Here is a 144,179-nt window from a genome sequence, read left to right as displayed (position 1 = left end):
TTGGTTTTAGAATATATGTGTTTATTTCCGATGCAAAGACCCTATATTAATGAAAAAAAATGCCATCTTTAATGACCTGACAACAGTATCGTAACTATATCCCTTCTGAATAAGTCTGTTTAAAGGTTTGGTTAGCTTTTGAGGTTAATGACGACATTTTTGTACTTTGTATAGAATATTACCACAAAAGATTGGATGTTAAATATCTGAACGTATAAGTTGTCTGCATGTTGATTTATATTTACGAATGATGTCCTTGTACCGATGATAAAATTTAGTAAATGTTTTGACTAGTTTGTGATATCGGATACCCTGGTGTAATAGTTTGTGATATCGGATACCCTGGTGTAATAATTTTTCAGTAATACAGACATTTCTTTTGTTAAAATCAAATACGTTGTTACATACACGAGCGAATCAAACAAGTTGAGATATATAAACACCATAAGATGGTGACAAGGGAATTTCACCATTTAAAAATGGATAATTACCAATAGGAAATGAAAAATCATCTCTTCTATCGTAAATTTTGGTATTAAGCTTTCCATTAAAGATATAGATATCAAGATCCAGGAAAGGGCAGTGTTTATTGTTAGTATTAGCTTTATCTAAAGTCAGTTCAGCAGGATAAAACTCTTTAGTGTACATACTGAAGTCGTCATTATTGAGAGCCAATATATCATCCAAATATCTAAAAGTGTTATTAAATTTTTGTATCAGATCTTGATTCGATGTGTCTTTGCTGATTTTAGTAATAGATTGTAACTTATAACAATACAGAAACAGGTCCGTAATAAGTGGTGCAAAGTTAGTTCCCATTGGAATTCCGAAAACTGGACGATATACGGAATCTCCAAAGCGAACAAAAATGTTATCTAGTAAAATTTCAAGTGCAGTTATCGTATCAAAGCAGGTCCAATTGACACAGTTCTTTTGTTTGTTATTGCTAAAAAATGACCTAAAAGAGTTTGAACATATATATTCGCTTTCTGTCTTTTTAAATGTCCATTTAATTAGGTGTGTGAATTTTTTCTTGATGAGATTATGAGGCAAAGTGATATATAGGGTAGAAAAATCATAACTTTGAACAGATTCAAAATCACCAATATGAGCATGCAATTTATCAAGTACTTCCAACGAATTTTTAACACTCCAAAAGTAATTAATTCCACTATTTTCAAAGGCCTTATTTGAACAATTTATTACCAGGTTTTTTATTGCACCAAGTGTACTAGTAAGTAGAATAGACAGTTTAGTAGTGGAACAATGGCTTGAAGACTAAATAAATCTATATTTGTAAGGTCTTTTGGGCAGCTTCGAAAGCCAGTACATAGTTGGAACTTTCATTGTATTTGGTTCTGCTTGTACAGAGGTAGCTAAAAGTTTATGTTTGTTACAGATGTCATTTTCCAAAAATGGAATCAGTTGGAATGTTGGTGAATTCGTGATTTCCTTTTGCGAAATCTCAATGTAAAAATTTAGTCAAACAATAATGATATTATTGGCAGCCTTATCAGACGGGACAAAAACAAATTCCTTGGCGAGTTCTATTATCTTATGTTTGATACGAGAAATAGGCCTATTATGGTTATTGTTGGGAGAAAATGTTCTTAAAAATGTTTAACACGAATATCAACTATGTTCATTACTGAATTAAAAAAAGAATCTAAGGATTTTTTGTCAGCTTTTTCCCGTTTTATTCATTTCGTGCAGTAAGTATGGAGTGAGTCGTGGATGATGTTACGACACTCATTCCAATTAATAATTGACGGGGAACGATATTTAGGTCTTTAACTGAGGAATGATTTTAACTCTCGGTCATGGACGATGTTAAGGTCTCCAGTTATAACATGGGAACTGGTGCCATAAATATATTCGGAATTACTGCAATTTCATGAGGTAGGTGTATGGTCACTGATGTTAACATTTCTACACACTTCGCTATAATTAAACACATATTTCCGGGTAGTTTTTGTAAACATAACAAATACGAGGGAGCTCAGTATTATCAAAATAGCCAGGAATTTGATTTTTAACGAAATGATCATTAAAAATACCGGCAATATTTACCAAATCAAAACCTTTATTGACTTATTTGATTTTAATAAAATGTTTGTTATAATCTTCAGGGCGATCAATTGTAATATTTACCTTACCGAAATTAGTGTAATTAAATGTCGGCAAACCAGTAGTAAACCTAATTAACAACCTAGAGGACACTATATCTATCAGACTATAGTTCCGATTAATGAATAATAATTATAATGTTATATTATTCGGATTGTCAACAATTACCATAATCTGTTTATCGTAAAAGCAAATTATGGCTTTTTCAAAATTAAAATGCTGTTAAAAAATTCTGCGTTTTTAACATTTAGACTGTAGTATCCAGTATGAAAACAAGGTATGGACTTTATTTTACTCTCTAATAGGGTTTATCCCTGAAAGGCTGCATATTGTATTAAATTTATAATCGTATGTACCAAACAAAAAAAACACGTTATCTATATGTTGATATTTTCATGAAATACCACGATATTAAATACACGCAAATATCATTAAAAAACATTATTTGTGAGAACACGCCAAAAAAAGTACAAAAAAGTAAAATAAAAAAAATACCGAACTCCAAGGAAAATTCAAAACGGAATGTATCGTATCAAATGACAATATCAAAAGCTCAAACACATCAAACGAATGGAAAAAAATGTCATATTCCGGACTTGGTACAGGCATTTCCTTATGTAGAAAATGGTTGAACATCTACTTTTACCGTTGTCCTATTTATCCAAAAAGTTCCGATACGAATTTCTAACAATTACTTTTATACACTAGACGCGCGTGTTTTCTACTCAAGACTCATCAGTGGCGTGCGAATCAAAATAATGGAAGGCTAAATCAGATACGAATTTGAGGAGCATTGAACACGAAACATATCGAAAACACGTGCCAAATGTGCCAAATGCCATCTAGGTTAAAAAAACGTTCATGTTTAGAATAGTTGTATCAAACTATTTTTGCCAAGCATTTATTTTTGAGAGCTACACACATACTGCAATAATTGATTCCCTACCCTTTGAAAATTGCCAGCGATTTACATTAGAAAATCACTGTATATATATGTGTTGATCAAAGACCAAAAATACAACCCATTTTTGCAATGAAGAGCTTTGTCCATTTCACTTTATAAAATATGGAAGCTGTTTCAATATAGACCTTCCCAATCCTATTCTCTTAAAAATAATGATCCTGGTGATTATAAGAAAACTGAAAATAAGGCAGATTTTATCTTCAAACTATTGAAATTATAACATTTCTTGAATAGGAACTAAGTCCACATAAAATGTCAAACAATATATTCAGGTTTAACATTAAAACAAAACAAAAAGAAATATATATGAAAAAAACTTACCTTTTTTAATATCCTACATCTCTGACCTTAGCAAAAGAACTGATAAGTTCCTTGAAATCAAAAACATTTATTGAACTGAAAAATAAGCTGTCAAATCTTTCTAAAGTATTCGTTATAATAACGCAATAATTAAATGTACAATTTAGACTGAAAATATGCCTTACATTTGATAATTATCATGATTATTGGTTAAAGTTTTAATGATCTTTTTTAAAATATTGATATAATTCAAATCTATAACCATGAATTAATCGCAATCAATTCCTATAATATATATATAATTATATCTTAAAACTTTTTAACTATGATGTCCAACTGAAATGACGATACCTGTCTGTTGTGACGTATAACCAAAATCGTGTATTTCTAATCATTCAGTAGTCACTTCCCAATAACGGCAAGTTCTTTTCAATACACTTTCAGCTATATTTACGATGTCATGTTACCACTGACCAACTTAATTGATAGGTTACGCCGTGCATGTTTAAATTATACGACCATCAATAACAGGGTTGGCTCTCGTTACCAAAAAAAAATACCCCAAAAGGATTTGGAGAAGAATGAATTTATCAGCACTACATTAGTTGTACGGTCACCTTCCAAATTTGATTGATCGGTACTACGTGTTGGTGTCTCAATGCACAAATTACGCGTTTTGCGATCTTAGATCATTATATACCAGAATATGCGTCTAGACTGTTAATTTACCGATGATGCCGTATTACTTATTGATTCGCATGACGGGTGAAGCATGCATAGCAGGAGAGGCTTAACATGCTGACGTACCCAGTCGCGCTCCGTGGAGCGATAACCTCAGTTTTTTTTTTTTTTTTTTTTGTCTTAGCTCATATATAAAAAATAAGGAGATGTGGTATAAATGATTTCCAATGAGACAACTATCCACTAAAGCTCAAATGAAGTGGATGTAAGCAATTATAGGCAACCGTACGGCCTTCAACAATGAGAAAACCCCATATCGTGTCTATAAAAGGCACCGACATGAAAAATATGAAACAATTCAACTGAAAAAACATGAATTTTTAATGGAAATTTGAAACAAGTGTAAACTACTGGCGTCTCTAATCAATTACCGGAAGGTAAACGCACTTAATAAATCACGAAGAAAACCGAAGTCAATACTTAGTTCAGTTTTCTATGAGTCACATCTCTGTCGATTATTTTCTTGTATCTGGAAGTAAACAGTGAGTTCTAACGAATTTTGCCGATTGCTTAGATATCAACAAACAAATATCGAAAGGATTATTAATGTAGGAACCCGATTAAATTCATACGAATGAAACAAGGTGCGTTCCAAACTTGACTGGACCATAATAGAGGTTTCCAGATTTGCTACGTATCAGGTACGGTTGGTACGTAACACAACCGTTGGTGCTGTTTGGGAGGTTTCACTTAATGCATGAGATTAATGTATGTATCATGATGAAAATAGAGAAACAAAATTGCATATCAGTGATAAAAACCTTAATCTTTTATTTTATTACGATTTCACTGCTTCTAGAAAACCTTGCACTTGATTTTATACGATAAAATCTATTTTGTGCAAAAGAGAATGAACAGTCCTTACTGGAACTGAGTTGCCTCGACCTTTATATTCTAAATATAGATTTGCGTTTCTGTATGGCTATGTTTTTGTTTTCTGTATATTAGTAAAAGGATTAGAAGAAAGAATGTTTTCTAATACTAGTACTTAAATATAAATTGGAATAATTAGAAATTACTTATTAATAATATCTAATATCTTACTTGTACCTTACTGGTGTCGTTAATGACTACATAGACAGATCCAGGGGATGGGGGACTTCCCTCCCCCTTTTTCATGGCAAAAATTTGGTTAATTATATTGGGATTCACTGAAGCATGGATGGAGCGCCGCCCCCCTCATTTTATGAAAAGTTCTAGATGCGTCACTGAACTAGTGCATGTGCTAATGGCAAAAATGAGTACGTTGATTTCTCATTAAAATGATTTTTTACTAATTAAGCTATCTTTTCGATCATTTGAGCAAAATTTTTTTCATAAAACGCAACACACATTGTAAAACTATCGATCCATCTTTTTCCTTATATTTTGTTACTGAACTTTTTAATAAAATTGTTGATTATATTAATTACTTAAAGAATGAATATAAATTTTATGACACTATCGAAAACCATTTTTTGAGTCGAAATATTGATGATCACGATGTTACTTCATCGTGTTAGCTTAATTATTATTATGTTACTAAAAATTGTTATTACATAAATATTTGTAAATATTGGCGCAAGTCAAATTGTGTATTGCATGTGTCTGCGAGTAGTATAATATAATCAACGAGGGGTAATATTAAACCAATATCCATCCATTAATCCTTTTGTCGTACAGCATTGCCAGAAAAACTTCATACAACACCGCGAATTTGTTCACTGATAACGGCAATAATTTGACGCTATATTTACACTTAGTCTAATTCAATATGAATATGTTTTTCTAACTCTTCGGTATGTTCTACGAGAAATACTATGTTGATATGTAATGTCTTCTGCACCATTTACACTGATTTATGGACTCCGAATTAAGGATAATTTTCATCGGTTGGTAAATGGTTCTATGTAATTTGTTCAGGTTTGTATGTACTTGTATCATGAAGACGATATTACTTAAAATAGTTTTAACTCCAGTTTTTCTGAGTTTTCCGGCTCTCTAGGCTTACTGCGAAAAATATATATGTACAGTTGTGTTTTAAAAAAAGGGCATGTTTCTAAAATTTAAAGAGCATATTGATTTCATGAGGGTTTTTTTTTTTATGAAGAAAAACTTTAAGCCCGACGGTTAAGATAATTGTCCAAAAAGGAAGGATGCCAAGTAACTTCGATATCAGCCATATCTCTATGCATAATTGTTCAAATTGAAGAAGTAAATGACCTTGTATTTTTTATAACTTCATTCCCGACGTCTGATTTTTTTTCTATCTTTATACAATTCTCCAACATACATATACAACAGATATATTACATATTACACAAAATTATCACAAGGCAATGTTATTAAGTATAATGACACACATATGCAGTACAATAATTAGAAATCAAACGTTTTGACAACTTCGGGTTCTTGTATATAATTAATATTAACAGTACCAATTGTAACAGAGTATTAATTTTAATAAAAAAAATATGTCTCCCTGGACTTTCTTATATCGTATTTCTTTATCCCGTGAAAATTTTATTTTTAACTTTATTCTTCTGTTCTTTTCAGTTATTGCATCAGATACACAAACTTTACGCGTACTTACTGAAGCAACAACATATGAAAGTTTACAACGACCTTGACTGGCTATACAGCCCTTTAATTTTGTCATTTTTCTTTTGTTATTAAGGTCAATTTCTTTTCTTCAAATACATTTTATTTGATCATGTTTTCTTAAAACTAACCAAAATAAATACAAAACTTTAACTTTTTATAATGATACATAGAGTTATTACAAACAAAATTTATAAAGTTTTAAATTTGTTTTGTTATTGAGCTTATTTGTATCTATGTAGTTTCACGGGGAACTAACTCTAAACTATAAACCTTTCGTACCGACGGTTACGTGCAACGGTTGCTTGAAAGCATAGTCGAGTGCACACACTATTGTTTCCTACGAATACAAGAAGAAACCACATGAAATTAGTCCCAAATTACAGCCAAAAATTCTCGAAACAGTTCTGCATATGATTCCTAAAACATTGTTTGATATAAAGTGTATACATCAATAATTTTCAAAAGTTAAATGACGGCTCCCACTTCGTACTACGGTTGGTACGGTAGCAAATCTGGAAACCTCTATGAAACAACATCTCTCCGACTGTGTTATTCGGATAGCAAATGATCGATGTTTTCTTTAATCCAACAGTCATAATTTAGAATATAAATCACATAAACATAAACATTCTATTTTTATCATAACCAACAACACGTCGCCGTATTAATTAACAAAATAATTGCCAAGTAAAACACGGAGTTTGGAAACGACAAAATTATGTAGATTTGGTAATAATTATGTTTTTCTGGATTAAGATAAGTGTTCGTCATTCTTTGCTTTTCATCTTTTGTTATTTAATCGAATATCTTTCTTTTAATTACGATGTATATTTTCCTCATGTGGAATTTTTAAACCCAAATATCCAAATTGACATAGAAAATCGTATTTTTTTCTTGTTTTATCATGTTTATTATATGTTGTAAAAAAGAATATTTCAAACGAGGTCATTGATGTATAAACTCAACCGAAAACCCTGACGAAGGACTGAATAAGAATTTATGTTATGTTCAGAATTTTTCTTTTTATCAACACTTACAGAATGCATGTAAATTCGCCTGTACTAGAATTCGTATTAGTGACGTATTGAAAAGGGTTTATACGTTTATAAACTTTTTGGTTGCCATGGCGTTCAACAATGAAATACAACTTGACATTCAAAATGGGTAGTATTACCATTTAAAAAGATAGTGTTAGGTAAACGGATATCCGTCAACATCATTCGTCTCGAGCCGGTAGCTCAGTCGTTGACTGGTGGGAAGAGTTTGACCAAGAAAGGTTCTAGGGATACCCTTACAATAATTATAAGACACCAATACAAAAAAAAACAGATACAGACTAAATAGAATGAATTCGCGCATATAGGTTGCACATTGTAAATACAGCTGTTTCTCAAACCACGCCTCTTTTTGGGAGATATATAATATTGATAGATAATCTGATTTGTTTACGTACTGGTTACCAGATATGATCTCTATGTTTCATCTCATAAAGACATAACTTGGGACTGTTACCAGTATAAAATAATAGAGTTGCGGTGAAAACTGAATTCTGAAGTGTAGGTAGGGGTAGTACAGAAGTTTAAACTCTAACAAGTTCGGGGCATATAAATGTTAAAAATATGCCGCACAGCCCTATGTTTTAACTTTTGAACAAAATAGTAGTGCATATGAACTTTCCATTCTTGGATATATTTTTTGGCGAAAATCATAGTAAAAGTGGTTCAGTTTTAGCCGCAGACGGAGTTCCTATGGGAAATTGCATTGTCTATATTTACAGAAATGCAACCTATATTGGGTGAAAAAAGAGAACATACAGAATTTCACCAAATCTGGTTTATCTCAGAGATTTTAATGAAATTAACTCAAATATGAAGTTTTATAAATATTTCATGAAGATTGAGAAAATCATAGGCCTTAAAATAACTATGATGACTAAGCATAAATTCACAGTTTACAGAATGCATAGTTTACTTAAAGCCCTGAATGCAAAATAAATTCATAATATATGCATATTAATTTTGTAATTCAAATCATTAAGAAGTGCTTTTTGTTACTCTTCGCAGTCATTGAAACTCATAGATCCTTCCTGAATATTATTGGTGGGGTGTTTTTGTCCTGTCGATAACCCAAAAGTAAGCCGTGACACCTAAATATGATGTTTTGTGACCGCAGCATAAAAAATACAAAATAGACATACAAAAATACCTCAATAAAACTTACAATAGTGTGTTCTATCCTAAATATGTACTAAATATTCCATATTGCAAGAAACAGCAGAATAGTTTAGGAAATTTGAAGCCCCAGGGGCAAAAAACAGAAAAAATGCCTACCCCCTGTGTCATAAAACTGATAATTTAACATGTAAATGCTATGATTTTATTATTTTAAAGGTCTTTTGTATAGAAAACAATACATAACTGGCAGGCAGTTATGAAAAAATCAGATGTTAGCAGTCATTTCTATAAAACATTTAGTGAATTCATACATCAGACTGGCATCTTCATACATACAACTTTTGCAAATATGGCTTTGTTTAAACACTACTAGTTCATATATTAGCTAAATTATGTTTAGATATATGATTAAAGATGATACTGTTGTGACAAGATTTCTAAACAGACCATTTGAGGCAGAAATTGTGAACTTTCATTGACAAATAGGCATAGACAGAGGCAGGACTGGATACTTTATATAATCTTGAATGTTGGAATGATTAACTACTAATCATTGCATTTATAGTATTCTGAAATGCTTTCAATTTGTTATCAGAATAGTTTCAAACAGGTTCTAGACAGTTCATGTCAGAAAACATGCACAAAGGGTAAGCTGGCAATAATTAGTCTTGTTTTCAAATTCTTTAAAAAATTCAAACAGGGGTGGGGGTATACAATGTACTTTAAAAGAAAACTTATAGTATATGCAGTGATTTCTTTAAGGCTATAATTCTGATAAATAAGTATTATTGTTAGAAAAAATGTTTTTAGAGAGTTTTCATTTGAATAAATGTTAGTAAAACTGGGGTCTGTTGTTCAACTTGTCGTTAGTGCTAACGAGTCGTTAAAAATTCCTAATCATTCGATTAAAATTAATCATATGATTAGTGTGTTGTTCAACTTGTCGTTAATTTTAACGCGTCGTTAAAAATGCTTAAACTGTCGTTAAACTTAATCGACCTCTTTGAGGTGTATTAAATCTTAATCATATGATTAAGACATTAAAAATGGCTGCCATTGCTATGTTACATGTACCAGGAGTTAGAAGAGAAAAGCATTACAGAGTTTTTAATCCATTGACTATAGATTTTAGTGACGAGTAACTACGACAAAGGTACATGTTTGGAAGAGAAAGCATTGAATTTATAGCCAATGAGTTGAGAGCAGACTTGGAGAGAAATACGAGAAAAAGAACAGCCTTGTCAGTTGAAGAGCAAGTCATGATTGCCCTTCGTTTTTATGGGAGTGGAAGCCAGCTGCAAGTGGTCGGAGATACTATGGGCTATGACAAGTCTACTGTGTCACGAGTAGTTAGAGATGTTACCGACGCCTTGGTAGATAGGAAAGACCAGTACATAAAATGGCCTACAGAAAGACAGAAAAATATAAACAAACGTGCTTTTTATGAAAAAGCTGGGTTTCCTAATGTTATAGGATGTATAGATGGGACACACGTACATATACAAGCACCTACCGAAGATGAACCTGCTTATCTGAACAGGAAAGGGTTTCACAGTATCAATGTCCAGGTTATTTGTGATCCTCAAGGTATCGTCGTGTCATATGTTTTCGTGTGTCATATGTTTTCGTATCAACCACATTTAGTCGGTTTCGACTGTATACGCGTATATTGTGGCGTGTTTTTCGGTTTCTATATTTAGAACAACAACACCACTACAACTTGACATATTTAAAACATATTCAACATCGCTTTTTAAAGACGTTAGAACAAATTAAATAAAATTGACTTATTTAGCCATTTTTATTTAATGTCAAAAATATGCATCACTAGAATAGTTGTAGAAAACAATTCTGAAGTGTTAAAACAAGGTTCAGATATGTTTTTTGCAAGTCAGACACTGGATCTTCAAGACATATGACTGTCATGTGTTTTTTTGGCCGTTTTAATTACAAACCAGCGAGTTAAAATTAGCAGGGTTCTTATATAAAATGGTTGTTCTAAATCTAATTATTCAATTTTTCATTGACAATTTTTTTTATACATCCTTGATACATGAAGATGAACACAGTCTTAACTTTTTATATTTTTAATCCTAAATTTTAAAAACTGCATTTTTATTTTAGAAAAAATAATGTATTTTGTACAAACCAGGTGCCAATCTGAAATTAATCAAAATCTAAAAATTTCAGCACACGAAACACCAACCTAAAACTATTTACTATATAAATGTATTTTGATCTGACAACAAGAATACATTTGTATCTCATTTTTTTTAGTTTATTTAGTTATATTTGGTCATGTTTTAGTTTCAAACAAGGCAAAAACCATCGTTTTTTCAAAAAAAAATCTCTAACACGTGCGAATTTAAAAGCCTATATAAAAAGATAGGCTTGACCTAGCTTTAGGGGTTTTGAAAAATATCAATTTAAGAACCAAATTGTGGCTTCTTTATATTTATATCAAAATTGAAATTCAATGCCGTATTTTCTCGAAGAGAACAAGGTTAACAATTACCCAAAGTGCAACATGCGAGAAGAGGTTTCGTTTTCCCTTAAAAAAAATTATTGAAGTAACTTATCTTTTGAGGTTACGTCACGGAAATATATTTTAAATGAAAAGGTGCAACTGGATGCATTCCTAAATAAAAAAATAATATATATATTATAAGTACGTCTGAGTCAGTGACAACCCTACAACAGATGTATCCATCGGATCGCCATCAATGATAGTGATACATGGCTGTGTACATAATGTATATACAACAATATATATATAATGGCGGGTATGCGTCAATCAGACAGCAATCCAACATAAACACAAGTAGGTTACCTGACACCTAGATTGATACATCCGTTTATCTGTAGTTTACATGCTTAAATAAAGAAACCCCAGCTCTGTACAATAAAATTTATGAATTATACTCTGGCAAAACAGTACCTTATATGTCTTTCATTTAGATAATTACATCCCAAGTAACTAAGCACAGTCAAAAAGAACTGTAAAGTGGTTTATTTTCTGGAAATCTAAATTTTACGATTTCAATGACCAGACGAAAAGTTTAGTTAACATGCTTTTCTAGCCCTTGAATCTTATGATTATCCCTATTAAAAATAAGAATAACATAAGGAGACATCAAACATAAAATTAGTGAATAAAGCTCTTGGCTTAAAAAATTCCACCTTGCAATAACTAGCAAATATGACCATTTTTTACTCATTTTTCTTCTAAAAGGGTTAAAAAAAAAACTAAAAAAAACACTTGGTAGCTGATTGTAATAGAATGTTATGGTCAGGGATTTCTATATAAAAAAAAATTACTACAAGGAAACTATATGAAAGTATAGAAAAAGCTGTTTATCCATTATAAATATAACTTACAGTATGCAACTGTAACTAATACATAGTAAATGCAAATTTTTATACTGACTTTGAAATAAATATACTGCTTATAATAATTGCACATCTATAGATTTTAATCTTGCTATCCCGCGTCATATAGACCATCGCACACCATCGAACGGCTCACCGCACTTCGGCGCAGACCAGCGCATTTCAAGCGTGACCATCAAACTTCATAGTCCCCGTTGCACCTCCGAGTCATACATACAGTGTATATATACACTTCTTTTTACTTGATTTTAATAATTGCAACGTTTATATAGTTTTTCTGATAATGGTTTTTATTGTACTAAAGTAATAATTTTAATTCCCGTGGGTATTGCCCGAGGGATATACAACCTTTATTTCAGGGTTTACAAATCTTCATAGCTGAAATGTTTTGATACTTATATCACGAACATCAATGAACATATATATTTTTATGTGTTTATGTGAAAAACATTTCTTAAGTTGTCAGTATATAAATTTAGATTCTTTTTTTAAGAAACGTAGGTTTCAGCTACAACAAATAAATAAGTTGGCATTTGATGGATTTAGCGCTTATGTAAAAATAAGAAGATGCGGTATAATTGCTAGCGAGACAACTATTCAAGAAAGTTCAAATCAAGAGTAATATTAGCAGTTATATGTATAGGCCGTGCGACCTTCAATAATGAAAAAATACGGAAACCGAAAATTAAGTCGGTTATAAAAAAAAAGCCCACATATATAACAGAATTGAAGTTACGACAACCACTGAACTACTATAGGTGTTTTTGACTTTGGACAGACACATTTATACAAAGAATGTTGCGAATGTGTAGGTCCTTTATTGGTCATATAGTTCTACACTCCTATCTATGCTATACATACATTGGCTTTCAAATATTTAGCATTGAGCGTTCCTAGTGAAAGTAAATCGAGAAAAGCTTTACGGATGCATGAAATTTATAAAGTGTTTTTTGTGAGGCGATCAAGGCGTAGGAATGTGAATGAGTGTTTTATATGTGCAATAATTTCGGCCTCCTAACTTTAGTGTAAATCTGCATTTGTTTCATGTATTTGATATGCAAATTATCACAAAACTAAAAGGATAAGAGGGATGAATTAATAGTTGGTCTTTTAACGTCCAGTGGCATCTATTATAGATTCATTATTAGGGGGAGAACATTAATTATGATATAATTATGAACATTGGCAATCATACCACATCTTCTTTTTTATAAGGACGTATATGTGTAGATTTTCATCTTTTACTGTAAACGACCAACGACAGTGTCCACAGGAGTCAAAACCGAATATACACTTGTGTAAATTTCTAAAACATACATTTCATCATTTAACCAATGTAAAGGAAAACAAATAATACCATTTTGAGCTATAAAACCAAAGCAATCCCTAGCTAACGGTTCACCTTTTTTTTAATTTTTATGTTGAACCAATTTGAGAGTCAAGCATAAACTACTGCAAGTATATTTGAAGGATGAATCATGTATTCTGTATTATTCCCCAACAATGAAAGCTCGGATGAAAAGGAATTGGAATGATTTAAAAACCAAAGTTATAAATGTACATGTAAATGAATTATTTGTATTTATCAAAATAACTATTATATCCGATAAAAATGAAAAAAAATCTATCGGATAGAAACTACCGTTTTTTTCTATGAGACAAAATATATCCTATTGGAGTCAAATGTGTCTTATGGATTCGTAAAGGACAAAAATATCCTCAGTAACGGAACAAAAAATACTCCCATGGTAAATTAAAATACGTCATTCTTAAAAAATCCTAGAAGATTAACAAAGTAGTATTGTAAATTATTTTTTTCGGAATTAATCTTTTAAACATACATTAAAAACGGTGCCACGGATTTGCAATCATGAACACGATGAAAAGTTAATCCGAGAAAGTGTTACATGTCTATTTTAAATAAAATAAAGAATTGTAATGATAATACCATAATTATATTTAACTATTTTATCAGAAAATATAACAAACGTATTTTAAACCCGTAAACACAATTTCAAGTTAAAAAAGTTCCTATATTAAAATCATTCTTAAGGAATACGTGATATATTTCCCTGATCTTATGTATACTTCTTTATCAACAAAATGCCTTCAAATACATATAATGTTTATTTCTATTTAACAAGTTTGATCGTTTATATCAATATACAATGTTATTTCCATTGTTTTATGCAATGAAAAGGTCTACTTATAATAGTAATGCTGCAGCTGATTTAATAAGTTTATGTAAATAAATCGAAAAAAACCTTCGGTTTCTTTATAGTACAATCTGAATAAAATTTGGATCTATCATAATTTTCATTCGTATAGTTCTGGACAAAATATTCAATTTCATGATGTTTGATGTATAGGGAAAACGGTAGTATTACATTTTCCCAGCATTAGGTTGGCCTTTTGTGTACCCAAGACAGGGCGTAGGAAGTCAACTTAAGAACGCTGTGATTGGATGCATTAAAGGGTACAAGTTATTTTTTTATTTATCTATAAATAACTGTAGTGTGTATATTTACAATATAAATTTTAGAACCTATTGAAATATTTTCCAGAGAATTATTCGAAAATGTTGCATAATTAGTAAAGGTTGAATCAAGTGCATTTGGTTACTATGCAATTATTCTAAAAATAGTAAAATCACGTGAAGGCCGCGTGGAGTCTGCATGCACAAAGCGTGATAGATATTGTTCGGAACCAAATTGCGTTCTGAAATTCTTTTGACTTTTTATTACTTTAACGTATTCCCAATCATTTATTTATTTAGTATATTGATATATAATAAAGCCTGACGAAAGTTCATTTGGTTGTTTCAGAATTGTTCTTAAATGCTCGGATACATCGGTATTTTTCAATCTCAAAATTCTGAAAATCAAGTAAAGGCTGCTTGGGGTTTGCATGCAGCAAAAAAAGTGAAACCTTTGGAGAAACAACGTAAAAGTAGCATGTTCTGACAGAATATTAGACTTAAGTGAAATGTTTTTGACATCTCTTTTGAAAAAGGTCAAAATGACTGCCGTTGATAGGGACACAGCAAAATTTGAAAGTGAAGCATTACGGCCTTCAACAATGATCGAAACCAAATGCATTATATTTAGAAGTTACTTTAAAAATATTATGTAAAATGAAGCATTTTCGACCTTAACCAATGAGCTAATAGCAACTGTTGCTTAAAGAGTGTTTCGTTGGAAGTCGCGAATTTCTGTATTCTTCCCATTATCATTTCATTGGTCTGTATTCTTTATTTTTGTTTAATTATTTTGTTTAAATTTCTTTATACTTTACCACCCTATTAGCCTCTATTTTTTTTTGGGGGGGGGGTATATCAGCGTAAAGTATGCATTTACAGTTTAAGATGCCACAAATAAATTAATATAACTTCTGACATTACAAATTCTGTAATAAGATATTTATTTAGGCGCTCCATATAAATAACATAAGAATCAATCAAGTTCATATGGACAGGTTACTCTGACATTTTTCTATAAATAGAGAATCAGGAGAAAGCTGCATGGGTTCTTATTAGAGGTCATTAATCACGACCAGGTCAAAAATGTTGCATAATTAGTAAAGGTTGAATCAAGTGCATTTGGTTACTATGCAATTATTCTAAAAATAGTAAAATCACGTGAAGGCCGCGTGGAGTCTGCATGCACAAAGCGTGATAGATATTGTTCGGAACCAAATTGCGTTCTGAAATTCTCTTGACTTTTTATTACTTTAACGTATTCCCAATCATTTATTTATTTAGTATATTGATATATAATATGCCACAAAATGTATTTAGCTTAGTTTAAATGAAAAGAAAGAACAGAGAATAAAAGTATTGTTGAAGAGAAAATACATTTCCGTGTTAAATTCGCCTCAGTTTGTTAATTCAAGTTTGACATCTAACTTCTTAATCCGCAATCCACATTTAACCGACAACCTTTGGTATTTTCTTGATATCATATATCACTTTATTCTGGTATCACTTAAGTTGAACAAAGGTATACAGAAAAACATATTGATTAACATTACATTGCGTTGTACATTTGTTGAGGAAGCATTAAATATGAGCTTTATTACAACTGTATGATCAGGAGCAGTACAGCAGACAGGTTAACATCAGAGAGAATCCAGTTTGTTATTTACAACTTCTAATAATTTGGCACAATTTTCGAAGTTTAGACCTCTGTTTTTGGTTCATAATAACTTTAAATTTTAAAACATTACAGTTCGATAGGTATTTCTTGTCAATTAGTAGTGCTCTGTCTGTCTGTAGACTGTTGCATTCCATTAAATAGTGGTATTTGTCACCGATAGCAACTCTGCACAAAGGACACTTCATCTGTTCCCGTGGAATGTTTTGCCATCTACCATTTTCAATTGGAAGCTTATGGTTCATTGTCTTGAACCGCGACATTGTTATTACATCTTTATCATCAAGTATGTTAAGGTAGTGTTCGAAATTGTGTGCTGTCTTGTATATGCGATAATTCTGGACTTGGTTGCACAAACGTCTATTAAGTTAATAGACTATTAACTATCTAATTGACTATTAGTTAATAGAGTGAGTTAATAGCATTGCGCGAATCACAATTAAGGCTTCTTTTAACTAATAGACTATTAAGTGACTATTAAGGTTTTAATAGTCAATTAAGTCCCCAATTAATCCCAAAATTCATTGCAACGTCATGAAGCACGTGAATTTTCGTTATTTTCTTCATTTTCACGACGTCGTCACGATTTCACGAATTATTTTCAAGACGTCATCACAAAATGGACGCAGAAAAGAAGATGAGAAGTTCAAACTAGGATTCGTTTGAGATTTCATTGCTAAGACAGTTAGTGGGAAAAAAATGTATTTACTATACGGAGCAAACTTCCTAACAGTTTAACAAATAAAGTAAAAAATGAGGTTTGGAGAAGTATCACGTTACAGATAAATTCATTGGGGTTACATAGTCGGTCGGTGGCAGAAGTAAAAGTAAAATGGCAAAACATGCAATCCAATGCAAAAAAGACATATGCCGATGTTAAAAACCACGCCCGCCATACATGTGGAGGACCACCAGCTACTCCTGTTGACCAGGAAAGTCAACATATAATTGATATGATGAAAGACACAGCAAGTTTTGTTGGTTTGACGGGAGAGGAAAGTCCTGTGGACGGAGGTACTTTGATATTTTATCTGCAAATAATAGTTAATCAAGAGTTTGTAATTATATATTGTATATAGATATGAAGATGTTGTATGAGTGCCAATAAAACATTTCTACATCCAAGTCAGAATGTTTTTAAATAATAAACCATTAAAGGTCAGAGTACGGCCTTCAACACGGAGCCTTTGCTCACACCAACAGCAAGCTATAATTGCCCCCATAATGACTAGTGTAAAACAATTCAAACAGAAAAGCCAACGATCTAATCTTTATAAAAAACGAAAAACGAGAAACACTTATGAACCACATCAACAAACGACAACCACCGAAAAAACAGGTTCCTGACTTAGGAAAGATGCAAACAAATTATTATTTATTTCTGTGCTAATAATAATAATAACATGTCTTTACTTTCACCTATGCGAATATTATTGGTTCATTACATGACAAATATTAACAACACAATGAAATTAAACAGGGGCGGATGCATACATTTTTAAAAGGGGGTCCTAACCCAGGATAAAAGGGAGGGGGAACTTTATGTCCCCATTCAAATGCATTGATCGTCCAAAAAGAGGGGGTTCCGCCACTGATTAAATGTCAAACAATAAGTTCGTTCAAAGTAACAGTTACTGATAAAAATAAATAGTAATAGATAAAGGTATGGTGCAAGATTGAGGTCCTGCTGAAGATGTTTAACCCATGTACCTTTTTGTGTTCCTGTCCAAATTATGGAATCTTTGTCAATGGTTGTCTTTGAATACATCTTGTTTCATCCTTTTTCTATGTTTGTGGTCAAATTGTGTTGATTTTCTTATACATATATTGTCTTATATTTGGGGAAAAAAATAGCTTGCCGGATATTGTGTTAAGGTTGTTTTCTTATGCTTTGTTCATACTGTTAATTCTAGTATAGTTGATTTATCGACATTTTACCCCTTATCTCCTTTATTTCTTATCTATGACTCAATGTGTGTGAAAAAAACAACGTTTTACTGAATCTCTTTCTTACAGTTGATCTGACAAAGAAAGCCAATTATATGCATAAAGAGATCAAGAACTTCCAAATTATAATTCTAGTTGTTCGAAGCAACTCCCAAGAGCAAATGATGTCCATTTAATTCCGTTCTTGGAAACCTCAACCGATGATGATCCCTCTTCTGAGTACCAAATCGATGAGCTTGCAAAGATGTAGGGCCAATATGCCGAGGATTTTTTTCACAGAAGGGCCAATTTCAAAAAGTGTCGACAGAATGACATTTACTATAAAAACAAAAAATAAAAATGCTTTTTGATCAATATCTCGATTTACACATATTATGATACGTGTGATCAATAGTTAATGTAACCCCCAAAAAGGATAAAGGTCCAATATGCGGATTTTCGGATGTGTTTAGATAGGGAAAACAGGGAATCCCCCCAGAAGGACATTTCAAACCAAAAAAAAGTTATGCTTTTTATGACTGTTGTTATTCATACTACTTTTCCTTTAAAAATGAAATTGGTTTAGTGTGTCCTTATTACATAAAAACAACTTTTTAAAGCAAAAGTTGTAACATCGATAAATTGTACCGATATAGCTTCTTTATAAAATATTAAGGTATAAGCATCGCCGTAGCTCCATCAGTAGAGGACAGAACTTCTAATAAATGATGATTTTAAAGTAAGGGTTCGAATCTAGCTCAAAATATTTGCTTTTTTTGTGTTGTTATATTAAATTTTAATGTTTCTATTATATTTTTTCGGATGTTTGCTTATTTCATAGAGTCTTTCTGGTTCATTTTGACTATATAGTTTACTGTTATATCATTTTACATGTATCAAAGAAAAAAATAATGTATCGCTTATTGTGTGCATTCCTATGACTGTCCATACTCTTGGCGAACTTTCTATTTATGTGTTTACATTAATTACATATATTCAAGAAACAACTGCCGTTAGACTGATGTAGGTGCCTGTACATAACCAATAACACGAGAATTAATTCTATAGCAATGAAGCATACATGTTGCGAGTGTAATATACCCATAACTTCAAATAAGGCCATTGTATACAAGTTTCAAAACAACACAAACAATTATTTTTCGAAACCTTTTTTGAACATGGTATTATATGTAACAAATGCAGTCAACAACAATTTTGTCGCCAATTCACAAACTGTATAGATACTAGTATTGATTTTTTTTACCACCGTCCCTACACCGGTACCTAAGTCATCGAGAAAACACAACAGAACAAATCAATTACACTACAAATCGTGATTGTAGTAAAACATCAAGAAGCTGTTGCATCTGTATCACAACGAAGGGCCGATTTGTTAAAATGACAAAAAAGACAATATAACATGTGTTAGTAACACAGGGTGACTATGACCAAATGATGTAAGATGTTCTCCGGTTATAATATATACATGTTTTATCTTATCTTATCTTATAGACGGTAAAACATTAAAAGACCAGGACAAATACAGATATACATATATTCAGAATGAGAAAATCACGATTTAAATTTGTTCGATATTATTTGGCTCCTTGACAAGTTACGTGGTACATTGTATGGCACCTTGCATAAAGGATGATAATAATAAAATAGAATCAATATTAAAAAATCAATAGTCTTGGCCTTGTTACTGTAGGAATACCTGTTCAAGATATGGAAATAGATGATGTGACGTATTTTCGTGTACTATAATTAGCATCAATCGGGCTATTTAAAACATGAATTACCTATCTTATCGAATGAAACAAATCCTCGGCAAATCGGCTCTACCTCTTTCCTGTGTATCAATTACCATAGATTGCAGAATATGTTCTCACATGACGTCTCGTCTCACAATACTGTGCAGTTTATAATCAATTACAGGCAAGAAGGTAATTTGCTATTTCTTGCTAATAAGGGAGCTGAGGGGGTAGGATGAAATTTGAAAAAAAGGCAGAAAACATATTACAAAAAATGTTGGACAAAATGTATCATCCTAGCCCTCCTACCCCAACCCCCATTGAAATCAATTGGTAGCTCCCTATAAGATATTAAATACCCCCAAATCTTAAATTATAACAGTGCTGATAAAATCAGAACATTTGAAAGATCAGAAACGAAAAAAAAGCCGTTAAAGTGCCAATGGTGAACAAATATCTTGAACCTCTTGTCTCATTGGCAACCATACACCATCTTTTTTGTTTACATTAGAATAGTAGGGGGAGTTGGTCTACGTCTGCATGATTGACTCGTTATTCATTTAGAAATCGAAAGAGGGAGATTTAATCTAAGGGGGGGACTTCCTATATTATACAAGGTGGTAGGACGTGCCGCTGCAATAGGTCACCTTTTTAAGCTTGAAAATATGTGAATAGATCTGGAAAACTATCAGAAATAAATGATTAGGTCAATAAAGTTCCCACAATTTCTTCTGTCATCTTTCTTGGTGATTCCGGCTGTTTTTATCAACCATTTTTTCTCTTTTGGCAATTCGGTTTCCACTCTTACATTACATAACATTACACATCACATGAAACCCAAACGATATGAGAAAAGGTTACATTTTTACCTACGCAATATATGAAAAGGTGTACATTTAAAAAAAATCTAAATTATATGAAAAGGGTGGGGTAACAGAGCCCCAGCGGCACCCCTATCAATTAAGTATTGAAGTAGCCCCCCCCCCCCCACCCACCCACCCCCGTTGCATAATATTTCAGGGCAATAAGTAAATTATATATGCGAATTTTAAGAAGTTTTACAAATAATACAACTGCGACAATCCAAATAAATTTGCGTAAATTATAAACATTCAGAATTTTTTATTAAAATTATGGGTTCAGTGTGTACCGGAAAAAGTGTCCTGACTTTTTAAACGGTGCCACATATTCACCGAAGTAACATTTTATTACGTAAACTGAGAAAAGTAATATATTCCTGCGTAAACAAACGTAAACACAATCTAGACAATATAAAAATGGTCAAACTGCTCATCGATTACATCAGTCTCGTAAAATGGAGAAAAAAAATTACACTTTTCAAAATGTACGTGTCAGGTCGGTATATACAGAGGAGGCAAATTAAGTGAGTAGGCCAAATATTGCGCTTTCATCGAATATCTAACCTTATGTTTATGTATTATCTTGAGACTTATTTTTTGTTTCTCACAAAATGAGACCCTTGTTTACCATGGAAGCGCGATGAAAAATGTTTCAGCAACATTGTTCTCAATTGTAACAATTTATACACATGAATCTCGTGATTAGTAACAGGGAAATTCCTAAAAGGAATATTACGTCACATACTAATGATTTCTTGGTGTAAAACGGTTATACACAGAAGGACAAAAAACTGTAATATTGAACGAAAATTGTTTGATAATAGTGTCGGCTAAGTTGAAAGTACTAGCTAGCCTATGGTATACAGTAGAAAAAAAGGTTTGGATTTCAAAGTTATGTTGTGAAAATCATACAAAACACACAAAATGCATGGAGACCGGTCCGCACAGTGCGTCACACAAATGCGGAATGTCCATTACTGAGCTACAGTAGAGGATGACATTCTTCGGACAGTCTAGTATGGTATTTGATTCTAATCTTAAACTGTGGAAATACTGACAACATCTCAATAAACCAGTCTAAGCCGAGTGTTAAATATTTGATACACAAATTTCGATGATATGTGTGCATTTTTTGTCAATTCAGAAATGTGTCTTTGTCATAAGTGGATTCAGAATAACAAAGAAATATATATTCAAATTCAAATTTTCCCTAAATGTGAATTATCACAGGCTTCTGTAATGTTGTGACCAGTAAACTTAGAAGTCATGGCAAATACATGTTAAGTCATTTTTTCTTACGTTAATCGTTATTGCTATTGCATTTACTGGGACTAAACTGACAGTTGATTATTTTATTCATTAATTAAAAAACATGTTTGTACCTGCATTTCAGGGCTTAGTGCCTTGCTTCTTTTTGTTGGGTGCTCTATATCAGCTCTTACAATGTCCGTTATAAACTCTAAGCCAGCTCTTCCAAACCGATACCGTGCCCGAAGCTCACGGTCCGACAAATCATTGATGGTGAGCATCCTTTCTCGGTATTTTTTGGCTGATTTTGCGGTACATGCAAGCAAAGCACTTGTATGGCATCCATTTTAAATGTACTAATAAGAGTTTAATACCGCTCCTTGGTTCAATAGTGAGTTAATAGACTATTAACGTTAATTGACGTTTGTGCAACGCAAGTAGTTAGACTTTAAATTTAAGTGTGCTTTTAATAGACTATTAACTTTAACACGTTTGTGCACACCAGTTCAGAGTTTTAGGTGAATTGCTTACCTTTCCTGACCATGACTGTGCAAATTGATCTTCCAGTCTTTGTTTAATTACTGATTTAATGTTAGGTGTTGTGTTTTGGAATGACCATAAGTAAGAGAATCCACAATTGTCTAGAATTCTTTTCATCTTGTCTAACGATCGTGATCGAAATGTTGTTTCTTGTGCCAACTTGAAAAGGTAACTTAGCATTACAGCAGCGAGCTTGCTTTCTTTACCGGTTATAATCTTTGTCCAATAAGATACAATTCTAGTTTGAAGATCTACTCCTAGGGGATACCGACCCAGTTCCTCATAAATGAAGTCGTTTTGAGTAGATGGTTTAAGATGTAGAAGTAGCTTAAAAAATTTAGTTTGAACTCTTTCTAGCATATCTATGTTTTCGTAACCCCATATTTCGCATCCATATAGGAGGATAGGTTTTACTAGTAGATCAAATAAATCTACGTGGCACTTAATTGATAAGTTGTGAATTCTTCTCTTCCTTAAAACTTCGTACATTGCACTAATTGCTTTGTCCTTTAGATGTTGTTTGCATTGTTTAGAGCTGCCTGTTTTGCTGAATATAATTCCTAAGTAGTTAAAGTTATTTACAGTTTCAATAGGATGATTGTTGTATCGGAAAATTGGAAGGTTTGTCGTTCTTTCTTTTAAGAAACTTAAGATCTTAGTTTTAGCAAAATTTACTCTCATCTTCCAGGTTTCGCAATAATTTTTAAATGTGTTAAGTGCATGCTGCAGTTGGTCGGGTGATTCTGCCAGGATTGCAGTGTCATCTGCGTAGAGAATTATGAACAATTTCATTAAAGTTCCGAGTTTTTCTTCTATATCTTTACTTATTGTGCTTAAACCTATTACATTTTCCGAGATGAGATAGTCCTCCAGGTCAAGTATAATGAAAACAAAAACGGTGACAGATTTTTTCCTTATCTGTCACCGATTTCACAAGCGAATGGTTCACATATTTGTCAATTATAGCTCAGACTTGATTTGATATTCGGATACATGCTTAAAATAGTATGAACATTTTCCCCTTTATATTGTTGTTCAGCATTTTAAACCACAAGAAATTTCGATTAACCGTATCGAAGGCCTTTTCAAAGTCTACAAATGCGCAGAATAGTTTCTGTTTTGAGTGTTGTAGAATTTCAATTAGAGAGTTCAGGAGAAACACGCAATCAATTGTTGAGTATTTTTCTCGGAAACCATTTTGATTTTCTTTAAGAAGAGACGTTTGTTCTGAGAATATTTTAAGGCGTTCATTTAAAACCGCTGTGAAAACTTTGCCGTAGCAGCTCACAATAGTTATTGGTCTGTAATTTTTGGGGTTGCGTTTTCACCTTTGTTCTTGTAGACAGGTTTTATCATTCCTCGGACCAATTGTTTTGAGATTTTTCCGGAGTCGAAAATTAGTTTGAATTTTTACATATATGTCTGCAAGAACATGAGCGGATGTTTTTAAATATTCATTAATCAGTTTGTCTTCAGCGCATGCTCTGTTATTTTTCAGATTTTTCAGCGCTTTTAAGAATTTCATGTTTTGTAATTCTGCTATTTAACTCATCGTTTGTTTCTTCGTGGGCAATATTAATTTCATTTTGTTGTTCTTCTGTATCATCTCGCTTATTACTACTGTTTAAATCTTTGAAATATGAGCCCAATTTGTCGAAATCAATCTTAGGCTGAGCTGTACTTTTGTTTACATTAAGAAGTCGCCAAAATTCCTTAGCATCCTTTTGCTTCAGATCATCCATTTTCTTTCGCTTCTGTATTTCTTATGCGCTTTGTTCATTGTCTTTTTATATCGCTTCTCGGCATCTGAGACTAGTGCTCTGTGGAACGGTGACTTATTTTTATTTCGTTTCATCCTACGGAATTCTGACCTAGCGACTTTGCAGTCATGGTCCAACCATGGTTTATTCTTTCTATTTTGTGACTTCTTTCCTGCATTGACTTTTACCCAAAAGTTTTCCCCGCTGAGTTTATTAGCACTTTGCCTATTTTACTGAGTATTACATCTACTGTTTCTTGCGTCACTACTGTTGTGCCATCAATTTCAGAATTAATATTTTCTATTTCTTTAAGGTTCAAGCATTCTAGGAACTTGGATGATTTTTCATTAGTCCAATTATTTATTTTTTGTTCATTTGTTCTAGTATCATCGCTACATTTGATGCTAACTTCTTGATCAGTTTGCTTCAGCGAAATTTCGATTGGGGAATGAACATCTGAATAGAGACCTGAAAAATCAAGTACTTTAAAATCAGTAAAATTTTGAATAAGTTCTGCGCTGCATAGGCAATAATCAACAACGCTTGAATTACGGCATGTGAACTTTCCATCTATGTCACCTAGAGTTCTCCCATTCATGATGAAGAAGTTAGTTCCCTTGCAAAATTCGAGTAGTTGATTTCCAAACCTATTCTTGTTTTTATCCTTACTGTTTCTTTCGCGTGAGAAATTCATACTGGTCTAAAGTGCAAACAGCATTTATTGGTATATTTTCAATATCTACGACATTAGAATCACTATCGGGAACAAATATAAAATCATCTTCGGACCCGGTTCTTGCGTTAAAACCACCAACAAATAAACATTTTAAAAACCTATTTGATAGTTCCAAGAACTCCATCTCAATTTCGTTTATTGCATCAATGGATGAATATGAAGTATATTCAGGGGGGGATGTAAATAATTCCCAAAAGAATGTAATCTGATCTATTAATTACTTTCGATATTTTACACCACAAGCCAAATTTACTTTCAGTTTTGATATATTTAGTATTATCTTTGAGATAATTTTTGTACTTCACAGCTAAACCACCTGATCTTCTTTTGCCAATTTTATTTCTGTTTTTAAAAATTAATTCATATCCCTGTAATTTTATATCATCGATATCGTCTAGTTTTGTTTCTACAATGAACAGCAATATCCGTTTTATAAAGCATTTCCGTAAATTCAGGATATTTGAGTTTTGATTTAATTCCACAACAATTTAATTAAGATTTAAATAATTTAACTGCTTATTCTGATTTTTCGAGGACTCTCTCGACCCGTCCTACATCCGCGTGGTTATGGTTTCCTCGTTAATGGCGTCATTGTTTCCAGATTCCTGACGCAACCTTTTAAAAGGGCGTCCATTTCTAGACGAATTTTGTTGGGCTTCACGTAGTAGAACATCCCTATATTCAGTGCCGTTTGGTTTTGAGTCGAATGATACGTGCGGTTTTCCATTGATATATAATGTATCTCTTTGCCAGTTTTACTTTTTTACCCTCATTCTTGGCCTTCTTCATTACCGGGTAGAGTTCTTTCCCTTTTCTTTCTTAATTTTCAATCGGGAACTGTTCGCTTATCCCAAATTGTTTCCCTTTCAACTTAAATGTATTTTTAAGTACATCTTCAAACTCATCTCTGTGGATAAATTTCGCTACAATAGGACGGGCTCCATTTAGTCCGGGTTTCCTAAAACGACGAACGTTACTGAGATTAACTTTATACGGTATTTCAAGTTCGTTTGTTATAAAGTTTTGTATTTTCAATTGACATATCTCTTCCCGTTGAAACGGTAACCCGGAGAATATTAAATTGTCACTCATGCTTCTGCATTTGAGATCAAACACTTCGGCTTGTAATTCTTTAATGTCGATGTTTGAGCATGTTCCACTATCCCTCTCTAACGCCTCCATCTTGTCTTTTATCTCAGATATCTCTCCAACATTTGTTGAATATTTATCAACCATAGTATTTACGATATGTCCCATTTTTTCTACACTTTCTTCAACTTGCCTATTGCGTTCTAGAATTTCGATGATTGTTCCTTCATTTGTCTGTACTATTGTAGACAAGTTTGACAGGCTTTCCTTTATATAATCGATTTTCTGTACTTCTTTCTCTATTTTCTCGATCTTATCTGTTAGTACTCGTAACGACTTCAGAATGTCCATTAGAATAAGTCTAGCATCTTTGTCATATAAGAGGTTTCCCGATAGTTCATCGTCGGCTTGTTGAATATTTGCGGCCATTTTTGACATTGCTTTAGTTATCCGATTGTTCTCAAATGTTCCAACGTATAGTGACGTTATTTAATAGTTATCCCACGATGACGCGGTGTGTCAGTGTAAGATCACCCCGATGGCCGGAGGCCAGAGGGTGATCTAACACTGACACACCAAGTCCGAGTGGGATAACTATTTTACATCCCAGCTGTTTTAGATTAGACGAAAAACCATTTACAATTCATAAAATCTAGTTGAGAACGCCACACAACCATTATAATATACTTTATACATTACTTTACGATTTATACCGTTTTTTGACCCCCGAACACAATGAGTAGATATCAAACAATGTCAACTCGCCCCACTGGCCAATCGGCTCAACCTATATCGCCACTTTATGTAATAAATCGCCCACTCTTGTTTACCGACTCGCCCCCTTTTGAAAAAGTGTAATATCAATCTGAACAATCACTGACAACTCACTTATTAACGCAAAGGGTTTAAACCCCACTAAATAAAGATCTGCCAACTCGCCTCACTTATAAAAATATCTTGCTTCCTTTAAGTATGTTAAATTACTGATAGTTCGTATCCAGTCGTCCTGGTGTAGTGGTTGTGTCGTGGCTTGATATGCTAAAGGTCTTGAGTTCGAATCCCAGCATATACACTGGATTTTTTCTACGTGAATTTTGATAGATAGTCTTTTCCATATAATTGTAAATTTAATTATAAGTTTTATAGTGGATTTGACATTCCCGCCAAAATGTTACAGAACAAAAGAAAGCATGCACAACAAAGAAACTCAAACTGGGGTGATCTGGTAGGGGTGATCCGGCTCAGATCACCCCTGTTAGAACAAAGGAGCTGGGATGTAAGGCTATAGATACATTCCTTCTCGCTTTGCCTAGAAGTATTTCGTAGAAAACTGTTAGAATATAGTCAAATGAATCACACTAAGATAAGAGTTAATGTCAAACGAAATCTTCTTACCGTTTGAAATCGTATATTTTAGCTGTTCGGTTTTTTATAATCGATTTTGTAGCGATTTTGTACAAGAGCAGCTTCCTCAGCAACGTACCGGAAGTTGATCAAATACTTGATGGAATACCCTCATGTACGTGTGACCATCAGAAACCGTGAGACAAATATATATGTAACGGTATTTATCAAAACCAAAATGATTGAAAATATCTAAGTGGAGTATTTTAGGTTACAGAATAGACAATAATGACCACAGAATTTAGGAATAGAGAAAATTGAGCAAAGAATTAAGAATAAAGAATAATAATGGGATATTCAATGATAAAGAATTATTCTGCAAATTTAAAGAATATGTAATGAAATACTTATTAATGAAATGAAACATGTACATAATGCGCTTTCTTATAATAAAACAAAAAATCTAGTTTAGTAAAATGATTTTTATGAGAATTTCACAGCATGAACGTTATTTTAATAGCTAACGAAAAATGCTCCCAAAAATTTAAGAATACAGAAAGGAAGGACCCCCACCCCCTTAATCTAGTCCCCATGGAAGGACCCCACCCCCTTAATCTAGTCCGCCATGGAAGGACCCCCACCCCCTTAATCTAGTCCCCCATGTGTTGTCATTTATGTCGCCATTAATTTATTATTTTTGGCAAAAAAATCCCCAAAATGTTTCTCTCATATTCTTTTGATAAGACTTAAGTTTATATGATAATTTTAGTTGAGAAAATCAAGAATATAATGTGTTGATTGCAGAATGTAATATTTGATTTACTCACCAAACGTATGTTTAAGAAAACACCCGTGTTCATGGGTACTTTATACCTTTAGTATGTGTTGAATTTCGTATTTCAACTAGTGAAACTTAAAGAGATGTCAGGTAAAGGGGATCTTAGGCGACAACAAAATAGTTTATCTAAGCCACCTTCCCGTCTAAAGTGCAGAACTCTGAATTCATTTTTTTTTTTGCTTTCCAATTTTCGTGGATTGAAGAAAAATTGTATTTTCGTGTATATTTGATTTCGTGGTTTTCCAAAAACCTGCATAAAAGCCTATATAAAATGTGTACTTAGTTGAACATTAAAATTCGTAGTTTACCTTTACCCCCGAAATTAGCGAAAATTAGTATCCGACGAATAATAATGAATTCACAGTAAATAATACTTTTCACCACCTACGTTGTCTTACATATGTAGAACAATGCTGTAGGGACACGTTATGTCTGTATGTAAAGGAGAAGGTCCGGTAAGGGCTGATTTTGGCCTCAAATTTCAGGACTTAGTTGCACAAACGTCTATTAAAGTTAATAGTCTATTAAAAGTACACTTAAATTTAATAGTCTATTAATTTCGTTGCACAAACGTCAATTAACGTTAATAGTCTATTAACTCACTATTAAATTTAATAGAACGAAGAAGCGCTATTAAATTCTTAATAGTACAATCAAAATGGATGACCTACTAGTGCTTGGATTCCATGTACCGCACAATCAGCCGAAAAAATACCGAGAAAGGATGCTCACCATCAATAATTTGTCGGACCGTGAGCTTCGGCCACGGTATCGGTTTGGGAGAGCTGGATTAGAGTTTATCACGGACATTGTAAGAGCTGATATAGAGCACCCAACAAAAAGAAGCAAGGCATTAAGCCCTGAAATGCAGGTACAAAAATTAGTTTTGAATGCATGCTTTCCTTTTTTTTAATATAAGAATTAAATAATCGACTTTCAGTTCATTCCCAGTAAAAGCAATATTAACAATAACGTAAGAAAAAAATGACTTGCCATGTATTTGCCATGACTTCTATAAAGTTTACTAGTCACATCATCACAGAAGTATGTGATAATCCATATTTAGGGAATAGATTGAATGTATATTGCTATGTTATTCTAAGTCCACTGATCACAAAGACACATTTCCGAATTGACAAAAGATGCACACACATTGATCATCGAAATCGAAATCAGTGTAACAAATATTTAACACTCGGCTTAAACTGGGTTTTTTTCAGATGATGTCAGTATTTTCACAGTTTAGATCAGAAACAAATACCATACTAGACTGTCCGAAGAATGTCACCCTCTAATGTAGGCTGTACCTCTATTTGACATTCCACATTTGTGTAGTCTCCATGTACTCTGTGTGTTTTGTATGATTTTCAAAAATTCGAAATACAAACTTGTTTCTTCTGTAAACCATAATCTAGCTAGTACTACCAACTACGCCGACACTTTTCTAAATAAACCATTTTCATTCAATATGACAGTTTTGTCCTTCTGAGTACAACCGTTTTACACCAAGAAATCATAAGTGTGACGTCATATTAATTTTAGGAATTTCCCTGTTACTATCATGACATTCATGTGTATAAAATGTTACAATTGAGAACAATGTTGTTGAAACATTTTTCATCGCGCTCCCATGGTATGAGGGGGTATGACGGACCCTTTTACCAAAATCCCGGGTGTAAAAACACGAAATCCCGAGGTCCAGAATTTAAAAAAAAATCCCGATGTCCCGAAATTTGAAAAAGATATGCCCGAGTCCCGGAGTCCCAACAAAGGCCTAAGAGTCTACTGTTCTGTCAAGAATGTTAACAGAGTATGTTGGTCTACAGAGATGGTGTGCAGCGTCTATTAGTTTATCTAGTTGGTTTGTAGAGATCGTCGGTCAATCGAGAGGGTTTACGAGTATAGTGTTCTGTAAAGAGGGTAAACAGAGTCTGTTGAAATATCGAGAGGGTTTACGAGTATATTGTTCTGTCGAGAGGGTAAACAGAGTATGTTAGTCTACCGAGAGGGTGTGCAGCATCTATTAGTCTATCTAGTGGGTTGGCAGATTCTCAAAGTCTATTGAGAGGATTTTAAGTAATTGCTAAACTATTGAGATGGTTTAAACAGTCCGTTGATCTATCGAAAGGGATTACAGAGTCTGTTGGTCTATCGAGAGATTTTACAGAGTCTTTTTGACTATCGAGATGGTTGAAAGGGTTTACAAAGTATAAATGTTAGTTTATCAAGAGTGTTTGCATTTCTAACTATTTTGATCTGGGCGTTACTGGGGATTCTTATGTAGCCGAAACACGCGTCTGGCGTATTAAATTTTTAGCCTGGTACCTTTGATAACTATTTACACCACTGGGTCGATAACACTGCTGGTTGACGTTTCTTTCCCGAGGTTATCACCATCCCAGTAGTCAACACTTAAGTGTTGACATGCATATCAACTTTGTACATGTTTGGCTTTTTAACTATTTTGATATGAGCGTCACTGATGAGTCTTATGTAGATGAAACGCGAGTCTGGCGTACTAAATTACAATCCTGATACATTTGTAAAGTCAGTTAGTATTTCGAGAGGTTTTGCAGAGTATGTTGGATTGTCGTTTTGTCTATAAAGAGGGTCTGCAGAATCTGCCAGTGATCCTATCGATAATTAATTATCTGAAACTTAGTAGAACCTTACTTCTTTACACATAACGTTCTTCTTACCTTTTCAATACAGCATGTTCAACGCGTTTACATAACAGAAATGTTGAAACTGATCATGTTTATAACCAACATCTGGTTAAAAGTTTCTTAATTGATATAAGAAAATGTGGTATGAGAAAATTCTCCATCCAAGACACTATTTGTCAAAGTAAACCATTATAGGTCAAAGTACGGCCTTCAACACAGAACCGTTGCTAAGCCAATTAATGTAACTTCATCGGTTTATAAGGGTTTTATTAACGTTTGGTATATTTTTTCATTTGTTGCTTTGTAACAAAAATCTCACTGTAAATTTCTAATTTTTTTGTCAATTTTTAATCTTTCATATTCTATATGTTCACTTGTACTTTTCACCTGATTTCAGAGTTCTGTTACCATTGTCAATATAAACTTTGAACATATTTGAGTAGAAAGTCAACATATTGCAAATATTTTTTATAGATTGATTCAAATGTCTTTAGGTATATTTTGAACAGCATTCTTTCTTTTCGCACGACGATGAATAGAAGTCCACACGATAAATATAATAAATTCCACCAGTTCTGTAATGGTAAGGATACTGGCACCCAGAAATAAACCCATCTGTCCTCCAAGGTTCGCTACAAAATAATTACATTATATGTATGGTCAACTTTTCATTAAAATACTTTATTCTGATTGGCTTTCTGCACATCACGTGTTATTCCGTAAACAATTGTATTAGTCAATAAAACTTTTCATTCATGATCACACGTGGTCCCACAATAAAGTGCACAGGTGAATTAAATAAAACAATTTAAAATTCGTGTTTTCATGATCGTAACTAAAAAATGTAATAGAAGTATTGAATGCTTCTTTTTGTAACTTCATAGGGTTGTAAAAGCGTTGACCGTGCGCACATTTTAAGAATGAAGCTGTACTTCGGTCAACGCTTTTACACTCCAATGAATTAACCAAAAGAAGCATTCAATTCTTAAATAATATGTTTCTGTTCAGTAAAATGTTCAAAGTAAATAACAAACAAGCAGAACTCATTGACAAATTTCAAACGAAAATTCCCTAATCGAATGATATAGTAAAAAACTAAAACACATCATACAAATGGATAACAGATGTCACAATCTTGGCTTGGAAAAAGAGGCGAAAGATACAAAAGAGACATTCAAACTCATAAGTCGAAGAAAATAAACTAACGACACCATGTCAAAAAAGAAAAAAAAACTGCAATATTCAAACATAACATAAAAAATATGTAAGTTGGCAATGGAAATTTGAAATCATCCTTTTTGTAAAAAGTAAAATAACAACAATACCGAACTTCGAGGAAAATTTAAAACGAAAAGTCAGTAATCGAAAGTCTCAAACATATTTAAATTGTATAGAAAACCACAGTCTTATTCCTGACTTAAAACGGTTAAAATAACTTTGTAATAGATGATTCAATATCAAGGTCTCCAATCCGGTAAACAAAAATGAAAAAATCCTCCGTCAAGCAAGGCTGCAACTGAGTAAAGATACACATAAGTAAGAACTTAATCAAGAGAAAACAAATTAATTTACCACACTTAAACTAGGTATAAAGTCCTTTGCTGCTGCAAAATGTCAAGCCATATAAGGTACTGTGAAGCACCCCCGAATTAATTGAGAGATCAAGCGAGGAGAACCGAAAAACAAATGCCAAGTCACACGGGACTGTAGCGCTATACAAAACATCTTATTATAACTTTAGTATCTTTGCTGTCTAGTGAGATTAAATTATGCCTATAACAATTAAAATTAGATTTGTACTGAAAGGGTTTATCTACCTAATAATGACGTAACACCGTCGTATTTAGGAACTTGTTCCGTTACTGTTGTTGACAAGTCTTTCAGATATATCCGAATCCTCAGGTTGTGTCTTTGATAATCATTTCTACAATATAATTTATAAAATTCAGATTAAGAAATGTATTAAGATAAAAAAAAAAAAAAGACATGAAAGTTACAGTGTATATTTTGTTGAAGGTTGATTTAAGTTTTCCAAACATGAGTATAATTCCAAAGAGAATTATTCCAAACCGATATAATCAACTAAATTACTTATTTTAACATTACATTACTTCGTACTTTATTTGGCCTTTTAAACTTTTTTGGACTCGAGCGTCACTGATGAGTCTTTTATAGACATATATATAAAATATAAATTTAGTCCTGGTATCAATAATGAGTTTATTTACATGTATATTTAAAAATTCTAAATTTCTGATATCACTAAGATTCTAGGGTGCCATTCCTAAATTATAAATCAAGAAAATGATATGCTTACATGTTCGCTACAGATGATAATACTTGGTCGTACTTAATGACCAGGCATTCTGGAGGACAAACACATATTGTTGACGAATATGATATATCCCCTGTTAAAGTAAGTAATGTAGGACTGAATAAATGCTTCTTGTCAGTAAAGATATAGCAGTTAGCTAGTACGTTTATTTTCAATTGTTTATTTAAGTGCATGTTTAGGAATTTAACAAAATTAAAAGTTTGTTCATTTCAAATTTCTATTGACTTTTCAGTTTTTGAGATTTTTGTTCCTAGTAAAGACTGGTTCCCATGTCGTAACATAGCAAGGTATCAAAATTTAGTATGGCGAACCATTTTTTGTTTAATTACATTTAATCTCAACAACAAAGGTAACTTTTTTTTCGGAAATTGAGAACAAAATCGAAATTTGTCATTATTGTCGTTTAGAGCATATTAACCTCAACTTAAATTTCATGGAACCCATGTTCAGTATGCGTCGGTGAACATGTCCAAATTATGAAACAAAACATGACAACTGAACCATATCATTACCATACTCGGTAGCAATATATCAATTACTAAACAATACATACCATAAAGTTCTGCTGCACAAGTATTGGCCTGGTAATCATCGACGCAATATGTTTCATTTCCTAATAAAGTAAATAAAAAAATATATGAACTTCCGGTTATAAAACATTTTCCAGAATATAGTACGAAATTATGTTAAATAAGGTCAGCTAATTTAAAGATCCATTGTCCACGTATATCGTATATCAGGACATGTTTGCGTCCTTCGCGATCGAGTTTAGTTATTTTGTTTGCAGCAGGCAGGATGCATTTTGAAGCAAAATAAACTGTTTGCGATCGTTTCACTGTCTACTTTATTGTTGTGAACTGGGCCAAGATTTAACTTTTCCTTCATAGATTCATCTTGCGATCAAAAGGCGAAAAGTGTATGTACGATGATAACGTAGTGGTCATACTCTATGCGTTTATATCATTCACCACGTTAAGCAAACATAAATAAAAATCAAACCTCCCTTTTAGATTAAACAAACAAAGTACTTTTTTAACAAGCAAAAATAGAAGTATTTATACTAAAACTATTAAAATTATCGATCGATATAATTTAGGAAAACTTGAACAACTAAGGTTCCATGTGTTTGTATTTATGCATTTTGTGTGGACAAGATATAAGAAGATGGGGTATGAGTGCCAAAGTGACAACTCTCCATCCAAGTCACAATTTGTAGTAAACCATTATACGGTCATCTACATGGAGCCTTTTTTCACACCGAAAAGCAAGCTATAAAGATTATAAACTTATAAAAGATCAAGGTGTGATAAGGACCTTTTCTTTTCCCAATTTTCTTTATATATAATAGAATTTGTAATCTTCAAAGTTGAAGCCTATTCAAAATGTGTAATGATCTGTAGTATCTGGGCATTCTTATAGAACCTTGTTATGTGCTCAGGTTTGTTCAGACTATGACATTTAGAGACTATGCGGTATGGGCTTTATTTACTGTTGAATGCCGTACGGGGACCTACAGTTAATAATTTCTGTGTCATTTGATATCTTTTGGAGAATTGTCTCATTGGCAATCATTCCACATCTTCTTTTTAATATGAGCAACAAAAAGTGTCAAAAATATAAATCTTTGTATTTTTTTGTGAATGGTATTACACTATTCATTCTTGGTGTCCTTTATAGCTTGCAGTTTGATGTGAACCAAGGCTCCTTGTTGAAGACAGTACTTTGACCTATAATGGTTTACTTTAACAAATTGTGACTTGGATGGAAAGATTTCTCATTGGCCCACAAACCACATCTTCTTATATCTATTTGACATCAGAACCATCGTACACAAACCGATCGTCTCCTTTACTCTTATATAACCAGGGGTACAATCAAAATCACGCGATGGATATACACACTCCGGAAGTAACAGTCGAGCAGACCGCTTGAAAGGTAAGTTGTCGTATTACTTGTTTGAATCAATAAAATTTAATAAATAAGGTAGTGCACCGAATGTCAGATACTATCTGGTTTTGAAATACACAATTATCCTTGCTGGAAAGCGTGCAGTTAATGCTAACACTTCGACACAGTTCCAAAATTTCACCAGATAACTGTGTCGAAGTGTTTGCAATAACTGCACGCTTTCTAGCAAAACAAAATGTGTATTTTAAAACTACATACTATCCGACATTCGGTGTGCCAACTTATTAATCAAAATTTAATCGATATAACAAGAAAATGCAACTACTAACCTTTCAATCGTCGAGTTCGACTGTAACTTCCGGTGTGTGTATATCCATCACGTGATTTTGATTGTACCCCTTGTATAATTCATTATATGCAATATCACGATGGTTTACAATGGTTCCCTTTTTTCTTAATAAGCTTGAATTGAATTGCTTTTGCAGGCTGTTATTTGCCCTTCAATTATGAACCGCTTAGTGATACCAGATTTAGGATTTAGTATCATATTTCTTTAGAATAAGAATTAATTAAAACAGTTTCAATTATACGTCAATAACGCAGTTATATGGCTTTGATCAATCGAAATGTCTGGAAAACTCATCTTCGCCTGGAGGTAGAGAATTATAACAGTTTTAACGCTTTGTATAAAAAAAATCGGCAAGTTACTTAAAAAGTGCACTTTAACTTGTGTTTCTAAAAAAAGGCACATACCGAACTTACTCCTTAACAGAAAATAACCGCATCAGGTATATTCATGTCAACACAGGCGTGCTGAAAACTACGGTGATAATATTTTCTGGGACAATGTGTATAAAAAGTAAAATCACACAAAATACTGAACTTAGAGGAAAATCAATTTGGAAAGTCCATAATCACATGGCAAACTCAAATAACAAAACGTATCAAAAACAAATGGACAAGAACTGTCATATTCCTGACTTGGTACAGGCATTTTCAAATGTAGAAAAAGGTGGATTAAACCTGGTTCTTTAGCGCTATAACATAGCTCTTTTTTATATTATGATATAATGTTGGTTAGTTCAGAAAATGTTTTCTCATTACGGTTTACCGTACGTAATTCCCCTTTTACAATGCCTTAATTTGGTAACTGTTAATAATACCTGTTGGAGAAGGATTCATCGTGCAGCTACACTCTTTCATCAACATTTCGTTATAACAGTTACGTTTGCAATCAACAAAGCTGTAATCGGCGTCGTCTATACAAATCTGATTTCCATACGCAATATATGGACTTGGTAAAGATTTATACTGTAATATATATAAAGTTACTTTTTGATAAACTTGACACATATGCGTCTTTAAAAAATTAAATATACTGTGGATTCATTTATTTTCCAAAGAAAACTTTTATATTCGTGGATATTTAACTTCGTGGTTTTGGCAAAGTCTACATCTACATACATTTCTTTAAAAAAAAAATGTAATTCGTTGAACATTTAAATTCGTGGTTCCCTCGTACACAAGAAATCCACAAAAAGTGGTAACCAACAAATATTAATGAATCCACAGTAACAACAATCACTTTTCCTTTGCGGCGGCGGATATTTTCTCTTGTGACGTCAACAATTTATGTGAACTTCTGTTATATTCAGTAATTGCTGACAAATAACAGTTAGGTGTATTGCATTTAAAGAATGTATGGTCATTTTGTCGTTACGTTGCTGTCTCGTCAACGTTATATCGCATCTTTCTTTTTTTCATAATTTATGATTATTTAATTCAGTTGAACCAAGGAGGTCATGTAACCTCAGTCCTTGGTTGAACCTTCCTTTTTAAATAAATATATTTATTAAAATTATGTACACCGGTATGTAAACATTACCATGTGTATTTGTTCATAAATTTACACGTGTTTGAAAGTATATGATAGGTTAAATGTTTTTCATTTGGTCGAGCCAGAACTGACCATAATGTTTGAATAAGGTCATTTCAAATATTTCGTGCTATACTTTTGGCGGTTTTGTAAATTAAATATATTGTCATTCGAGGTTCGCTTTTGGTGCAGTAAAGTTTCCCAACCTCCCACCCGACTTAATGTATTTTTCATGTGTTATTTTTTTTATTAATGTGAATAATAATGTGTGTAAGAACAGAATCTAATATGTATTTGCGTACATAATGAAAATTGTTTTTATTTTTGTAGATTGTTTTTTTGTGATTGTTACCTGCAGCGGCCTAGGAAGACAGTAACACTGACCATGGAAGTAAATATATTTAAATATTACTTCCATGCACTGATGAACATTTATTACATTGCATGTGTCTTTTATAAAATTAAAGCTTTGCTGCACACTGCCAGTCGAGCTGGTCCCATACAAAGGTGTTGAGTTTATTAGTAAATAATTTATGTTCGCTTGAAGTTATGAATTAGAACATAAATGTTTGCTAGTGGCCTTTAATTGGTCGGAAGTTTTCATATGAAATTATGCAATCGTTGCATTTCAGCATGTTCAGATGAATGCACATTTTGAAACTTATAATTCAAAATGGAAGGGTTTTGATGGTTTTGATGATGTTGTTAGAATTTCAGCAATCATACCACACTGAATCACTTGCATATAATCGACTGGCGATCTCAGATCCCATTATTATAGCTTTGAATGATTATCACATGTTTTGTATGTGTATACTTGTGTACATAGAATTAGGTATAATGAACTATGTATGTATATTTCTTTCTATCTTGTTCACCATTGTTAATTTGTATTATTTGCCTGCCTCTTGTTACAGTGTAAACTGTCTAGAGTGTTAATAAAAGTTGAAAAGTTGAAAGTTGAATCAATAATTTGAAATTAAAGATCTATAGTTGAAAAAAACTTAAATAGCGAATACTGACCTCTCTCCTGTGAATTTCTATAAATGTTTCAGTGCCATTTCTCACAGTTCTACCATCCCTCAACATATTTGGATCTTCTTGAGGATCATGAATAGCAATCTACTCAACACAAACAAAAATATTCTTGAGATAATATGAGGAACAGCGGAGCATTGCGCACCAAGAGGGCGACAAACGTCAATTGACAATGAGTGACGGTCACAACGAATCAATTCAATTCCGCTCCAACCCAAGCCCAAAAATATTAGTTGTCACAAAAACACATTTCTGTGAATACACCAAATAATTTATTATGTTTCTCAATAAAATACGTTTAAGGGTGTGTATTAGGTTTATGATTTTTTTGTAAGATGTTTTGGACTACTTTAAAAGGTCATTTACCAAAATTTAAGCAGATTCTAAATTAATTTCTTTCAATTTAAGATCCATTTAATACCAATGCAAATATACGGTAAAAGTCCGAGTAGGTCTTTTTCCGCCTTTTTTTATAATCAGATATCTCCAAAAGAAGATGCATAACCTATCAATATTTAGTTTAATTTGTTCCTTAACTTTAATTCCACCTTATTACATTCTTAAACTATAAAATGTATTACAAAATATTCTGTTTTTTGTTTAATTTGTACATTCTGTTTTCCTTGTGTATTTCAAATAAAAAAATCGAAAATCTGCTCTCGTAAAAAAATAGAGTTTTATAGAGCTTGTTTAAAAAAAGTGCCTTAAACCGATTATCATAATTATTTATATCTTATATATCCTAAATTTGTCTATTGGTTTGAGAAATCAATGTCATTATGTTTTTCGTCTATATAAAAGCAAGGGTAAAATTTCTGGATTTGCAGTTACCAGCAACTCATTCATTGTTCTCAGTTATCAATCATTTAACCTGTATACTTAACTAGGATTAGAGATTTTCGTTGTAAAAAACATACTTTGATTCAAACGAATGAGATCAGTGTCATGTTGGTGTTTTACTCAATTTAGACACAATTTTATGGTTTTGGTCTTTTTACGCTGAAACTATATTGTGCATTTTTCATGTTTTTTTGTCTGTTGAAGCTAACGATTTTTCGATCTTGATTTAAGGTCCGTCGTCTTTTTGATTTAGTCTGATATATGTTTTTACTTTAAAAGTAATGAAAATCTACTTTGTAGTGTGGCGCCTGAATTGTTTTTCCAATTATTTTGAAGGTTGTATCTTGAATTTCAATTGAAAGAACTTTTGAATTATAATTTTCGAACGATGCGGAAATGAGTTTTTGACTGTCAATATTAAAGTCATATGAAACGAGTGAGTGGTGAAAAATAATGTTTATCCAATTCTTGAACCAATGCATGTATATATTTTAAACTTAGTCCTCTGTGCACGATTTTATCATTATTTTCGCAAATATATCCTATAATCGTCATTTTTCCTCTCTTTGTTTGTGATGATTTAAAAAATATGGCTGCTCATTAAATGCCCTGTTTTGAAGCCGAGTTTAACCGATTGTCACCATATAGTAATCAAATCACAAAAAGCATGGATATTGAGCACGTGTATAACATGTATAATCAGATATTTGTTTATTTCAATGACAGATCAATGCGTATTGCGATCACCGGATTTTTACGAGGAGGGTTACGCTCGGGTAACTATGCATACGGAAAATATGTCGTTGAATTGCTTCCTGGAAGCAAGCAAGTAAACTTCTTCTGAATGTGGACAAATTAAAGAATTTACTCAGAAAAAGTATATGTACATAAGTTGTATAATGAAAACTATCCATTTTGTTATAAAAAACATATGCATATTTTTTTTTCATTTGAGGTTTCTTATGACTTTAAGGTTATTAATTACATTACATCTGATCATTTATTTTCTTTGTTACAAATATTAATGTAGTGTTATGTTTAGAAGTAATGTTAACTTTTGACGTATAAAATTGGAAATATATGTTGCAATTTAACTCGGCATATTTTATACATTGACATTTAACAGTTTGGTAAAACATGCCGTTATAGTTGAGTTGTCTCATTCATAATTTGTAAAGTTGTGTTGCACATCATCTGTGGTATCATTTTATTTAAATACCTGCAGTTCTGTAGACGTTGTTTCTAGAAACAGGCCAGACGATATTCCATGCTGACTTGTCAAAAACGTTCCATTGGCATTAAATCTTCTACATGCACATCCACACATGTAAGCAGTCTCGTAAAAGTAAAAATCTGTATATTCTAGCACTGGTATTTCCGAATGACCCACAAAACCTTGATCGAAATACAACATTAAGGTGCTCACATCCATTGGATTCTTTGTACACACTGTAACGACCGGAAACGGAAGTTGTTGGTCAAATCGAAAGTACGTTGTAGAAAGCGATGGATAACTGTAGTAGTTCATTAACTGAGTAACAATAATATAGATGAGAACTGTAGCACACACTAGCCAAACTGCTGCCCAGACTGCACTGCAAAATGTGTAAAGGCCAAATACAAAAAGATGTGTGTTTCTTATTACAATACCACCCTATTTTTAAGCTCAAAAATAGCATATACCCTCAAGTTTTTTGGTCATTTTTCAATAAGCAGTTATAGTCAAAATATCCGTCCCATAGACTCAATGTAAATAAAAGGTTAGAAAAAACTATCCCTACCTTTCCTTTTTTACAAGGATGTAATAGGAAATACACATGTTATTTTTGTTGGCCTAAGAATGAACTTAGGCTAGGTTTACATTGTAGAAAAATTCTGTAAAAATGTTTGTGCTCCTTGGTTATATTTTCCTATGATACAGGGTAAAATATTTTCCCCAACCACATCTAATACCTATTTTTTTGTTCATATAAGACTTCAATATATCATAAAATATCATTTACCATGTTTAATCAGATTCTAGATTTTATTTCTTTCGATTTGAGATCCAAATAATAGCACTGGAAATATTGTCAGCGTTTTACCCGACATGTTTTAGAAAATCGAATATCTCGAAAAGAAGCTCCATAATCTAACAATTATTTTGCTCTTTAACTAATGCTCTTCTGACTTACCTTAAATTCTATGTTTTTCTTTTATTTCATCTAAGTACATTGAATTTCTTAATATGGTTTGGACGAAGATTAATTAATTAAACAAAAAAATGTCTGTGTTTGATTATTTGCCGATGACAAATCGTCATTTTTTTCTAATTTTCTAAGTACATTCTTAATGTAGTTAGGACGAAGATTTATTCATTAAAAAATGTCTGTGTTTGATTATTTGCCGATGACAAATCGTCATTTTTTCTAATTCTCTTTTCACATTGATGTTGTGTGGATTGATTGCTAAACGAAATTTAGATGTAATATATTTCTCTTCATGTAGGAATATTAACAAAAAAATAGAAAATTTTATATATATATATATTATAACTTATCCATATAAACATATTTTATATATATATATTATAACTTATCCATATAAACATATTTTATATATATATATTATAACTTATCCATATAAATATTTCCATTTTTTTTTTAGATTCAAATGATATACGAGTCCTAGTCAAACCAAGATCACACATTTTGTTTAATAAGCTTGGGTCTTTAAAACTGTCTATAAAACTCAAGACAGGGGAGTCTGGAATATTTACTTGATAACGAGTTTAAATGTGATAATATAGGGTTATGCTTTGAATATTGGGGAATATTGTCCTGAGTTGAATTTGATATTGCACGAGCTTCCAATATTCATGCAATAACCCTTCTATTGTATAGCAATATAATATTTGAAAGTAAAAATTGTTTTAAACTATTATTAACTTGTTCTTGTCCTGAACATGCATGACATATTTACCACTGGACGTTAAGCAACCAACAATCAATCAATCAATCAATTTTAATCCTTAAATGTGGATTTTTAACAAAAAATGCATTGAACAAACAAATATTTTCTTATGTTACTGAAACTTCATTCAGCAAACATTACAGAAACTTCATTCAGCAAACATTACATCATTCTTTGTAATTTAGTTAAAGAAAAGGGAAAGTGATCGAAAATAAAATATGTTTTGGCAGAGATGCGTCTTGAGCATGTGTGTAAACATGACTAATAAAATAGATTTAAGATGTAGACTATATTGTGAGCTATGGAGAAGAACCAAACAACAGCCAACAACCCAGACCATAAGAGCAAGAAAGTGGAAGTGGATCGGGCATACCCTAAGAAAGAAAGACACGCACATAACCAAGCAAGCCCTAGAATGGAACCCCCAAGGACATCGAAAAAGGGGAAGGCCAAAAAACACCTGGCGCAGGGGACTAACAACCGAGCTGAGTAAAATTGGGATGACCTGGAAAGAAACAAAACGTATAGCTATGGACAGGAAGAAATGGAGAGAAACTGTAGTTGCCCTATGTCCCCCTTGGGACGAAGTGGATTAAGTCAAGTAAGTCATATTGTGTGCAAATCCTCAAATTAACAACATGCAGAAATGACGAACATGAAAATATGCAGAAAATAGGTCTACTTTTTTAAATACAAACATGCAGAAGTAAGATTGAAAACGATGTGTATATATCCGATCTTAGTATTAAAGCCGACCAATTCATTTTGACAATACTGTGTTAGCCGGGACAAATTCAAACTCGATATTTGATTCATAAAAGAATTTAACAATCCATTCCAGCATTCAAAAAGGTTCGGAAATCACTATAATATAGACAAGATGAAATTAGAGTATACGGTAAATTTCTTTCATTTGCGGTAAATAAATTTACAAACTTGCAGTAAAATTTTTCTTTTGCGACAGAAATATTCTTTAAAATTAGTTAGTTTATTTCCTTATCAATTTATAGCCTTAGATCATTTGTAATACATAGGAAGATGGATAATACACACGCACGCCATTGCTACGACATTGTACGGTACAGTAGGACAACCGGGTGTGCCTTTTTAGCCAAAATGTGATTCGGCGGCGCTCAGTAGTCCTACGCCAAAATATTGGACTTTTTTATGTCGGCCGACATCAGCTGAAAAATGGCGCGCTTTTGTAGAACTTACAATCGGCATGAAACTTGATCATACGTGCTTTCGAATTTTATTCATTTTGGTCCGTATTTGCAGTTAGAGGTTTACAATGTTCTATTATCTGAACAGAAGTGATAGCGTGAATATTTTCCATGGAGACCGTGAAGAACACCTTGACCAGTTTGAAAACGGATGTTGACAACTTGTGTGGGTATAACATTTCCGGAGACAAGTGCGGATACCTAAGACCGAAATCCGAATGTAATATACCACTAAATAGTTGATTAAATACTAGTATATGTCAGAAAAGGAAATGATTTCAATTTTCATCTTTGATATAATTTTGCACTTTATTTTTGCCGTTTAAATCATTTCTTTGGGTCCGAATTATTTGATAATAATTAACTAAAATATCTGGAATAAACCTTTACCTTTTGTGTTGTTTAGCATAACATGTAAGCATCCAAGAATGTCATAAATGCAACTTTTCAGAGCGGAATGCCAAATCCAACGTCCAATAATGGCCGCCATTACGTGTTGACAACGTCGTCTAGTGAACCGTATCACTGAGCGCCGAAATCCTTACTCAGGCGCTTCCGGTTGTCCTACTGGTATAATAGAGTTTCGACGTAGAAGTTGTGGCGACGTTACTGCAAACAATGACGTCGCCAGATAATTGTAATGTTTCGGCCAAAAACTAAACTTCAACAGAGAGTAGCGTAAAAACTGATACGGTTGCTAAGGACTTTCTTTGCACCGATGGATTTGTCTTTCATTTTTAAATTGTATATCAATTTTAGAAAAAAAATCCATTTTCCAACAAAATAGAAAATCTTGATAATGTAAAAATATCTGCTAATTTTGATGATTTTCCCTAAATATCCTTTGTAATTTTGGTATATCATGTAGTTAATTTCAACGGCTCGTATCTCAAAAACAAAAACGATTACCCCCTTTTTTTATTTCATTTTCTGGTGTAATTTTACAAACAGAATTCGTATGTGAAATTTAAAAAAAATCCATTGTGTAGTTTAATTACGTACACTTCGCCTTAAACTAACATTTTGACTTTGATGACGTCATGAATTTTGAAGATTTATTGCACTAGTGCAATATTGGAATTTATTGCACGCTAACTTTTGGTTACTTTCTGTGAGAAATGGTACATTGCTATGCAATAATATTGTTTGTTTTCGGTTTGTAGTGTTATTTCACATGCAATGAACTATATTTGAAATGAATTACCTAAAAAAATGGTTCTAAAGATTTTAATGTTGTCGATTGTGCAGCAATGAGCATTATATAATTAAAACAAACATTTTAAATTACGAGATATGCTTGCAAATAATATATATTCGAAGAATAATTACTTGGGTCTCTAGTGTAATGACAATAAAGATTTCATTTGAATTGAACTGAATTGATTTACCCAAGATTTTGATATATTAATATTGCTCCCTCATTCAATTATATTGCAATGTGTATTAAATGATTAAATATTAAACATTTATTGGAAATACTTTGTAAATTATCCTGATTCAATGTATTATATAGTTGATTGTATCATATTCTAATATGACGTCCTTATTACGCTTTGTTAACAAAGCAGTGTTCTAATGAGCACAAAAAATATGTTTGACACATGCGCACGGACTTACTGTTTATATTAACGTTATTTCCATCGTTATCCTTTTAAATATTTACATTTATGCAACTAACATAAACTTTTATTATATATTTTTATCAAACAACATATATTTGCCCTGATCGTAGATTTTAAACTTAACAAATATGAAATGTAATATACAGACTCCTCGGGCAGGACACGGGAACAGCTAAACATTCTTACGGTATTTTAGTATGCTTCGACCTATAAATATACTGTATTTGTCATATTAGAATCGGGATATTGCCTTCATGTCATGCTCTATGCTAATTTTAACATGGGTAGGCATTATATTTGACCACATTTTACACCTTGCTTAAGCTCAGTGTAAAATATCGACAAATATAATGCCTAACCCAGGTTAAAATGAGCATAGAGCATGACATGAAGGAATAACTTCTTCAATTCAATATCCCTATTTCGGATGTTTTAATGGAAATTTGTAATAGTCTAGCAATGGATTTCTACCATGGTTACGTAATTACTGCACATATCTTTATTTCTCAGATATATAGTATTTAACAAGTTGGTTGAAAGTTTTGTTGAACTGGTTAAATTCTAGCTCATACAGTAACGTATCCCATAATATCTAAAGAGGGATAATATATCAAGGCAACAATAAAACAACTCATGTCAAATTAAAACAGACAAAGCCATGGCCAAAACGAAAAACGAGAAACGAACAAGTCTACGTACTACTCTGAAAAACAACTCTAGCAACATGAAACCCAGAAATTACGGTGACATATTTTTGCTTAACTCCACGTAATATGGATTCTTGTAGACGCCAGGTATACAACCTCTGAATTGCAATATTTTAATCTTGGATCTTAAGGGTCTTTGTACAGTATTTGGCATTTTAACCTTTTTTGGATTCGAGCGTCACTGATGAGTCTTTGGTAGACGCCTCTGGCGTAAATACAAAATTTAACCCTGGTATCTATGATAGGTTTATTTGGATTAAAAAAGGGTATCTCAAAGAGGATAATTACAAAAAGGCTACATCCCAATACAAATTATCACTGATAGCTAGGGTCCTGTCATTTGCAATATAAGAAACAGGAGCGTCGTATTATGCTAGATCAACCATGTTCAAATCCCTTCCCCGACTGGCTGTCAGTTTTCGTAACTAAGAATAAAATATATATATATATAACATTCCAAAAATAAAATATTTGCTGTTTCAAAATCTAATGGAATATGGGTAATTTCAAATGTTAGTACCTCAAAACGAAAATTGCATACCGCTTATTAGCCAATGATGGCGTATTGGTGCTCGATTTTGAAAATATTACCCAGAATGCATTAGATTCTTAAACGGCAAATTGATACCTTCGAACTACACGTCCTGGATATTTCTTATCAAATGTCATTTTGTTCAAACCATGAAATCCTGTGGTTTCTGTGAAATTTGTCCACAAACTTGTTCCGGAATCACCTTTTTTCTCCATTTTCGAAGTTGTTGGTTCTATAAATGGTTTCACGTGAAATTATATTTATCTATTCACTCGTAAATAGTACGCTGTATGATGTCGGTCCCTTCACAAAGTAAGTTAAGAACCGAATGCAATCATCGAACCTAATTAATCAACTTTCCCTTTGAATTTTGAGAACAATATGGAGCTTTTAAACATTATTTATTTATGATTTATGATCATAATAAGGGACGATTAACAAAGTACAGACAATTTGATAATTAATTGAAAGTTTATTGACCGGCTTATATGAATCTATGGGGACTGGTATGCTAATTACGTTCATTTGTATATCAGAAATGCATGACAGATATTGATGAAATGATTTCAGTTCATCAACAAAGGAGGGGCGAAAGATACCAGAGGATCAAACGCATAGATAGAAAACAAACTGACAACGTCATAGCTAAAAGGAAAATAATAAACAGACAAATAATGTACACAAGACACATCATACAAAACTAAAGAATAATTATGCAACCTAAACCCCACCAAAAATGCGGGTGATCTCATATGCTCGGAAAGAGTTTGTAGATCCTGCTCCACATGTGGCAAAATATAAGGCAAATAACATTTATGTTAATTCGTTCCGTTTTTTTGTGAATTCAATATCGTTTCATCCGGACTCTCCATATTTTGTTTTGTACTGTTTCGTTTTGATTGTTGCATACTGATATATTTTTTGTTTTGTTTTGCCATTTACATGTCCCTTTATACTTGACAAAGTGTGTTAACAGCTAAACCCTTTTTTGTAAATTCTGTATTCGTAACTGTACCTGTGCTGTAATTTTGAAGGTTATTATTCATAGATATAGTAAAATGTGGTATGAGTGCTACTGAGACAACTCTCAATCCAAGTCACAATTTTTAAAAAGTAAACAATTATATATAGGTCAGGTACGACCTAGGCTCAAACAGAACAGCAAACTATAAAGGTCCCCGAAAATTTCTTGTGTGAAGGCATTCAAACGGGAAAACCAACGGTATAATCTATATAAAAAACGAAAAAGAGAAACACTTATATCATGTATATGAACCACACATCATATTCCTGACAATTGCAGCGGTATGGAACGCCACAGCTGTCTTTTGTGGAACTCTGATATTACTTTAGGTTGTTTTGTTATTACTTGATGATATTTTGTCTTTACTTAATATGGTTTTGACGTTATGTAATGCTGTTTTGATATAACTCATTACTCGATGTGGTTTCACCATTATTTAATATGGTTTTATCATTATTCAATGTGGGTTTAACAAGACTTGATGTGTATTTGACTTAACGTAATATAGTTGTTTCATTACATGATGTGGTTTTGTTATTTCGCAATGATGAATTGTCTATTCTTTATATGGTTTTAACATTACGTAATGATATTTCAAAATTTGACGATTTTACACTACTTGATGTATGTGTTTCATTATTTGATGTGGTCTAGTCATTCTTTGAGGTGGTCCTGACATTCTTTGATGTGGTTATCCAATTACTTGATGAGGTAAAACCACGTGACCAATTCGAAAAAAAACCTGTTCTATTTTTAGATAGATTTCCATGTTGTATGTGCATGGAATGAGTGTGGCCATCCATCGAACTAGTGTTCAAATTATAGTTCGGGTTACTGTTTGAGTTAAAAATTGATTTAGTTTTCGGATTCAAGTCATGCTTAGAATTAAGGTTTTAGTTAGCATTGTGTTTCTAGTTGGGTTTCGAGTGTGTGTCACATTTGAAGACAGAGTGCTAGTTACAACTTTGAATTTGAGTCACTTCTTAAGGTAGAGTTTAAGTAAGATTCAAATGAAAGTCTCATTTAGATTATTAGAGATTTCTATTTGAAACTCAATGCTAATTAAAACTTTAATTCCAAGCATGGCTTGAATTCGAGAACTAAATCAATTTTTAACTCAAACAGTTACACGAACTTTTATTTGAATTTTATTTTTAGTTCGATGGATGGCCACACTCAAGTAATGGGATAACTACATCAAAGAATGACACGACGTATATCAAATAATGACAAGACCACATAAAAAAAGAAACACACACATCTAGTAGTGTAAAATTGTCAAATTTTGAAATATCATTACGTAATGTTAAAACCATATAAAGAATAGACAAATCATCATTACGAAATAACAAAACGACATCATGTAATGAAACAACCACATAACGCTAAGTCACATACACATCAATAAAATTGAGAATGGAAATGGGGAATGTGTCAAAGAGACAACAACTCGACCAAATAAAGTAATTTTAAAACCACATTGATTAATGACACAACCATATTAAATAATGGTGAACCCACATCGAGTAATGACAAACCATATTGAGTAATAACAAAAGGTAAAACCACAAAAATACTGAACTTAGAGGAAAATCAATTCGGAAAGTTCATAATCACATGACAAAATCAAAGAACAAAACCCATAAAAAACGAATGGACAAGAACTGTCATATTCCTGACTTAGTACAGGCATTTTCAAATGTAGCGCTAACCCTCTCACTTTAATGACAGTCTCATCAAATTCCGTTATATTCACATTGATGCGTTAAATAATCAGACATGATAAATAAAATATTAAAAATATGGGTACATCAGTCATCATCGTATAACAATTTTAAAAGGAACAATTTAACAGAACACTAAAACATCTACTATCTACGAACACAGTGATTGATTTGAATGTCTGACGTCAGAATTTTTTTATATACGTCACATATATTTGTCGTGCAATGTGCATACACACAATTTTAAAATTTACATAGGCAATGCTAGCATACAGGGTAAAAAAATCAAAAGTATGTAAGAATAAACTTCAAAAACTATATCATGTCAATAGGAAACCATATCGTGTAATATCGAAATATCATTAAGTAATGACTATTCCATATTGAGATTGAGTAATATCAAAACAGCATTACGTAACGTCGAAACCATATGTATTAAAGACAAAATATCATTAAGTAATAATATAACAGCATAAAAAAATATCAGAGTCCCACACAAGACAGATGTGGCGTTCCATACAGCGGGATTAAACGTTTTAATAAAATTGAGAATGGAAATGGGGAATGTGTCAAAGAGACAACAACCCGACCAAATAAAAAAAAAACAACAGCAGAAGGTCACCAACAGGTCTTCAATGTAGCGAAAAATTCCCGTACCCGGAGGCGTCCTTCAGCTGGCCCCTAAACAAATATATACTAGTTCAGTGATAATGAACGCCATACTAATTTCCAAATTGTACACAAGAAACTAAAATTAAAATAATACAAGACTAACAAAGGCCAGAGGTTCCTGACTTGGGACAGGCGCAAAATGCGGCGGGGTTAAACATGTTTGTGAGATCTCAACCCTCCCCCTATACCTCTAACCAATGTAGAAAAGTAAACGCATAACAATACGCACATTAAAATTCAGCTCAAGAGAAGTCCGAGTCTGATGTCAGAAGATGTAACCAAAGAAAATAAACAAAATGACAATAATACATAAATAACAACAGACTACTAGCAGTTAACTGACATGCCAGCTCCAGACTTCAATTAAACTGACTGAAAGATTATGATTTCATCATATGGACATCAGGCACAATTCTTCCCATTAGGGGTTTAGTATCATACCATCATAACATATATGAGAAGAACATAACATAATGTACACTTAAACAAAGTTAAATAGAATTTAAAAAATATCAACAAATGTATTTGTCTGTTTTACCTGATATTTTCGAATTAAGAATAATATAATTTACATTTCTTCTTATGATCTTGATTTATAAATAAATTGATAATTACATAACTTCAATTGTATAATATAAGACTTATAAGTTACTTATCAATTTCGAAGAACATTAAGAAAAACGGAGTATGTCGTCAGATTTATTTCATATTATTTATTATAAATATAATCGCGCAAATGACATGAACTGCCACTCATACATTCTTTCCAAGTTCACTTTTACTTAATGACTTTTCAGAAATTACGCAATCTACTGCAAATAAACATTCTACGTGGAATTCAATTGTATAACAATGGCGAGAAGCTACATAGAATTAAACGCAAAACAATGTCGAGAAGCTACATAGACTTCTATGCATAACAATGGCGAGAAGCTACATAGACTTCTATGCAAAACAATTGCGAGAAGCTACATAGAAATCTATGCATAACAATGGCGAGAAGCTACATAGATCTCTATGCATAACAATGGCGAGAAGCTACATAGACTTCTATGCAAAACAATGGCGAGAAGCTATATAGGCTTCTATGCAAAACAATGGCGAGAAGCTACATAGACTTTTATGCATAACAATGGCGAGAAGCTTCATAGACTTCTATGAAAAACATCACTAAGTAAGTTGCATTTATCTAAGGAGATTCCGACAAATGATAACGACGATTCTATTTATTATTATCTTTAAAGTATTTTGTTATTTTGTCAACTGTTTTGATAAAATATTAAGACCAACGATGCATGTAACTGTTTTATTTAACGATTTATTGGACTATAATTTCAAAGTTATTTCTAAATTAATCTTACAAACAGAATTTTAAGAACATTTCAATTTTTAATTGCTGTCTTGCTACACATCTGTAACTGTGAGTCAATAGTTTAATACGTGACAAAACACACAAGTAACAGTTCTAAAAAATAATTGTAGTGTGAATTAGTGTAGTGTATGCATTGATCGGTTGTTCTGTAAAATATGTATTTTACACGTAAATCTTCGTATTCAAATCAGTCTTGAATGCTTCTATTTGTAACTTCAAAGAGTTGTTAAAGCGTTGACCAACGTACATTTGGAAGCGCTTCATCTGAAAGTGTGCGCACGATCAAAGCTTATACAACCCTATGAAGTTACAAATAGACATTTGCGGAAACTAGGTCTACACCTAGGATTACACCTTAGACTTACGATTACAGTTAAAAAAAACAAAGGGTCATCTCAAAATGAAAAAAAAAACAAAAAACAAATAAAGATACATAGTTAAATGATTTTTTTTATTATGTAAATAAGTCTTTACGGCGGCAAACGAAAACAGCGCATTTGGTCAAAACAGATGTTAATCGCTGTCTTGGATGTCTCCACGAAGTCCCCATAACTTCGTATTTTTTCAATTCTCCGATTGCGTGTTCAACCTTAACTCTATAGTGGGTTATCAGTCTATTTAACTTTCTACATTTTCTCTGCATATTCCGGGGTTTTCTAACAATTTGTTGCCTAGTATAAGCTGTCAGTACTAGATGTCTGATGGGATAAATTTTGTAGCCCAGCAGAAATAGCTCATCCGGGAAAGGTAGTTGTTGTCCAATATTTCGCATCAACATATATTGCTGAGCATCGTTTTGATGTCCATAAAATCCACATTCGACATAACATATCCTGCCTTCGTTCGATATAACAACTTGAGTATGAATGCAGTGATATTGTCTGTATCCCGTATAATATTGTTCCTGTGGTTCTGTTATCGGCCTATAAATTTCAGTTGAAGTTCCGTCAATAGCCCCTACTGCAAACGGAAGTTTTCCCCACCAACCTTATAAGTCCTGCCATTCATCCAAAGAAGGCCAACAAATGAGACGACTATATGTTTCTTCAAAAATAGGTAAACATGCATGAATTTCATCTTTAATAATCGAAACACTAACGTCAAATATTACAGAAAGCATGTGATATGACGGATACGATCATAACCAGAGCATAAAAAGAAGTATTCTGTTTTCATATGAAGATGTAGGATCTACGCCAATGAGACAACTCCCTATCCAAATACCAATTTATTAAAGTAAACTATTATAGGTCAATGTTCGGCCTTCAACATATGCATGCCTTTAGATTGGCATACTTTAACTACAGTATAACACAACGACCAATATTACAGGGGCGGATCCAGCCATTTAAAAAAGGGGGGTTTCTAACCCAGTACAAAAAAAGGGGGGCTGGTCCAACTACATGTCCCCATTCAAAGACATTGATCGTAAAAAAAATTTTAAAAGAGGGTGTTCCAACCACCGGACCCCCCTCCCCCTTCTGAATCCGCGCCTGTATTAAATATGTTAATTATGGTTACATGTTTTTGCTTGAAAAAGTCAATTGTTCAACTTTTAAATTCATCATAAAAGAGATACATGTAGCCTTTATTTTGAACGACAGTTTGTATTTACACTTTGAGACGACCAAAGTTTAAATGTTACCTGTAAGTGTAATCATAATCCTAATCGTAAGTGTATGCGAGTTTTCGCAAATGTCTAATATTAGAAGCATTCAATACTTATAATTACATTTTGTTAGCTAGGATCATGAAAACACGATTTTTTTTTTAATTAACCTGTACAATTTATTGTAGGACCTTCTGTTATCATGAATGATAAGTTTTATTGAGTAATAAATTGCTTAAGGTAATCAGAATTACGTTCTATAATGAAACATACATCTAATGATAGAATAAAAATATTTTTGTTTCACTTGTTATGCCTATTGTTCTATACGGTTATGTGGGGAATAGGCAAACAACACAAGGATTCAGATCCCTTTGAACACTTACAGTTTTAATTTATTAAATAAATTCTAGGAATGTATTACAAAGCATCAAATCCTGCATGTTTAGCCGAGCTGAATAGAATATGCCTTTATATAACAGTGTTTATTTTTTTTTTTCAAATTCGTACAGAAGTTTAAGTACACATATTCTGTGTCATCTTTTCAGATCAGCAGATTACAAATCTGTTTATCAATCTTGTACACTATGGTAGATGTTTCTTTTTCATTCGCCGTTTGATGTTACATTACCGTTAAGAGCAATATATACACATGTGCACGCCAAGCAGGTATTTTTATTCATTTTTTTATTCATACACGTTGTATATACTATGAAGTAGCACAGACATGCATTTTTAATTGTTCAGAAATTACAGGAATTTCGATTACAAATTGTGACGTAAAAAGAATTGATTTCAAAAGCACACAATTATTCATTTTAGGAAAATATGTAAGCCAAGTGATTGTAATTCTCAATAACAATAAAAAGTAAAATGGAGACGGACGTTGTTGACAATATCAAAAATTCCAATATAAAGGACATGGCTTCAAATCATACGGACTCACAAGAAGTTCAAACAACATTCATTGGGGAAACAGATAATACTCTACTTATAAGTTTAAGACATCAAAATGAACTCACAACTGCTGATGGTAATCCCATAACTCAAATTAGAGTTCTCGAAGACTCTGGAATACATACCCAGAACCCAGCATATAATATAACTGATAGTTTCAACCGACAGCAATATGAACGACAAGGAGCAATGCCTAATGAAAAGAACAGAAACTTCCCAGGAGGTATGTAACACATTAAATATTTACTCTTTGATCGCACTATACACTAAGCCTTCCGGAGCACCTGAGATCACCCATAGTTTTTCATGGGGTTCGTGTTGTTTATTCTTCAGTTTTCTATGTTGTGTCATGCAAACAATTATTTTTCTGTTTGTCTTTTTTCATTTTTAGCCATTGAGTTGTCAGTTTATTCTCGATTTATGAGTTTTACTGCTGTTTTTAGAAAATTCAAATATTTTTTTAAAACAAATTCTTTATCATAGTTTATCCAAATGAAACGTCGGAGGTTTTTTTGGGGGTGGGGGTAGGGTACTCCTCAGCAACTGTTGGATCATGTCATGACAGTAAAATAACACCTTAATCATATCATAAACGATGATTATTCAATGTAAACCGCTTTGTAGATGTTAAATGTGTATAGACAGTAAGCATATTATTGTCATTCATTATATAATGTATCAATTTTAAGCAATGTATCATGATAAACATATGATGACGTCACGGTCACATGACACAATTATGTCTATGATCTAATAGACAAAAAACTTTCACCCAATTGAAAGACTTGCAACATCCAAAAGGAATTATTGGAAATTACAAGTCCTCTGTCAAAAATCATAAAATATTGCTAGACTAATTTAAATGACTGTCTGTTTATAATGTTAATAGACATACGAGGATATGATTTCCTTGGAAAAATAGTCTGGGCATGAATTCTATTAAAGTTAATGCACAACTCGTTAACAATATTAAAACATAAATATGATAAATATTGAGTTTCCTTGGATTATAAAATTTTTCTTTTAAAATTAGGGACAGGGACATTTTAACTTAGGACATAATTTCCTAGGAAAATTGGTTTGGAGACATAGATTTTATTTTAAAAAAGTGATACATAACCCTTTAACAATATATAAAAATAACATGTACAAATATCGCCTTTTTTATTTTACTTTTTTTGGATTTGTGCGTCACTAATGAGTCTTTTGTAGACGAAATGCGCGTCTATACTAAATTCAGTCCTGGTGAGTTTATTTATGTTCACCTTTTAAAACCAAACAGAAGGACGTTTCAAGTCAGGAATATTAATGACATGGACATGATTTCCTAGGGAAGTTAGTCTTGGGACATTCGCACGTATCATTTTATTCAAAAATATAGATACGCAACTCTTACACCATACTGAAGACATTAAAATTTACATTCGTCTATATTTAGTAACCGAATTTATTATAGTATTTTATAGGACATTATTTCCAAGGAAATTAGTCTGGGGACATAAATTACTAATATCGGACTAAACATCTAACCATGGACTAATTGTCCGCCCAGACATCTTTTACCAGGACAAATTTATCACTTACACAAACAGACTAGAGCTGTTAAACGAAAAGGTTACAAGGCTCTGAGTGCCACATTTGTTGAAGAGCATACTTTTCAACAGCTAACTTCATTGCCTGATTATTATGAATGCAATCTATAATCTGTCTTTTTTTATATTACTTAATGATATTTACAGGGTTTAAGATCAGTAAATCTGTGAATCCTTCAACAGAACAAAGGGAACTAGACAAAAATAGAAAATCAGACCAAGGGTAAGATTAAGAGCCAATGAATGTTGCGAGTATCTATTCATTTGTTATTGGTGAATGAAACTCACTTTTTCTCGTATATTTTGTTCATTGTTTATTTAGTCCATAGACTGGTGTTCATCTCCCAAGAAGAAGGTATATTTTTTTTTTTTGGGGGGGGGGGGGGACTTTCGAAAGTTACATGAACTAACTGTTGCTTGGTCAGAAGTTACAGAATTTTCTTGTCAAAAAATAAATATATTTTAGACTAGCAATACTCATGTACAAGTGTTCAATACAAACAACAAGCAAAACACTTCAACAAACATTTAAAAAAAAGTTTATTTTGGGCACATTGAGTACGGTTTTAGTAATTACTTTCTTTTGAAAATTACTCGTTTTCTTGTGTATTTCATGAGTAAGAGAATCCGATTTTTAAAATTTTTCAAGGATGAAATCAGTTTGAAAGTTTATTTTAACCACTGTCTAGAATAAGACGACATAGCTGTGTTTTTGTTGATAAATCGACACCAAAACGACAACTCTTTGCGCATACCATGTTAACACAACTCATCATAATTACCAGGATAAATATTATGTACACCAGACGTGCGTTTTATATATAAATCTTTCATCTGTCTTGCTCAAATAAGAAAAGACCTTATAAAGTACGAAGCTGAAGAGCTTTTGAGACAAAAACATTAAAAATGTGTTGGCAGATGCATCTACGGTTATTTATTCCTGATGTAGAACAATATTAGTAGATTAAAATATATTTACCTAGTGTGGTATTGACAAAAACGTATGTGTGTTTTTGCTGTTTTTCTGTCCTGTATTGTTGTCATATCAGCGATATTTTTTTTAACATTGTCATACAATGGTAGGTTTTGCTAGCTATTTAACCAGGTTCAACATACCCTTTTTTAAAATGTCCTGTACCAAGTCAGTAATATGGCAGTTGTAATCAAATAGTTCGTTTCCATATATGTTAGCGGGATGTTTTTGTTGCCCTTCAATGGTCCGTTTTTTTGTTTGATTTCCTCTTATAGTTGATGTGTTTTCCTCAGTTTTAACTTGTAACCCTCATTTGTTTTCTCCCAATTGATTTTTGACCTCTGAACACTACTGTTGCCATCATCATGTTTATGTGGACGTACAACGGATGTCAATTGAAAGCTGAAGCTCTCTGGGACTAACATAAGCCGCCGAAAAAATTAAATTGTTTATCCCGTCGAAATATCTATATTATACGAATATTTTTCCATTGTTCAATAAGTTAAAATAAAACTATCATCTTGGATGGAGACATTTTTCTCAGATGTCCATCATGACATTTTTAATTGAAAGTCCCTAGCTGTAAGTCTTGCAGAAATATCTTCTGATATTAGATGCATGAAAGTCCCTTCGTCAAAAGGCTACAACTCATGTCCGCTATCATAGAAAGTTCTTGGCAGATGTTTCATTGGTTTTGATAGGATATCTTTGAATTCAAATGGTTTTCGGTCTGAGCGTACCACATTATTTGTAAAGACGTTATGAGTTATGAATGGTTATTTGTAATCAATCAAACTCAATTTCGCATTGGTAGTTTAATCAAACATTTATCGGGTTAACTAAATAATTGTCGGGTTAATGTAACGTTTCCGAAAAAGCAGTTGCATATTCATTTTGTTTGAAATTCACGAACAGCTTTTAAGAAGTACACATGTAGGTCAATTCACCAATTCACATAATTCTATGTTCAATAAAGTTTTGCAAAAAGCGATGCATATTATTTAAATGAATTCAGAGTTTGAGTTTGAATATTTTTGATTATAGGAATTTATCAGGAAATACATATGTGACACGCCACCATGTTTTAAAACAAGGTAATTATGTTTATAACATGATTCTTAAGAGAGGGGTGAAAGATACCAGAGGGACAGTCAAACTTGTAGATAACAAATAAATTGACAACGCCAAAAATGAAAAAGACGAATAATAGTACACAAAACACAACATGTTTCTTACAATATAAAGGACAATATGAATATGAACACAATTTGTTAAACATTTCAACATATACTTTAAAATTTTCAAAAATACAATTTAAGAAGATGAGGTATGATGGCCAATAATTCAACTATCCACAAAAGACCATATGAAGTGGATGTCAGCATGTACATTTGTATATGTCACTTTACTGTACAGTTAGCTATTAAAGCCTCAGCATGATAAAATGTGATACAATTTAAACGAGAGACTAACTGCCTTAGTTATCATGAAACACTAACAGAAAACAAATATGACTGACAGCAATTAATGACAACAACTGACTTTATACAATTAGTAAATGTACCGTTTTTGTATAATAATAAGCAGTACTAAATAAAAAGAAAGTATAACATTACAAGTTTTCAGTCTTGCCGAACAGTACTTATATATACGAAAGTAGAAATGTACACCAACAAAACGTGAGTAAATTATTGGTAGTGTATTTGTTGTTTGTTCCTTAATTTGTACACTTACTCAATTGTATTTATGTAACAGATGTTATTAACTTATTCAGATTTTGTTCTTATTTTCAGAAAAGATTATCAATGTCAATGATGAAGTTCTGATAAATCTCAAAGACAAACAGATTGATAAAACAGTTTTGAAATTAGTTTGTGCTTGCCTTAATATTAAGGATAATCAAAAAAGAACATTGATTCTACGAAATAAACATTCCAAAACTCGAATCGAAGGATCTTGATGATTGGTATGACAAAGTTGAGAAGAAAATGAAAGAAGTTTTTTTCAACAACATTGATGATTATGTTGAATTGAAAGGACATTGTAACTCAGAGGTTTTGGAACTCTCTGTTAAACCTGCACCTAATTTATGTACACTTGATATGTATTAATACTTTCCATCCGTGTCAGCTGCTGATCCAGCAAAATATACCAAAACAGTGGAAATTTTAAGACAAGAAGGACCACTAGGTCCATTACCAACTATACAAAATCGGACTTATAAACTTAATCATGTAGTTGAAGGTTTGAGAAATGAAAATATAGACACACAATTCAAGCAGATAACCGGAGATAATGTTCCAAATAAGTTAGCGAATATGTGTTCCCATTACATTTCTGCGTTTGGAAATTACAAAGGTGGTGTTGTTTATTATGGTATAGAAGACAAAAAAGGAATCGTGATTGGTATTGACTTATCAAACTGTACACATGACGAAATTGGTAAGTACTTTTATATACACTTATGTTTTAATTATTTTCTCTCATTTATAGAAATGGATTACAACGTGTACGTTTACCGTTATGGATAACAACATATATGTAACAATTGTCATAATTACAATCCCGCCGTTGAATGTGACCTATCGAAGTCCTTAATTTGTACTTACATGAGTAACACGACGGGTTCCACATTTTAAACAGCACCTGCTTATGCTTCCGGAGCATAGGTGATTATTCCCAGATGTTGGTGTGTTTCTTGTTGCTCAGTCTGTGATTTCCTATGTTTTATGTATTATAAAATAGAGAAAGGAAATGGGAAATGGGTCAAAGCGACAGCCGAAGGCCACCAATGGGTCTTATGTTTACTGTGTGCTTGCTTCTTGGTCTTTCTATTCGTATTTTGTCATGACTTTATCAGTTTGTTTTTGAATGTCCCTTTTGTATCTTTGGCCTCTCTTTTATCTTCGGAATAAAACTGATTTTGTATTGTTATTTGATTAATAATAAGTGTTGGGATATTATTTTCCCATTTTATTTAATTCATACAAAAATAAATCAATTTACTAGTTCCAAGTTAATGTGTTGTTGAGTAGAGGACCAGCAACTTTTTAATTCACACATCAAAGCAAATTGAAATTTAGAGTAGGAGTTTAATGTCATGTTAGATTATAACAATTTAATGTCTCCTTTTTGAACCAGAGGTTTGCATGTTGTCGTCCTGAATATAAATCAAATTTGCTGCTAAACGTTAAACAGCGATTCATCAATATTATTAGAACTTGCAAGATGTAAATGTACCCAACCGCACCAGTTTTTATTCAGCCTTACAGAAATATGAACTACGTTTTTGTTTGTGATTTTTATAAATACAAATGTGTTAGCTTATAAGTAAAGCAAAGCAAACTATATTGACGTCCAGCAGCAAAATAGATGCGTTTTCGGGACGAGAACTAGAAGTGTTAACCCTATTTGTATTAGACTATCACGTTGGGTCATATTTATATATATATATATATATATATATATAGCGTGCTAGTTCGCAAAGTAAAATTCTACAGAAAGACATGTCATCGTACCCTGACACATTATTCTGACTCCGAGCCACCAGTATTTGATGTTGCTCTTTTATGCCGCGTGCCAAGCGGAAAAGTAGACTAAGTACATTACCAATTTCAGAGTCTTTGGTTTCATCTGGTCCAAGTCTGAACCTACAACCTCCCGCACTCGAGAGATGAGACCGTCAAAAAGAGGAAATTATAGATGGTGTATATTTAGAAAAGGAAAATAAATGTGTTGTATGAATAACGTAAGATTTGGATTGCCATTTACTTTTTGCCTATTTCAGAAACTGCACTTGAAATTAAAATTGGAGGAATGATCTTCGGTAAATCTATCACAAAACTAACAAGAAAAAGACATTGGGATACTCAATATTTTGATAAAGAGGTATGATTAATTTTGTTCATCCTTTGATTTTTTTCATGCACAACCTAAACAAAGGTTATTCAGGTTAAACACTGAATATTGTTATAATTTAACTAAACCTATATATATACATTTATGTAATAAAAAATATTATGTAAGTGCTCTTGGGTATAACATTGTATTGCTTTGTAGATTTTTACATAGATGACTAACTTAAGCTTTAACTTTTACAGGAAGATGGAGAAGGGAACGCTATCATGGTGAGAAATTTCTAGCAGTATTTTGATTCAAGAACATGTTTTTGAAGCATATTAAATCGATAGACTAGACAAAAACACTCATCAAACATACCAGGAGTATGACTTATTACGCAAGACTCGTACGTCATCATCATTAAAATCAACAGTAATTAAGCAGAATGGAGCATGGATAACTAAAATCCAAAACATTGTGCTCAATACGGCTATTGTAATATATACATTTGGGAAGAAAAACAGAATTTCATTAATAATAAACCCACAGAAAATAAATAATTCAAGTAAGGTAATATAAAAACAAAAGTGCTGGCTGCTGGCCTGGTAATTCATCTCGGACACTGAACGCCAACCAGTACGGACAACGACCCAGTTGTTTGAAAAAAATATCAGTTATACCGGGTTTATAAATTGCAAGCTAATAAAAAACATTCTGGAAGCTAATTTAAACACGACGCCGAAGAGCATTGAAAATAATAAAATTGAAACATTTGTTCCAAATATGAATATGGCTATCAATGCCAGGGGTTAAATAAACTAAAGCGTATTGGGAATTTCAACAATTCATCAAATTCAAATATCAACAAAGCAATTTTCTTTGATATAATGATTTATTTGAATCCATAGATACAATAAAACTAATAGTTTGGCATGTCCTAAAATATTTGTTTTACTATGAACAAATACAATGTGTAAAGAGTTGTCTTGTGTGTCATTAACTTTAAACATGTGAAATACTTGTGACTTATTCTGTATGACTTAGGGGGGTTTGTATCTGCATTTCAGCCAAACAGGAAGGTTATAGCTGTCAAAGTGTGTAGAATACCTGGAGGGGTATTCACTGCAGTCCCTGAATCTTATTATGTTGATGATGATGGAAATGTAAAACAGTTTAGTGATTTCGAAGAATGGAGATCTAAGATGTTATCATCGTATAAAGGTATAAAATCGGTTAATCAATTACATTTTTTTTTGGCAGCTTTTTTCTTCGCATTAGATTGTATTAATATATTCGATTGAGACTTTTCAATGGCATTTATAAGATGCACAGAATTGACATTTAAGCTGGCATATTTTGCGGTTATCTAATTTTTCGCGATATTTTGCTGTCGAAATTTGGCCTCTCTTATACTTATCGATATTCGCGTTAACTGAATAGTTCTGTAATTAAAAAAATAATAAGTAGCCAAGGGATACTCGGCTATAATAGACACGCATTTAAACAATTAGATATGCAGATGTTTTTTGGAAAGACTTTGCATGTGCAAGTATAACCTATGTTTTTTTTCACCTGATCGGGCGGAGCTTACGTTTTAATTTGCATAAGGACAGTCTATTTGGAGATGTGTGTAGTAAGGATGCTTGCCGTTATAATTATAATTGATTTTTTATCATCTTTCAGTGTCACCATTTTAATTTACTTTTGTTACATTTAATATGCATCAAGTAAAATCTTTAAAGACAATTATTTTTGCTGTTCAATAAAGGTAATAATAAAAGGTCGAAGTACCATTTTCAACTAAGCCCCAAGCCCTCTTCTCCACCATAACAGGTCGAAGTACCATTTGCAACTTATCCCCAAGCCCTCTTCCCCACCATAACAGGTCGAAGTACCATTTGCAACTTATCCCCAAGCCCTCTTCCCCACCATAACAAAACATCAAGGAAACAGATTAATATAAGCAATTGTTGCTTGTTTCTGGATCCTTATTGTATTCAATGTGTTTATAATTTATACTAAGTTGTATTTACCATAATAAAATATTTATTACACTAACAAAACATCATTCGGAATAAAAGGAAGAAAAAAACCTATATCAAAACGGTATAGAATTACAATTACATGATATATGCATATTTTGCCACTGCCATTGTCATAGTTATACTTACATAATTACTTTCATATCCATAATTACTTTCATATCCATAATTACTTTCATATCCATAATTACTTTCATATCCATAATTACTTTCACATCCATAATTACTTTCATGTGCACAATTTCTTAAATGTGAAAATTATAACATGATTTAAAACTCCGTTTTACAAGATAATCAACGGCGGTGTCTCACTGTTTCCTTTGCAAATACACATATAGTGTTTACAAATTTCAAACGGATCAATGGTCATAGCTAAAAAAAACTCATGATGAGTTTATCCCAAAACACCTATATATAGATGGACTGGTCTATTATAAGAGAACCGGTTAAACCCCGCCAAGTCAAGCGAAATAAATCGAGTAATAAAAGAAGATCACATGACAAAATTTCAAGAGTCAGTGTTATATACAAATAAGTTTTAAGATTCCTAATTGTCTCGCCTGACACAAATGTAGTTGAAGTGAGTGGTTACCATCCATATTAGAACCGCCTATATTGTTTGGGTTGGTTCCTTCAACATTTAGGTCATATCAGACATACAAGTATGTACACCAGACTCATCAGTGACGTGTCATCCAAATAAGTAAAACGGCCATTCAAAATAGGTAAAAAGGCCAATCAAGTACGAATGTGTAGAGATAAAGAATAATTCCTTTTTTTAAATTATTACTGACAACACTACATTAAAAGATATATTTCAATAACACATCTGCCTATTGGCTAATTGATTAGACCTTTTTTTGAATTATTAAATGGTACAATGGTTTAACTAATGTATACATGAACTAAACAACAACAAAATCTAGCCAAATCAAACCTAAGCCTGTTGACGAATCCCACGCAATCAATTTTATTCAAAGGTTTTACATGATTATAGCTCATTCCACAATACGTTATTGAATTATCGTCTCTTTTATTAGACATGTTACGAAAAGGTATATTCTCGTAGCTGAGGTTGACAAATTACACTTTAAATTTGGGGACGGTGTCAAAACATTGATTATAGATAAAAATTAAATCCTGTGCGTCTTGGCGAATTCAAATCACATTTACGTAACATCCTAATATTATGACATTTGCTTTTGTGATATTGTTGACTATCATACGACACGAAAGTTGTACGCGTGCAATAGTGGGTGGGATAGAAAAAGGGGGGCTGAGAGTTATACAAGTTCATTCGATTCTAGATTGATTATATATAGATAGTAAGCCAGTTAGATAATAATTGTATTGTTGTATTACAGTTCATGAAAAAGTTTAATGTATGGCTTTATTATTCTCACACAACGCTCTATTGTCTGATTGATTTCTTCTCTCGGGTGTCTCCATAAGCTTCCATTGACTCTGAAAGTTTTGAAGCGCCTTATATCGTGTTCGACATATACCCGACACTCTGATATACGCAAATTCATTTTTTTTTACATTTTCTTCTTTCTGCTCGTTGTTGAGCTCTTAGTTGATGCCTTTTTCAAATCTAATCCTATCCCCCTCCCTCTCCCTAAAAAAACCAACTGGTTAGTACACATCTATAAAAACGCCATAATTATTATTTCAGGAAACCCCTAGCATTGTTAGCTTATAAAGAGGAAAGACCCATCGGCCATGGGTGTTAATTTTCCTATTGTCATTTTCTTATGAAACGGTTGGCGAATTTCAACCAAACTTACCAGGAATTTGTAAAATACAAAATATCTGCATAAGGTGGTGTTAAGGTGTAAATGCAAAGTCATTATGTAATGCTTTTGAAACTCTGCGGGAATGCTCAACTGATGAGTAGTGAGTTATATTTTACACAAACCTCTTATCGTTCTAAACAGGCATTAAATATTTGCCACTGAACGTTATGCAACCAATAATCAATCAATCACAAACACCTTATAAAGAAAATACAAATTGAGCTGAAACTAAATTAAGATAAAGGTGGAAGGAAATAAAGGAAGAAAAGTCATGCCCTCGAAGCTATGTGACCGGGAGTATAATTTTTTAAAACTAGAATGCAACATGATTCTAGTTGAAATTGTATAAAACTCATGTCTATGTGTTTTAAAGCAGACCTCGTCAGATAAAAATTTAGGTGGCAAACAACTGGATCAAAATACATACACTTCTTTGTGTGCTTTTCATACCTATATAAAAATGACCGTTACATATATTCACGAGCAGGTATTTGTAAAGCAGATTATAATACTTAAGATTATTTGCAACTTCTATCAATTTTGCAAGGGCTCGCCCAAAATATTTACACACGCATGTACCCCGTGTCTCCGTTGCATTTACATGACGCCCCCCCCCCCCCTCCCCAATCTTTTGCATTAGAGTTTCGTAAAAATATTATGGAATTTATTGATATCTATTTCTAATATTTCTTATGGTAAAAATGTTTCTGAATACTCGTTCCATACGGCGGAATTGCCTCCAAAAGTATCAATGCAGTTTTTAAAGAAAATTCAATGTATACACAGGTAAACAGGTAATCTCTTTTGTATTACGACACAGTCCTCACATTTAAAGTGTAATTTGTCAACCTCAGCGTCGTGAATATACCTTTTCGTAACATGTCTATTTAATTATGAAAGACATCGTAACAAACAACTACAACAACTTAAGTCAAAGAATAATAAGGACATTTAATGTTTAAGTTTATTATGTTTTATTCAATAGAATATATTCAAAGATTATGGAGACTAAAGTGCACCAATGCATTATGACACACGTGTTATAAAAAATTAAATAACAAATCAACCGAACTCCGAAGGAAATTCAAAACGGAAAGTCCGTATTCAAATGGCAAAATCAAAAGATCAAACACATCAAACGAATGGATTACAATATCATATTCATGTGTTGGTACAAGCATTTTTGTTATATAGAAAATGGTGGATTGAACCTGGTTTTTATAACTTACTAAACCTCTCACTTGTATGACAGTCCATCATGTTTACAACGATGATATTGTTTTGATTGTGGTGTCTAAAACTATCACAGATCAGGTAATAAGAAATACATACCACATGTTTGATTCTGAAAACTGACTAAAACGCAAAACAGTCATTTCACTAATATTTACAACAACATTAAATTCAAATATTTTCCTTTAGATTCCCCTGCAACAAAAGGAGATGCACATCAGCTTAGAGAAAACATACACAATATACGTGATGAGATTAAAGATCTGAAACTCAGCTCAATTCATAGACAGCCAATAAGTAAGTTGATGACAAAACATAGATATAAGAAGTCTGGTTATTAATGCACAGCTTATTTCCAAGCTACATGTATAAGCGGAAATTAATCTAAATATAAAGTGTGTGTGTAAAAATCACCATTTTTAATCCCTGTTCAAACTTTACAAATGAAGAACAGTACAAAACTAGTATCCTTTGCATGAATATAAACAATAAATATAAACAAAGGAACATATATTTGTGTAACGAGTACACCTCTAGGATCTTCCACCTTTCCGTAGCACTTGAGATCAACAACCGTTGCTGGTATGGTTCGTGATGCTTCACTTCCTCTTTCTATGGTAGCCTTTTGTCGCTGTATATTTCCTTTCGATTTATGTCAGTTGAATATTCAATTATGTAAACTTTTTTCACAAATTAGAGCAATAATTGTCTGCATCTTCAATCCCCCAGTTTTTGGTGAGATTCGTGTTGCTTAGTCTTTAGTTTTCTATGTTGTGTCTTTTGAATTATTATTTGTCTGTTTGTCTTTTTATTTTTGGCCATGGCGTTGTCAGTTTATTTTCGATCTAGGAGCTTGGCTGTCCCTCTGGTATCTCTTTTCGAATCACTTTATGAATGGCATAATAAAAGTACAATTCTGAATAAATGTCATTAGATTAGAATAAAAAAAGGAATGAATAATCCTTAATTTGTTGGTAGAGATTATCACATATACTACAAAGGCTTGAAGTTGTAAATGTGTATGGTACTTTAACAGAAATAATCATTCTTATATAACATAGTTGGGAAAAAAACCAATAGCCAATACATTGCAATAGTTATTTAAAAACTGCTTTTTCAAATATTTCTTCTGTTTAGAATAAGGTGAGATAATTTTCTTGATGCTGATTTTCATGTTTTTTTAGGTGACAATTCTACGGTAAATGACTCCATTGTTGTAGGCAGAACTGTAGTAGGTGAAAGTAAGTAGACTTAACAACAAGCAATATTTTATGTCAGGAATGTTTCATTTATCATGTGTATTCCTAAATCTTTTCTCCATCATACTAGTATGACGCGAAAAATAAAATCCCGCTAAACATACATTTATTTTTGTTTGTGAACTCAAAAGGCAAATAAAAATTTCTGACAACATGATGATTTGTGAAAATTTGGATAAATTGATGTATAGTCTTTAATTATTATATTTTTACTGTATTATTTCAACATGTCTGGAAATCACAGAATGTTCAAACTATATTCTCATGTCAGACTGAATGAATCGTCCAGTTTATTAAAATAGTTTCTCGTTGTGAAGCAGCATTCTCACAAATGAACATTTTCTATGATAGAATTTTGTTTTGTTTCAGTGTCTAGCAATATTGAAGAATGGCATTTAGTGGAAAATTACATCTATACCGAAAGATATTATCAGAAATTAAAAAAATGTATGGAAACTAAAAAATGTGTAATTCTGAAAGGTGAGTACAACTTGTTATATTGAAAACACAGAAATCCGTATTATTCTGAAAGTGAATAATGAATAAAACATACGGTTTCCCTTGTAGTGAGGGTAAAACATATATTCTAAAGGTTAGAAAATGGCGGCTTATCCTTATAAATTCAAAGGAAAGGAATGACGTGAGTTGCAACTTTATTGATTTTACTAACCCTCCATGGATCCGTAGGGATAAGTAGTGAACAGTATAACGAGTTATCGGACAGAAGAACTTTCTTCAAAATAGATGATGAAATACGATAACATTTATAGATGACGTCACCATTAATAGTTGACCTGACGTGATGAAACCCTTTGAATTCTTCGAACCCTGCAAATTTATAGGGCGTCATTACGCGCCAGCGTTAAGCCAATCACAACGTCACTTATTTGCCCGAGGTGCGGTCAACATCAACATATATACAACATCAGCATACAAATGAATGATACAAGGTAGTTAAATATCATTTTGTGCAGCGTAATATTACTGATGAATTGTATTTTAACACTCTCATGTTATGCCACCTTGATTTGACTTCTTAATCGAATTATGAGATATGAACATCAGTTAAACTTATAATGTATTAATTGTTTTCATAAATTATCATTTTAGGTTTGATAGGAACAGGGAAATCTGAGCTTGCTCTACAGTACTGCTATAAAGTTAGAAAAAACAATCCTAACATCATAGTCTATAAGTTACGATGTACAGATACAAATATGTTTCAAAAAACATTGCGTGAGCTTTGCAAATGCCTCCCCAACATAAATATAATTGAAGAAGAAGACACTCAAAAAGAAACACTTAACAAACTAGAAGATGCCATAGTAAGGGGGATGAGGGATAGAGACGGATATCAGTTCTTGCTTCTAGAAGATGTGAATCTAAATTCTAAACGTGCTGTGAATGACTTTTTGAAGAAATGTAAGCGCGTTGGAAACATTAAACTAATTGTGACAACCTCAGTGTCATTAGATTTAGATCCAATCACAGATGAAGTAGTAGAAGTCAGTGGATTTTCGGAAAATGAAGCAGTAGATTTTCTGGCATATGGCAAAAGTGGAGATAGAGAGAATTACTTACAGCTTGCCAGGAAATTTAGCTGTAATCCTAAAGGGTTGCATATTGCAAGGTCATACATGTCATAGGCAGGTATCTCAGCAGGAGTTCTTACACGAAAGCTTAATGTTCCTCTGGATATGTTAAGACTTGAAAAAACTTTTGCCGTAAGTGAAACCTTCATGGACGAAACTCTTTTTTAGTTCTCTAGTTAGCATAATAAGGGATATGCACAAGAAATAGAAACAAGAAGGAAAAGAGCATATATTTGAAATGATACTGCTTCTACAATTTCTTGAAGTCGAAAATATACCTGTAGTTCTGTTCACAAAAACATCATACGAAGCACCGAATTTCCGCATTGACGACCTTATTTATGAAATTAAGAATTCCTCATTTGGAACAATAGATGAACATGATGATAACAGAAAAATTAACACTCATGATTTAATTAAATCAGCCTTACAGATATATATGACAGAAATGGAAACTGAACTTCTAATAACAACTGAAAAGCTCTTGAGAAAGCTGTTAAGAGCTTTCTTTTTATTGATGGACAAAGACAATAAGTATAAGTCTGATCTTCAGCGTCACACTTTACTTGTACCTCATGCACGTGCCGTTTTGGAAAAAATTAAAGCAGAAATGAAAGACAAATTTGAAGTTGGAGCCATTTCAGAACATAGAATATTTCTTACAAGTTATATACATAAAAGATATAATAGGGTACACATGCAGCTTTAATGAGATGTTCTGCGAAGCAAGTGAATATTTCGAAGATGCAAAAAACAATTTGTTTGAACTACTAAACGTAGAAAAAACAGTCATAGTGGACTTTGAAAAGTTAATGATAGCTAAATGGGATATCGTTTGCAAACATAGTTCTCTAACTGAAAAGACTGTACAACTCTATTCAGTAATTGATGAATTTATCAAAAAAGCAAAGCATCTGCCGTCCGTTAAACATTTGAGTGAGGATTATGTGATCAATAGATATCGGAATGCCGAGGATGTAGAAGTTCTGTCAAGGTTATTAGAAAAACAGAAACTAGCAGAAACCACTCATTTGATCAAAGATGAGTATGTTCAGTTGTCACACAGAGGATATGCAGTACCATTAGAATGGCTCAGTAAAGAATTTTTGTTTGAGCTGATTATTTCTGTTTTACATACTTATGGCAGAAGGTTCTTTTATCTTACAGATAATAGAGATATACAAACGGCACAAATATTTTTCTCATATTTGGCTGTTGTCAAAGAATTGTCAGAAATGTTTATCAACGAGAATCAATTGCAGAATTTTGGTTCTAATAATGGGAAAAGTAACACCAATAGGCTTTCTTCCTTCCTCACTGAGAGGAGTGTAATTCAGTCTCTATTAAACTGTAAGAAAGGAGAAATAGATACCTCCACTTGGAATGATTGCATTTCAATTTGCAAGAGAAGTCTTATAGGAGTAGTAAACTACTTTGAATTTGGTGTTTTGAAAGTTTTGCATGATGAAAGCGATCATTTCACTGCGGCGATATGGGTACGGCTGATACTCAGATGTTACCGAAATTTGATAAAAATCGAGAAAACTGACCAAGTACGCGATGAAGCATTGAAATGGGGTGAAGATCTTTCTGGGAAGATGAAAAGTATGAAGAACACTTGCTACCCTAGCCTTGTATGCTCACTGGGCAATCTTTATTATGTCACAGATCAAATATTGAAGGCAGAAAAATGTTTTGAAGAAATACTTCCGAATTATGCCAAATTAGATGACAAAAGTCAGACTTCTGAAATCTCTTTGAATAGGTTTGAACGAGAAGCGTGCGTTTCCTTTATCAGATGTCGAATGAGCAGGTCAAGCGACAAAGAGCAACATTTTGATGCAGAAACGTTACAAAAATTGGAAGCTTATAAAAGAGGGACGAAAGATACCAAAGGGACAGTCAAACTCATAAATCTAAAACAAACTGACAACTATAAATGGCTTTTGCAAAAATATGAAATTGAGCACAAATATCTGGAAGAAATGGAAGTCCAAATCAAAGGAAAGTTGCAAGGTGTATGTAGCGACCAGTAACTGAGTATACTTTGAAATATGGAATGCAGACAGGCCAGTTCTGCAACCCCAATGCCAATATTTTGCAAAATTCGATTATCAGCATCTGTTTTTTTATTATGGAATTCCTTCAAAATTATTAGCTTGCTGGTTTCGTGGAAGAGTGTTCGCCTGGATTGCGAGAGTTCAACGATTCATACCCTGGCCTGGTTTTAACCAATGACTTTAGAATTGGGTTTTTTTTCTCACTAGGCAAGCGGTATTGAAGACTATGAACAAAGACTAAAGATATAGATTTAGTTTGAACAATAGTTAATGACATAGCTGTATATGTTGTTGCTGTTATGATAAACTATCACATTCAGATATTTTTTTGTAATGCAGTGAAAGTTATTTCCTTCATAGCTATGTTTGTTAAATCGTTCTATTATCTATTGTGCATTCTATAAGTAGCAAACTTTCACATTAGACAAAATGTTAGATAGTATTTGGAATTCAGTGTAACATGTGAAACATTAAGAAAATTTTTAATTGTTTATGTGATTTTTCAATTTGATCGGTTTTGTTATCTGTTGAATGGTTTCCGTAACAAACATGAACTTTATCCTATTTGATAAAAGAAAGGTATATTGAAATTCTTCATTTTGAACGTTTTCATTATTTTTTTATAAAAAAAATAAAATACAAGGTTGTTCACTTCCTTATGGACGATTTTGTTGGACAGCGGATATAAAAAAATTTCTAAAGAATAAATGTTTTGCATTAAAAAAAATAATAATCTTAAATCATCTTTACTATAACAAATAGAGTAAGATGTTTTCATTGTATAATAACTGACATATATATATTAAGAAAAACACAAGATAATTATGTTGTTGTAACATGTTATATATTATAGGTTATTATATGAACGTACTTCATTTACTAGGTTTATTTTTATTTGCTTAATGTTGAAAACAGTTTTATTACTCAGGTCAGTTCAGTAGTTTTAAACATATTTGTTTATAGTGGATTGGGAAACAAGTTTTACAACTTATATTAATCCCTTTCCACTGTGCGGGTGCGAGTGCTGCCTTGTAGCGGCATTAGCCTACTCTTTTTCGAAATCTACAAGGGTGTCTTTAACGTGCAAGAGATATGGCACTCTCTTAACACGGGTCAGCCATTTATCGTCCCCGTCCGACGGACTATCATCGTTTCCTCAAGACCATACTCGCAAATGGTGTCAAGGGAGAGCCGAAAATTGAGTTCCTGAAATTTTCATCCCAAACGGGAATCGAACCAGGAACCTTTGTGTTAGTAGTCCAATGCACTAACCACTACACCACGGCTCTCTTTTGTAAGTAAGTTCAGTAAGATATCACTTAGCATATGTGCAATTACTTTGTCTCTCGTTTCAATCAGTATCTATATAGTCAACGTTAACTTTGTTAATATAATCTGTGTACATAAGTTTTGGCCTCCACATACATATATTTAGGTGATCTGTCAAAGTTTTCTTGACCAGATGAAGATTTTTAAAGTTGCAGTTGTCGGTAAAAGTTTCTTGACGAGATAAAAAAAAAAAATTTGTCTTTCAAAGTTTTCCTGTCCAGATGAAAATTTAAAACATGTTTAAAGTGGTCTGTCAATGTATTCCTGATCAGATAAAGATGTGTTTCGTGGTCTGTCGATGTTTTCTTAGCCAGATAAATATTTATTTAGTGGTCTGTCAATTTAAAGTTTTCTTGACCAGATAAAGATTTTTAAAATTGACTGTCAAACGTTTCTTGACCAGATAAAGATTTGTTTAGTGGTCGGTCAAATATTTCTTTTCCAGATAAATATTTATAAAAGATGCCTTTAAAGATAATAAAATTTTTAGGAAAATCACGTTATTATTTAGAAAGAATTACAAAGCCAATGTGATCTATTAAGATAATGCTTTTGAGTAATGTTTTATTTTACTAAATAGGATGATTTTTTTAATTGAATTAATTATATTGCTTACAGTCTGCATGTTAAGGCTAGTATTGTGGCTTTGTGTTCTACGTCTTTAGCAGTATATGTCAGGGTATTAAGAAATGATATTATCCATAAAACGCTTTGTTAAATGGTGACTTTGCAAAAATTAAAATTATAAGATAGCATTTGATAGTTATTTTTTAGCAAATTATTGAATAGAGAACATAATTTGTGTAACCAACACCTCCTGTAGTTTTACCCCAAGTTCCTCGAAACTTCACAGGAAGATTGTACATTTGTTGAAGTTGTTCACAGGTATTTTTTTTCATTTTTCCGGACTTGAGTAAAATGTTTCTGCAAAAATTGTGAAAAAGAGTGTATAACCTTGATAGGTTTGATAACTCTCTGTTGAGTTGTATATAATTGAATCACATGCAAAAATAGTCACCATCTCTGGGGGAAAAAAACAATTACGGAGTTGTTTTTTCATAGTTTACAATATATATTATTCGTGCTTCAATATAAAATTCATAGTAACGGCACTTATCAATTGTAAGAAGGAATTAGTGCAACATGTGTTCGAGGACTTGCTCTTATTTGTTTAAAATATTAAAAACATCTTTTGAATGTTGTTTTTTTTATTGATCGAATTTGAAATAAGTCGCGTTCAACACTTATAAATCAACTGTTTAAAGCCATTTTCAACACTATTGTGCCATTGCGTACTGGTAAGTGTTTCTTGGTGGAGGAAGCTGGAGTTGCCAGAGGCAACCACCGACCTTTGGTAGGAAAATTGATGATTGGCCCTAGTAAATGGAGATTGGAGTCTAACGCACCTTCCACATGTTGACAGGCTGGTGATACATTATTTGAACTTCTTAAACCACCCGGCCATTATTTATAACATATCAGGTCAAGGTTATGAGGAGCTAGGATTACTTAAAAAATGTCCGTTATCTTTGATTTTCATTTATACAACTTGGGCTACCTAGAGACCGTAAAGATTGATGTTTTATTTCGATTTTGATGAAAATTAACAATTTTGTTGTTTTTGCAGATACATGGTTGGTTAGTATAGTTCGAATAAAACAAATTATTCTCGCATTGTTATTTATACTATAGAAATACTTTAAAACTTTCTTCACATGCATTTTGAATACATATAAAATAAGAAGTTGTAGTATGATTGTAAGGAGACTACATATCACCAGAGACAAAATCACATAGGAGATACCAACTATAGGTCATTGTATATCTTTAAAAATTACCAAAACCCATACCACATAGAAAGCTAACAAAGGCCCCGCAATGAAAAATGTAAACAATTCAAAGGAGAAAACTCCATCCTGGTTCATGTACACAACAAAAAACTAATGAGATGTACAACATCAAACGACAACCTCAGTCTATTTACTTTAGACAGGCACATACAGAACATGGTGGGGTAACATGTTTGCTGGCTCTAAACTTAACATAAACTAGCAGATATGAGTAGCAGTACGACATAAGAACAAGCTATGACGAGACATTGTCTTCGGACTCCACTCTGAAGTAACTGTATTATAACAAAGTCAATGAAGCACTTTCTTTGAGATATATTTGTGCCTGGGAGACACAATTGATGCCCCCGCAGCTGAAAAGTGTCATTTTGAAATACACAAAGTTTAGCACTGTAGCACAGAGGTCTATGAATCACTATAGGAGGAGTTTTTTTCGGAACCACTATGCACCTCTTATACAAGCATTTAGTAAAAAAAAATAACAAAGTTCAACAATTTCCTAAAAGAGCAAATTTTAATTAAAATCAAATTTCTAACCACATGCATACCTTCAATATATGTGCATAAAGCCAGTAAAGTGAAAACTGTCCTAGCATTATGATTCAAACTGTACGATAAGTTGTCCGAAAACACAAGGCACATATTATGCGAGTAAATTACCAAAAAAAGAGTAAATATACATGAAAATAAAAACCCTGACCACATGCACATCTTCAATGAACGTTAAAACAGCCAGCAAAGGGAACATTTCCTTGCTTTCAAACTGTAGGAGGTGTTTTATATATTTGAATAACTTAACACCCATAATGGGACGGAATTATGGACATGAGCAAAGCAATAATATGCCTTTAGGCGTTATTCATCAGATATATATAAAGTAACATACAAACCTAACGCAGACGCAAAGTGAAGGTCTTAGAGTACTCTCAGTTTACTATCATCAAGTTTAAAGTTAATAGCAACTAATACATAATATGTGTCTAAGTCTTACATGTCAATCAGTTTTTTACCCATTCAACCTTAAATGGCCTCGGTGGCCGAGTGGTCTAAATAGTTACTACTGTAATCACTAGCCAGTCAACACTGAGGTTGTGAGTTCTAACCCTGCTCGTGCGGGTGCACTCGAATCCAATCTTAAAATTGACTAGGATTGTCAGTTTTCCTATCGAAGGTTGGAGGTTTTCTCCGGGCACTCCGGCTTCTTCCACCAATAAAAACTGGCCGCCACGAAATAGCCTAAATGCGGTGCTTAAAAGTAGCGGTAAAACACCAAAAATTAAAATCAAATCACATTCAACCGCCAATGAAAAAAGTAAGTTAACAGAAATACCGAACTCCAAAGAAAAATCATTAGCATATACGAATAGAAAACAAGATGTTCCTGACGTGATAAATGAATTTTCTCATTAAGATAGTTGATTAAACATTGTTGTAAAGCTAGAAAAACTTCTCATTTGTATGGCAATTACAAGCCATTCATTTATATTGACAAACATGTGTGCAAAAAAAAACCAGACATAGCTAGTAAGAGGTTAACATGTCAAAAATTGTGGTACAGCAATCACCATGTTTATGTTATATCATCTCTCTAAAAAAAAATAACAACTGTGTCAACAATGAAACACAATATGGCATATAGACAGTACGGAAAAACACATAAGCTAAAAGAATACAACAAATGACCTTAGCATAATAGTACGATGGCGGGATGTAAAAATACCGAGCCACGTCAAAAGATATTACTAAAATTGGATTAAACAGTAAAGATCAAAATACAAAGACAAATAAAAAGAACACTATACTGTGGTTTCATTTATTTTCGTAGGTAGCAATAATCGTTGATTGCTGAAAACTGGCATATTCGTGATATTTTATTTCGTGGTATACAAATATAAAAAAGAAGATGTGGTATGATTGCAAATGAGACAACTGTCCACAAGATACCAAAATGACACAGACATTAACAACTGCAGGTCACCGTACGGCCTTCAACAATGAGCAAGGCCCATACCGCATAGTCAGCTATAAAAGGCCCCGATAAGTCAATGTAAATCAATTCAAACGAGAAAACTAACGGCGTATTTTTATAAAAAAAAAATGAACGAAAAACAAATATGTAACACATAAACAATTGAAAATATGCTATTCGTTGAACACTTCAATTCGATGTTCAACTGTACCCACGAAACCCACGAAAATTGGTATCCATCGAATAATAATGAATCCACAGTAATACGTAATTTAGATGATAAACGTAACATCTATACTTCTAGACCTTCTTTTTATTTCTGTTGGTTGATTTTGTCAGGTTTTGAGGACTCACTACTTTTAAATTTGCCTCGGAGTTAAGGATAAAATGTCCCAAATATTTTAACCTCGATCTGCTCGACGGTATTTATTCTGTTTTTTGCTATATGTTAATATATTAAATGATTTATTTGTTATTTGTCTGTCTACATGTCTTTTTGCACTTATCGAACCATTCACATGAGTTTTTAATCATTTTAAATACTTTATTGGTATAGGGTGTATAGTAATGTTACGCAATTTAATTTTAAATAGTTTTATTATCCGATATATTTGGAATATCGTTTCCTTTTAAAAAGTTTTCATTGCAATATTTTTCCCTCACATTCAGTATGTTCATTTCCGGAAATTCATAAATATATATGCATAATATAATATACATAAGTGCCTATATATACATGATATATATAGAAGCTAACCAACTAATACGGAAGTAATGTAAGTATATAGTAGGTATATTTTATAGGCTAAAATATTTATATGACATTGATATAACATGTATACAACATACACAAACTGACTTTCAATATGCTGGTGGTGCATATATATTTTGTAACAATATCGTATATGTCAGTTAATATAAATCGTCAAAATCGCTTTGTGCATGTCCTTCTAAATGGCGGGGTGTTACTGTGTACTATAACAATTTCATAAAATTCCTTTTATCTGTTCAGCTAATATTTTTGCTTAAAACACGATATATCATTATTATAATTGCTTCCGAAAATATTGCAATTATAGATGCATACAACGTTCCAAAACAGTTTCATTCGATAAACGCACAAAGACAATCAAACTTGGCAGAGCCAGAATTGACAACTTAAAGTTTTGGCGAAAGGAGGTGTTATTCCATTTAGAGCACTATAAACTGCCAAAGTACCATCTCTCTTACAATATGTTATAGAAACAAAAGTTAATTTCATCTCAATTATATTTATTTCTTGTTACCAGGTTACCTTACAGTGCGTTTACCCCTTCGTAGTTTTTTATGTTTGTTTTTTACTCTGAATTTGCTTTACCCAAAATTGGTTGTTGTTTGTTTCGTAGTACAGAATTTATTATTTATATATTCCTTACAAATTATGATAATTTTGCACGTTCGAGTTGCCATCATGAATTGGTTGACCCTTCTTGAATATCCATTTCACAGATGTGAGCGGATATATATACTCCTAATGTAGGATCTGCAGTCCTGTCCCCTTAACCGATTGTGACCAACACAATTAGACGTATAACCGGATTTGTACTAATATGACCAACTCGAAGGGTGCCACATTTGAAACAGATTATGCTGTACCTTCCGGAGCACTTGACATCAATTTTATTGTTGTATTTGGCAATTCAATCTGTTGTATTAAAATTAAGAATCGACATATTTAATTTGTTTTTTAAGGTGGTACCTAACACTACAGGGAGACAACTCTTTAAAATCAGCTAAATGTTTTAATTACGTTGTGTTGTTAAGGGAATATTAAGCTTCTCTATTATCAAAATTAGTGTTTGTCAAAAGGCAGTGTAATTTTTCTGATAAAACGGCTAGTTCAAATTTTTATTTTTTTTTACACTTTTATCAAATGATCAAAGTAAATACTTTGTCAAAATTTTATGAAAACTAAAGTGCTATTAAGTCTATCATTTGTAGTTACCTTAATATACATGACTTTTTTTGTATTTCAACGACTAATTTATTTTTTATTTGATAAGAAAGCGAAAAACATAATATGGTGCTATTTATATGTTTTCGTAGATTAGTGTTGTCGAATGGATTATGGAAGTACAGCTTCGTCGGAGATTGCATGTAATGAGCAACGACCTCCGCCTCATTCAGACAGAATCCCTCTACCGGAGGGAAAGGACTATCATGTGTTTTTCTCATATAGAAATACCGAGGAAGATAGAAAATGGACGAGAAATGTAATTACTGAGTTAGAAAACAGAGGATTTAAATGCTGTGATCACGAACTTGATTTCCTTCCGGGAAAAGAAATTATTCAAAATATCAAAGAATACATTAAACGTTCTGTTAAAACGGTGCTTGTATTTTCAAAAGAATACAACGAAAGTTTGTATTGTAAAATTGAAGTTCATTATTCTCTGCATATGTCTCTCAGCGAACACAAACATATACTTATTCCTGTTAAAAGGGAGGATTGTGAAATTCCCGAAGATTTAGAATTCTTTACATGGATTGATGCCCGACAAGACATAGTCCTATGGTTTCCACAATTCCTTGCAGCGATCAAAGCCCCAGGTAAATATGTTATTGAACCGATAAAGTATAAAAGCAGTCATAATTATAAGAAAGGATATGTTGTGGTCAATACCAGAATAGCAACAACTTTACAATGTGTACGCCTCCATGGGCTATTAGTCATATTGTATGGAGTATGATATTAAAGCTTAATGTTTTCTCCTTTCTTTTAACAAATAAATATTATATTTTATTTTTTTAGATAGATTATAAGTCGTTATTTTTCTCGAGCCAGCAAAGGTTATTTCGATCGTCTGTGTCTTCAATGATTACTTATATATTCTAACACATAGTGAAGTTATGTACATGTATGAACGTACGTACGTACATCCCTCCGTTATTCGGATCACCTATTGAGAGCTACGAGGGTACAATGGAATGATTGTACAACTCCAAATGTAGATTAATGGAGATTTGTCACTAATGTATTTAAAACAATATTTAAAAGTAAAATCCCAATCCAAACACAAAGGGAGTGCTAGGTCACCGGACAGTCCGTAAGGCGTATTATGGTGGTAGAAGCCAAACAACTCGGAGAGAACCACCGAGATGCTCGGCGGGAACAGACAAACCGGAGATATATCAGAAGATTGATATCTAGGTCAAATTAGGGGACAACATTGAACGTACATGTAAGGTATTGTCGTCATATATTTCTAGCCGCTCCAAAGCAGAGCTTCTTGATATGTGTTGATCAAGATTTAAAACAAAAAACAGCCAACTGAAGTAACCATTTTCATAAGTTGATATTTGTTCCTACATGTAGTTGATAGTTCTTTACACTTCGTCTATAACCAATAGTGTTATATCCATACATACATATATATGTTGGTTTTTTTCTATTTACAGTGGACGCAGGATTCACACAACCATTCTTACAGTTTCATAGTACGTATAATTTTATAATTTTAAAGAAGAATCAAAATGGTATTTCTAGTTTCCTATAGAAAAATCAATGCAAGTGCAGATTAAAATTACAAGATTTTAAAAGCATTTACTTTGAGGAATCCTATTGCTGATGAAGAAAACTTTATTTTTAATCCACAGCAGATTTGTACACTGGGGAAAGCAGATAAAACAATCTGCAATATATAGTTTAAAATCTTCGAGATTTTTGCAATTTCGTGTTCCTTAATTTTTAGTTTGCTCTGTTGGTTTGGTATGCTTGTCTTTTAATTTTTTAGCCATGACGTTATCATTTTATTTTCTGCTTGCGATTTTTAATGTATATTTGGGATCTTTCGCCTCTTTTATTTTTTTACATCAATTGGTTTGAAACAGTTTTATTCTGCTTTACACTTGTGCTATTGCAATTTCAGGAAATTTGACGATTTAATTTTATGGGCAAATGGACTATATATAACTGGTGCAGTTTTTAACTGGTGCAGTTAAAATGTAGTCCATTTGCCCATAAAATACCAATTTTAAGAAGTGCGGCACTAAAAAAAGCTTTCAAATTGTTTTTTTTTTCATTTATGATGAACAGTTTGATAATCCTTTGTTTCAACAGACCGGAGATCAAACTAGCAACCTCTTGCTTGAACTGTAATGACACACTCTTACGAGACCACCGAAGCTTAGTAATGGTGTAAACCTCATATTGATAATGAATCTTCATCTATACTTTAACTCACGAGAACTGTTTACCCCTTTGTAAAAATCGAGTCTTGCATGATATAACATGTCGATTACCTCTTCACAAATAATGTTTGTTATTTTCTTAGAATACGAAAATTTTGATACCATTTTCGAAGAAACCAGTACGAGTTCGTGTTGTGGAGAGGCATTCCAAACCCGGTATATCCCTGACTATCTCCGAAGAAGTGGAATAGATGTAAATATTCTGTTTTATGTTAATAATACATTTATGATATACATATATATATATATAAAACGTCGTGTTTATACAATAGCGAACAAACAAGCAAACTTATGTACTTATTCTCTAGGTACACAACCAAGTACCGGTAGTTTAGAATGTTCCATATCAGTTTATAGCGAGCAAAAAGAACGCCGTAAAAAGTTAGGGTTGAATGGTGTTTCCTTTTTCTTTATTGACACCAACTTGAAACTCATGTCAAGACAAACCTTGTCATTGTTATGTTCGTTCTTAATAGTCTGTTAACATTTGTAGCAATTGAAATGTTTGGTGACTAATAAATATAAAAATATCAATTGATGAAGTATGAAAAACAAACTTAATTGTGCACTTATTTTAATTTGTGAAACTTAATAGCGTTTTAATTGCAGTATTTGGAAAAGAAATATAAATAGTACAGCATTAATTATATCTTATTTTCATGGATGTTTTTACAGTTTAATCCAGAAGTTTTGACCGAACATGTTGCTAAAGTGTCGTCCACTCGACTGGTTAGACAGCGTGTGTTTATCAACCCTACACGCTTAATTTGTGTGATAGCATACTATTTTATCATTGATTTCTTTCTGGGAGGACTGTTATTGATGGTGGTTTATGCATTTGTTCCTGTTGGCGTTGAATACCCGTTGTTCATCGCTGGAATTCCTATTGCGTTGGTATCTGGAATACTTGGAGTCGCCTGGCCATGCTATTGTTACTCTTCGAAGCGACAGGTATGTGATATTCAAAAATTAAGCAGTTAGAATTAGTATGGTGTTTTTTTTTTAAAGATTATCTATATGTAAAATTCATTTTATCGCTGCTGGAAAATTTAAATTACGATTTTGAAATTAGGTTTGTAATCACGTCCACACGGAATCGGTGATCGGATATTTCAATGTTTTCATATTTCCTCTCTTTTTTTTTTACTGAAATTTCAAACATTAGCACCAATATTGTAATGTTCACTAGCAATATGTCCTAAAGGAATCGAAGTCATTCAATTTGAATTCTTTTAATAGAAAATTTTCAAAAATACTAATGCTTGATTCTTTACCTTACGCAATCACGCGTAACCACATATTTACTCCCTCTGAGCTCCTGCGAGCACTGAGAACGTTTAAAGGGTAGGAGTCTTGCATAAATGTTGTAGGCTAATTTCTTCCCTACTGTCACCTAAGCCAAATCATTTTTTTTTTACTTACAATAATATTTTTTCACTAATTCAATTACTTTTATATATTTATTTATAAGACCACTAACATGATTTTTTTTAACAAATGTGATACACTTTACAGACTTAATTGTTTCCGTTTCAGGGAGAAGTTGAAATGAAATTACATTTAGCTAGAGTCAACAGAGTTTTAGTATCATCTAATATATTCATGACGTACAAAATAGCTAGAATGACAGCCAAAGTTACCGTATCCTTCAATCAAATATTCATTATAACAGTCTTAGTACAGTTTTATATATATTTCTATTTGTATCCATCTGATGAATTAAGCCTTTTTCGATTGGTTTTTTATACTTTTTTTATGTTGTACTTTTACACCACTGTCCCAGTTTAGGGTAAGGTTGGTACCATCAAACGAGTTTAATTAAGCCACATTCTGTATTTGACTGTCTCAAGTCAGAAGCCTGTAATTCAGAAGCTGTCGTTTATTGCTGTGTTTTGATCAGTATTTTGTAAATAAATTAGGCCATTAGTTATTTCGTTTGATTTGTTTAACATTTGTCATTTCGGGGAATTTTATAACTGACTTTGTGGTATGGACTTTTCTCATCATTGACGGCCATTCGACGACCTATAGCTGTTAATTTCTGTGTAGTTTGGCCTCTTGTGGAGTGTATTCTCATTGGCAATCATACCACATCTTCTTATTTTTATTAATACTACCTTTAAATTGATTGATTAATGATGTTAAACGCTGATTTAGATACTTTTTACTATACCTCAGCGGAATGTTTGTATTTCCAGATAAAACCGCACATTTCAACGATTTTCGACGAGAAAACTGCCAGTCATGATCAACTAATATCAAAGTCAAACGCTCCTATCCGAAATGGAATTTGAACTCACTATTTATTTAACATAATCTTTATTGAAAAATTACACCCATTGGGGGTCATAGCAATACATAAAAATGACAATAAAAAAATAGAATGGAATACAAAATACGATATTTTAAGAAACAGTTCAATTAACAAATTTATGAGAAAAAAACAACACAATTATGAACTTGTCTGACATTGGTGTAACCCCTTCAGTTCTTAAAGCTGCTAAATGAAGACGGAGTCCAAATATGACAAACAAGTTTATGGATGGGGTTTAGAAAATGCATTGCTTAAATAATAATCACAAGATTGGTCTTCAGCTGCGGATGACCTTTCTTAAAAGGAATGTCTGTTGGTATTTTTTACGGTTTTCAAACCAGTATGTATACAGCACCGTTTGTGAATAATGAGGAAAACAACTACAAATGGTTTATACGATTTTCGATTCAAAAATTAAAAGGAAGAAGATGCTATTTAATATGAATATGTGTATGCAGTAAGTACTAACACTACTCTAGCCCTGTTCACATTTATTCAAAGAATTCAAACTTAACAATACATAGATATATTTTATTTTTTACGACTGTCGTCAATGTATGGTAAGTATTACTGTATTTGTTTAAGTCATTATGTGAGGTAAAAGAAGGGGTGGGCATTGACTGAGTTAACACTATTGAAATTCTAAAGCGATGTGACTTGATGGACAACGGTTCTTAATTTCTGCCTTTTTTAAGGAAACGTTTCCATAATAATAACCCGTTATTCTCTTTCTCTAAAACATCTTATGCGTGTTTGACATCGAAGTCATTAACAACTGCGTAAAGAAATCACCGTTGACATTTTATCCACCATTTTCTACATAAGCAAATGCCTGTACGAAGTCAGGAATAAGACAGTTTTTATACATTCGATTTATGTGTTTGAGCTTTTGATTTTGACATTTGATAAGGGACTTTCCTTTTTGAATTTTCCTCTGATATCATATTTTTGTGATTTTACTTTTGATTTCATATTTTAAGAATTGCATTGTAAACATTTTACAAGTATTGGATCATAATCAAAATAACAGGTTTGTGCAGCCGGTTAAATTTCATCGGCAACCGTCAAATCATCAGCTGACAGTGGAGAATCTTTATGTATAATATTTGTATTCCATAATCAAAAGCAAATCAGAATTTTTTTCAAAAGTATAAACAAGAAGCAGAAGATACTAAGGAAATAACATAAATTCATAAATTAGAAAGAGACAAATAAATCATAGCAAAAACAAATGTCCAACAGACAAACAATACTTTTACAAATCTAAAAAAAAAAGATTAAGCAATTTAATCGTCAAAAAATGTAGTGGCCATTTGAGATCTAGAAACTGCCCTGCACAAAACCTATCGTGTTGATGATTATCAACACAATTTCTGTGATAAAGATCATTCAATGAATTCTCAATCAAGCAAACGGAGAAGATTAGTTGGGCTTTAACAGTAAGAACATATCCGTGGGTATCAGTGACATAAACATTTGAAGACGGTGGGACAACACCAGTAAATTTTAACTCGTCACAATTGTACAATTTCACATAAAAGAATTAAGCAACAACAGGTTTTCAGAAGAGGACACCAATTAAGAAATTTATCAAAATCTGACGTTGTCAGAGGTTGACTTGTTTAATGTATTATATGGTAAAAACAAAAGTAACACATTGGTTGAACTTGGTTATAATGTTGTTAGTCATACAGTTTAAAAGATGATTTACATGTTTAAGACGCCGTACTTGTTTTCAACTGCTGACTTTGCTAACTTGTATCTTTGGGAATGTAATTAATATAAATGAACATTTTAAAAGTAGTACATGTACATGAACAATTGTGTGATTGTGTGACTAAAACTAGATAAAAGAGCCAAACAAAAAGATATGTGTATGTAGAAAAATATAAAACAAAATACTAGTAAGTACAAAAAAGTAATTTTTATTCTTATTATAGTCTATCTTGATTTTATGTGGGCATTTGTAATTTGTCACAGTTAAATACCAGAAAAACAAATAAGTACACAGGCTATGTATTTTCATTTCAATTTTAACATTGACTCCTTTTTTAAATTTCCCCCTAAAAACCAAAGAAATATATGGCAACTTTGCTTTGACTTCTGACAGTCTTTTTTGCATCAGCTGGACCGTCTCCCTATACCATCCAGTCTACAAAAGACTGTCAGACATCGGAGCAATCTTTGACAAAGCCAAAGATAACTTATCTTAAATAATAAAGCAGCGTCAATTAATGTTGAATATTTTACAGGAATACATCAAAGAACACCACGTTACACAAAGTACAGATGATACCAGAGTAAAAATGATTGATGAAGATAACATCACTGAAACAAATGAAAGAACCTCTCTGGTCGGCGTGAACACCACTGTTATTGATGTTGAGGTAGATTATGTCGAAATTATATGAGTATTTTTCTTAATTTTATTATCTTGTCTCTGATTTAAAGAAATTGATATTATATCTTTAATATAGGTATTTATCAGCTTATCTTAAAAAAAAACTGCAAATTTAATGGGTGGATTTTTATGCAACCGCAACGACATGTAACGAGCATTTTGATGCACCAAATGAATGTTCGTCTGCCCGCTGATCAGTCTACACTTTACGAAACAGCCTTTATTCTAACATTTGTATGGTACTCAAATATGATCATTATACGATCCATCATTTAATCGCAGATTAAATTGATATCCAACTTCTTCATTATCTATTTTTGCTTACAGGAAGAAGCTTTGGACAAGATTTTGGATATATCTGTTACCTACTTTGACAAGTTTTTGTCTGGAAAGCTCAGCCATCCCGGGAACATCAGACATTCACGTCGGGCCATCTGTTTATGTCAGTTTTTTGAGGAAATGAACAAATCAAGGCAGGAACCGAATACACAACATAACTTTATTGAAGTGTAACAGTCGGCATTCTATTTAGCTTAAAGTGTCTCCGCTTTATCAACGTGTAAAATGTTGTACATGGCGACTGGGATCAGTATAAGGCGGAGACAACGAATTATGCTGCTTGGAACATCATAGATCAACATAAATCGTCAAATATCTTATTTTTTTCGGCCGTTTAAATATATAAAAAAATATGCTGCATGAAATTCACAGAAAACAGATTTATTTCCATCTGGCAAACATTCTCAACACAAGAAAGAGTATAACACACGCAGAATGCCTATGATTTTATTCAAATTTGTAACTTGCATTTGATTTTTGCTTCATAAGTTTAATTGATTTTTTGTTTTGAACTCATCATATATTCCAGGATTACAGTTTGTACACAAGGTGATCGTTTCGTTTAATAATAAAATTATCTGTCTTAGACTTAGACTCTCAAATAACAAAAGTCAAATAAAATACGAAGTTGAAGAGCATTGAAAATATCTTTTAAAATCAATGCTCTTCAGCTTTGTACTTGTTTGGCTTTATAAATATTTTGATATGAGCGTCACTGATGAGTCTTATTTAGACTAAACGCGCGTCTGGCGTACTAAATTATAATCCTGGTACTTTTGATAACTAATGATCATATCTCATTTTTCATGCGATCGATTTTTAAACATATCTCAGTTTTCCTTGGATTTTTTACGAAAGATACCAGAGGGACAGTCAAACTCATAAATCGAAATAAACTAACAACACCATGGCTAAAAATGAAAAGGACAAACAGACAAACATTATTGATTAATTGATATGTATCTTCAAGATCAAAAGGTATTTGCACCTACCAAAAAATCATATGGACTTGTTTGGATTTTTTTCTTCACCAATGTGAAAACAAAACTGATGGTTTGTTTAACTGACATGGCTGTGTGTAACTTATCAGATTTGTTTCCCCCGATTTAATTTTTCGTGGGAAGAGTCTTATACTAATTTATGCCAGTCAAAGAACGTCATTTATTCTTCTGAAAATCGGCTGACGTGAATTATTATAATTATGATACTGTGTTTAAACAAATGATGAGCGATAATTCTGAATTGCACCACACGGTATAGCATGTTGACATGAAGCGTGATGACATATTTCTGGAAGCTATTATTTGTAGTAGAAAACTGGCCGAACATATCATGACTGGCCATTATGTTCTAAAAATGCAAGAAACTATATTCTGTAGTTTATAAAAAAAAAACGACGAATAGTACTTGGGACGAACATTAACACCTTTTTAGGATCGGGTATATTAACGACTGATGACGAAATCTATAACATCAAACTAGTTGAACAGAAACACAAAAAATTCTTCCATTTTGACTATAAAATCCTCGAGTCAAGTATTTTAAAAAACAAATAAACAATTCTTTTATATACGATTCAAAGTTAATTCAAAGAAATATTTGCTTCACAATTGGGTAGCTGAAATCATTTATTTTGTCGTAAAATTTTTGTAATACCTATTTTAACCGGGGTTTTTCACCTACGTTTATTGATATTCCAGACAAAAGTTACCATTCTGTGTTTATTTTGTATATATGTATCCTTATTTACTATAAAGTTCCACCAATAAAAAAACAATAACAAATGTAAAAGTCATGATATTAAGCAGACTTGCCTGTATTTTTTGTATATTTATGTCATGTTCGGCCGGATAGATGGCTTTAACATAGTCACCAAAGCTTTTTTGGTAAGAGGGTCTTCATCTATATAGCGGAATGTGAAGTTAGAGGATACCGTTAGCCTTTCTAAGATATGAACTCAGCCTAATATGAATAAAAAATAAACAGGTCGACAAGAAGAGGAGCCCGTATGGTTCCAATTAGAATAACAGATGTTTGTTGAAAAACACGACGCCCAAACGTGAGAAATATGTTTTCTATGAAAAACATCTTTGAGGACGTAAATAAAATAGTTGAATCCGTCTTTAATCAACCTTGCTGAAGGGAGCTTAAACTTTAGTTCCTATACAATTTCTAAATGCGATACATGTTTACTATAGATCAACTTTTCATTGTCTAAAAAAATATAAAGCATGGTTTTAAAAGAAATAGAAACAGGACGCATTAGACATTGTTAGAGATTATAGTGTTTTACAGATAAATTCTTAAAGATATAACATTGTTTTTGGTTTACAAATTACTTTGAAACAATACGATTACCGGCGAAATAAACTATCGATTGTGTCGCCTTTATTATAACTTGAGAGGCATTCTATTATTTTTCGCGTCATCGGTTTCTTCCATTGATTATATTCATACATTGAATTTTAACGTTCATTATGTAACCAACCAACAATTAAATCAATGTCCCGTAAATATTTTTAATCGTTATTTATAAAGTTTTGAATTATATATCGGACATGGAGAATTATGTAGTTATTTTGCTTCTGTGTGGAATTGTTTTGCTTGAGGAATTCTATGGATATACTGTATAACAAACAATTGTTCAAATTAAGATCGAAAATGTTAAAGAGGAAACACAATGTAAAAATGAAATGAAGAACATGAAAGGAAAACTGGAATCGATTAAAGAGCACAATAATGCTTTTCGTACAGAAATGGAAGATAAATTCTATACTTACAGGAAAGAAATAAATGAAGCTAAGAAAGGTAAACGCTGTACAGAATACACAATTCTAAATAATGAAAAAAAACGTTATTGACAATACAGAGTTACAGAGCTTGAAGCAAAATACAAATAATGTTTATCTATTTTGTCTCGCCTTGACCGAGTTAATAAGCGATTGTTAGGTATGCCGCTTCTGACGCCTTATGCGTCGTAAACAATGTATATTAATAATGTAATGTTTATAAAGAACCACTAGTGGTAGATCATTGATATTTGGTATGCAGTTGTATTAGCATTGGCACATCTTATTTCAATGGAAATGATTTAGCCTTCATACAACAGTCATGGTCTGTTGACTTTGAAATCTATCTGAAGAAACTCAATTTCAATGATAATTTTCCCTTGGAAAAAATCAAAATATGTTTTGCAAATATACACTTTGAATGAAGAAATGTGTCAAAAGCATTGCTTTTAGATTTTAACTACCCCTTTTTTATTGTATTGCCACGTTCACGTTTTATAACTTAGACCGATCTCCGAGTGGAAACGCATCTAATTTATCTAAAACGTATTGTTGTCTTTCAAAGTCACTTCCATTATGAAGGTATACGCTCTTGGTAATCGCATGTAAATCATATTAGGTCAGACAATAATATTAACAAACCTAAATATATACACCTAAAACAAATTTAGAACACGTAAGCATTTAAAAATACTGGTTGGTTTGTAATTTAACGTAATTTAATGTTTATGTTTGTATTGTTCACATGTGCTTTAATATTTAATGTAATTGTTTATACCTATATATTCCCTGTAACTATGTAATTTGTAGTTGAATGAGAACTAAACTGCATTCATTCATTCAACAATTTGCTAGTCTTGAGTCTTGAAATGAAATGTGCTATATGAATGAACTTGAAAAAAAAATATAAAGTAGTAAATGATCATAATTATTATCTGATGATCAAAATAGTAAACTCCTAGTATATAAATTAGAAATAATAATAATTGGGTTGAGGGGAGGCAAGGGGGGATTCAATGCGGCTATAGTTATGTTTCGTCTAAGATTATCGCAATTTCGTATTCTCCCCTCAGTTGTAATTAAACCAATGCTTCTGCCCAATCGTGTGAACATCGAATTTACTGTGTCTACCATCAAATACCAGTTGATCAATTAACCTATGGGGAGGGGTTTCACTGCGGCTTCATTTGTGATTATAACACAGTACATGATGTTTTGTGCTTTGTTTACCTTTTTGTATTCCAGATTATATAATACTGCATTTTTTGCTAATTTGAAAATTTATACGAAAAGAAGTTTTTTAACAGTGTAATTTAACTAGCATGTTATATACTTTTCAGTAATTTACACCCACAGACCTGGGTTTTATGCAACACTGTCGTCGGCAATCAGTTTAGGTCAGACTCAGAGAATAGAATTCGACAAGATAATAACTGACGTAACAAAGAGTTATAATAACATTACCGGAGTGTTTACACTGCCAAAGGACGGACTATATCATTTTTCGGTCACGATACTCTCGAGTAGTGGTGCGGTTCATGTCGAAATAATGCAGAATCACCAAGTGATTGGTCAAAATTATGGATCAACCTCTTACGTTTCAGCAACCTCTAATATAGTTAATTCTTGCAAGCAGGGAGATTTTGTGTTTGTACGCCATATGGAGGGACATTGAAATGAAAACATTATAGGAGAGGGATATACAGCATTCTCTGGATTTTCAATTGATTTGTTAAACGGGAGATGAGACAACTAAGAGTGTCACTCAAAAGAGTACTGATTCGATATCAAATTTTCTTATATTTTGTTTTCCTTATATTGTCATTATTTTCCAGACGTATTACACGTACAAAATCAATTACAATTGATACACTATAACAAGAAAGACCAAGACTAGTTTGATGTATTTTAATTTATTATTTGAATTTAAGCATATCTTGATTTTATTGATCAGTTTCTTTCGCTGTAATAATTGGGCATTTTTGTTATTTGCTGGTGGTTTTGTCAAAAACATGCCATGTCGTCTTCCTTTCGATTATTCATTTTCGTGAATCGTTTAACTTTTTTGCTATTCATGGACTTTTAACTCATGGTTTACCAAAATAATAAACTTTTTAATAGTTCAAATTTCGCAGCAAAAACATATTTTTTTAAAGTTCTTTCCTTCTCAATCAGAGAAATCGGAGTTTTTAAAATCAGCTCAACTGTACAATGATTATTATGACAGTCACTATTTATTTTAGAAAATTAAAAAATAGTCAGTTACATATCTACGAATTATTCACGAAACTGTATATGCTCTAAAACGTTTGTTGGACAGCATACAATAAGTTATGATTGTTTACAATGTGGTGTATCCATTTCCCTTCAAACTTCCATCTTATTTGAGTGGACTCTGGATTACAAACGTGTAGAATAATTTGGATGCATTTCTGTGGCAGAATCTGCAGCGTTCCTTGGGTCATCGTTACTTCTAAATTTGAAGAAAACATACAAATGTCTTATATCCAACATAATATATATTAAAGATTTGTACCCGAACAAATCTTATAAAAAGACAAATACATCTTATTAATTAAATCATGAAAACTTATATGTGTCCGCCCTGCTTATAAAATGTCTAAAATTCACGCAGTACATACTAGTAACAGAAAACTTGAGTTTGAGTTGTGCTTGTCTTGCCTTGCCTTGTCTACAATCTACCGTAATCTGAGTTTCTAAGACTGGTCTACCATCAATTGAAATGATTTTTGTCTGTCTTGCTTCATTGATAATAATTTACGGCTCTGGTCAAATATTATTGATTCTTGTGCCACCAATGAGTCTTATATAGACGAGACGAATCATGCGTCTATCGTGCTAAACATTATAAGCATGGCATTTTTATCAGTTTTTATAATTAATGATGATATCACCAGATTAGAAGTACTCACTTTTGTGTTGAAATGAATTATCATTGTTTTTTTTCATGTATACATCTGTCTATTCAATAAGGTTAATAGATTGTCCTTATCGTTTTTGACAAAACGGTATTCGAAATTTGGGTTTTCATGCTTTTAAACCTCGTATTTATTTGTATTTCAGACTGTTATGATGCGAGCATAACTGGTTAGTCTTAGTCGACGAAACACGCGTACATAAAATCATAAGTCTGGTATATTTGAGTTTTAACCAATAGTCAGAGTGAACATTGATATACGGTTCCTGTTTACCTGCCTATCTTGAACTAAAGTTCTATTTAAGCCGCTAAAAGAGTATGAGGTATGTTTATTTATTATTGTCGTTCGTAAAAGACAGGTTCAGGTTTGTCAAAATTACAGGGTTTAAACATTGATATGTTTTGCATTTTTCTACATAACATTTTTTGTTCTCAATTGTCCTTGCCACATGAACGAATCCCCGTCCTTTTTGGCGCGATAGTGAAATCAGCGAATGCCAAATATTACCGAATTTGTACTTGTATGAGCAATGCAATGTATACCATATGAAGACTAGGAACTGCTTCATTTCTTGAGTACCTGGGTTCAACCAAATTAATGATAGGGCTAGTGTTTTATGTCTGTTTCTTTGTCGTTTGTTTTATTTTTCATAAGGTGGATCATCGGTATATATTTCATTATACAGGTTATTCTATACTCTGCAAAACTGAAGATTTTCAAAGTTTTTTTTTTTCAAAATATAATAAAAAGAATGGGTCATCGTCTCCCCTCCAATGGTCAAAATTGATTCTTAAAACATAAATATTTGGTTTGGTTTAAACAGTTCGTTTAATGCAATGAATCACCTATGTTATGTTTATACAAATGAGCAATTTTACACATAAATAACAGATCTGTCTAAAAATTTGAAATTTTTGACAAAAAGCTAGACCGATTGTGTACTGTTATTGTTCAATCCAAGATGTCGGTATACAGTAAAACTACCTTAATTTATAGGGTTTTTGTATGTCCCTTTGATAACTTCTGACTCATAATTATTTGTAGGTTTTTGATGGAGGTTAATTCAGATAAGAGCATTGCGTGCACTAATGTTTTATATTCATTACATAGCACATAGTGTTGTTTCTATCATTCTAATGATTTTATTAATTCTCGTATTTTTTAACACAATTGGAAACATTTAAAATCTAATTATTTTGTTAACGACAATATTCTGGATACCGTGAATAATGTTAAGACAAATAAAATACACCCTATAAAGCTAATAGTTCTAGGTCTTCTTATAGATCAGCAAACCAATTAAATATATTAAAGATGTAAATGTTCTATTTAGCCATTGATAATGTAATCTGCTTACTTATTGTCCAGTGTATCCGCATCCTCTACCGTCTCCGGTAAAGATTTTGCTGTTGTTTCTGGTAGAATAAGACTAGTGATGCCAGCAATCAAACCAACTGATCCAAATATAATAAGTGGCAAAGCACTTCCGAAATCTGTTTCAAGATTTTTGCCCTGAACATTAAAAAATTGTTATTCTTATTTTTTTATGTATACGAGCAAATTGTATCAGCATTGTTTTATTACGGCAGCATGTATTGAGTGTGTAGGTAAAGGTGATATCTTTGGTTAGGTTGCTAATTAGCTGAACCATGAAGTCATTATAAGGTTTGGTAAGCCACCCTCCTTTAAGAGTAGACTTGTCCGATAGATAACATATCTACCTGTCTGTAGGACTCGACTACTCCGAATGAGGGTAGTATTGTACCTACCATGAAAATGACTTCACGGTTCAGCTTACAATCAAGGTGACCAAAGATTCAGTCTTAACCTACACATCCAATGCATTCTGCTTTAACTTAAATATTTATATATCAGCTTTTCTGTATCAGATTTAATTGTTGACCTTGGTTTTAGTCACAATGATAAATACCGGAACGCTCTAAGAAGAGTTATATATTTTATGAAAAACTATGATTACAGTGTAGCGAATGAAATTTACATCATCAAAATGTGTTTTACTTTAACATAATACCTATGGATTAATCAATTTTCATTTATTTTAATTTTTTAATGCAATTAATTAAAACTTAAATTTATATATCATTGTACTGACCTTTTAACTTCCCCTCAGAGAAAATTCAAACAGTTTATTTACTTATTTGCAATCCAATTGTTCTTGTAATGTTTATTAGTTTATTTATTCATGTAAATCACTCATATTATATACAAATGATTCTTTACATTGATCAATAACAACGTAGATTTGAATCTTAATATTAATAATCCTTTCACATAACAAAAGAACATTGTGCATATGCCCCTTCATTGTTTGTTTTTTTCGAAAACCAGAATCTCAATATATAAGTATTTACCAATGCACCTATGTATGCAGACGAAACTGTTCCAATTCTACCAGTAGTACTACACATACCCATTGCCACACCTCGAAGCACGGTAGGGAATAGTTCTGCCGTGAATGTGTACACCACAAAGAAATTAATAGTCACCGCTAGTTTACCAATCATAGCTAAAGCAATGGTTATCCAATAAAGATCTACAATTGATAAGTAGCTAGGATTACACCTGTGTTTTTATTCATATATATGGAAATGGTAAAAGCTAGGATCATACATGTATCATTTTTTTTGTCTGGAAAGAGTAAAAGCTGAGATTGTTAATGTCTTCTGTTTATTGATCTGGAAAGAGTAAAATTAAGGATTATAAATATGTGTTCATTGATCTAGTAAGAGTAAAATTATAATTGGATGTTCATTAATATGGAGAGAGTAAAAGCTAAGATAATAAATATGTGTACGTTGAACTTAAATAGTAAGAACCCAACGGTTTGACGACGTTACCTTTTGGTGCATATAATGATGTAAATATAGTACAGAGACAACTAGTCCCGCCAATCAGTAATGATATACAATGCATCTTCTTTCTACCAATTCTGTTCAGCGTGATGAGTGAAAACGTTACACCAAGCAATTCCATCAGCGAAGAAATAGCAAAGTTGATATAAATATTCCCTCCCAAAATTCCAATGTTCAAGCTTATCCCATAATAAGTCAGGTTAACAGCAAAACTGAAAAAACAAAGTAGAATTATTGATTAATATACTAAGAGGAATTAAGTAAAATAGTTATAGGAAGATGTTGTATGAGTGCCAATGAGACAACTCTCCACCCAAGTAACAATTTATAAAAGTAAACCATTATGTTTATATTAGTACTAAATATAATGAAAAAAGCCTTAAAAAGATGCAACATAATTCGCATATGATATGCACATCTGCATTTTGATAAAATTGTAACATTTTGAATGCAAATAACATGAACTAGGAAATGAAAATGAGGTTATCTCTTGGTCTTCTTTACACCGCAGAAAAATCTTTTTAAAACGTTGGCCACCGATTGACTAGTGAAAATAACGGTCATAAAGAAAACGTACACTCTGATGCCTTGCTATGAACGAATCCTTGAATCCATACTTTTTGTTAATTTGTAGGTGGCCTGTTGCAAGGCTCAATTTTTGCCACATTTTCAAGTGGCATACTCAATGTCAAGTTTATTATCCCGGTTGTGCCCTTATTGCATGTTGTCCTAGACCTAAACATGCATGAAATGTTCTGTTAGCACTGTAATAAAAGCAAAGACGATTAATCATTGAATGGGATTGGTCCGTCAAAATATATTTTCCTAGATTTTTACTTTGATAGACCATGTCGATGATACTACGTGTGTAGCCTAATTTAACACTTTGATATATGAATGCGTAATATACTTGAATGTATCATGGGGATTAAGAAAGTCGTGTCTCAGCTTTTGCGTTTGATATTTGATTAGGGACTTTCCGTTTGGATTTTCGTCGGAGTTCATTTTTGTTTTTTTGAAAACGAAAGAATTTGGTTTGATTGAGAATCAAAAGTTTAAAAAAATATTTGAGAGCCGGTTTTTAATGTGTTATTCAGAATCGATTAACTCAAAAAATGAATTGATCTAGGCATATATATTCACACACCACTGAATAAAATTCATGTATTAATAACATAAAAAAGTAAAAACGCAACTCGACAAGCATTTGCGTAAATGTAATACCCTAAAACTGAATCGTGTCATTTCAGGTTTTAGTTCCTGCCGGAAAACTGAATATTTTTTAAGATGTATTCATCTTTGTCATTTATGAATAGTGATAGAAATATCAACATGATGATTTTATCAAATATACATTAAGTTTATGTTATGCATGGATCACTTTTTTCTTGTCAACGAAAGTGTATTTATTACGTTCAAGTATACCATTTAAAAAAAAGACCTTTCATCAAAATTGTTTTTCGTAATTGCGCGAAAATTAACCGTCGTTCTTATAAACATCTGAAAACGAAAAGAGCGGAGTTTCATTTATTTATTACTTTCCTGAAGGACTAACAATACATATTTTAATATAAACTGTCTGGCATCTGAATAACGCGTCTGTCTAAGTTATTTGTATGCTATTTCCATGCATAAATAAAGATTTTGCTAACTCTATTAGTTTCGGTCTTGTTTTATCGACCTTCGAAAAATTTGATAACGTTTTCTATTAAATCAAATATTAAGCCAAAAGAGTTGAAAAATTGTGGAATAAATATTTTTTGTATATTTAAGTACCTTTCTAAGTCAGATGTACAGTTATTAAGAATGACAACTTACAAACAGAATGCCAGAATAAGTAAACGTCTAACCAGCCTGAAGGAGCTGAGTCAGATGTACAGTTATTAAGAATTAACAACTTACAAACAGAATGCCAGAATAAGTAAACGTCTAACCAGCCTGAAGGAGCCAAATAAAGCTTTAAAAGATTTAAGAAACGGTTCAGCATGTTCTTTGTTGAGTTTTATTTCATCTGATTCAAAATCAAATTCTACTTTGTTCATCTTTGCTGCTTTCTTCAGAATTTCTAATGCTTCTGTTGTTCTTCCTTTCGCTAACAACCATCTTGGTGATTCGTAAATAAAACTGGAAAAGTAAAGGGAACTAACAATATTAGTGTCGTTACAATATTGCAATTATTTACTTCTAATATTAACTTGTTCATTTAAGGAGTGAACCGTTTATTTTATTTCAGTATTGTACAGATAACGTGTCCGAATAGATTTTTCTTACTTCAGTATTGTACGTGTAAGAGCCGGAATCATTTTTTTAGTATATTTGCCCATTCCCGAACTTAACCTTGTAATTAGAGATCCTTTTGTTGTTGTCTCCCTTATGACGGACTTACATTTTTATCGACAATGGAGAGCTAGGGGAAGGAGCAAATTTACCTGTGCGTAACGTGAGTAACCTTTAAGTTGTTCAAATCTTTTAATTACATTAATTTGTTGATTAGCTAAATACTTTTGTCACCACAAGTTTTTTTTCATGACAAATAAGTTTAACCGCCGATACATAACTTTCAACTTATACTTTGCATTGGCAAAAGCCACTTTTGTCCGGTATAGAACCAGTCTACGATTGACAAAGAGAAATAATTTGTTTAAAAAGTTGGTAAAAACAGAATCAAATCGGTAATTGGCAAATGAACTATTGTACATGTAAAGCAGTTCCCGATCAAAATTTGGTAACAGAAATGGGTATACGCAACGTCAGATATTGCTACCATTTAGTGTAACATCCTGCTGTCCTTTTTGGGTAAATGCAAATTATAACACACAAGTATAAATGCCGTGAGAATCCAATCCAATATGATTTTATAACTTACATAGGATATTCAATTTTAGAGCTAGTAATTGTGTGTTTTTGGAGGAGTATTGCTGCATTATTCAACCCGAGTATGATTTTAAGCAGTACCCTACAATAGCTTATACTTATGATACTGAAGTTTTCTTACTTTTTGATCGTCTTATAGATATGTATTTTTGTAATGTGTGCATCATTTCGTTTTGTTGAAAGCAGGACATTTATATTTAGTGTAGGAAGGAACACGCAGTGCTTGCCGTCCCTAGCATATTACGCTTGTAACGACGTCAAATTATGATAACGGACAAACTTGCAAGACATTTTCATTAATCCGTATTTTTTATAGATAACCCTGCTATCTTAATGTTATTTGATGTACCAACTTCAACTTTAAAAGTACTTTTTAATGGTATAGTTATCAAAGCCGAAAATAATCTTCAGAAAATCAAATCTCCGTTTTTTTCCCCATAAAAGTTTTGTAAAGGCATGAAAGTTGAACTCGGACATTTCCGCAAGACATTGCAAATCTATTGATTTGAATTTATTATGTAGCTCAATTTTTTTTTCTATTCGAATTTCGGGAGCTAACACTTAGTACAAAACGATCGTGCTTACAATTCAATGAATTATCTGTCAACATTTAATTTATGAAATGAAATGTTTTAAGTTTCCAAATTAAATTTCCGATGGGACATTTCCGTACATCATATTCTTTTGAAAATACTTATGCAAATTTTAAATGGAGACAGCCATGTTAACGAATACTGAAATATATCTCGTCATAGAATGTTCATGCAAAATTTCGGAAAGTTGCGTGCACATTTCGCGAATTGTTTGAGTTTTATGTTTTTAGTTTGTTACATGGGACGACGCTTAGTAAACGTTTTTTCGGATAATTTTTGTCTTCCTAAGACTATGAATATTATATTTTTTATTCTTTCTCTATCATAATGTGAAAATTTAAGAATCAATCTTTATTTTCATGTATGATTTGAAATATTTATTTCAGCATTTCTATAAAAAGGTTCGCGTCAAATATTTACTTAACGCTATTTTCCGCAGTAGTAGCAATATCTAACGTTGCGTCCTTTATCGTGCGCATTATATTAATAAAGTGTCATGCTGGTTATGATCTTGAACGTTTATACCTTGGTATATTATTAAGTCGTACGCAAAATGCCTATACTCTCTTACTCTTTAATTTAATTTGTGACAGTGGTTGTCTGACATGTAGATGCAGTCGTATTTCAATTGTTAATAATCTTATACTTTATAATACTATAAGTTTTTTATTAGTGCAGTTTTTAGAAGAAATCAGTTGATATGGCAGGCTGTACATGTGAATACTTATGACTATCTTTTACTTTTAACCAGTAATAAGAAAGAGTACGTGATTTTACATTTCCATGGTTTAAAAAATTCATTCTTATACTTACAACCAATGGAATATAGTGACAAGGAAAGGTAATCCGCATGCCATAGCTAAGTTATGCCAATCGCGTAGATAATACGCCACAAGACATAGAATAAACTGGCCTATTGTAAATATGAAATGCTCCAGAAAATTCACAGCCACTCTGTATTGAGGGGATACTTGCTCCGTTCCTACATAAAAAAAAATCTTTAATATGTACACTTTGCATTTTCTCATTTTCAGATATTACCGGTAATGTCTGGAACAAACACATTTTGCTTTAGTTTAACGTTATGTTGGTCTCAGGTTGAAAGTCGTCCCATTGGCTCTAATACCACGTTATTTATATATATATATGGTAAAACTTCCTAGCAATTTTCCATTTACTCCTCTGAATTTCTTTAATGATTAATTTTGGTTTTTCTTTATTCTTCAGTCATCCAAATGATGAAAAGTACTGAATGTATGGTTTGGAAAATGATGAGTCTAAATTTCGGGTGACACGGAATGAGACGTTCACTTCATCGCCTTGTTTGGTCTCTCTCCATTTGAAATTCATGCAATTTTTGTTTTCTATGTTTATAATGAGTTTCTACAATAGTGTTATTAAATGGCTGTTTTCATAACCATCCCGTATTATGTTCAATTGCAGTCGTATTGGATCGAAGTAAGAGATTGTGGCTAAATACACAGTCAATACTACTGTGCGAAGACATTATACAGAGTTAATTAGAAAACAAGATATTATGACACCTTTATTAACCAATTACTTAAAATAACAACCAAATGTGACAAAGGATGAACAAAACTGTAGGAAAAATCATGCTAAATCAATATGAACATTTTGGGATAACGGTGCATGTCAAAGGTTTTCAACCCTTTAAAATGTTTCTCACTTCGGACGGCGCCTTCAAAGAAACAACCATTCGGGCGACAGTTCTGGATTCATCTTTTTACGGTTCGTAATTGTAATTTACTAAAAAAAAAAGGTTAATCTAAATCCCAAACGTGTTGGAACGTAACATTTCGCGAAATACATACATCATTTTTCTTACACCTTTTTGGACCAAAACCCGAAAACCCGGAAGTCGTTTAAAGACCAGTGATATTCTTTATATTTCGATATCAAAGTAAAATAACAAAAAATACCAATGTCCAAGCAAAATCAAAACGGAAAGTCGCTTATCATATGAAAAAATCTAAGCTCAAACACATCAAACGAAGAAAACCATCTTTTATATTCCTAACTTGTTACAGACATTTCCTCACTTAGAAAATGGTGGATTAAACTAAATCTAGCTAGACCTGTCGATTGCACGACAGTCGCAAAGATTTCCATTATATTGATAACAATGTGCAATCAAAACAAACTGACATAACAGGTAGAAATGTTAAAAATTAAGAGTACAGCAGACCCGTTTTAACGACTAGTTATCAGACAAATGGACTTCTATTAACTGAATAATAAATCTTTTCGTTTGCGACATCGGTTAATAATTCATCGTTCACTACAGTGGACTGTTGTTTATACGGAGTGGCTATTTGTCCGGCTAGCCGGGCGAATAGTGCCAGGGCTATTTGTCCGGCCATGGAAATGCGCATGTCATATCATGTGCGTTCTGACGCGGGTGTAATATTATCTTCAGTAGCACCAAGGGGGCGCGTGTAATATGATCACTGATATTCAATTATAAGATGGCTGAAAACGGTGACATCAGTATTTGTGATGTTTTTTGCAGTTTTCGGAATTTAACAATGGAATACGATAGTATGAACTTCCAAGAATGATATAATCTTATAAAAGTGACTCTAAAAAAATGAAGTCACAAGAAAAATGAAAAAATAAAAGATAATTGATCGGTTTTACAAAATTATTCGACTCGCTACAGCTATGTCTGGTGGAAAATATGTTCAAAGCAAGAGTAGTTGAGAAAGGCCTTTACAATTTTGCATGTCTAACTGAATGAAATTTAGCTTATAGTTTTATTCCAGAAATGATTCTTGCAAGTGGCCTACAAAGTAGTACATTAAGGCGGGGGATGTTGAGGCTACAAACTTGAAGTGGGGATTTTGGAAATGTGATTATAAAAAGTTGGGTATTGAAATACACGGGACAACAAAGATTGGATCAGGAGAAAAAATAGAAAAGAGAAATTTGGGAAAAGGAGCACACCGTGTCACCAAACCCCCTCACGTAAATAAAAAAAAATTAAAGAATGTTTGGGGGAAAAAGGGGGGGGGGCATTATAGAAAAATCTCTCACCTTTCACTCAAAATATCGATAACTTTATGGCAAGGGGTCTATTATAATTCTCGTTGACAGCTACAGACATAATAATTTTGTACCTTTTTCAGCTAGACAAAATCCTTTACGCTAACTTAAAATGCACGAGTCAAACACTACCCAAATTTGTTTTACAAGTAATATCTTCTCTCTTCTTATATTAAAAATATAGGATATTTAATGATTTTTTTCGATGTATTGTTTATCCACATTGGACTATATACTAGTATGAAGAACAAAAATCAATTACTAGTAGCATGGAAGTATTATATTGACAGGAACTCCAACAAGCAGACTTCAAACGTTTATAGTGCGATGCCGCAAAATCTTTAAGTATCTGTTAATTAACTCGACATGTCTTATGGATGCATGGGATCCTATAACCCGAATAATTCAGTCGTTATATTCCGCTGATCTACGATGGCTCCTCGTGTGGGAGAAAATCGGACACGGAAAGGGCTTGAATTATTCGAGTTAGGGATCCTATATAATTTTTGGAACCTCGTGAAAGATCGTAATTACGGAACATACCGAAATATACGGATGTGTACTTAATTGACAAGGAAATGACATTTACTGACAGTGTGAATGACAAATATGTCAATATTTACGGGTTTTGCTGCTTTTAAAAAAACAAATAAAAAAGAAATGAAACGAAACGAAATTCTGTTTAAGTACAAATTAACAATCAATCTTAAAATAGTCGGGTTTTTTTTATTCATAAGAGGGTCGTTGGCTGATCACGTGTGACTGTATATTCTAAGCTTGAAAATCATAAAATTTTCATGTAAAATAAACGGAAAAGTTATCAGTATTAATTATTGATATTTCGGAACTGTTTAGCTTTTTTAAACACACACCAATAAATTCAAACCATGCAAATGTGATTTCCGTGATAAAAAAAATAACTGCTCAGACCCAATTATAGTGATCGTTCTTAAAATGCATTCAGAAATATTTAAAGCCATCCGTAAAAATAAATCTTTCAAACATCAGAATATTCTCGGACTAGGTTGAATGTTAAGATTAGTTTACAACGAATTATCATAAAAGGTGTAAAAATTAATCTGATTGACTCGTAACCTGATATTGCTATAAAGAGGACATCACATGTGTGTAATTATTAACATCTTTTAGTCTTTAAGAAAGTTAATATCATTTTACGATATTTTACGATAGAGAAAACCATATATCTTTGCGTTACACTCGATAAGAGTTTACGATCTTTTACTTGAAATTTAAGTTATCTGGCGCCATCTGGCACACTTCACGCGTATCACATTATTTTCTGCTAACACTCTACTAAAGACTCATTTAATTTTTATAACACGATATTTTCCGATTTTTTAGTTATATTGATAAAAATGTATCCAACAAAACTAAAAATAATCTTAACTTCTTTCAATATAGTTAATTTTCTTTTGTCATTCTGTGAAATATGGACCGATTTTTTAGATTGTTTCAGCTGTAATTTTTATTTATTGAACAGAAACAGGTGTCGTTGTCCATGTAGCGATTCGCAAAAAGCCACAGGAGTTTCCGTGTTTATTTACATTGGTAGGTAAACAAGCTCTTCGATAACAGATCACGTGATAAGATCCGTTTCTGTAAACTTTACAGGCGACAGCGGCATCGCAGATACCCCACAAAGGAGTTATCACGTACTTGACAAACTGAGTCGGAAGCTTTTATTTTCGTTAAGAAATCAGTGGGATCCGAATGTGCTAATTTTTCGTTGGAGTTCCTGTCAATATAATACTTCCATGCTAGTAGTAACAAGATTAGGACCTTACACTTAAGATTACAAACATGTGTTACCCCTTGGTGCTGATGAAGATAATTTTACACGCACACACTAATGTTATAGTGACATGCGCATTGTATTGGCCGGACAAATAGTCCTGGTACTATTCGTCCGGCTAGCCGGACAATTAGCAACTGCCTTGTTTATATGATCTATACTTTACCTAAAATAAAAGCGATCTGGTAATATCCTACTCCACCTACGCCTGCAAGAAACCTGAGGAATAGCAGAGCTATTCTGTTTTCCGTCCATGGTAGTGGTACGCTCCCAATAGTGTATATTATAAGGTCTAAACATACTGTTAATTTTCTTCCATACCTGATAAAAAAAAAATAACAGAAAATAACACTTATGGGCGACTTCGAACTTGCATATATACCAAAGGTAATGATTTCAACTTTCCAATTGTCAACATCCCTTTCTGAGAAGTAAATTACCCTCTGCATCATATTATGATGTTTCCATATCTCAATTATTATGTTATGCGCGTAAATGTGTTTGAAATTAACAGCACGAATTGGTTGACCGGTACGATTTGTCGTTGTCTCAACTCACTAGTGACATGTTTTTGTGATCTTATATCTTTAGATACCTGGGTCTTATAATCAGTAATGTCACCGAGCTAGTGTAAATTTGCATGGTGGATGATGTACGCTTAGCCGGGAACGCTCACTACACTACCGGTCTCGCACCTTTTGAAGTTCAGTTTCTGGGTTTTTATTTATCTTGATTAGTTTCTTTAAAATCGATTTGCAAGATTTTAGCATCAACAAATTACTTAATATACCAACCTATCAATGCAAAATGGCCATCACATATATTCTATACCCATCTTACAAACATCATAGCAAGATGGTCATTAAAGTTCATGATCTATCCATAACTACACTTACAAATCAGACATCAAATTGTTACCAATGTTTCCAAAGAACATTCCTAATAAGGCTGCTAGAATTAAGTGTTCACGCCATTCTTTTTCATCACATACAATGTTCAACTATGTAAAATATAACAGTTCAAAATAATGAAATCAATGACAAAATAAACAATCATGAACAAATTGTTAATAATATCAGAATGATAAAAGTGTACACAATATTTATGCATGCTGAGGTCAGTCTGTGCAAACATGCAGACCAATATGTAAGTGGTACATAAATAATAGTTCAAGATGAAAACATTGTTTATCATCGTAAATAGAAATTGACGAAAAGAAAAAGTAGTGTTTTGGTGAATAATTCCTGGTTGAAGGTTTTTCGTATATTCTGTACCCAGTCAGGCTATCTATACCACGAGTTATACCACAAGACTGTCTTCTTGTCTGTCCCCTCCTAACGAGTCATGGAGGCAATAAGGGTGATATGTTCACCAGGACGTGAATTAAGCCATCATAAAGACACATGGACACAATACGTAATGTTATTGGTGATAAGGCATTACTGTGGACAATATACATTTTTTATGAGAGGTTTTGCAGGTTAGCAAGATGGGAAATGTTCTACAGGGTACTTTCAGAATATTGATTATACAAGATAAAAGATATCTTTTTCGGATTTTTTCGGATAATTCAGAGAGACTGAGACCAATGCACACTATATCAGCGTGGAATCTCTTCTTTAATCGTGAGTAACTACACTTCATATACCTACTGATGATATCAGACTGTCTGTAAAGATTGATTGATCGTAAACCCATTCTGTACACTTCTGACTTGTTCCATTGTATTGTACAGAACATTTTGACACATTGTAGACTGGATGATGTGTAGCATTTCGTTCATAGCTGTCTTGTTCATTTGGAATTTTACATCTAAAACATTATAATGATTAGATAATTACTATATTCATCACAAATTCATAATATCAATATATTTCATAGTGCATAAGAACTATATATAAAAAAATCAGAAATGTCAAAAATGTCTTCTTTTTTTATCAAATTTAACATTGACAAACCAAACTATCTAATTAAAGTATTTTCTGATATTTTCTTACATAATGATTCTAAAATTGCGATGAAAGATTAAAAATAATAAAAATGATGCAAAGTATAATCGAATTATGACTGTTAAAAAGCGGTATACAACTGTTACCTTCTTTATACTTTCTTTATATATGTTACAGTGAATTTGTATAATCAGGGATTATGTAGAATAACTGATTTTTCAGGGAATATGCAGAATCCCTTAAATCATTAGAAATCATATATAATCCCTGAAAATCAATAATGAAAGGATGCTTTGTTTGTTAAAACATACATAATATAGACAAATTATCATTTTTTACTTTCATATTCCTTGCCAGATGAAATGCTTTTGCTTTTAAACACAGAGACTAATCTTAAATATACAACCAACACAGGGTTTCAAGATAAAGTTGAAGATTTCCGTTTATAGCGATAACTTTACTTGTATTGTTTGTTGCTTAAAAGCTAGCGTCAAATGGATATTCATGTTTTACTTGTAAATCCAGAGCTTATTATTTATGGCAAAGAAGATGATGGAACATCTGTTTTGTGGTCTAGTTTTTTGGGGTTTTTTTTAGTATTTTTTTTTTTGTCAAATGAACAAGAAATTTCAACTGAGAGAACTTAAATGTCATGATGATAAAACAGACAGAACTGAAGGATTGATAAATAGAACAAAATTTTAGAGGAAGCTGTCATTTGACGTAATATACTCATAGCAATTCTGCAGGGAAAAAAGGAAAGGAAAACCAAAAAAACATAAGCATTGGCAATTGTTCACAAAAGTCTGAAAAAGGATATTGCCTGGCCACAAAACAAGGTATTTTGCTCGAACAGTTTCGAGGTTGCTCATTCTCTTTTTTCCGGGATACCTTGAGATGGTTTTACAGAACACTTTATTTTTCTAAGGTGTGTCGAAAATTTTAATTCGTTATGTGAAGGAAAGTTGGGGTTTTTTTATGTGGATATTGTGATAGAAACAGATGTGAAGCATATTGTTTTAATATATTGTGTTTAAGATTTTGATATATTGTGCCTAGCATTTAAAAAAAATGGGGTTATCATTTTTATTTATTTTTCTCAACATTTTACAATTTATGTTTATATTGATGTTTTATATGATTTTATAGAATAAATTATTTGACTTTTATTCATTTTCTTTATAGATAAAAACTATTTCTTCATTTCAGTTATTATGTATAATCCCGGACGTTTTTTCTAGTTATTATTCCCTGAAAATTTTAGTGATTATATATAATTCCTAAACTAGCCAGTGATTCTACATAATCCTTGAAAATTTCAGGGATTCTACATAATCCTTGAAAATTTCAGGGATTCTACATAATCCTTGAAAATTTCAGGGATTCTACATAATCACTGATTATACAAATTCACTGTAACATATATACATACTATAACACTTTTGAGGTCAAATTTCTCCAATGTTTGTACTACTTTCCTGTAACCTAAAACTTATTGGAATCACATGACTACAGGTGAAGAGACATGCATTACATACAATGCGTATTTATGTTAATGTTTTACATCAATGCTCTTCAACTTTTTATTTGTTTGGCTTTTTAACTATTTTGATCTGAGCGTCACTGATGAGTCTTATGTAAACGAAACGCGCGTCTGGCGTATAAAATTATAATCCTGGCACTTTTGATAACTAATTACTACAATCTTTGAAGTGTCATTTATTTAGTACGTTTTATATTTTTCATCAAACCTCCATATTTTGGTGGGAAATTCATGATGTCATGTAATGTGAAACTGCTTGTATTTTGGTGTTAAACTCCCTCACATCCATTCATGGAATGCCTTGCTCAGCAAGAAATTAATGAATTTTTTTTAATTGAATGATTTAAAATTAAATTTGCGTGAATATTATGTTTTATTCTTTTTCTGTACTAAGATGAAGTTTGCAAGAAATGATTGTAACGCATTAAAAATTGCATGAAAAACTAAAACAGCCAAAACAATTTTCTGATATCTACCAAAACCCCAAGCTTCTGTTAAAATAATTCGATCGCCATAATTAAACGTATTCACAATAAAGTTATACTTTAATTTCAAACCTTAAGTATGTTAAACTCGACAATTAAGAATCATCTTCTTCTAATTAATTGTTACAGGATGTAATTAATGCAACAGTAGGTTACCGATGTTCAAATGCAGTCGAAGTTTATGACCCAAACACTTATTGTCCAGACCAGGTGTTATTGTTGGTAATATATGATATTGTCGGTATCACATGATATCATATGCAACTATTCCAGTCATAATTAAGCTCGATAACTCTGTATGTGACTGGTTTAATTATGATTATGTAAAATGTACTGGTTACCCAAGTAATAATTTCAATATATAGAAATTGCATCTTTGTTTCAACACATCCGTGGTTTCCTTTCGTTGATATAAAATATTATCATAAAATGATTTCATAAAAAATCGTATAATGCTAATATATATATTAAGTCTTGTCAAAATTTACATCATGATTAGGTCACGTTGCCATGTTTGTTTTGCTTGATCACGTTGATGACTTCATTAATATCTCCACAATCTTGCTTTATCCTTAATTATCATACGAGTTACAATAACGTGTCATATTTAATTGCAATACAAACAGTTAAATCTTATTGAATTATTTGTATGTGCAAACTAAGTGTCGAGCATCCTCTACGTTTGAAATTATTTGGTCGCCATTTTGTTTATGTAACTTCGAAATTTTATCAAAACAAAGAGCATGTATCCACTTTCAAAGAGGGAAATAGTGTTTAAATCTATGCTGCATTAAGGTAAGACAATTATTGAAAAGACATACATCTAACAATTTTTCGATTTTCATCGTACAAATCTTCAAAAATATATATTCCCATGTAGCCCCACGCTATCAATGTTCTAAACTGCATGCTCGGTGCATGTAAATCTTTATTTTAAGTGTGAGAGACTGTTTCTAATAAATATATTGAAGAACATGTGAAAAAAGAAATTTCTTAAGTACGAAAAGACACACTTTGATAAATATTTGAAATATTACTTTTTGATTTATAACTAAATGAATACCGGCATGTCGTGTCGTTATGATCTTCAACAGTAGCCGCCATTTTGAAAATATTGCTGAAGAATGCCAAAATATGATTTTTTTAAAACAAATTTCGAAGCAAAAAGTTTAATACCTGAACTGATATGGTTAGCGATTTACTTTAAATAAATATGGTGTCGATCTTTTTAGAGGTTGGTAGGATATAAGTAACAATAAATTAGTTGAGAAAATTGATTTTACAAAAAGGTCCCATTGCAATTTTGTCGAGTTTTAACGAAGATGTCAACGGAGGCTGTGTGGCTATGTCACCTCAATTTTCAAACTTATTTCGAAGCACGAAATCATATTTCTGAGCTGAAACTTAAAACATATTTAATTGTAAAATTTTATAAACTGTAAAACGCGGGGTTGGTAGGAAAAATAAACATTATAACAAAAAAGTTATTACCGTTTTATCTATGTACCCGTTCACTTTCATTGATAATATATCGGCCATTAATGATATACAACTTAAGTGTAAAAGTCATGTGATGACGGAGATAGTTGGATATGTATCGGTATCACATGATATTGTCGGTATCATATGATATTGTCGGTATCATATGATATTGTCGGTATCACATGATATTATCGGTATCACATGATATTGTGGGTATCACATGATATTGTCGGTATCACATGATATTGTCGGTATCACATGATATTGTCGGTAATATATGATATTGTCGGTATCACATGATATTGTCGGTAATATATGATATTGTCGGTATCACATGATATTGTCGGTGTCACATGATATTGTCGGTATCACATGATATTGTCGGTATTACATGATATCGTCGGTATCACATGATAATATCAGTATCACATGATATTGTCGGTATCACATGATATTGTCGGTATCACATGATAATATCAGTATCACATGATATTGTCGGTATCACATGATATTGTCGGTAATATATGATATTGTCGGTAATATATGATATTGTCGGTATCACATGATATTGTCGGTAATATATGATATTGTCGGTATCACATGATATTGTCAGTATTACATGATATCGTCGGTATCACATGATAATATCAGTATCACATGATATTGTCGGTATCACATGATATTGTCGGTATCACATGATAATATCAGTATCACATGATATTGTCGGTATCACATGATATTGTCGGTATTTCATGATAATATTGGTATTACATGATAGTGTCGGTATCACATGATATTGTCGGTATCACATGATAATATCGGTATCACATTATATGGTCGGTATCACATGATAATATCGGTATCACATGATAGTGTCGATATCACATGATATTGTTGGTATCACATGATAATATCGGTATCACATGATATTGTCGGTATTACATGATAGTGTCGGTATCACATGATATTGTCATTATCACATGATAATATCGGTATCACATGATATTGTCGGTATCACATGATATTGTCAGTAATATATGATATTGTCGGTAATATATGATATTGTCGGTATCACATGATATTGTCGGTATCACATGATATTGTCGGTATCACATGATATTGTCGGTATTACATGATATCGTCCGTATTACATGATAATATCAGTATCACATGATATTGTCGGTATCACATGATATTGTCGGTATCACATGATAATATCAGTATCACATGATATTGTCGGTATCACATGATATTGTCGGTATCACATGATAATATTGGTATCACATGATAGTGTCGGCATCACATGAAATTGTCGGTATCACATTATATTGTCGGTATCACATGATAATATCGGTATCACATGATAGTGTCGATATCACATGATATTGTTGGTATCACATGATAATATCGGTATCACATGATATTGTCGGTATCACATGATAGTGTGGGTATCACATGATATTGTCAGTATCACATGATAATATCGGTATCACATGATATTGTCGGTATCACATGATAGTGTCGGTATCACATGATATTGTCAGGACCAGGTAATATTGTAAGGACCAGGAGATATTGTCTGGGTGAGGCTAATGGATAGTAATTGTATTTAACAAAGCTTGTCTTAATTTAGTAAACTTTCCTTTGGTAAAGTTATTATGTTTCAATAGAAAGAGTAACCCTTAACTGATCTTTGATGAGTTTTAACTGCATAAATCAGAAGTTCAAGACGGGAGAAAATTTAAAGTTTTATATCTAAAAGCTCTTATGTCATCTTTAGGGGAAGTTGTTTCTATACTTTGAAACTATTATGTATTCTATTTATTCCTGACTCTCATTAGTATTCTATACTCTTTAATAAAGAAATATCCCTAAAAGAGGTAAGAAATTTCAGAATAATAATGATGAGCTTTATCTTCACTAAGTTAGATTTAAACCCAGGGTTTGAGAAAGACATTGATAGGAGATTTAAACCAAAGGTTTAGGAGAGCAAATACATGAAAAACATTTGAACCCAGGGTATGGGAAACACATTGATTAATAGAAAATGTAAATCAACGGTTTGAAAAAGTCATTGATGAATAGAACATTTAAACCTAAGGTTTGAGAAACACATTGAAGAATAGAAGATGTAAACCCATATTTTGAGAAACATATTGATGAATAAAATTGTTCAACCTAGGGTTTGAGAAACACATTAATGAATATAATATAATACAGGTTAAATTTGTGCATTGAAGATGTCGTTAATTTATGCATACAATGACTTATACTTACATTTACGTGTATGTACATGTCTTTTCTTACCTGTGTTTGTGTTCAGCTAAAATGAAGTTCGGAAGAAAGCCTTGCATAGCATCGAAAATGGCAGGAAAGAATAATACAACCAGAAGAACTTTCTGATATCTCCCAAATCCCCCAAGTTTCTGTAGGAGTGCATCATACTCTATCGCCATAGTAAAAGTTAAACGTGAACACTATATAATAGTAATAATAGGATGTACGATCTTAAGTACGTTAAACTCAGTAATTCAATAACATCTACTTCAACACATCTTTATAACGTTTAATTACAAAAAGGCGCGATAACATCAACGTGTGAATCTGGAGGAAAATCTTATTTCACAAATTTATTCAATGCAGCTAGTCATTAAATATAAAACTTGCATAAATCTGATTGTTATCATTCAGAAGTTGACAACAAATATGTATCAATATAATTCCCATTTGCTCACGATGTAATCTCATCATTTTGATGATATACAATATATAGGAGCATTAATCGTGTTCATCTAAAAGACAGATATTGCTGTATTAGTAAATCCTATCTGTACCAATAGGTGAAGCGAAATTTAAATCAGTCCTTTCTCTTCTTGCATTGATATCAAGTACGGTTATTTTTTATTATTAAAAGCTGTTCAAAAATTAAATAATAGATGTCCCTTCCCTTGTGTATACCTGGAATCCCTTGATCAGAAGGTAGTTCATTCATGGATGACCTGAATTCTTTAATTAAGGAGGTATTTCCCTTTAGTATAGCTTGAATTACTTGATTTAGGAGGGCAATTTTCTTTTGAATATAATGAATGCATTTCCCTCGTGTGAAGCTGTGATTCCTTGTCTTGATTTTAAGAAAGGAATTTCCCTCGTGTGAAGCTGTGATTCCTTGTCTTGATTTTAAGGAAGGTATTTCCCTATTGTGAAGCTGTGATTCCTTGTCTTGATTTTAAGGAAGGAATTTCCCTCGTGTGAAGCTGTGATTCCTTGTCTTGATTTTAAGGAAGGTATTTCCCTCGTGTGAAGCTGTGATTCCTTGTCTTGATTTTAAGGAAAGTATTTCCCTCGTGTGAAGCTGTGATTCCTTGTCTTGATTTTAAGGAATATATTTCCCTCGTGTAAGGCTGTAATTTCTTGTCTTGGTATTAAGGAAAGTATTTCCCTCGTGTAAGGCTGTGATTTCTTTGCCTGGCTGTGATTTTTTTGTCTTGGTTTTATGGAAGGTTTTCCGTCGTGTATAGCTGAGATTCCTAATCTTAGTTTTAAAGAAGGTTTTCCCTCGTGTGAAGTTGTGATTTCTTGTCTTAGTTTTAAGGAAAGTAATCTCCTCGTGTAAAGCTGTGACTCCTAATCTTAGTTTTAAGGAAGGTATTTCACTTGAGTAATGCTGAATTAGTAAATCCTATCTGTACTAATAGGTGAAGCGAAATTTAGATCAGTCCTTTCTCTTCTTGAAGTGATATCAAGTACGGTTATTTTTTATTATTAAAAGCTGTTCCCAAATTAAATAAAAGATATCACTTCCCTCATGTATACCTGGAATCTCTTGATAGCTCAGTCAAACTAAGGTTAAACCTCAAACTAATTGCAACAGAAAATGTTTTAGTTCTAATGTACAGCATTATGCCGTTTATATACACCGAAAAAAGTCCCATAAAATCTAACTTGAGGAAAACTCAAAATCAGCATTTTTAATTTCCTATGGAAATTAACAATGGAAGGGGAGATAACTCTTACATAAATGAGTCTTTTTTTGTCAGTTTTTGGTTGTTTTTCTTGAAATTTATGTACAGTATGATTCTTTGATGGGGTTATAAATTTGTATTTGACAGAATTATATAATCCTCTGCTCACGAAATATCTACAAAACCGAAGTGTCATGGGTAGTTTTATTTTTTTCGTGCATTTTTCATTAAAAAAATGCAAATTTGAAGCTTTGTAACCATTTTGAAAAAATAATGTGACAATTTAGATTATAGCTTGATAAAATATATGAAAACACCTTTAGAGTTGTTTATTATACTGTAAAGACCGCTAAAAATCAAGAATCAATACATTCTGATGAATGAAAGCGGTAAAGTTATAATTTTGTATCAGTTTTTAGAGATATTTTTGCCTTTTTTGCAAGAGTTATCTCCCTTTTCAATACAAATCATCATAGGAATTTTAAATGGTGGTTTTATTAGTCTTCCTCAAGTTAGATTTTATGCCCAGGACTTTTTTCTGTGTATATTTGGGGTATAATGCTAAAGATTAAAACTTTAAAATCTTCTGTTGCAATTACTTTCAGGTTAGGATTGGACTATGATCAGAAGGCAGTTCATTCATGTATGACCAGATTTCTTTAATATAGGTAACTCGAATAATTCAAGCCCTTTCTGTGTCCGTTTTTCTCCCACACGAGGTAGTCTTCGTACATCAGCGGAATATAACGACTGAATTATTCAGGTTATAATAAAGGAGGCATTTCCCTTTATTATAGCTTGAATTACTTGCTTAAGGAAGGCATTTTTCTTTCGAATATAATGAATTTGCCTCGTGTGAACCTGTGAATCCTTGTCTTGATTTTAAGGAAGGTATTTCCCTCGTGTGATGCTGATATTCCTTGTCTTGATTTTAAGAGAGGTATTTCCCTCGTGTAAAGTTGTAATTTCTTGACCTGGTTTTCGGGAAAGTATTTCCCTTGTGTATAGCTGTGATTTCTAATCTTAATTGTCTGTTCTATGGTCGGGTTGTTGTCTCTTTGACACATTCCCCATTTCCATTCTCAATTTTATTTCCACTGTGAATATATGAGATTCCTTGTCTTGTTTTTAAGGAAAGTATTTCCCTAGTTAACGGCTGTGATTTCTTGTCTTGGTTTTATGGAAGGTTTTCCCTCTTGTATAGCTGTGATTCCTAATCTTAGTTTAAAGGAAGGTATTTCCCTCGTGTAAAGCTTTGATTCCTTGTCTTGGTTTTATGGAAGGTTTTCCCTCGTGTATAGCTGAGATTCCTAATCTTAGTTTTGAGGAAAGGTTTTCCCTCGTGTAAAGCTGTGGTTCCTAATCTTAATTTAAAGGAAGGTATTTCCCTAGTTAACGGCTGTGATTCCTTGTCTTAGTTTTAAGAAAGGTTTTCCCTCGTGTGAAGCTGTGATTTCTTGTCTTAGTTTTAAGGAAGGTATTTCCCTCGTGTGAAGCTGTGATTTCTTATCTTAGTTTTAAGGAATGTATTTCCCTCGTGTGAAGCTGTGATTTCTTATCTTAGTTTTAAGGAATGTATTTCCCTCGTGTAAGGCTGTGATTCCTTACTTTGGTTTTGAGTAAGGTATTTCCCTCGTGTAAAGCTGTGATTCCTTGATTTGGTTTTGAGGAAGGTATTTCCTTTGTGTATAGATGTGATTCCTTGTCTTGGTTTTAATGAAAGTATTTCCCTCGTGTATAGCTGCGATTCCGTGTCTTGGTTTTGCTTTTCTTCTTGTCTTTCAAAAGTTGAGAGCAAAGGGTCCATTATCAAATTCATTTTAAAAACATTCGTTCGATTTAAGAACAGAGGACTACTTAATCTTTCTGTTACTAGTATTATATTTATGGATCTAACTAATTACATTGGTGTTATTTTTTCTTTCGTTTGAAAACATACGTTTTGATATATTAATAGTGTTACAGTTATTTATAACTACTTTATCTATATATGTTTTAATATCATAAGTCGTATAGTTCTTTACATATAAGGTCATTTCTACTCGTTCTGTCATCTGTAAAATATTGTGTATGCGTGATGCTCCTGTAGTTCAACTACTGCATCTGAGTTTTTGTTATAAAGTTCTAACGTTCATAGCGAATTTAAGTTGTATGATCAACACAAAATACTTCCTCAGATAGAATTTTCATACACTTGTCCGAAATGCAGATTTTACCATGGTTTTTTTCATAAATATAAAAAGTATCAGTAACCGTTCTAATATTTTTGCGATACATTTTGCAAGCTTCACAATTGTCAAGTTTTGCGTTGAATGTAGCAATGTTCTATCGACCAATGAAGTTGTAAGATTTGGTCGGTTTCTTTATTGTGAGGAATGAATGAAATCATGTTCCTAGTAAGGGATAATCGAATTCAAAAATTAATCAAAAATTCATGTGCACTCTTCAAGTAATACTTCTTATATAAACAAAAAACAAAGGAAACGGTGGGGAAGAGGTACAAATGACAGTATTAAAAAACTATAGGGTAAAATCAACAAATAACTGTGTTTGCCTTATGTATAGCCAATTGATTTCAGAGAAGGAATACTTTGATTTTGGTGAGCAAGGTGGGGGAAAATTTAGATAGCAAAAATTGTCATATTTCCTTCCAATAGGCAAAAGGTTTATGTTTATCACGTTGTGCACATATATTTTTAAATGAGAGCATGTGTCAACTTGTCAATTTAATCAGACGAACCGTGAAATCACTGATCGTATCACAATACCACACTTAAAGTTGTAAATAATAGAGGTCAAAGAGGACGTTTAAATCATTACTTTTCTTTAAAAGGAACAATGCTTTTATTGTTAACATCTTATCCAAACGAGAAAAAAAACAAATTATAATAAAGAACGATAAGTTGTTCCATTTGTAAAGCACTTGGTAATTTAAATAAACTATAGAACATTGTTTAGATAGTACATTCCGCTTACCAATCGTATTTGTATCGTGAAAACAGTTGCACAATGTTCCCAAAACGTATTTGTTAAAAAAAAAAAAAACTATACGGAACTAAATTAAATCAAATCGTTTCTAAGAATACTGAGAGATATGTAGTTTCAGTATTTTGTTAGGAAGAGTCGGAGATTTGCATTAGTATGAATAAAGTGAATTGTCCATTTATAATATCTATCAGTTTGACTGGACATCAAAGACAAATTAAAGTTCCAATGTACATCATAACATTGTGCACCAACTAAAACTGTATTTCCCCTTGAACATAGAACACCACGAACGAGTCTTATGTAGACGAAACGAGCAACTCGCGTGTCATGTGTACTATTGTTTTTCTGTTTGTCTTTTTCATTTTTAGCCATGGCGTTGTCAGTTTGTTTTAGATTTACGAGTTTGACTGTCCCTTTGGTGTCTTTCGTCCCCCTTCTTTTACGTAATCTGACAAAAGTACATTGAGTTATTCCTCTTTGTATACAGTTCAGTATTTTCACAACTGCACAGATGTTGTTAAGATATAAACTGTCATTGTAATGTATTTGAAATAGAAGACGCTTAAATGGACCTTGAAACGATGATAAATGGTGATTATTATTTGTTGTATAGACCTTTAACAAATATTATGATATACAATATTTTTATGATAATTTTCCCCGAGCCTGGACAGCTGTTAAAGTATCGATTAAAAAAACACTCGACGAAAGGTTTAAAATTCTGATCTCCTTCAAAATAAAATATAAACAGCAAGTATATTTGTATATTTGGATAAATTGGTTTTATGTCTTTCTTGTCCGTCAATTATGCAGTATGCTGCTTCATTTGTTAAAAGTCATGGTCACTGAGGAGGGTGGATTCAACAACTGCATGATAGATACATATATATGTATATTACATGTATAATGTTTTGTTCTTTTGTTGTTGTTTTCTGTATGATGTTTTGTAAAATTATCATGTTGATTTATGTATGCCTTCAACCCATACGGGTAAAAATGTGCATTTATATTCAATAAACTATATAATACATCACATATAGTTACACTTATAAACTAAGTATTACCTCGTGGTTTTCATGTATTATTAATTCACGGAAAGAATTAGACTTGTCAAACTCATATAGATAAATGTTGGCCAGTTAATCTATAGGCTTCTATAGATAAATTATGTGGAAATTGACTAAATTATTGGAAATATTTGCGAGAAAATACACTTAATCAGATAAAACTAAAATACACCTATTTTTCGATTTAAATTTTTTTTGGGAGAATTTTTTTCTGCAACTGAGAGCATTTGAAGATAACTATCAGAATAAGTGCACACCACCTAAACAAATAGAGACGGATAGATAATATGTAAAACTATATTTGATAGATCACAAAATGTAAAGCATGTAGGGATAAGTTGAAGATGAATAACAATTTATATTCGAATGTTCCCTTTTTGATCTTATTTGATAAAACTTTTATCAATAATTAAAATTTGTCAAAAATGTTAAACAGATATTATTTATAAGATTTATTAAAAATTATTGGAACTGATATTTAAAGATAGTTTGAATAAAAACATATCAGTATAGAACATATATGTTTATATGAAACATATTAAGACAATTTGCCTGTTATTATAACCAAGCTCAAGCTAGCAGCCACTCGCTAGAAGCCACTACGCTAGCAGCCAGTTTTCGGGTATGTCTATGAACCCAAAAGTTGCACGAGTTTCAAACGTACTAAAAATGCTTTTCTAATATATAACTACCATAGTATCAGTTTTTAATATATAATCAATCATTCGAAGACACTATTCAATTAATCTAAAAATATTATTTCAGGTTCATTAACTTAAAGACAATATTTATCGTTTTTAATATATCAAACAGCTTTAAATTTTAATAGTCAACAGTTTTGAGTGTATTTGTCTAAAAGAATTATTGAAAAGCTGGGAAAAGTTCTTGTAACTTGGAATCGACTTTGACATCAGAAACTATTTTCGTGATATTGTAGCAAATAGCTTTCCAGATTCTCGGCATCTTGTCAAATAGTTCCTGAAAAGTAACAATTCTTTTGCATTAAAGAATAGAAAGTCGCAATCGTGCTTTAATTTTATTTTAATCTGACAAATCTGTTTTAACGAAACATTCTATTTATAAACCAGTGAATTTCGCTTACTTTTGATTATACGAAAGGTTTAATTTTTGTACACAAAATATGGTGGGCAAGGAAATTATTTATTATCTATCCGTTCTATACCCTTAGCCACAAGCTTCCGTTTTCACCTTGTGCAGAAAAAGTATAGCCGTATGAATGGGGTATTGTGTGCGACCCCAATTTTGGACCTGATTTTTTTTTTTAATGAGCCGAACAACACCCTGGATTTTTTCTCAAGTAAACCTCAGCTACTCAGCATCATATTGCACCTAGTGCAGAAAAAAGTATTGCCGTAGGAAATTAACTTTTCCGTAAAAGTGGGGTAGGGTGTCCGACCATATCATCTGTATTGATAAATGCTAGTTATGCATAGACTAATGGCTCTTGTCTACCTGAGATCAACGTTACTCTCACCCCTATTTCGTCATGGTGTGCTTAGCGGAGAAGCATCAAAAACTTATTTATTTCTTTTAATTTGACCCGAACGGAAATCAAACTAACTGCATTCAACACTCGAGTGGAATATGTGCGGCCAGTACGCTAACAGAGGCTGCTTTAGGGGGGCAGGGGGCCCGCCCCCCACCCTTTTAAGAAAAATTTTGGTTGATTATATAGGGAATCACTGAAGCGTGACGGGATCGGGCACCCTCTTAGGCAGCCAGTGGGTCCCCACTTATGAAAATGTCTAGATCCGCCACTGGCTAACACGAGACCACTGAGACGGATTATATTAATGGCCATTGGAACCCCCTTTTTATGTTTACGATCAATGCATTTACATGGAGACATGTAGTTGGACCCCCCCCCCTTTTTTTTTACGTGGGTTGGGAATCACCCTTTAAAATATGGCTGGATCCGCCCCTGATGGCTGTGTAGTTGCATTTGGAATCACTAGAATGGTGTTTTATTGCTTCGACGTATTGAGTATAAGAAGTATGAGAGCTGTATTTTAAGCACCCGTCAGACTGTACAGTTGAATGGATCTAAAACATCTTTTCATCTCGTTAATTTATAGCTTAACAGATCTGTTTTAAGTGTCGCGGATAGGTCTTTAATTCCATGTCTTGTTTTTCTTTTCTTCTTTCTTTCTTTAATGCAGCCAGAAAATTGGACAGATGTAATATTCAAAACATACAATAAAACAGTTTACGGTTAGTTAAATTAACTCGTTTGTACAGTAAACTGAAGTATTGGAGTGGTCAGATAAGGTCAAGGGTTAATACGATATAACGTTTGGTTAACACGCCAGGCAATTTAGATTTTTGCTCAACACTTAAAATTACTATTTTTGTTAGTCTGATGTACTGAAAAAATACATTTATAAATAATTGATTATACTTTTTTTTGTTTTTTTTGTTTGTTAAATTAGCATAAAAGTAAAAAATATAAAATAAAGTTTTATGAAATAGACCACTGTTACACTAAATAATTGTTGAATCATAATGATCATTCTAGATGCCGCATTTACAAATAAAAACATGTCGTTTTTGTTGTAATTTCATTTCTCTGTAATAAACCCGCGCTCGATTTTGGTTTTAATGGAAGAATAATATAGCAGAAAACAAAGTTTCAAGACTACCTACTTCCAATTTGTTTTTATTATATTCGTCAGAAACATAATTATATCGCTATCAAAATCAGATTAAGTGCTCAAGTATATGCCATACCTATGGAAAGCCACATGGGACCCCCGACTCCGTGCATGTTTTATATAGTACTTTCACGGCCGTGTAAGATTACCGAACCCGTGAATGTTTTTTCCGATTCCGCGAATGTTTTGGACCGACTCCGTGAAAGTTTTGGACCGATTCCGTGAAAGTTCCTGACCGACTCCGCGAATGATATAGCCCGACTTATTTAACAAACACTCCAAACGCAATGCCAGTTGACATACTCGGCCGTGAGAGATAGATGCCGACTTTGATAACTTTCTTTCAATTATATAGCACATTCGCGGCCGTGTAAGATTGATGCCGACTTTGATAACTTTATTTGATTACATAGCACATTCGCGGCCGTGTAAGATTGATGCCGACTCTGTAGTAATTAATGTGATTAAAACGTTAGTAATTAGTGATGGTCGCGGCCGTGTAATACAATTTATTGCCGACTGTGTCCATTTCATACATATCATTAGCGATCTCCATGGAATCATTAAAACCATTATAATTATATAATGCATAATTATTTTGTATTATTCGCTACTTGTCATTGTATTAATATGTATTTGACAATTTTATTCTTACCTCTTATAGTTTTTTAATATTTGATCTAAAATCTAAAATAATTTAGAAGGGAATTTTATTGGGGGGGGGGGGGGGGGTCTTTGTTTATGTAAACGGTATAAAACGAGAATATATGCGGATTTTTTTATGTTACTATATTGACAGTACCGCCCCTAATTTTGATAACTTGCTCCACATGAATACAATATATTAGATGTTCTTTTTTTTAGTGCGGATTATCTTTTTTCTTTTGCTGTTTTATAATGCATGCATACAATTAGTAGCAGAATCAGGAGACAAGTTTAGCAATTGTTATAGTTTTCACAAAAAGAACTGTCTATCATTTTTTTCTTTTGAGGATACAAATATCATATATAGATATTCATTATTCCTACTAGAAAATATAACTACATAATGTCAAAGGTTTTAAAAGTATGTTCCTGTTGATTTATCCTGTAAATGGTTTTACTCATTAATACTATCTCATAAAAACTAAGAAAAGTCACCAAGAAATAAATTGTTCAGTATCAATAGAATATTTTTTCACATGTAAAGATGTCTGATAGAGTAAAACTTGTCATCGTTGTCGAAGAACATAAATTTCGTCAGGCATTTGCAAGAGAAATAAGATGGAGATACACAGATATTGGAGTTGTTCTGGCTTTTAGATTATTTACATGAAACTAATACTCAGAAACTAGAAAGACAGATTTTGAGAAAAGCATGCAAACGAAATAGCAACTGGTATGTTATCTGAGCAACCTTCTACAATAATTAATATTTGAAATATTAACCTCCTTCTTTCAACTATACATAAAACAGAGAAAGAAGGAAACTTCATCCAGTTCAACAAAAATATCAATCCGAATTTCACAAATTCTTGATGATATTTGGTGTTGCAACAAACAAAGATGAATCAGCATATATTTTGTTTTAAAATGACTTTAAAATAACTCTGCCAGGCGGTAAATTGATGGTCCTATGCATGGATGAAGGAGGAGAGAAGTCAATTATTTAGTTGATATATATAAGTAAAAATAAATAAATTCATCATGAAAATTGGCGCAATTAGATGTTGTTTTTTTGGCGCAAATGATACCTATAATTTTTAAATTGGAGTGGCGCAAAAGTAGCAAGTGGCGTAAATAAGTTGTGGCGCAAATGAGTTCATTTTAGGCGCAAAAAAAGATATCGCCCATTAATAAAACCAATATTATAATTGATATTTAAATTTGGAAGTACATGTATATTATTCCATTTTAATAAAGCTAGAATTAACTATTTTATGTTATTCTTGATTCACAGATTCAGCTACGAGAAAGTGCATAATAAATTTAACAAATCGGTTCTAGTAAATAAGAAAACATTATGTAACATTGCTACATAAGTGTTATAAAATAGGAAATATAACATAAGTATGAGTTATGACAATTTCCGCTAGATTTGTTTATAAAAACTCAATTATTGAAAAAAAAAAACATGTTAAAAAAGGTTCCAGAGTAAATGAATTTATGTCTGAAGATGGAACATATACATTCTGTATGTGCCTGTCCCAAGTCGGGAGCCTGTTCTTCAGTGGTTGTCATTTGTTGCTGTGTTACATATTTAATTTTCGTAAATTATTTTGTACATAAATTAGCCTGCCGTTATTTTTCTCGTTTGAATTGTTTTACATTTGTCATTTCTGGGCCTTTTATAGATGACTATGCGGTATGGGCTTATACATGTATTTATAAACTTGACTTGCTTAAGCTTGATTCGAGTGTGAGGAGCCGTTATCCAGCTTGCTTTCTTCAAGCGTAAAACTGTCCTAGGAAGGGGGAAAAGACCATTAATAATTCTTATATGATTTGCATATTAGGAAATATGATTGGTCGAGAGGTCTTCCGATAGTTGATACGACGTTTTTTATTTAAGAAATAATTCATGGAAGCCATAGATTTGTTGGAAATTTACACGCGGCTTGGGCCGTGATATTCGAACTTTATCCTGATCTCACTCCCAAAAAAGGTTCACATTGTGGTTCGCGGTATACATATATCGCTCGTACAGTAAAAAAAGATAGCGAATAAACCCTGACAATGAGCGAAAAGTAGCACCGGACGCTTCACGTGTTGACCAGAATCTTGTTACCCACCAGGAGCACTTGAGAACATCCCCTACTTCATGAGGTTAATTTATATGTCTTTATGCTTTTATGTAGTGTCTTAATATTGTTGTTATTCTTTTTGTCAATATCGAATTTTGGCATAGCGTTAAAAAAAAAAAACTCTTAAGAGCCTGTGTCACTCACCTTGATGAGCATATCAAACAAAGGATATATATATACTCTCCAACCTTTTAGATGAGAATAGACTTCATGACAAAAATATCATTTTGTTTTATCTTGTATTACTGATCTTTGAGTCTGTTTAGTTTTTTTGACTTTATTAATATTAATATTTTTATTAACTTTGTATTTACATTGTATCATAGATCAAATTTATTCATTCAGTGTATGTTCATTGTGTTACTACGTTTTTTGATTGAGTTAAGCCATTCCAATTGATATTTTATAGTGTGTCTTTCTATGTTGTGATGTTACACTATTGTTTCAGATAAGGGAGAAGGTTTGGTACCATTAAAACATTTAATCCCGCTGCAATTTTTGTACCTGTCCTAAGTCAGGAATCTGATGTTCAGTTGTTGTCGTTTGTTGATGTGGTTCATAAGTGTTTCTCGTTTCTCGTTTTTTTTTTTATATAGATTAGACCGTTGGTTTTCTCGTTTGAATGGTTTTACACTAGTAATTTTTTGGGGCCCTTTATAGCTTGCTGTTCGGTGTGAGCCAATGCTCCGTGTTGAAGACCGTACCTTGACCTATAATGGTTTACTTTTATAAATTGTGACTTCTATGGAGAGTTGTCTCATTGGCACTCATACCACATCTTCCATAAATCTAATAACAGAAAATTCCATAGACATCTTTATACTCGCCAAATATACTACTTTGTTTAACTTAGTAGTTATTGATAGACAAATTCATACTCTTGAAACTGTCCCATGCATATGACATTATAGGTGTTGTCTTGGAAACATCTAACATGTAATTGGTCATTTGTATTCATGTGATTGCTGAGGGAACATATGATATTTAAGTTTGTTCCCACATCACAATTCATTAAGTTGATATCTACACGTGAATTATATTAACAGGACGAGCCATTCAAGCATTTTGAGGCATTATATTTTTTCCCCATATCACAATTTAAACATGAAATCAATAATATCCGTATGAGGGTGTGGATACGGTTTACAAAATAGAGAATAATATGCAAATAATATAGAAATGAGAATAATTGGCGCCAGATACAAAAGAAATGAGAATAGTGGAGTGCTAGAAAATAAAACGAATAATGGGATGGTAAATCATGAAGAATAGAAAAGGATAGAGAGAAAAAAAGTCGAAAAAATTAAAGAAAGCAAGTATGAAGACTGTAATCCAAACACTCATGTACACTTCATTTAATTTTTTTTTTTATCATTTCATCATTTCAAGAACTATATAATGTAGTTTATAAAATAACCAGAGTCGGCTGCATTCTTGCAATGTTCCATTTTGGCATGTATCGTTACGTACTTGAATGAATTGAATGTTAAAAATCCATTCAGACATTATAACGAAAAGGAATTTACAAAATATTTCAATAAGTCAGTTCACATTTTTCGCGAAGTCTGTCAAGAACTTTCACGGAATCGGTTCATAAGTTTAAGGTAGTCGGAATTAAACATTCGCGGAATCGGTCAACAACTTTCACGGAGTCGTTCCAAAACGTGAAGTCGGTCAACAACTTTCACGGAATCGGTTCATAGCTTTCACGGAGTCGGTATAAAACATTCGCGGAATCGGTCAACAACTTTCACGGAGTCGGTTCAAAACTTTCGCGGAGTCGGCAAAAACATTCACGGGATTCGGTAATCTTACACGGCCGTACAAGTACTGTATTATTACACTGTAAAACTAGCACGGAGTCGGGGGTCCCGTATGGCTTTCCATACATACCAGACACTTGTGTCATTTATGAAATAAGAATATTAATCTAATTGTTTAGGTACTGTTAGCTAAGCCTTGTGATTCTAGGGTGTTATAATTATATTTCAAAGTCAATATCTAAATTTGCTTGCAACCGTGGCTGTATGGATTAACTGGATAACAATGAATTGTCTGGTTTAATATTTTGACCGTCTTAATACCAGCCACTGTCCTTGAATGGTGTCCTGCAATATACCGGGAGGCAAGCTTAGCCGGGGTAGGAAGCATTGGTCACTGACCGGTTAATACCATCTTAACTACAATAACTGTCACTGGTTCCTTGTTCAATTTTATTCATAAATATATATTTCGAGATATACTTTACTTTGAATATTAGTTCGCGTACATATATGTAGCACGAAGCTATATTTAGGAATTAAAATGAATCTAAATCGCTGATCCATTTTAGTTGGTGACCTTCTGCTATTGTCTGCTCTATGGTTGGGTTGTTGTCTCTTTGACACCTTACCCATTTCCATTCTCAATTTAAGTTGGTAGTATTTGACATGTATTTCTTGAAATCGTAGATGTTTTATCAGAAATCTTCTGTTGTGCATTATATTTGTATTAACATTATTTTTCATGTTGTACACTAGAATTACACAATGTCATATTTATTATACTAGTATGTGCTTATCCAAAAATATTTGAATTTGATAAAAATACGTATTTGTTCATCAACTGCGACAAGCTGATTCGTTTTAAAAATAAAAAAACAAAGAAGAAAGACGTTTTTTAAAATGTATAGACATTATATATAGATGAATTTATATAGCATATTTTGCATATTTTTTTTGTCTTAGGTCATGCAAGTTTACGAAAATTGAAGTTGTTAATGTTTGTGTCATTTTGGTCTTTTGTGGATAGTTGTCTCATTGGCATTCATACCACATCTCCTTTTTTATATTGTCAATAATAATATGATTACAGTCTATTCTTAATCAAAATCTAAATATTATAACAAGGACTTATATTTGCCTCTTTGACACAATGCAGTACCATGCAAATGAATGCCATATTTCTGATTTAGATTGTACAAAGTTTCTGCCTCATCGGTCCTTTGTCCTTTTATCATCTAAATAAAAAGAGCAGAAAACTGTACATAACCAGGACTTTTTTCTTTACCACCAACACATTATCAGGACAAATACTGTTTAGAATTAAACTTTTGTTTTATAATCGTTGTTATATGATCTTATATGCTCTGCTAAGTATTTACAACGTGTTAGTGAAAAATAAACCAACATAAGTATTGTTTAAAAGCCGTTCTGCTACAAAACCAAATCCATACAGAATCAGAACTCTCCATTTCAGAACATTCCCTTGCAGGACAACCTTGATAAGTTGTTTGTCATATAGTCTCAATTTTAACAGTGTTTTATAGTTACCTTAGTTAGGAGTCAAAAATACATAGTCCTAAGTTAGGACTATGTATTTTTTCTCTTGTTGCACATGTAAATATGTGTCTGAGTGTTTCAAAATTAAGTATTATATATTGTTATTATTGTTGTTTAAAAATATTACATACATTTCCACCGAAATCGCTTCACATGTGCAGCTTTGGACGGGACTAGGAGTTGGAGCGCCGAGTCGAAAAAGGGGGGAAATGTGAAAAACCGATACATTTAAGCCAATTGTGCGTCAAAATAAATTCGCCATATCCCTAATTTCGAGAAGCGCCTCCTTAGTATCAAATCACGGGTCCGCGCCTGCTACATATAGCGTCGATCCTTAAAGATGTCACGTGTTTAAAGCTTCTTTACAATTCATTAACTTTTTAACAACCCGAACAACACATTTTCAATTATGTTGGGCACGCGACGTGCCTTCGATGACTTTTGATGACTTTAACCTCTGATCTCAGTAACTGAGTGTAGTAGTTTTTGTAGAAGTAGTACAATACATCTATTTGAATAAAACTTAAATTAAGTTCATTTAATTGGTGTAAATTCATTTTTTACATCTGTTGCGATATGTTTTATGGAGTTGTGCGTGACAGATTAAGGTATCTGAAGTATTTTGTCAGGGTGTTCATGTTTGTATGGATGTACGTTTGAGCCTGATTTACTTGGTTAACAAATTGATGTTTTTGGTACCTTATCCTTCAATCACTGCGTATAAATCAGTCAGTAGGAGAAACAAATTGGTCTTGAACTTTTCATTATTTATGGTTGTCAATTATTAAAATGTATATAATATGCATAGAAGAAGTGTCTAGTCGTGAAAATACTGTTGAGTCGTAGTTGAATTCGCTTTCAGATGACATTTTGGTGCTTTGCTTTCCTTTGAATTTCTTAAGATAACTTCTCAGAACTCATTCAACCCTTGTGCTGTCTGTCTGTCTGACAAACAGACGAACGGACGGAAGTATGGAATGAAAAAAAAATGAAAATGCAACAAACTGCTTCTTTTTCAAAATGAAATCCGACATAAGAATGGAAAAAAATAATGTAATTCATTGCAACGCCAACCAATGAAATAACATTAAATAATTTCATTCATACACAGTTATTAAACGACTGCTTTTGAACTTGCGTGGACGTTAATTTTGTGAACCTAGTTTCCAAGAGAGTTCCAAACCTGTGGTTATAAATCTGTGTACAAGGACATAATAGGATAGTTAACTGTTAGAAAAAAATAGCCACAGGCTGGCACCAATTTTCTAAATTATTAATTTTGACCTTTTTAACAGCTTTTGTGGCGTACTTCTGTCATATCAAGACAAATTTGACACTCTGTGCTAGTCATGCGATGTCAAAATTATAACAATGACAATTTAATACCAAGATATAATCATCACCTGCTAGTTAATTGTTAAATAGACAATTAGAGGTAATTTGAATAATTATATTAACCTTTCAAAAATTGATTTTAAGACACATCTCTTTTTAATTTTAGCATAATCATAATTCAATTGATTGTAACTGTTATTACAGAAAGATAGTGTAAGAACATAACATCATTAAATAATTTGTTGATTTTGATACTAGATATGAGAAGATGTGGTATGAGTCCCAATGAGACCAATGTATAGGTCAATGTACGGTCTTCAACACGGAGACATGGCTCGTGCCGAACAGCAAGCTATTTAAATAAAAAATGACCTCAAAAATTACTAGTGTGCAACCATTCAAACGGCAAAATCAACGGTCTAATCTATATAAAAAAGCGAAGAAGATTGTTTTTTTTTATCATATATTTAAGACATTTTATGTGAAGTAATGTTAATCAATATTCAATAACTAACCGCTTGCTAGCAGTCAGTTCGATATTCGTTTGTTAGTTGGATAATAATAAAAATCTATATACTATATTACTTTTAAAGTTACTAGATGTTTGTATTATATTCAATTAGGCAACAACCATTTGATTTTCTGGGGGGGGGGGGGGGCTACATTTGATTTTCTAGCCCCCCCCCCGAAAATCAAATGGTTGCTGCCTTAAAAAATTGGAATATCGCTAGCAACCGGTTGGATATTGAATATGGAATATCGAATAAAGAACTTAACTTCACATATACATACATGTGCATGTAAACATGTTTTAAACGCACTGGTTCCCTTAAGCTGGTTTTACTGGCTCGTTTAGTGTATCCGTATCGGTGTACTTAAAATCAGTTGTTGAAACATTGTTTCGTTTTACCCGATCGGACAATGACTTACAATACTGCCTTCGGTATTAAGCTTAATCATTAGCGACTTTCCATCACAATCAAGTTAGTCAAATATAAATTATCTAAATGATGGCACTTATTTTATTCATGAAGTATCCAGTAATTTTACAATGCTGACATTTCCACAGTAAGAAACTTATTTAAAAAAAACATGTAAAAAACGTACACTATATATACAAGCTTTTACTTTTCATCGACTTATGAATGAAAACTCCCGTCTTTATTCTTATTTCTCTTTAGCATCTTCTCTCTACTCTTGCTTATTCAATTACGACTAGGCTATGTAACCTTCGGGTTAAATAACGATTTAAACTCAATAAAATACAATTTACAATTAGAGACCATACTCCTAGATTTAAATTAGTTCGGAAAAGATGGATTCAAATTGTCAAATATATATGCACGATCAATTGTATTTGCCTTTCCACTGAAAAAGGAAAATATTATTGTCTTTAAACTTGGATTTATGAAACATATTTTGGTCTATTTAACATGCAGTTGAAACATTGAAACATTGGAATTATGTCTGTCAGTTAATTATTTCTCTCTGGTGGTCAAATATTCAAATTTGCATTTCCTCAAATGTCCCAACAAATCAATTACTAGTACCCAAAACGTAATTATTTTCATTTCCTTAGTTCCTTAGGTCCTTAGGTCATTTTACCTACAAATGAGAGAGAGAAACTAGTTTGGGGGTTTTCTGTATAGGTCTAACATCTACAATTATCTTTGAATATAAGGAGTTATTGTGATGAAATTCTTTACATCTTATATATCATTTAACCTACCTTATAAGCAAATATCAATGGTCAACTTTTTGTAAATGTATACAACGGTGTATACCCCCTCTAAGTCTTTTTAGTTAACAGTCAAAGCCGCCCATTGGTGGACACTTCTTACATGTCCAAGTGTGTTAAGTATTTTTTTTATAGTAAAATTATATATTCGCCACTGGGATTTCTTATTTCATTTAAAAGATCAGCACACATGTTATTTCTAGTTAATTGACATTTTCCAATGTTAAAAATCAAATTAAAATGTTAATTCCTTCTCAATTTTGTTTAATTGGCTCTTTAAACGGATGTTTAACTTATATACTGGTAACTTTGAGGTCAAACCACGACGTGAAATATAAAGTATTTCAAAATATAGATTGCTATCATCGTATTCAGGTCTGTCGTTTTATCCTGATCGTTAATACACCTTTTCAACAAATGCAACAATATATAGTTGTGTACTTCGTCACTCTTTATGGGATATTTTTCTCATTTGCAGTCATTCCATCTCCTTATTTTATATTTGTGGAGCCTGTCTTGTGTCCCCTTCTCATCCTACGAAGATATTAGAAAATGAAATTATCTCTTAATAATTTAATTTTGAATGTAACGCGTCTTCTGATTGGCTGACGTTATCATTTGTTATCAGCCCATAGACATAATTCAGTCATGTGACCGTGACGTCATCAACGTTTTTTCATGGTTTTCTATGGTTTTGTCGCGTTCTATGTGTTTTTCGGGAAACTTCGGGGTATCAGATTCAATAAACGTGATCTGTTTCGGAATATTACTGAATATTTAATCAGTACCGATATTTCCGTTCAGTACTATTATATATACATAGTGTGCTAGTGACCTAATACGGTGTATATTGGGTCAGTAAATTCCATATGGGGTGAGAGAGAAGCTCGGATCCCCATATACAATTTACTGACCCCATATATACCGTATTTCGTCACTAGCACACTTTGTAACGAATTTATCAACGTATAATATAAAAAAGAAGACGTGGTATGATTGCCAATGAGACAACTATCCACAAAATACCAAAATGACACAAACATTAACAACTATAGGTCACCGTACGGCCTTCAACAATGAGCAAAGCCCATACTGCATAGTCAGCTATAAAAGTCCCCGATAAGACAATGTTAAACAATTCAAACGAGAAAACTACCGGCCTTATTTATGGAAAAAAATGAACGAAAAACAAATATGTAACACATAAACAAACGACAACCACTGACTGTGAATTACGGGCTCCTGACTTGGGACAGGCACATACATAAATAATGTGGCGGGGTTAAACATGTTATCAACGTATGCATAGTATACGGGGACAATAAGATATGTGTTTAATGTGATATATACGGAGGTTTCGGCCAAATCAGCATATTCTATACCATAATGATCATCTATATTTTCTATAATCTTAAATAATGTAGATTTTCAAATAGTAACAAGTTCTTTCAATTTTCTCTAATCAAGGAACAGTTAAATAATATAATTCTTGTTTGAAATCAACGATAATCTTTTATGAACTTTTTGTGAAAATATTAAAGTCAATAAATAACATAGTCAATTTCTTTTTAAAATTACACCGTTGTGTACATTTACTTGTTCATCTTTAGGTTGCATATTGTTACGGCCAGAAATCGCCTTTAAATTGTAGCCAACAAAAGACACAAATCAATAGTAAAATTTAACAATATTTATTATACAAAAGTTTACAAGAAGTATTTTACAAATATAAATGTTAACTTAACTGTCAAAATATGAGTCCACTCTTTTATCTGTATCCGGAAATCTTTCGGAATCCAATCTGAATATTATGTTCACTACTAAGGTCACAATCTAGTATGATGTTGTTTGTAGAATAAAAGTGTCAATCCAAATGCTGTGAATACTAATGTCTATCAATGTCTATGTCCAAGTTTAATTATGAGAGTTTAACTTTAGTGTCTGTATATATATAGTTGTGACGGATTATTCTAGAACACGCTAGAACGGAACATTGTGGAAAATCCTGGAAAGTTACAACGGAAGTTTCTGGAATAACGTAGAAGTTTAAATTACGCATCTTTTATAAGGATCATTCTAGAAAGTTCTAATCATTCTGTGATTGTTCCAGTGATTCCTAAACTGCACAGTTATAAGATTATTTGGTAAACAACTATCAGGCCATACAACACAAATTAGGCCAACATAAATAAACATAATAATTACAATATCATAACACCTCCCCCCTTAAAAGAAGTTTTAGTGTAACAAAAACTTATCATGAATAATATGAACAAAAATACATAATATATACAAAGTGATTTAATAAGCTCTAGATAAAGCATCAGCTATTACATTATCTTTACCCTTAATATGTTTTACAATTACATCATATTCCTGTAACAATAAACTCCACCTAGTCAACCTCTGATTCTTGTTTCTCATTTTATGCATGAAGGTGAGAGGATTATGATCAGTATAAACAAGAATAGGATGCACAGTTGGATTCAAATATACATCAAAATGTTGAAGTGCTGACAACATTGCAAAACACTCTTTTTCAATAGTTGAATAATTTTTCTGATGTTTATCTAATTTCTTAGAAAAATATGATATAGGTTTTTCAACATTATCATCTGTCTCTTGATATAAAACAGCTCCTATTCCTACATCGCTTGCATCAACGGCAAGTTTAAATTGTTTTTCAAAGTCTGGAGTAATCAGAACTGGACTATTAATTAAAAGTGATTTGCTATTTTCAAAAGCGTTTTGACAATTTTCACTCCAGATAAATTTAGAGTCTTTTCGTAAAAGATGAGTCAATGGTTGAACAACAGTAGCAAAATTTGAACAAAATTTCCTGTAAAATCCAATCATGCCTAAAGTGGCAACTGGTTTACTATCACATAGTACATTAGTACGCTCAAAATATGGTTTTAACATATTAATATGACACACTCTATTTTGTTTGCGCCGACCTGGAGTTTTTACAATATAATTCAAATCATTAATTTTACTCTCTATTGTATAAGGACCACAATATTTAGCCTGTAAAGGATGTCCAGGGACTGGCAAAAATACAAGTACCTTATCACCAGGCTCAAAAACTCTGTCCCTGGCATCTTTATCATACCATATTTTCATCTTGTTCTGTACATTTTTTAAGTTTTTCTGAGCAATTTGACAAGCAGTAAACAATTTTTCTTTAAATCTAGATACATAGTCTAAAAGATTCAAGTCAGTATGTTCAGTAAGCCACTTTTCCTTAATCAATTTTAACGGTCCCCTTACAGTATGACCAAATACCAACTCAAAGGGACTAAATCCAAGGGATTCTTGAACAGCCTCTCGGACTGCAAAAAGTAGAAAGTGAACTCCATCATCCCAGTCTCTGTCAAATTGAAGACAAAAAGTTCTAATCATGTTCTTCAATGTTTGATGAAAACGTTCTAAGGCACCTTGAGATTCTGGATGATAAGCACTTGATCTGTATTGAGCAATCCCTAACTGGTATACGACTTGTTGAAATAAACCTGACATGAAATTTGATCCCTGGTCGGACTGTATAGACTTAGGAAGTCCTACTAATGTGAAAAATTTGATCAAAGCTTTGACGATAGTAGTTGTCTTGATATTTCTGAGCGGAATAGCTTCAGGAAAGCGAGTAGATGTACACATGATTGTCAATAAATATGCATTTCCAGTCTTGGCCTTTGGTAAAGGTCCAACGCAGTCAATTAGAACTCTGCTGAAAGGTTCGTCAAAGGCTGGAATAGGCAGAAGAGGTGCTGGTGGTATTTTCTGGTTAGGCTTACCAACAACCTGGCATATATGGCATGATTTGCAGTATTCTGCAACATCGTTTCTAAGTCTGGGCCAGTAGAAATGTTGCAATATTTTTAGGCAAGTCTTCCTTATACCTAAGTGTCCAGCCAAGGGGGTGTCATGGGCAAGACCAATAATTTCTTGCCGATAAACTTTAGGCACCACAACTTGCTATACCACTCTCCATTCCTCCTCTGGGGTAGCATCAGGAGGCCTCCACTTCCTCATTAAAATGCCGTCCTGATGGTAATAGCATTCGGCCACTTTGTCTGCTTCCTCCTGTGGTTGAGCTCTCTGGCTGAGCTGAAGAACCTCAGGGTCTTTATGTTGTTCTTCGGATAAATTTTCTCGGTCTAATGAATGGCTGTTAACGTCTGGCCATGGCATAATAACATTCTTGTTAACACTAGGTGGTTTTGTAATGGCCTTTTCTGAGCTACCAGGACCTTCAATGTCAGCTATAAAAGTGTCAGAAAGGTCCATGTAATCAAATTTGTCTTCTTGCAAATTCTCATATTGTTGTTTTCTAGCCATCGCCCTAGTAACAACACAAGCTGGATACAATTCAGCATCATCTTCAGGTGATTTAACATCCACCACCGGTTCACTGGTAACAATTGGTTCAGCAACCACTTTGTTCCTAGCTAGATCATTTCCTAGCAATAATGTAACACCCTCAACAGGGAGATTAGGACGAACACCTACAACAACTGGTCCAGTTATCAAATCTGACTTCAGATAAATACGATGGAGAGGAACATCTATACAACCCAACTCTACACCTTGTAACAAAATGGAGGCACCAACAGAAGTCTTCTCGGACAAAGGCAACACACCTTCTAACAATAAAGACTGAGAAGCTCCAGTGTCCCGTAAAATCTTAATAGGCTGAAGAGTGGTATCATCAACAATAGAAACAAACCCATCAGACATAAAGGGTTTATATTCCTCCATGTAATCACAAAAACTGGACTTAAAAGCCTGACGCGCAGGACATTCCAATGTACTGGTAATATAAGGTGTCGTACAAGCACTGGTCTTTGGCTTAATATCTCGTTCATTCTTCTTCTGGAGTCTAAAACAATCAGCCATCAGGTGACCAATCTTCTTACAATAAGCACAAGTCAGTGACTTCTTCTCATAAGTATCAAATTTTGAACTAGACATATTATAACTGGACTGACTCTTATTCTGTGGAACAGGCTTACTATCAGTATGCTCAGTGCTTTGATTTTTGTAATTTCCACTGGAAGTATTATAATTTTGACCCTTGAAACTTCTTTTATGTGAAAGAGTATAATTATCTGATATAACAGCTGCATCATGTATTGACTCAACAGTTTTGTCGTCTAAATGTGTTTTTAATTCTGAATGAACACATTGTTTGAACTCTTCTAATAACATCAATTGTCTTAGGTGATCAAAATTGTTATTTGTTTTCTTTGAAGTAAGCCATTTATCAAATAGATCTTCTTTTTCCCGAGCAAATTCCACATAGGTTTGCGAATCAAACTTTTTATAAGATCTAAATTTCTGTCTATATGCTTCTGGTACTAGCTCATATGCTTTCAAAACTTCCTGTTTCACCGTGTCATAATCAGAACTTTTTTCTGATGGAAGTGCAGAGTATATTTCAGCGGCCTTGCCCTCAAAAACACTTTGCAGCATCGTAGTCCAATATGGCTTTGGCCATTTCAAATTATTAGCAATTTTCTCAAACTGTGGAAAATATTTATCAACTGTTTTTTCACAAAATTTCGGAACCAAACGTATGTTTTTTGCTGCATCAAAATAATCTGATTTTGACTGGACTTTAGTGTTGCTTTCTTCTTTGACCATTTCAATTTTCAGTTTTTCCATCTCTAGCCTTTCTCTCATTTCAAGTTCTTTTAATTTAAATTCATCTTCTTTTTCTTTTCTTTCCATTTCTAACCTTTCCTTCATTTCCAGTTCTGCCTGTTTTAATTTAAATTCATCTTCTTTTCTTTTCTCCATCTCCTTCATTTCCATTTCTTTTAATTTAAGTTCATGTTCTAATTCAAGCTGTTTTAACTTAAAGGCGTCAACATTTTCAACCTTAAGATCAAGAGCCTCTTCACCTAAAATTTCTTCGTCAACTAATTTGTCTATAACCAAATTTTTTATAATTTGTTTTCTCATAGATACTTTAAAAACTAATTTCAATTGTTTAGCAAGCAACACTAGTTCCTCTTTCTTTAAATTATCAAAACTCTCCAGGTCTGGCGTCTTCAAAAATTTACCGGCATCAAATGCCATTTTGTAGAATTTTGTTGGCTAGTTATAATAAAAATATTAAACAAATTTTGAATAAAATATTTTTTAAGATCTCCCGGACGAGCCCCCAATTTCTGTTACGGCCAGAAATCGCCCTTAAATTGTAGCCAACAAAAGACACAAATCAATAGTAAAATTTAACAATATTTATTATACAAAAGTTTACAAGAAGTATTTTACAAATATAAATGTTAACTTAACTGTCAAAATATGAGTCCACTCTTTTATCTGTATCCGGAAATCTTTCGGAATCCAATCTGAATATTATGTTCACTACTAAGGTCACAATCTAGTATGATGTTGTTTGTAGAATAAAAGTGTCAATCCAAATGCTGTGAATACTAATGTCTATCAATGTCTATGTCCAAGTTTAATTATGAGAGTTTAACTTTAGTGTCTGTATATATATAGTTGTGACGGATTATTCTAGAACACGCTAGAACGGAACATTGTGGAAAATCCTGGAAAGTTACAACGGAAGTTTCTGGAATAACGTAGAAGTTTAAATTACGCATCTTTTATAAGGATCATTCTAGAAAGTTCTAATCATTCTGTGATTGTTCCAGTGATTCCTAAACTGCACAGTTATAAGATTATTTGGTAAACAACTATCAGGCCATACAACACAAATTAGGCCAACATAAATAAACATAATAATTACAATATCATAACAATATATATTGTATATTGTATATATCGACAATGCAATTTCCCATAGGAACTCCTTTTACGGCTAAAACTGTTCCACTTTTACTATGAAGTTTTGAAAAAAAATCTTATCCTAGAATTGAAAGTTTATAGGCACTAAAAAAAATCAAAGGTCAAAATATAGGGCTGTGTGGCATATTTTTAACGTTTATATGCCCTGATCTTTTCAGAATTTAAACTAACACTAATTTTCTTAACTTCCCCTACCTCGAATGAAGGGTTACCACAGATTTCAATGTAAACAATATGCACATTTACTGGTAACATTCCCAAGTTATGCCTCTATGAGATGGAACACAGATAGCATAACTGGGAACCAGTATGTAAACAAAATTAATTTTCCATTAATATTCTCCACAAAAGAGGCGTGGTTTGAGAAACTGCTGTATTTACAAAGTGCAACCTTTAAGCTTTCTTGTAGTATATGCAATTTTGATTAAAAACACTTGTCATGATAATGATGAAATGTTTTTTTCTTACAATGATCAACTATTATACAAATTAAATATATAATGATATACGATTTTTTTTTAATAAAAACATACTATTTAATAAGTTTCCATACATTCAATGGTAATTATTGTTTTAAGTTTGTCTAATCCAGTAATGTATTTACACAATCGGTTATACTTTACATTCAAGTCGTGCGAAGTGAAAGCATTTATTATGCTGTAAATCTGGTCGAGGCAACAAGGTATTCTATATTTAATTACCGTAACATAATTTGACAGCTATCCTATGTATGAATACGACTAAAATCATGTTTTCTTTAATTCCCATAAAAAATGAACAGATGCAATTCCAAAGTATTTTACGGTTAGTTAACTTTAATACTCTTAGAAACGTTTATACAGTTAATTGAAGTGGAAAGATTTTGTTAAGTGGTATTGTTAGGTCAAAGATTAATACGACCAGACTCGTGGTCATTAGTCAGGTCAGTTCTTGACTTTTGATACCAAACTATATTCCTAATTACAATATAAAGGAAGTGGGCCGATTTTCCTTAATAAATAAGCATCATGCAGGAAATAATAGCAAATGGACACGATATAAGCATGCAATAAATATACAATATATGTATGTTGTCGGAAAAAATAAAATTTATTTGTATGAGCTTTAGAAACAGGACGAAAAGCGAGGCTCTGCTGAGCTTTTCTCCTGTTACGTAGCAAGTACAAGTAAATTTCATACTTTCCGGCAATGTACATATATTGTTTTTATCCTGAAATTACTCCCAACACTTGAAACATAAGTTGATAAAATCAAAAACATTGTCTTTGATTTCTCAAAGAAAATCGACATCGTTGAAACGCGGACGCGAAAAGGACCCCATAATGAACTGGTTTGGAAACAGAAATATTCATATTACCGCTTGCTCAACATGGAAGTGGTTTTTTTTTCTTTTAACAACCCCAACTTCTATTCAACATTTCTGTTTTTAGTTTGAATAGTTGCAAATGCTGCAGAATGAATAATGAAATGGTTTATTCAATTAAAAACAAACAGACCAAGCAAGATCTGAGATTTCTTTATGTGATATTTGAATTCGAAAACAACTAAAATACATGTTTTAAGAAATAAATAATAAAATAATGAGATGTGGTATGTATAAAAAAGAAGATGTGGTATGATAGCCAATGACACAGACATTAACAACTATAGGTCACCGTACGGCCTTCAACAATGAGCAAAGCCCATACCGCGTAGTCAGCTATAAAAGGCCCCGATATGACAATGTAAAACAGTTCAAACGAGAAAACTAACGGTCTTATTTATATTAAAGGTATGGTTGACAATGCAGGGGCCGATCCAGCTCTTTTAAAAAGGAGGGATTCCCAACCCACAGTAAAGGGGGGGGGGTTCCAACTACATGCTCCCATTCAAATGCATTGATCGTCCAAAAAAAGGGGGGTTTCAACCCCCGGACCCCCCCCCCCCCCCCTGGATCCGCCACTGCAATGAGTCAACCATTAACCAGACCAAAGGACTAGTCTGTAAACAACTATATATATAGGACACTGTACGTCCTTCCACAATAAACAATGACAAGATTCTAAAAAATTCAAAATAAAAGCCAACGGTGAAAGCAACAAACAAAGCTCAAAATCATTTAGACAGCAACCAACGACGGCCACTGAATCACAGGCTCTAGGGTTGGAAAAGTAGACAGCAACCAACGACAGCCACTGCATCACAGGCTCTAGGGTTGGAAAAGTAGACAGCAACCAACGACAACCACTGCATCACAGGCTCTAGGGTTGGAAAAGTAGAAAGCAACCAACGACAACCACTGCATCACAGGCTCTAGGGTTGGAAAAGTAGACAGCAACCAACGACAACCACTGCATCACAGGCTCTAGGGTTGGAAAAGTAGACAGCAACCAACGACGGCCACTGCATCACAGGCTCTAGGGTTGGAAAAATAGACAGCAACCAACGACAACCACTGAATCACAGGCTCTAGGGTTGGAAAAGTAGACAGCAACCAACGACAACCACTGAATCACAGGCTCTAGGGTTGGAAAAGTAGACAGCAACCAACGACAACCACTGAATCACAGGCTCTAGGGTTGGAAAAGTAGACAGCAACCAACGACAACCACTGAATCACAGGCTCTAGGGTTGGAAAAGTAGACAGCAACCAACGACAACCACTGCATCACAGGCTCTAGGGTTGGAAAAGTAGACAGCAACCAACGACAACCACTGCATCACAGGCTCTAGGGTTGGAAAAGTAGACAGCAACCAACGACAACCACTGAATCACAGGCTCTAGGGTTGGAAAAATAGACAGCAACCAACGACAACCACTGAATCACAGGCTCTAGGGTTGGAAAAGTAGACAGCAACCAACGACAACCACTGAATCACAGGCTCTAGGGTTGGAAAAGTAGACAGCAACCAACGACAGCCACTGCATCACAGGCTCTAGGGTTGGAAAAGTAGACAGCAACCAACGACAACCACTGAATCACAGGCTCTAGGGTTGGAAAAATAGACAGCAACCAACGACAACCACTGAATCACAGGCTCTAGGGTTGGAAAAGTAGACAGCAACCAACGACAGACACTGAATCACAGGCTCTGGTGTTGGAAAAGTAGACAGCAACCAACGACAACCACTGAATCACAGGCTCTAGTTACGGAAAAGTAGACAGCAACCAACGACAACCACTGAATCACAGGCTCTAGTTACGGAAAAGTAGACAGCAACCAACGACAGCCACTGAATCACAGGCTCTAGGGTTGGAAAAGTAGACAGCAACCAACGACAGCCACTGAATCACAGGCTCTAGGGTTGGAAAAGTAGACAGCAACCAACGACAACCACTGAATCACAGGCTCTAGGGTTGGAAAAGTAGACAGCAACCAACGACAACCACTGAATCACAGGCTCTAGGGTTGGAAAAGTAGACAGCAACCAACGACAACCACTGAATCACAGGCTCTAGGGTTGGAAAAGTAGACAGCAACCAACGACAACCACTGAATCACAGGTTCTATAGGGTTGGAAAAGTAGACAGCAACCAACGACAACCACTGAATCACAGGTTCTATAGGGTTGGAAAAGTAGACAGCAACCAACGACAACCACTGAATCACAGGTTCTAGGGTTGGAAAAGTAGACAGCAACCAACGACAACCACTGAATCACAGGCTCTAGGGTTGGAAAAGTAGACAGCAACCAACGACAACCACTGCATCACAGGCTCTAGGGTTGGAAAAGTAGACAGCAACCAACGACAGCCACTGCATCACAGGCTCTAGGGTTGGAAAAGTAGACAGCAACCAACGACAACCACTGCATCACAGGCTCTAGGGTTGGAAAAGTAGACAGCAACCAACGACAACCACTGCATCACAGGCTCTAGGGTTGGAAAAGTAGACAGCAACCAACGACAGCCACTGCATCACAGGCTCTAGGGTTGGAAAAGTAGACACCAACCAACGACAACCACTGCATCACAGGCTCTAGGGTTGGAAAAGTAGACAGCAACCAACGACAACCACTGCATCACAGGCTCTAGAGTTGGAAAAGTAGACAGCAACCAACGACAACCTCTGAATCACAGGCTCTAGGGTTGGAAAAATAGACAGCAACCAACGACAACCACTGAATCACAGGCTCTAGGGTTGGAAAAGTAGACAGCAACCAACGACAACCACTGCATCACAGGCTCTAGGGTTGGAAAAGTAGACAGCAACCAACGACAGCCACTGCATCACAGGCTCTAGGGTTGGAAAAGTAGACAGCAACCAACGACAACCACTGCATCACAGGCTCTAGGGTTGGAAAAGTAGACAGCAACCAACGACAACCACTGCATCACAGGCTCTAGGGTTGGAAAAGTAGACAGCAACCAACGACAGCCACTGCATCACAGGCTCTAGGGTTGGAAAAGTAGACAGCAACCAACGACAACCACTGCATCATAGGCTCTAGGGTTGGAAAAGTAGACAGCAACCAACGACAACCACTGCATCACAGGCTCTAGAGTTGGAAAAGTAGACAGCAACCAACGACGGCCACTGAATCACAGGCTCTAGGGTTGGAAAAATAGACAGCAACCAACGACAACCACTGAATCACAGGCTCTAGGGTTGGAAAAGTAGACAGCAACCAACGACAACCACTGAATCACAGGCTCTAGGGTTGGAAAAGTAGACAGCAACCAACGACAGACACTGAATCACAGGCTCTAGGGTTGGAAAAGTAGACAGCAACCAACGACAACCACTGAATCACAGGCTCTAGGGTTGGAAAAGTAGACAGCAACCAACGACAACCACTGCATCACAGGCTCTAGGGTTGGAAAAGTAGACAGCAACCAACGACAACCACTGAATCACAGGCTCTAGGGTTGGAAAAATAGACAGCAACCAACGACAACCACTGAATCACAGGCTCTAGGGTTGGAAAAGTAGACAGCAACCAACGACAACCACTGCATCACAGGCTCTAGGGTTGGAAAAGTAGACAGCAACCAACGACAGCCACTGCATCACAGGCTCTAGGGTTGGAAAAGTAGACAGCAACCAACGACAACCACTGAATCACAGGCTCTAGGGTTGGAAAAATAGACAGCAACCAACGACAACCACTGAATCACAGGCTCTAGGGTTGGAAAAATAGACAGCAACCAACGACAGACACTGAATCACAGGCTCTAGGGTTGGAAAAGTAGACAGCAACCAACGACAACCACTGAATCACAGGCTCTAGGGTTGGAAAAGTAGACAGCAACCAACGACAACCACTGAATCACAGGCTCTAGGGTTGGAAAAGTAGACAGCAACCAACGACAGCCACTGAATCACAGGCTCTAGGGTTGGAAAAGTAGACAGCAACCAACGACAACCACTGAATCACAGGCTCTAGGGTTGGAAAAGTAGACAGCAACCAACGACAACCACTGAATCACAGGCTCTAGGGTTGGAAAAGTAGACAGCAACCAACGACAACCACTGAATCACAGGCTCTATGGTTGGAAAAGTAGACAGCAACCAACGACAACCACTTAATCACAGGTTCTATAGGGTTGGAAAAGTAGACAGCAACCAACGACAACCACTGAATCACAGGTTCTATAGGGTTGTAAAAGTAGACACCAACCAACGACAACCACTGAATCACAGGCTCTAGGGTTGTAAAAGTAGACAGCAACCAACGACAACCACTGAATCACAGGCTCTAGGGTTGAAAAGTACACAGCAACCAACGACAACCACTGAATCACAGGCTCTAGGGTTGGAAAAATAGACAGCAACCAACGACAACCACTGAATCACAGGTTCTATAGGGTTGGAAAAGTAGACAGCAACCAACGACAACCACTGAATCACAGGTTCTATAGGGTTGGAAAAGTAGACAGCAACCAACGACAACCACTGAATCACAGGTTCTATAGGGTTGGAAAAGTAGACAGCAACCAACGACAACCACTGCATCACAGGCTCTAGGGTTGGAAAAGTAGACAGCATCCAACGACAGCCACTGAATCACAGGCTCTTGGGTTGGAAAAGTAGACAGCAACCAACGACAGCCACTGAATCACAGGCTCTATGGTTGGAAAAGTAGACAGCAACCAGCGACAACCACTGAATCACAGGCTCTAGGGTTGGAAAAGTAGACAGCAACCAACGACAACCACTGAATCACAGGCTCTAGGGTTGGAAAAGTAGACAGCAACCAACGACAACCACTGAATCACAGGTTCTATAGGGTTGGAAAAGTAGACAGCAACCAACGACAACCACTGAATCACAGGCTCTAGGGTTGGAAAAGTAGACAGCAACCAACGACAACCACTGAATCACAGGTTCTATAGGGTTGGAAAAGTAGACAGCAACCAACGACAACCACTGAATCACAGGCTCTAGGGTTGGAAAAGTAGACAGCAACCAACGACAACCACTGAATCACAGGCTCTAGGGTTGGAAAAGAGACATAAAGAATGTTGCTGGATTGTTTAGACAGAATCAAAATTAATGTTGATTCATAGTGTTGATTCACATTTCAGCAACCGAGAAATTAACAATTGTTAAACAAGACTCGGTTATTGTTCCTTTTTAGTAAGGCCTATATATATATTCATGATGGAGGTTAGGTCAGAAACACTTCCTTTGAAGCCTATGTCAGAAATAAGCCTGTGAATGGTATGTTAGAATCATAGCTGTTAAAGGTAATGTCAGAAACATTCCTGTTGAATGTTTTGTAAGAATCATGCCTAATCATGTATGTTAAACGCCATGTCCGAAACATGAAGGTTATATTATATAGAATCATAGCTGATGAAGGTTATGTCCGAAACATAAAGGTTATGTAAGAATCATAGCTGATGAAGGTAATGTCCGAAACATGCCTGTTGGAGGTTTGGTTAGAAACATGTCTGATCATGCCTGTTAAACGACAGGTTCGAAACATGCAGGTTGTGTTAGAATCATAGCTGTCGAAGGTTTTGAGAGAAACATGCCTGTTAAAGGTTTCATAAGAAGCAGGTCTGTTGAAGGTTTGAGAGAAACATGCCTGTTGAAAGCCTTGTCAGAAACAGGTGACTTAACATTTAAGTATTGCTAACAAACCGATATGTTGCTAGATTGTACCCCTGTAGTACATTATCTGTCTTTGGGTGGCGTCTGTGCTAGCGTATTAGTATCAGTTCATAGTTTGTCATATGTGTTCAAAAAATATCACTAACAGAACTCTAAGTTAACATCAATTTATAAACTCTTGTTAAGTTTCTTTACAGATTATCAATGTCTGCGTTTCCGGTTGTCTCAATTATTCCCAATTTTCTCTCCATTATTGTTTCGTATAGATGTCATTTCTTAGGTAGAAATCATTTTACTTCAAAAATGGGGTAGGGTGGGGGGCCATGGTGTTTTCGCCTGAGTCAGAATTATTGTTTTTAGTTTTTACGAAGTTGATAGGTCGTTTCTTTAAGAAAAACCAATCGATTCCTGTTTCTGACAAAGGAGTATGTTCAGTAAGACCCCTTTTTGGCCCCAAAATATAGCAGTTTTACAAAATTGTGAAAATGTAGTCTTTTATCTATTTACTGGAAAGTAGAATGGTTCTGCTGCATAAATATGGGCTGTTTTTGACAATAAAATGCACATATATCGGGTACTAGCATCTTTAAATCATGCTAAATTTCTGAAATCTTCAAAATTTTAACATTTTAGTTAAATTTTAGACAGTTTACGTCTTAAATGGAGGTGGCCGCATTCGTGTTCATTCGTAATATTGAAATTTAAGTTGTATTTGATGATAATTCATAACATATATATATATATAAAGGTTGAGGATGAACACGGATGCGGCCACTTTCATTTTAGACAAAAACTATCTGAAAAATTACGTTTTTTGCAATATTTGATAGATTTTTAATATTCAAGCTTGAATCGGAGCGTTTTTAATGACTAAATCAGTCAAAATCTTTCACATAGACGAATTGAATCAATTGAAATAGACACGTACAAAAAATTACTTTTAAAAGTGTCTAAAAAGTTTCCAAAATCTTTCGTTAGATGAACCTGAAAATTGAGGCAAAATTCGGCCCTTACTGGACATAATAGAACTAAATGAAGTTTCTGAAAAAAATACTTCTAATTTAATATTAAAGCTTTGGTATATTTTTTGTCTTGAATCCCTTCACGGTGGGTAGGACATAGAATACTGAATGCAAGATCAGACAATGGATCCGTAAAACGTTTTTCTAACAATGCTGTTTTTCTCTTTATCACATGCTCAAAGAACTTGATTAACTATTCATCATTGGTTAAACTACTTAAAAGAAACTTTGACTTTATATCTCGGCACGCGACGTGCTTTTCAGATTTTTAAGAATTTGACCTTTGATCCAGAAGAAAAGAGAGTAGTAGTTTTTGTTACAGCTGGTTAGGATCAGAACAATACATCTATTAGAATAAAGGGTAAATTAAATCAATTTAATTGGTGTAAATGATTTTTTTTTTACATCTGGTAGAATGTATTGTATACTATAGTTCGTGACGAAAAGGAGTCTTTTAACATCTCTTATGAGAAGTTCAAATGATTTTTCACTAATGTTTTTTTTACATTTATACTGTTAATAAATATGGAATTTTTGTAACAAGTAACAAATACTTGTAGGGATCTGAAGGGATGTAGAAAAAAATTAAAGCGTATTATATTGTTTCCTAGTTAATATATATGTTCCGGACCATATGAGTATCTGGACCATCCGCGTATATACGCGTATGGTCGGACAATATGAGTATATACTCGTTTGGTTATTAACGGGCCGGACCATATGCGTATTTGGACCATATAGGTATTTTACAAATATGCATAAGAAACGTTGAAATAATACAATAAACTTTACCTTAAAAAACACATAACCTTGGTTACATAAAAAAAGATTAATTTAATAATTCAAGGTTACATGATCTGACATAATCATTACATATTGAAGCCACAGCTACACGAGTTAGTTATCTTTACTAATTGTGTTCTTGCATGTAGTTTTAGGATGGCATTTGCTACCACACGGTACCATTGCTTTTCTGCATTTACACGTCCTAGTTGTGCATGAACCTTTGCAATTACACCGTTTAATTACTAGCAAGTGAAAAGCTAGACTTCTTTGCAGCTGCGTGCAGAAATATTGAGGTCTTGGACCACGCTGATGTATCTACGGTGTTATTCAGAAGCTCTAGATCACCAATATCATAATAAGATAAAAAAAAAATTTAAAAAAAATAGGTTTCTTACACGTACATTTTACACATCCTTTAATAAATCCCTTACAAAGGCTTCTCTGGACGCCGTAAAAAGTATCCTCAACATCTTTGAATAATTTGTGATAACCTGAACGAGACCGAGTTCCTTCGTGAACTAGCTTTAAAGTCTTGAACATATTTTCGACTGTCACTACACGACGCCAGTGTGCAAGCAGGCCAGGTCTCTCACATTTCTGAGGGAAAAAAACGAAAGAAAGGTATAAGAAATAAGCTAGCAAGAGGTACTGAATAAAACGATCATTGAATTGCTTAGTGAAAGAACTTCATCTATAAAGCGAAAAGTAGAGAAAGAACTTCATCTATAAAGCGAAAAGTAGAGTTAAAGGGTATTGCTAACTTCTTGTCTTTCTTCTTAAGTTCCTGCATGAAGTCAGCCTCGTAATATTAAAGAAACAAGTCGGCAAGTAGAGGGGCACAGTTTGTTCCCATTGGAATGCCGACAGTCTGTTGAAAAACACGTCCATCGAATGTAACAAATATGTTTGTCAATCAAGAAATCAAGACTCTTGATAATATCAGTTTCAGAGAATTTTTTGTTTGAATCAGAGTGATCCTTTACAAAGTAGAATTTATCCCTCCCTAAGACAAGATACTTGTATCTACGTTGGTAACCTTTGTTCGTTTTGTATGTTTTTAATCATGTTTCGAAGTTTAGTTTTGCGTCCTTTTCCATTGAACCAGTAAACTTTATTGTTACGGGGTCAGCTGTATTCCGCTTCCGGGCTTGGGATTTGTTCGCTGTGTTGAAGACTAATTGGTGGTCTCGGGATTTTTTGCTTACCGGTCCGTCGGGTTGTTGTCTGTTTGTAAGAGACAACGTGTAAGTATCAAACGATGCTCGAAGACAGATGCACATTGTGTGTATCGAGGCTTCCTTGGAGACAGAGACAGAAAATTTATCAAAGTCTCCATGAAAAAAGGGAGTAAATTGTTGGAGTCAAAGCATCCTTAGACTCAGAGAAATTATTTGTGTATCAAAGTCTTCTTTGTAACTGAGGCTTGATTTGTCGAGAAAAAGGAATGCATGTACTGAATAAGAAATAAATTACTAGACACGAAATTTCAATTGGACAGAAAGTTTAGCTTAATTTTACTTTACTGGCCGAAAAAAATGCCACAGGCTGGCAGCAATTATTCAAGTTACCAATCTAACCATTTCATATATTTTGTGTTGCACTTCACAAAAGTGACATTGAACCTTAAACATGCGATGTCAAAATTATAACAATGACAAATTTAATACCAAGATATAATCACCACCTGCTAGTTAATTGTTAAAGAGACAATTAGAGGTAATTTGAAGAAAAAAAACATATTAACCGTTTAAAATTATTTCCAGATGTATCTTTTTCTTTTTATTATGATTAGTATGATGAACGGTTGTTAGAAAACTAATCATAACTTGAGCCCCGGATGAC

At 33.0% G+C, this 144,179-nt stretch overlaps 6 protein-coding genes across 6 annotated transcripts; 4 read left to right on the top strand and 2 right to left on the bottom strand.

Annotated features, from left to right (window-relative positions):
• The first annotated feature begins 10,046 nt into the window (after positions 1-10,046).
• On the top strand, positions 10,047-11,022 carry LOC134687682 (putative nuclease HARBI1). Its single transcript, XM_063548139.1, has 2 exons — positions 10,047-10,457; positions 11,014-11,022. The coding sequence occupies exons 1-2, from the start codon at positions 10,047-10,049 to the stop codon at positions 11,020-11,022; spliced, it is 420 nt and encodes a 139-aa protein (XP_063404209.1).
• Positions 11,023-31,671: 20,649 nt separating this feature from the next.
• On the bottom strand, positions 31,672-46,517 carry LOC134687681 (acid-sensing ion channel 4-A-like). Its single transcript, XM_063548138.1, has 8 exons — positions 46,321-46,517; positions 40,408-40,783; positions 38,334-38,432; positions 36,598-36,745; positions 34,080-34,139; positions 33,509-33,599; positions 33,009-33,115; positions 31,672-31,823 (listed from the first exon to the last, which is right to left on the bottom strand). The coding sequence occupies exons 1-8, from the start codon at positions 46,437-46,439 to the stop codon at positions 31,672-31,674; spliced, it is 1,152 nt and encodes a 383-aa protein (XP_063404208.1). The 5' UTR covers positions 46,440-46,517.
• A 6,981-nt stretch (positions 46,518-53,498) lies between these two features.
• Positions 53,499-67,970, top strand: LOC134687680 (uncharacterized). The gene is made up of 12 exons (XM_063548137.1): positions 53,499-53,805; positions 55,322-55,397; positions 57,192-57,241; positions 57,941-58,021; positions 58,278-58,589; positions 59,935-60,035; positions 60,248-60,274; positions 61,055-61,208; positions 65,248-65,355; positions 66,243-66,299; positions 66,687-66,797; positions 67,428-67,970. The coding sequence occupies exons 1-12, from the start codon at positions 53,499-53,501 to the stop codon at positions 67,961-67,963; spliced, it is 1,920 nt and encodes a 639-aa protein (XP_063404207.1). The 3' UTR covers positions 67,964-67,970.
• Positions 67,971-75,777: 7,807 nt separating this feature from the next.
• On the top strand, positions 75,778-84,989 carry LOC134686827 (uncharacterized). The gene is made up of 9 exons (XM_063546632.1): positions 75,778-75,893; positions 77,203-77,706; positions 78,556-78,594; positions 79,431-79,540; positions 80,023-80,298; positions 80,884-80,988; positions 82,186-82,221; positions 83,914-84,048; positions 84,390-84,989. The coding sequence occupies exons 2-9, from the start codon at positions 77,217-77,219 to the stop codon at positions 84,573-84,575; spliced, it is 1,377 nt and encodes a 458-aa protein (XP_063402702.1). The 5' UTR covers positions 75,778-75,893; positions 77,203-77,216; the 3' UTR covers positions 84,576-84,989.
• Positions 84,990-86,913: 1,924 nt separating this feature from the next.
• On the top strand, positions 86,914-89,448 carry LOC134686826 (complement C1q subcomponent subunit B-like). The gene is made up of 2 exons (XM_063546631.1): positions 86,914-87,209; positions 88,531-89,448. The coding sequence occupies exons 1-2, from the start codon at positions 87,095-87,097 to the stop codon at positions 88,863-88,865; spliced, it is 450 nt and encodes a 149-aa protein (XP_063402701.1). The 5' UTR covers positions 86,914-87,094; the 3' UTR covers positions 88,866-89,448.
• A 90-nt stretch (positions 89,449-89,538) lies between these two features.
• On the bottom strand, positions 89,539-109,270 carry LOC134686825 (organic cation transporter protein-like). Its single transcript, XM_063546630.1, has 10 exons — positions 109,112-109,270; positions 102,998-103,157; positions 102,242-102,345; positions 101,512-101,666; positions 97,283-97,451; positions 94,905-95,126; positions 92,988-93,214; positions 92,502-92,683; positions 91,487-91,641; positions 89,539-89,663 (listed from the first exon to the last, which is right to left on the bottom strand). Exons 1-10 carry the CDS (start codon positions 109,258-109,260, stop codon positions 89,591-89,593), a joined length of 1,596 nt encoding a protein of 531 aa, XP_063402700.1. The 5' UTR covers positions 109,261-109,270; the 3' UTR covers positions 89,539-89,590.
• Between the last annotated feature and the right edge of the window lie 34,909 nt (positions 109,271-144,179).

The sequence above is a fragment of the Mytilus trossulus genome, chromosome 10, assembly GCF_036588685.1.
Source record: "Mytilus trossulus isolate FHL-02 chromosome 10, PNRI_Mtr1.1.1.hap1, whole genome shotgun sequence".
NCBI classification, from domain to species: domain Eukaryota; kingdom Metazoa; phylum Mollusca; class Bivalvia; order Mytilida; family Mytilidae; genus Mytilus; species Mytilus trossulus.
This window is presented reverse-complemented; position numbering and strand designations above follow the sequence as displayed.

What these genes read in the sequence shown, in the direction of transcription:
- LOC134686827 (XM_063546632.1), top strand. Translation starts at nt 77,217, where the DNA reads ATGGATTATGGAAGTACAGCTTCGTCGGAGATTGCATGTAATGAGCAA. An exon ending in ACCATTCTTACAGTTTCATA is followed by an intron (nt 78,595 to 79,430) that starts GTACGTATAATT and finishes TTATTTTCTTAG; the next exon opens with AATACGAAAATTTTGATACC. An exon ending in GTTACTCTTCGAAGCGACAG is followed by an intron (nt 80,299 to 80,883) that starts GTATGTGATATT and finishes TTTCCGTTTCAG; the next exon opens with GGAGAAGTTGAAATGAAATT.
- LOC134686826 (XM_063546631.1), top strand. Translation starts at nt 87,095, where the DNA reads ATGAAGAACATGAAAGGAAAACTGGAATCGATTAAAGAGCACAATAAT. An exon ending in AATAAATGAAGCTAAGAAAG is followed by an intron (nt 87,210 to 88,530) that starts GTAAACGCTGTA and finishes TATACTTTTCAG; the next exon opens with TAATTTACACCCACAGACCT.
- LOC134687680 (XM_063548137.1), top strand. Translation starts at nt 53,499, where the DNA reads ATGGAGACGGACGTTGTTGACAATATCAAAAATTCCAATATAAAGGAC. An exon ending in CCACCATGTTTTAAAACAAG is followed by an intron (nt 57,242 to 57,940) that starts GTAATTATGTTT and finishes TCTTATTTTCAG; the next exon opens with AAAAGATTATCAATGTCAAT. An exon ending in GAGAAGGGAACGCTATCATG is followed by an intron (nt 60,275 to 61,054) that starts GTGAGAAATTTC and finishes TCTGCATTTCAG; the next exon opens with CCAAACAGGAAGGTTATAGC.
- LOC134687682 (XM_063548139.1), top strand. Translation starts at nt 10,047, where the DNA reads ATGTTTGGAAGAGAAAGCATTGAATTTATAGCCAATGAGTTGAGAGCA.
- LOC134687681 (XM_063548138.1), bottom strand. Translation starts at nt 46,439, where the DNA reads ATGGAGAAAAAAGGTGATTCCGGAACAAGTTTGTGGACAAATTTCACA. An exon ending in TTGTGCAGCAGAACTTTATG is followed by an intron (nt 33,600 to 34,079) that starts GTATGTATTGTT and finishes TTACTTTAACAG; the next exon opens with GGGATATATCATATTCGTCA. An exon ending in TTATCATCTGTAGCGAACAT is followed by an intron (nt 33,116 to 33,508) that starts GTAAGCATATCA and finishes ATTATATTGTAG; the next exon opens with AAATGATTATCAAAGACACA.
- LOC134686825 (XM_063546630.1), bottom strand. Translation starts at nt 109,260, where the DNA reads ATGGCGATAGAGTATGATGCACTCCTACAGAAACTTGGGGGATTTGGG. An exon ending in GTCACTATATTCCATTGGTT is followed by an intron (nt 95,127 to 97,282) that starts GTAAGTATAAGA and finishes TTACTTTTCCAG; the next exon opens with TTTTATTTACGAATCACCAA. An exon ending in CTGCATACATAGGTGCATTG is followed by an intron (nt 91,642 to 92,501) that starts GTAAATACTTAT and finishes TTTAATGTTCAG; the next exon opens with GGCAAAAATCTTGAAACAGA.